This window comes from Crassostrea angulata, chromosome 4, assembly GCF_025612915.1.
Source record: "Crassostrea angulata isolate pt1a10 chromosome 4, ASM2561291v2, whole genome shotgun sequence".
NCBI lineage: Eukaryota > Metazoa > Mollusca > Bivalvia > Ostreida > Ostreidae > Magallana > Magallana angulata.
Genome location: NC_069114.1, coordinates 38,360,304 through 38,504,482, shown reverse-complemented (window position 1 = coordinate 38,504,482; position 144,179 = coordinate 38,360,304). Strand labels below are relative to the sequence as shown.

Here is a 144,179-nt window from a genome sequence, read left to right as displayed (position 1 = left end):
TTGTATTTAGTTATTATTTCATTTGTTTCCTTTTAAAAGTGTTTCTTACCTCCATATCTTCAATGATCTAACTTTGCCTTGTAAAACAGCGCTTGAAAACGTGTTCGAGTATCAACTCGAATGACGTCACAATTGAAAATCATTACGCGGATTACAATCATAACGTCACACAACACCCTTGTAGACTTCCTGGTTACTACGCCACAAAATATAGCGATATAAAAAATTTTTGATATATTTTGTATATGAAATACATAGTCACTTTTTATTTAATCGATTAAATCGTTCCTATGAAAGAACAAAATAATATGCAATTAAAGAATGCGTTTCAACGAGAGAGAGAGAGAGAGAGAGAGAGAGAGAGAGAGAGAGAGAGAGAGAGAGAGAGAGAGAGAGAGAGTTTTTAGTTTTACTTAATTTAATTGATGGAAATGCAAATACAGTTTAGGTTAAGGATGACAATCTTGTGTTTTATTGTGCGGAATTTCCGCAGTGTAGTAATTTTATGGTCGTCTTGTATCAGATATTGATTGGTATGGCGCGCCATAGTGTCCTCCTTGAAGCGTCGCATACTTTACATTGGTAGACCGCACGTTCACATCAGATAGCATAGGTGATATTGGCCATCAAGGTAAGTAGGCTCTAAATGCAACCCCACAAACTTTGACACTTTAGAAAATGTGTTGTCCTTCATTACCGATAAAAATTAAATATCAATCAATTATCTGAGCTTCGAAATCAGCTACTTTTGATTTTTAAATTCCTTCGATCTTCGTATTTTGGTATGCTTTACGACTTATCTAATTAATCTTTAATAACTTCAAAGGCAGAACCAAAATGAGATATAAAAATAAAAATTAAAGTCAAACTTTTTAGCTTGTGAACGTGATGAATGTATAGCGGCACGTTAGTGCTATTTTGTATTGTTAAATATCAATAAAATAATTCAAGTACCTGTATTATAACCAACTTTGAATTCTTCAATTTTAGTTTTTTAAAAGAAAACGAACAAACACGGTTATAAAATCAGTAAAAAAAATTTTGACGGTTCATTCTGGTATTAGGGAAGCGGGAAAATTACATTATCATCACTGACCACGTATAAGCCATATTAGGTATACACTACAAAATTGGTCACTGATACTATTTACGAATTAGATCAATGAAAATTTAATTGCAATTTAATTGTCTGTGTATGAACATCAGACTGTATCTTTAACCCTTACTGAACTGTTAAAAAAATTGCTTTTGTTTATTTTTTTAAATAAAGTAGACTTTATAAATACTGTATAAACCAATATGACCTTAATTTTGTTAAAAATATAAGATAATCAAAAATATTAATTTAATGATGTTCAATATCTCTCTCTCTCTCTCTCTCTCTCTCTCTCTCTCTCTCTCTCTCTCTCTCTCTCTCTCTCTCTCTCTGTGTGCTATCGATATACATGTACACATAGTATCGAAAATACAAACTGACGACAGATTCTTTTTTGGCTTTACCGTCTAAATGTAACTTTTTAAAAGATTTGTGTATTAACCCCCCCCCCCCCCCTCTGTGAATTGCAACCGTTAAAATCTCTTTCAACGGAAAAGCAGCAGACAAATCTTTCGTGCCATTCTCTTTTACAATAGTTTACATATATACATACATATTTCATTTGCCTGCCTTTATTTACTTTTATTTGCATTAAATAGTGTTCGAACATTGTTTGCCAGCTGCAAAAGTCGTTTCAAACCACGTTTTTTTTTTTGGTCGTTGGAATTGCAGTGCTACATGATTCGAGACTTGGGTTAAATATTTTTTCTGCACTGCCCACAACCACAACATTCCGATGAACAAAAAAATATATTGTTATAATTCTTTTTTTAATAACTTTGGTACTTTGCCTAAGACTCTTTTGTGTTCTTCAAAATATTGCACTTTTTATTTTGTTGGCAGGGCAAAGGAACTTGAAGAAATAGATATGGCAGCTAAAGGTATTAATATGTTTTTATATAAGACTGTATAACTGATTGTTTTTGTAGATATCAGATTAAATTTGCTATAGGCCGCAGTAATATTATTTCCAAAACATTTCTCGACAGATGTACCGTTACACGAGGCGGCGAAACCATTGCAATGGTTGCTTGGCAAATGGAAAGGCCAGGGCAAGGGAATCTACCCTACCATCAAAGATTTTGAGTACATTGAAGACCTAGAGTTCTTCCATGTTGGTCAACCAATGCTCCAGTTCAGGTACGTTGAAACCAAAAAGTATTTTGTTTTTCTTTCTTCTACTGAACTAATAAAATGAATTATAATTTATATTTTTCTGTAGTCTTAGCGTATCGCAATTGGTCCTTAAACAGTTCTTGGCTCGAAATTATTTGTACACGGATTTTACATGCGAATTTATCTTGCGAGTCTGTATATTTTGGATAAGCTTTACTTAATTTTATTTTTCATAACCTCTTTTACGCCTCTTGTTATGCATTGATTTCTTCTGAATCATTAGCCCATGTACGTATATATGTATTTTTAAAAAGGTCGTTAATGATGATCAGAGTTATCGCTCTTTTCAAAAGCTATTTTTATATTATGGGATTTTAGAAAATGTTAAGAGGTCTGTTATTACAACATATTTTTTCCCTCAGCTTTTATTCTGTACACAAAGACACAAATAAAATCCTGCACAGAGAAGTTGGATTTCTTCGAATCAAACCTGGAACCAATCAAGTGGCATTCATATCATCTCACAACAACGGTATGTATAAAGAAAATACTATGAAGGACTATAATTAACTAAAATTAAATGTATTTAAGACATAATATTTTTTTCTATATCATTTCTTTACATAAAGTTGATTGATATCATTCCGCCAGGTGTCAGTGAGATGGCTGAGGGGACGATGGAAGGTCAGAGTGTCGGCCTGGAATCGCACACTCTAGGACGCATGTCTTTCGGTAAAGATCCTCAGACAAAGAAGGTGATTGCTTTTTATAATTTTTGGTATTTACTCGATATTTACGCGATTCTACGGAATATTTCGTAACTTAAGGATTAACAAACGAGTGTGCAAGTTACCGGCTTCTTGGAATGACGTACCCGGTATATTAATTTATTTTCTTTTTCATAGGAAAACAATCGGTAATTTATTATATGTTGCACTCTGAAATGATTCTGACTTGGAAAAGATTTCTGCCTAATTGAGATGTTCTTAAGTTTCAAATCTCCATGTATTTGCATTAATAAAAGTATCAACTTTTGGGGGGTTTTTAATTAAAAAAATGTGTTTGTAATACAAAAGTTTTGCTGTAATGTTGGTAGGTTCTGTGAATTCATAACTATCAGCAAGATGGCTGACGGTAATCTTTTACAGCTAGTACATAAATCTGTAATGCTTTTGTTTTCCTTTCAGTTGAAGAGAACCCTAACGCTAGAGGGAGACACACTACATCAGGTGTTGTTTATGGAGACAAGTAACGTCACTATGACTGAACATTTACGAGCAACTTATAAAAAGGTGGAATACTAGTAGTTCAATGGAACCCAAAGTCATTAATTAATTATATATGAGTTCCATTCACAGTGAGTCAGGCGTACTCTATACATGTACTTTGATCATTGTTGATCTGACAGCGTGGTTAGCTTTTTTCTTCTAGTCAATACCGCCATCTTTGCCAGTTGCTTACAAAGATCTACGACACAAATTGTTCTCAGAATCATAAGGAATAGCAATGTACATGTATAATACATGTATAAGAAGACTTAGTGTTATGCTACTTAATCAAAATAAATTCTGGAAGAAACATTTTTTTGTTTGTTGCTTTTATATATGATAAGGTATGCGATCCAGTGTACATATGCACAGCTTATAAATGTAACAATGGTGAATCAAAGTCGGAGATCATTCAAGGGTCGAGACAAACAGCTTGATTTTCAATTCTTAAAGAGATCGCAGGTTTAAACTTTAATTGTTAGTGATAAATGGTTTTATTAACAAGGACCATACGGTTTATAGATAAAACGTAAATCTGTTATAATTTGTAACAAAGAATAATGTTTCTTCAAAATATACCTCATTGTGACGTCATCATATTGGGACATAGCAAGAGCTCTCTGTTATAAAGCAGTAGCCCTTTTCACAAAAAATCTTACGATTGATTCTTATCGTAAGTGAAAACTTAAGTTTTTGTTCATTTTCACAAAACATCTTATGAGATTCTTACGTGTAAAATTTGTCGTAACTTTACGATAGCACATACCCTCTCGTAAGTATTTCAAAACTGTAAATAATAATCTTGTTATGTAAAATAAACAAGAAAAACAGCTAAATATGATGTTCTGAGCCGCATTATGCCGTTATTTCGCATTATATAGCAGTAATAGTTGAAAAAATACACAAATAAATTAAACAAAAAATTTTACGGCAAATTTTTGTTCTAATACTTTCCTACGTCACACTAAACACACATTGTGATTGTGACGTCATATTTTGATTTCTACTACATCACATTGATTTCACTCGATGTAAGGGGTAGGGTGATTTAACCATGCATCGGACACATACCTTGGATCGGACAACTTTGTTTATAAATATACAAATAAATGTGCATGCGCTCATGTGTTGTTTTGTATATTCCTGAATTAGAACAAATGAACTTTATCATTATTAAGAATTTGACAGTCACATTGTCAAAGAAATAGCAATATAGACATCGTAAAATGACATCAAACACGCCATTATTGAAAATTTAGTTACGAAGATTTTACACTAAAGCATTATTTGAATGTTGTGCGTTTGATTGTGAATTAGTGAAAATGCACTCTCTGCCTAAAATAATTTGAAAGAAGTAAGTTTAGAAACAAAATTTGATTAAAATAAGTCCAAGAAATTTGAACAATTAATGTCAAGGTCATTATTGCACCATATGTTCATTTCACCATGGATCGGACAAAAGTTAACCATGCATCGGACAGTTTTCACTGCATGATTTTTTTCTAATAATATGGAGATTATGTGCCCATTCCTTGTGATATATTTTAAATGTGAAGTAAAATATAAATTTAAAAAATAATTGATACAAACATTTTCCTCAAACCACTTAAAAATCGAGTTTTACGGACACACCCTTTTTAGTCCAAAGTTCCTGTAGGAGCTGGCACGATAAAGAACCCCTTATGATAAATATTCCTTTAAACAGAAGCACTAGTCTAAATTCCTATAAGTAGATTTAAGGACTTACATTAAAAGAAATATGAATTGCAATTGAATAAATTAATATTTCCGAACCTTTGTATTTTTGCATTAAAACCAGAGAATGTTGTTATTTTTAATCTCTACTGCACTGCTATAGCTGTCCGATGCTTGGTAAATATTGTCCGATCCATGGTGAAATAGTTCAACGCTTCATTAATTTGCTTTATTTTCTACATTTTTAACAATTTCACAATTTTTTCTTCAATAATTAAGCAAGGGGAAAACCTGCAACTTTTAAAACAAGTTTTATTTATATTTGGACGATAGTTGATGCGTGAACAAAGGGAAAAATCCAAAGGTGTCCGATGCATGGTGAAATCACCCTATATAATTTCAGTTTCGCATCCTTTTGTAGAGAATGTTGGTTTATTTATATGTTTCTCCTGTTCTATAAGAATTATTAAGTGAATTCAAATCGTTGCTAGGGAAAGAATAACTCGTAAGTAAATTCTTAAGTGAAATCTGTTACGAATGCGTTCGTGAAAAGCACTTAAGATTTCTCGTAAGATATTCTTAAGTTAAAATCTTACGCAAAACCTTAAGATTTTTTGTGAAAAGGGCTACAGGCTCGCCGTTGATTCAAGAACCTGCTACACAGCACTCAAGGATTAAATGTGAATATTTTTATTGTAACGTAAAATGGGAATTTCTGCTTTATTATTCAACATAAACATCAAAGACGGTTTATTATTCAAAATAAACATCAGAGACGGTAAACTTCCGTGACTTAAAATATCCTAATAAATTACTAAACAGGAATGAAACACATAAATACATAAAATTGTCTTTATTTATTTCGTCATAATACTGCAGACAGATGAGTCGTAACATCCCTTTTTATTATTTTTTCCCCTTTATTTTGATTCCATTAGTGCAAGAACAGGTGCCCGTGAAAAATTCCTCGTGCTTTAAGGACAACATTCTGATTAGTGGCAACAAATGTGACATTTTTGTTTTCTTTTGAGACATGACAATTTTTTAACTGTTGCACTGTATATAGTGATGGCTGAAAGACAAATACTTTCACAACTAACAACAAAAAACCCCCACAAAAACAATGACACCATCGAAAATAGAACAATTATATTGAACAAAAAAATGAAACTGCTGTCTGGTACCCATTAAAACTGGAATAGAAAATTCTTATTTTTTTCTTCAGTTGCTGTCTGGTACCCATTAAAACTCAGTTTGATTATCATAGCTAATAGCGATACATGTCACAATCTGCAATTGGAAATAACCAGAATAAAAAAAAATAAATTGACATATAATTTGATAGTCGCGATTGATTGTTAAAGATACAATATCGTGTTAAATGACAAGCACTTGTTGCATATATCGAAGTTTAGTTTTCTGTAAAAATAAATAAAATCATGTCTGATGTATTTATGCTTTCTAATAAAGAATCAGCATTGATTAAAGTTTTATAATTTCACGTAAATATACGTTTAAGATAAAAATTCGTTTACAATTGAAAGCGATTTCACTTTCATAACTTGTATTTAGTTTTCCACATTTGGCACGTAAACCCGAAATTTCCCGTACATCTACAGAATTGCAGCATTCAATATACAAAATAAAATCCAAGTTTTCCTATTACATTAAAATTGACGTCAATTAATTTGTAACCTTACCATAAAAAAAAAATTTTTGATTGATTGTTTTCAATTACTTGATAATTAATATGACGATTCAATACACATGTACATCGGTCTCACAAAGAACGTTGAGTGGTAAAATTTAGCTCTCTAAAACTTAAGTTTCCCAGGATTTAAAACACGCACGCAAGTCATTACACTTGCTTGTCTAATAACAGGTTGATATAGCCTTTTTTGATGACTAAGGTTTATTTGTACTCAAAATAATGAGACAGACTGGAAATAAAATATATACCCAGGAGCACAACGTGTCAATTTCACAGGGCTGTAATGTACATGTAATGTAAAAAGAAAAACTACATAGTGTCTTTGGACCAATTTTGATTAAAGGAAAGATAACGATTTTCGTCGCGATGTCTATCGGAATTTATGAAAAGACGGAGACAAAACAAGAATTTTCGAACAATTGCCAACCAAAAAGCAGGGATTTAAAAATGAAAATAAAATCCCGTGATAAGATTTCATTTAAATGACAAATCTTTTTATTAAAAACTAAGTACTATTATCTTATGAGACAGAGACGTTTTGCCAAGCATTATCCTTACAAAGTTTTAATTCCTGTCGTCCCTTTATTTGTTGAATTTCTATATTGTTATAAACATTCCTAAAGCTGGCGATTATACATCCAAAAATAATTAAGTGGTCCAAGATTAAAAAAATAAAATTACAATGCTTTATCTACAGCCAAGAACCATAATATATGAAACTGGCTGAGAGCGACTTCGCTATGGGAATCAAATTCTTTGCGAAGAAAATTAATGTTACAGACTATACATTTACGCTTTCAAACTGTAAACACCATTTATACAAACTTCCACCTCTATTCGGTATATACGCGCTAAACTGCGTCTGCAAAATCGTCCTCATTGTCTGACATACACACGTAGAACTCCTCCTCCTCGTCAGAATGACACACGGGATCCGCCCAGATGTCTCCCGGAGGTCCTTCCGCCGCCGTCATGAATTTCTCCTCCGTGGCGTACACGCGACCTTTGGTGGTGCGCGACCTAACGACCACCGCATCCACCGAATCCCATTCCTCGTCCTCCCGCGGTGACGTCAGAGACGGGTCAGGGGCGGCGCTAGTGCGATAAACCCGCCTGGTTCCTTTGATTGTCATTTGAGGTCTCTTCTTCTTTCCCAACGCGTCACTTTCTGCTTTTGTCAATGGGCTATGCCCCTTTGTTGATTGTTGCGCGTCACTTCCGCTTTTTCGACGCAAACTTCCTTCTTTCATTTTGCTGACAAATTTGCTTAATCGCTGTCGGTTCTTTTTACTTACCCGTTGTAAATTATTGATTTCGTTCACAGATATCGGGATCTTTGGTCCATTTTCGCGTTTGTTTTTAATAACGTCTGCTATCACATTCTTGATGTCCTCGACATGGAGTAATGTATTAAATTCAGTCAGTTTTGAAAGTCTTTTGAATGCTTCGTGGGAATACTTGAAGTTAAACGTAGAATATGGCGATTCTTTGTCATCGAATATATCAAACGCGGCAAATTTGATTTCTTCGTTTGTTTCTCTCGGTACACCTGCGTTACAACAAAAAAGAATGTTTGTAAAGTATGTACACAACTTTCCAAATGATACTTTTACCTTAAACTTATATATGGGTAACAATGAGTTTAGAAATTTAGATTTATGTATATCATTTATTAAACGCACTATTCTAAATAAAACACCAAAAACTCACCTGGAGCTTTAAATCTGCGAAATTCAATATTAACGAGACAAAAATGGAGAACTATTGGACAGTATGGATCTGTTGGATGCTTGAATATATACAGTTCTTTCATTCCTTCTCGATCAAAGACCGTTACGTCAATCGGGGGAAAAGGCAGTTTGTTCAGATTGGCCCATTTCTCCGCCAGTTTGAGTTCCTACAAGCACAGCAAATGTGTTAAGGTAGTTCACTACCGAATCCGCCTGGGGCTTCCGTTTATATTTACTGAATTAAATTTTTGGGAAAAGAAAATTCGACTGATTTGAGAAATTATTTCAAGGTAAAGTGAGCCACCTTAACAATTAATTTGTTTCTACAAAACTATCTGTTGAACCTCAGTGGCCACTTGAGAATATGCGTGAATGACAAACCGTATATCCAGTTTTTTTCGCGATGATCTAATTTTCGCTTTTTGCGATCTCTTAAATCGCAAATAATTGAATACGCAGAAATTAAATCCTGTATCATTTTCTATAAGAAACTGTTTAAATCGCAAAAAATGACTGATGCAACTTAAAAAATGTAACAGATTTTCCTATTTTCGCAAATTTTGTGACACGCGAAAAAAACCCCGAAAATACGGTAATTCACCTTGAAAGGCGGGGTAGTGTCGCTGGGTCGGGCGCTGAAATCAAATGACAGGATTATTTCCACGGCCCTCTGGGGTCGCAGTACAAGGGGGTAGGGTGAATTGAAGGTCAGACCAGCGTCTACCATGTAGAGACGTTTGACATTGGTAGGATGTATCTCCAACAAGCCGTCAAAATCATCTAGATAAAATAAGATTTTGAGATTAAGGAACAACTTCTTTTAAGCCCCGGCAAGTATCTGAAAAAGTTTACTTTAACAACACTTTTTACCTTTTTGAGTATGGACATCTTCTGTGTAAGAAAAATATTTGGGCTACCTACTAGTTTATTTATTTATCAAATTCGTTTAAATTATATTTATACAATGTCAATTTTCCCTACTTCTTCATTTATATGAGTACTTTCAGTACTTTGTCAAATGACATCATAATATTAATTTAAAATTAGTAAATTAATATAATTATAAATTAGATCATTTATTCCCTGTCAGCTGGAATGTGGTCTTAAATATCTCACCGCTTACTCTGTTGGCATTAGCACCTGATTCCTCAGGGTTAAATGGAGACAAGGGGAAGGCCTGTTGGAGGGACAACCCCCTCATAAAATTATGCACCACTCCGGCCCGGCCAGCGCGGGAGTTTAGGACCTCGAACCGCTTACTGCAATGAGGAAAACGCTAAAAGATTACGCTAAATTCTAGAAGCAGTATATTTTCTGTTTTTTGGTTATTATATCGAACACGCTTTACATTAATGAATTCATGCTTACAGCGAAGTCATTTTTCATTCATTCAATTAATAACAAATCTCGTTAACTGTGTAAAATATCAATTGTCCCTGGCATACGCAAATTATCTTAAAGGGACATATCTCAACATCTTATTTTTAATCTTTATGTATGGTATCATGTGTTTTTATTTATGAATGATTCACCAAAATTTTAATGTTAGAAATCAAGTTACAAGCGAGATATAGGGGTAAGAAGCCAAAACTGGAGTCTTATTACACATATTATTAACAAATAATGTAAGTAAAGAAATTATCATTTTTCAGACATCATACTGAGCAACTTGTGACAAACAAGATAAACTTATCCAATGAGTTCATAAATAAATGCAATTTCATCAACAACAGAATTAAATCCCATACCAATACTACACAAATGTAAACAATAACAGGATTCAGGCTTTGTTTACGAAACAAAGAAATCAAACCTCTGTATCTTGCTTGTAATTCGATATTTGACATTCAAATTTTGACAAAGCATCAAAACAATTCATATTGACCATTCTAGAAGAAAATGAAAAATTTGAGCTCAAATTATGTCATATTCCCTGTAATGGCATGACCAGTCATAAAATATAATTCTAGTAAAATCGGACATGAATTTCACTCACTTTTCCAAGAGGCCCGATAGGAAGTTTTGCCAGTACCCTTTTTGTTTGGTTTTTCTAAGGGTGGCGTGCCTTGAGCGAGGGTGTCCGTTTGACATGCCCTTGGAAGCCGTAGGAGGAAACTTGAACACATTGTTGTTTTCGGATTTGACTGGTTCCTTTTTTTCTGGTTCCAGTTCCTCCTCATCATCATCATCGCCTTCATCTTCGCTGCTATCGCTGGACTCCTCATCCTGAGCCTGCTCCAGTGATTTCACTTTGAAAATAATATCAAGAACGTGAATGCTGGTGAGTAACTTTCATTTTCTATACGTATCAAAAACATTTTTTACATTTAAAGTTTTATTTGGTTCGGTTATGCCATTCCATGCTGACAAGACTGATGAGCAGTATATCCCTACAAGGGCGTTGTTACGTCAAATTGTTCCTATTGATTAGTTTCAGCTTATTTTGAATTTGATGAGCGACCTTAACTGTTTTTCATGTCATCTTCATTTTAAAGTGAAGTTTCTATCTTGCCACCAATAATAGTAAAAGGGTATATACATACACCTGCTATTTTAGAAAGAAGGTGTGTATATATATATATATATATATATATATATATATATATATATATATATATATATATATATATATATATATATATATATATATATATATATATAAAATCAAAAAAGAAAAAGAAAATGAACAGTTCCAAAGTTTCTATTCACTAGCGCTTTCTGGATTTACATCCTTCTTCAGGTGAACGTACATAAGTTATGTTATGTTATAACTTATGTACATTCACCTGATTTTTGATTATTTATACTGTGTGATATCACCTTTCACTCATTTTGGATTATATATATATATATATATATATATATATATATATATATATATATATATATATATATATATATATATATATATATTTTTTTTTTTTAACAAAAAGTGTTCACCCTGATAAATACAATAATTTGATAATCATGACATAAAATAACGTGAACTTTCGTTATCGGTATGTCTTTCCATCAACAGGACAGATAATAAAAGACAAAAACGAATGAAATCAATTACCCGTGACGAAACGTCAAAACATCAAATTTGTATTTTTCTATGTGCTTAATATGATTGGTGACTTTTTGTGATTGATATTAGTTTTCAGAAAAATTCAAAAGAAAAATACTTAGTTAACATACCCAAAATAATCATGAACAAATCAGCCAACGCCGTTGGAATATGGTGTCTGCATTGTTCTTAACTCAGATTGTAGGACTACTCACTTTAAATTTGCTGCGTATTTTGTGTTCGACAATGTTTTACATATAAAGCAATCTAAATTAGGTAACGTTACTTTAATATAATTTTTTTCTCTTGTATAAGTGTAAAGTTATATCCAAAAGCTCTGAGCAAAATTCAACCAAAGCGGAAGTGTTTGCGATATTTAACAAAGGTCAAGGTCACGGGTCGCAGCCAGAAGTCAAGATCAATGCAATCTTCACTACCTGAATGTGAAAAGGAAATCAGCCATCCCGACGGCAAGACAAATGAATGTGTTTATTTCATATAGTAAATTACATTATACTGGGTGAACACTAAAAAGTTTGGTTCAGTGTATACTGTATATACCGGTATTTTATAAAATAAAATTACATATAACGTCAGATGCTTAAGTTAAACAGAGCCTCGCACAGGGTTTTGACACAATATGTGCCAAAAAAACCATTAAAAAATCGTATATAAAGTTTACTATATATACGATTTTTGCACAGATTGTGTCAAAACCCTGTGGAGCCTCTGTAAATCTTAATCCGATTACAATCACAACACGGGACAAAAGACAGACTGATATACACAAATCATTGATCTACAGATTCTAACGTTCCACAATTTTATCCAATTCTACTAAATTAATCAAGTGTTGAATAAACTATCGAAAAATAAAAACACGCAGACAAAGTTTGTGTAAATCTTTGATAAACAATGTTTGATATCAAATGTACCGCATAAAACAATTTATGTATCATTTTGTTTAGTTTGATTCCTGTTTTAACATACGGAAGAACTTTCATTTCTTTCAATAAAAAAAGGGAAAAATCGAGACTTACCCATTTCCTGCCTAATCATCTCCACCGGGTCCTTGTTTCGGTTATCTTCAAGAAGCCTCTTAAACAAGATGCAGAATGCACTTCCCCATATCCCTACAGAAGAAACGCCAATCGTCTACATGTGACTTATCACTCATACAAATCTATCTCCATATCTAAGTTTATTTTGAATATTTTTTAATATACAGAGGTTTTCTGTTCAAGGAAGTTTGAACACATATAGTCTAAAATGACTTCGAACATCCAGCTCTTTTTTTCTTATAATAAAGATCTAAGATGTCATAGTTTGTAAATCACGAGAGAGAGAGAGAGAGAGAGAGAGAGAGAGAGAGAGAGAGAGAGAGAGAGTACCTTGTAAGAAATGAAGAGGTGGTTCTCCGTATGATTTTACCAATTTGCCCATGAAGAACTTGCTTCCAAACAGTTCTGAATTCATATAGGCTCCATATTTTGGCATTCCAATTTCATAAGGTGAAAACTCAACCCATTCTGTAAAAATCAAATGACAAATGATTGAAATAACCTTAAATAAATTATCAAATACCGTAAAGAAGCATTAATTCAAAATGTCGTACCCTGAAAACTTCTTGCTGACCGATCTGCTTTTACGTTTACACACGTCATAAGTGGAAGTGGCACTTTTCCATCTTTGACCTTTTCACGCATGTCTGACAACTTTGTAGTTAACCTCTGTAATATAAAAAAAAAATCAGATCCAAATTCGATGCAATGAGTGATTTGTATTTACCTTTTAACTTAATTTACATTCGTTATTTTCAATAATAAAACTACATGTACTATTTATCTTTGGCGTTTGCTTACGTCTTTTAGAAGGGTCTCCCCCACGAGGTGTCCAAAGATGTCCGTAAAACTAACAGGTTGTCCGTTCCGGCGTTTTTCGAGGATCCGGTCCACGTAGCGGTATATACTCTGTGGGGACAGCAGCCAGATGAGACTAGAGTCAATGTTGTTCATTAACTCCTCCTGCATGTCCCCGGGGTGCATCTCTGGCCAGTCCTTGTGCGAGTATAGTGTGGAGACATACCTAGGTAGAAAAGTGGATAGAATAAGTGGAAACGCACCTTGATTAATTTATTGACTGAATACACTTTTTATAATTGTTGAGATGGAAAAGCACGCGGTATAGGGTAGTTTATCTTTAGATAAATATATTGAGTGGATATACTCGCATATGAGTGACTGACAAAATAAGAGATGGGATAGAGGACAAATTAAGGCGAGAACACTCTGCAACTAGGAGAGGAGAGGATCAGAACAGGTAATCATATGAAGAAACCTACTTGAACAGTCCATAGAATGGCAAGCACCTTCATGATTGAGCTTTACAGACTTCCAAGAGCATTTATCAGCACAATAAGGGTCAAGTTATGAAATCTAAACAAGCATTATGGCATTCCTGATATATATATGTCAACATCAGCAGAAAAATATCTGATGGATGTACTAACTGTGTTATCGAAAGCGGAAAGACATCTGACTGGTTCAAGGTTCAGACCGGAGTGAGGCAGGGATGTGTCATGTCTGGTTCCTATTCATCATTGTGGTCAATTGGATAATGAGAAAAACCAACAATGAGAAACAAGGTATACGTTGGAAATTTATGTCGCAGTCAACACTAGAAGAACATGACTACGCCGATGACCCGGCGCTTTTATTCAGCAAACAAAGTGCCCTTTTCACCCATGAACAACTTATGGAAATCAGCCAAACATAGCACTAAGACCAAGCTAAGAATATTCAACACAAATGTCATCTCTGTGTTATTGTATTGCTCTGACCTCTGGAGAACCCCCGAAAAAGATGATGAGAATCTCGATACATTCTACCGGAATATCTTCGGAGAATTTTGAAGATACACTGGCCAGACAAGATATCGAACCAACAGCTATATGAACAAACATCCACAATCCTAATGTCAAGAACAATCCAGGGTATGCATTGGAGATGGATAGGCCATGTTCTCCAAAGGGACAACAGTGCGAACATCAGAACTGCGTTGACCAGGGCTCCTGATGGAAAGAGAGGCGAGGAAGGCCAAACAACACCTGCAGGCACACAGTAGAGAAAGGGAGAAAAGAACTAAAGTGGCACAGTTTGAGAGAGGTGCAGGTTATCGCCAGCGACGTCACAAGAGGTGTACTTTGTTGCGCGACCTCATGCGTCCTCCGGGGGGCACGGATTGGATAAGTAAGTAGTACTCGCATATGAATCATGAAATGTAGGTATTGTCAAAGTATGATTGCGTGTGGTAATTGATATCCTCATTTCGTGTGTTAATATAACACTTAGACCTAGTATTTCTTTATATGTTCTCTGTAGTCTCTAGATATTTCTTAGAGTCAGGACAGTGTCTTATAAATCGTAACGTAACATTGGTTTTTTCCCCATTTGTTAAAATTTAATAACCATGGAATGATTTTAAAGAACGTGATTGATAAATAAAATGATATCTATTTACTAGTATGTTCACAGACAATATAGTAGTCAAATTTGCTCAATAGCATTTTTGATATTCATGCACTCTTTAATGACCTACAGACGTATCATGTACAGTAACCTATCTATATGTATATGTATATGTATATGTATAGGCATTTTGAATCTAAAGAAAAACATGGGGTGAATGTACTCTTGATTATTTATTGTGCAAAGTGCATGTTCAGCACTTTGTAAAAACAACAATTTTTCTTGGAAATATCCCAAGGTTAGTCGGTAGAAATTCGCTCAAATTACATCCAAAAGATGTGTGGTGAGTTTTTCCTAGAAATTACAATTATAGCTAATGTATTTCTGGAAAGTCGAAATTGATTTTAGTGTACTGCGAGGAAGCTTTTGGCACCATCAATTACAATAAAGGGCATACGTGGGCAATAATATTTCTTCGAGTTTTTTTTAAATTTTATCTCACAAAATATCAAAATCTACCAGAAGAACAAATAAACCCAAGGTTAAGTGTTTTACATGTATGTTCCTTCTGTTTGCATCACTGTCATACGTTCGGATTTTAAACTATTTCTCAATGTATATTCTAATATATATGCAAATCATTATTACTGTACAAACATTTGACTTTTTTCACACGATATTACCATGACGATCCGGAGAGTCCAGCCACATAGGAAGTGACGTCAAGAATGCCGGACTTCTTGAGAGCGTTAAAGACGCCACTGTACGCCACCATGGCGCGGAATCCGCCCCCGGATCCTATCACGCCCACTGTCGGAACCTTTATAGTAGAAAAAAGACCATTAAAAACTTCTGTTAAATAAATAATTCAAAGATTTTGGAGATAATGATATAGCAAAAGTAAATTGCATGGACACGTTTTATATTAGTGAATTGAAGTATTTAATGCTAGTAAAATAGATTCAAGTTTTCACGAAAGAAGTTTTTTAAAAAATTAACTAGCGCATGATTTCCTATATTTGTATATGAGATTAAACTGACCACCAAGGAAATTTCTTCTAAGCGGATCAAAAGCTTAAAGAGACAACAAAAACCACGACGAATACTGCATATCCGTAATACCCCTTCCCCATTGTTAAATACAAATAAATAAGTGCAACAGCACTTCTGACACCTACGGTATTACAAGGTTGCAGCAAAGGGCAATGGACACATTTGTCATTACAAGTACATGTATAAACTGACAAAATGAATACGGTGAATGAACATCTTTGCTGCAAATGCATTAAAGGCATCGTCAGAAATACAGGACCAGTCACAAAAATGCCTGCATTTCTTGGATAGGTTCGCTAAAATTGTCTTGGTTTCATAAATATTCTTTAGCGATTTCCATTCACGAAGGAAAAGCCAATCTCTCCAGTTTAGGGGGGGGGGGGGGGGGCGGGGTGTTATAAAAAACCAAAGACCATCGAATGAAAATATATGTAAGAACGTTTTATTATTCACGCAATTGGTGAGATTGCGTGAAATTTTCATCACAAAAGTGTAAAGCCCCACATCGTGTGCAAGATTTGCCACTGGGCGATATATAAATAAATACAGGTATAAGGGACTGGACGAATTTGCTGATTTTTATTTTTCCAAAACACACCTCCTCAATATCCTGTGGTCCCCTCTCCTCTCCCAGTAATTCCACCATTTTCTTCATGACGACATCGCTTCTCTTTTCTCTAAACTCTTTCTCCTGATCACACAGGCACAGACTATACCGGAGAGTAGGGTTTTCGCTGCAAGTTAACATGTAACATTGAGGTAATTACGTGTAACGTAATACATAAGTAACAGCTGTAAGAGAACAAGAATGTAAGAAGGATCGTGATATGGACTCCATGGCAACCAAAGAGTGAATTTAAATAGATCTAAAATGCAAAAACATCATTCATGAATAAAACAAAACAAACAAACGACACAATGTAAAGAAAACTAACCGACTTTCCAGGAAGATCAAATTAAGAATTTTAACTTTATGAAACGAAAAACGTTTCCAAATTTAATGTAAATCAATGTATACAAAATATAACATACTTAGTTTATTGAAAATAACACAAGTTATTTAATCATCTATTTTTTTTTTTTGGTCAACTGAAAAAAGTTCAATTCATTCAATTTCCGAAGGACCAAACATTTCAAACTTCATTTCAAAAAGGCAGCGAATAGAGAAAAAACAGACAAACACAAGGAATCTAAAGTGTATGGATTTCTTCCAAAGCAAATTAAAACGACCGAGTAAAAAAAGTTTGCAATGAAAATTCGATCGTTTCAAACATGTTACTACTGTTAACACTGTAAATGAATCCCTAATTTATTATGCTTTCGGTGAAGAAGGAAGAAAGCTGTCACGGAGACAATGGAGCATTTTTTTTTTTTTTACTGATGGCTGAATATGTTGTTTTCATGCATTACGATTTTAATGAATCAAATTTATCAGTTTTAAGCTTATGCGGACACCCATTTCGGAAAATAGATAATGATCGAAAAAATCTCTACATATCACTAGTGTCAGACGTTTTTTTTTTAATTGGGTGAAATACTACATTATAGCTTCTAGTGACATGTTGATATAAATGCAACTGTCAAAAAAACCAACTGTCCTCTATATTGACATTTAGAATTTATGTATGTTCGAGCAAATAATTTATCTCATTATTACCTACGGGTATTCACGTAACCTTATTCATGAAACATGTATAATATATAGAATCTATTGAATACAGAAAAAAGATATTTCTATATATTTGTATAATTGTCTATGGTTCGACATTGTTTATATTCGTATGAATACATGTAATGTTATATGTGATAATTCATATATGATATAAGTATCTGAAAATTATATGCTATAGCAAGTACTATTTCTAACAGTTTATAAATGTACTTAGAATATACTAGAAATTGGTTTATATATATACATGTATATATCAACGATTGTAGCGAAGGAGAACATAATTCAGGAAATAAAAATGTACTTCCCATATTGACGTACAAAGAAAGTTGTCAGAATATTCATGAACTTTCTTCCACTGGGAATTTTAACCTAAACCCGGTCGGGATTTCCCCATTTATATAATAAACAAGTTGCTGTCCTTTAAAAAAGGACTACAATACGTGGACCATTTGCATGTGTTTCCAACGAAAACGTGAAAGCCTTTTAAGACTATCAGAGATTCCACCGACTCTAGCCCTCTGCTTTTAATCACTAAATTTGTACGTTGTATTACGTATACATATATTTATAGCCCTGACTTTTTATCTCAGAATTTAAAGTGTTCATACTACTAAAAATAATTATGATCTATCTATGAATGAAGTTTGCATGTATAGTATCAGGCATTCGGTGAATTTTAGTATTTGCGCACACATTATGATTCGCACTACTTTGTTAACTATGCAGAGACAGCTTTTTGTAAATTAAAAATTTCATATTTTGATGCATTTTTCTTGAGATTTTAACTTTTATACAGGGACATAATTATTCAATCATACTTTAATGCTTAAAAAAATTTAATCGGGAAGTACCCTAGCTTCGCCTTTTATAAAAGTTGTGTATTCGGAAAAACAACAAAACATTGCTAATTATGCTATTTGATGCATGTTGTAGTATCGGCTTATTTCGTAATTCTGATAGTTCATATCACATGCCAATCATTTCTTTAAAAGGAATACTTTGTTTCTGTACTGTTTACCGACAACTTTACAGCGCCTTTGAACTTATGTGTGCATATGTGTCCCGATCCCGATTCAGATAAACGTGTGTTAGCCTGGTTCCCTGAGCTACCCATTACGCACAGGAACCAGGCTAGCTCATGCGCAGGCTGAATTTTCCCCATAGCATCCGGTTTAACCTCGCTTATATATTTTCTGCGTGGACCTCAGGGTCCACGCAATTATTTTTTTTGGGGGGGGGCGGGGCGGCGGTAGCTGAGTTTCGTGAATTTTGATGTGTCGAATTCATATGCATAAACATGCATCTGAAAGAGAACCGAAAAAAATCAATTCTTTTTAGATGTGCTGATGTTGGTCGATATGAATTTTCTTAAAGTTGAACATGAGAATCAGGCTGAGCAAACATTTGATAACGAAAGTCTAGCAGAGTGATGAAACGATGGTGATAACATATATGTACTGCAAGAGTCAATGATCTTAGCAATGGTAAACGCATGAGAATAGTTGTATCATTGCATAAAAAGGGGATCATGGGTATACCTGAACTGTCGGAAACTGAAAACAAAAACGGAACTAACAGTTACGAATTTTATTGCCTATATATGCATATTCAATTATTCATGTTTTGTGATTCAAACTACCTATCACAATTTAGAATAGAAATTCATTTGGCTGAGGATGCCACTGTCCAACTTACCAACGTGCGATCCGAGAAATTGCATACCTATATTAAGTCATTTACAAAATTCAATGCTTTTTTATCATCCTTATAAAATCTAATCAAATTTACTGCAATATTTATGTGTGAGAATAAAATTTTCCAATCTATCGTCTTACAATGAAATATATGTACGTAAAAAGTAAAAACTGGAACCTACTCCTCGTGTATCCGGAATTCTAGTTCAACTTCCGATTTCTGAAAAAAAAATTAATAACATTGAGGTGCAATTAGGAGAAATACTATAATCAAGTTCAAATCATATACAATGGTTTCACCAATATTCGGTGGCATATTTTCGTGGATTCAATGAAAATTATTAAGTAGCAGTTTCAAATAAAGAATTGGTGTGCACAATGATCATATCAATACATGTACAATGTTTTCTTGGATATTGCACTTTGATAAAATTGAATTTCGTGTATAAACTCAACAAAATCCGCGCGAAAATGAAAATTTGTATTCAAAGAATATTGACGAAACCAAAGTAAAAAAAATTACCCCATCCTTAGGGAAGAAGAAAGACTTTGTGACCACTTCATTTGGGGGAAGGTCGTTCAGTGAGTACCAAGCTTCCCCGATCGTTTGATCCAATGATCCATAATTAGCCTCCATCAAAATCATATCTGTCCATAATAAAAACAACAAAAGATATAAAACTTAATGAGGCTAATGAGGAGAGATGTTTTTATCTACTAATATGGTTAAATATTCATTTAGTGAGAAAATCATTCTATCATCCCATGTATGCATGCCTGTAGACTGTAATTCGGCGTCACCAACTTTCCTCAAGTCAATACTCAGCCTCAAATATGAGATTTGACCTCAAATTTATGTCCTTTTCTTAAAAGGATTTGAGTTGAGGAACGAGTTGAGGGATTTGAAAATTTTGGTGACGGTGGAGCCCGGATGATTGTTACTCAGTCATGCATACCAAAACAAACTTAAGACTGTCTGGGTGATGATTTTACATGTACCATTCTCCCGTAAATAAACGACTAAATAGATTATTCAGGAGGCTAGAAGATCAACATTCGCTAATGGAAACTATTTGAAAATCCTACTAAGTTTTCTAGTCAAACGCTATCAATTAATAAACCTTATTTTTTTCTCTTTTATGATTTATAAACAGGGCTCGGCACTACTTTTCCGTAAGCTTGGAATATTCAAAAAGAAGTCTTAATTTGTCACAAGGTAGATAAACATCATATACGTTGCAATAAAATTAGAAAATTACATAATCGTGGTTAAATTTTCTCTAAATTCGCTAGTTTCCGATTTTCCAAATTTATGCACACTTAAATTTAAAAAGAATTCCCGTCAGTTCCAGCTGATACGAGAGTCCCTTCCTCACGTACAGGTGTTAAAGAACCTTAAAAAAATGTTGTGAGTAAAGATTGACTTGGAGAGGGCAGTGGTTGGTTTGTTTATAGTGAGGTAGTTTAACTTGTTGATCTAGTTAAAATAATCCCAGAGCCCGATTGCGACGGTCAGATCTTATCTGTCCATGCCGCCCCCGGGGGTTAATAGTCCTGGGTCCAGTTTACAGGTATCAATAGACACTTTTACCTGTAATGGATGCCGGTGTTAATTTCATTCCAATTATCTGGAGTATTTAGGTTGCTTGTACATACATGCGTACAAGATTTTACCTATATGCACATGAATATTTTCTTTAATACTTTGTACAAACATTATTTTTAGAATTAATTTCACAAGTACAAAAAGTATAGAATTAACACCGATCGAAGCTACATGTAACTTTTTTACAGTACCACTCATTATCTGAAAGGTATTATGGGCCAGAGAGAGAGAGAGAGAGAGAGAGAGAGAGAGAGAGAGAGAGAGAGAGAGAGAGAGAGAGAGTTGTGATCATTGTCTATAACCTAGCCATTTATATGGAATCCATATATGATATAAATATTTTTCAAGTCATGTTATTATTTTAATCAAATTTTAATTTTTGAATGTCAGTTTTATTTAATGCATTTAATTCATAAGAAAATTTTCTTTCACGATAAATTATCGTCGCAAATCATGGCCAATGTGCACGATCCGCTTCCATTGGATAGGTAGAAGGGAGCTATGCGCACTCGTCTTTATATTTTCATTATTAAATCAAAATCACGAGTTTCCGGTCATAATTGATGATTTAACATGTTATCAAACAACTCAATGATACATCAGGGCGTGTCGTTCATTTCGGGATGGGTGTATGTAATATATTTCAAGGTAAATGGTATAAGTCACAAACTGACGTCACGACTTTATCCGGGTAGCAATCGAGCACGACTTTGGGAACCTTTTCGGGTGTCAATGATAATTTTGATCGTCTCAAGGAAAACAATTATCCCACCAACGAAGCAGCAAAAAAAAAAAAAATTAAAACCACTCATCCGCTACCGTGACATTGCATTTACTAGTAAGTTTGCTTACGCAACGTGATATGTCATTTAGTGTATGATAAGCTTAAACGTGGAGAATAAGACAACAAATAAACGTGAACTAAGCGGATTTTAATGCACCGCATCAACGCATTTCAGAATCTTATTAAACACAATGAAAAGCTTTCGATACGATTTGGTTTTTAGTTATTGCAGCTTTTTTCAGAGATGATAATTCATTTCAGATTTACATCAAATTTGCAAAATACAAAAAGACACACATCAAAGGCTCTTGAACTTAATATTCAATTTCACAGATATTAATATTTTTTAAAAGTAATACTAAAGTATAAAGGACTGAACAACATCCTATAGCTTCATATATGTACGGTGTAAGACCGCATATATACCCAATAGATATTAATTAATAATTATAGGAGTCTGTATGATCAGCAAAGTAACCATTAGATCTGCCTTAATTAATATTTTACAAATAATTGTTTTTAGCTATAAACTATTTTTTGATAACGCAAAAAAATCCAAATATTTTGGCTCTGAAATTTGAATATTTTTCCACATCTTTATTTATAAAGAGAGTTCTTCTTTTTAAGGAGATTAATATGTTCTAAAAATGTTCATGACCATATAGCCCCCTTAATTGTAAGAAGTGATAATACAGACAAAGGAGAACCAACGTAATGTCAATACATCAGCAAGTTCATGGAATTAGGCAGAAAATGATCCTTGTATATAACCCCCATCTTTTTAATACTTTTTATGATAAAGAATTTAACATTCGTTCAAACCATTTCTTCCTTGTTATCTTGCCAAAATAAATCTCCTTTCTTATTATCAATGTTTCCTTTTTCGCCTCTTTCCATGAAACATCATTAAGTGAAAGTCTGTCCTTTCCTTATTTTGAATGAGAATTTTTTTTTACTTCTGAATACGAAGTAGCTCGGTAAAAAACATATGCATGTATGAGAAGACTTATAAGGTTAGACGGTGGTTAATTAAACCAAGACCCTTGACAAATAAAGTTTACTTTTTACAGACTTGTAGGGATCAAATAGTTCCCCTTTAAATCCACTTCAAGCCCCTGACGGACAAGTTGTTTGAACGTTAGAAGTGAACCATCATCAGTCAATGTGGCCTTTCAATGTATATTAAAACAACTGCAAAGATTGTCGCCATTTGTATGCTATGAAAGACGTGTACAAAAACATCTAGTTAAACTTTAAAGAGGGTTATTATGGATAATTTACATCAAATTGAAAATCTTTCATGGGAAGAGTTCTGTTAGAGGAACTAATTAAAATATCAACAATCCAAAAGCTTTAGGGAAATTTGTATTTAAACGTATGAAAAGGCCCGACTACTATGTATTTTATTTTTAAATGATGGTATTCTGTCATGAATGTTTCAAGTACTGGGATGTCTGGATAAACATCTTTATTTATGTGGGGAAAATCTATGTAAATCTATGGAAATTATAAATTTTCCAGGTTGAAGGAGGAAGACAAGACTAATTCAGCAACGATTCGCCGGATTCTGCATCTATTTCCGTAGACTTATTTCGAAGAAACTGATTATTTTCTACGTAAAAAAAAATCGCAACGTTAACAAAAAAGAAAAAGATCGTCCCACGGTGCTTAAACCCTATAATAGACATACATTGTAACTACATACAGCAAATACAAGGACACAAAGGATTTTGGAGCAATAATCACAGGGACCAAGCCCGTTTTAACATAAATTTCAATGTAACCATAAATACATTGAAATTAATGTTAAAACGGGCGTGGCCTATGTGGCAATAATAAGGTGCACGAATTCAAAAGAAATACTTCCTGAACAAACTCTGAGTTACCAGTGTCAGTGTTAATAATATACGTGTGCAATTTTATTTTATTTTTTTGGACTGCAGTGATCTGAGCCGTTTACTTACAACATATCTCTCTAAAAGTTATAAACCAATTAAATTGCATTTCTGTGTTTAAATTTTCATCTCTCTTTATAATTATTCATGTTTAATATGTTGATGAAAATTATGTAATTTTAATTTTTTTGGACTGCAGTGATCTGAGCATCTTCCTTACAACATATCTCTTTAAAAGTTATAAACCAATAAAAATGCATTTCTGTGTTTAAATTTTCAGCTTTCTTTATAATTATTCATGTTTAATATGTTGATGAAAATTACAAATCATTACCAGAAAACCATTAGACCACTCCTGACGGGTTTATAAGGTATCTGGGTTTTCTTTTTTAAATTCAATTATATCATACAATTAACAACAATAGCTTTAGTAGGAGAAATACTCAGTGGATGTAAGTATCTCCTGTCCGTGCGAATGGGTCAAGCCCATCGGCTCTTGGGTCAATTATATTACCTCCCCTTAGTTACTTTTACTGGTCTGCATCATCCAGACGTTTGTACATGTAAGTATTTTGTGGAGGTAAACACAAATGCCTGGATGATACAGACTACTCAGCATTACCTCCGAGTGCCTTTTTGTTAATGGATAGAGGCACGTAGATGGTTTCTCAATGAGAAATCTTAAACCAAGATTTGTTAATGAGGCCATTGCATGTACATCTTATTACTGCACTACTAACATTTGCATCATAATACATACACAATGCATGCTACAATATATCATTCATGCTCCAATATAAACTACACAAACATGACCTATTTTGCGAAACGACAGAGTTTTTTCCTTCTTTTCCCCCTGACTTGGTGAATTGTAGATACATACATAGATAAAAGACTGTCCGGTGATGGTACAATGCAATCGCCGTAAATACCCCCCCCCCTTTCTTTCAAACTAAAAACTCCATGCAAACAGAAAAGACCGCAATTCTTTACATCTAGAGGAGAAATAATGATGGAAAACAATTTGTCGTGGATTTGTAAACATACGTAATTTGTTGTCGACTGCACCATCCAAGAAAAACGTAAACTCCTCGTTCCAGACTGGGTTGACCTCGTTGTCCTTGGTTTTTGTTCGTCTGCGGCCTTCTGGGGCCGTTTTTATCCGGAGAATGAGGTACGGGTCTGGGGTGTCCACTGTAACAAACAACATTAACGAAACATAAAACGTCACTTGCTCCAAAGGTTTTTAACAAAGTCAGAGGAAATCACATGGAGGGGATTTGAAATGTGCGATGATCAAAGTTTATTCAGTGTATAAGCGTGAAAGGTTTTGGTCAGCGGTCAATAAGGGCAAGACCATCATCATGAAATTGAACTGAATTGATTTTCAGGTGCAGAATGTGTGTTATACAGATACGTCAAAGGTTCCTGTTCAATTACTTTTATGGTCAAAACTTAGTTTTCCTTGAACCGTGACCCTTTCTGGACAATTTCTTTTATCCAACACTTACTACATGTACATATGTAGAAATAAATTCATCTAAACGTAATTAACTGGAAACATGTCTCGCAATTGTTCATCAAGAGAGTGTCACACGGTGAGTAAAAATTGCAAAAAAAGCTTTTAAATTCTAGTTTTTGTCTTGTTGAACACTTTAACCCCCCCCCCCCCCCCAATAAAAACCCAAAACAAAACAAAACGTAAATACAGAATGATTATATGTGATGAAACTATAGAAGTGTATTTCAACACGTGAAGAATTTTTTGCAAGCCCGGGAGTCGAAAACGATTCAGATGTTAGAAAAGCAGTGACCTTATTTATACTACATTTTCTCAGTGTCGTGTCTTAACATAATGCATACTTAAACTCGATATTGTTGACACCTTGAAAATAGAGGAAACTAAAAACACTTCACTAAAACGGAAAGAAAAAGCTCAGATTGTGGCTACATGCACATATTAGATTGACATTGTTGCGTAAGACATACAGAGAGAGAGAGAGAGAGAGAGAGAGAGAGAGAGAGAGAGAGAGAGAGAGAGAGAGAGAGAGAGAGAAAGAGAGAGAGAGAGATTTTATCATATCATACATAAAACGGTAAATATCATAAAAGTAAGTGACATGAATTAATTTCTGAAAAACCAAGATCGTGGCCATAAAAGCCAGCTTTCGGCTTTTTTATACTTGTAAATCCGTGCGAACTTTTCAACGCATGAACTGAACTGTTATATTTTTTTATGTATTCCGTCATGCTCAGTTATTGTTCGTGAAAACACACCTAGATTATAGCACGACCTTCTTTTGTTTGTGAAAACAAGGAATCAAAGAAAAGGTGGCTGACTGAAATAAATACGCGAGTAAAGGATGGAGGGGGGGGGGGGTAACTTAATTTTGAAGTGTCTCAAGTGATTTTCTTTAAGTAAATGCTATATCTGAACAATGCGAGTCCAGCGTCTGGCCATGGTGATTTGTATAGATTATGATAAGTGCGCTCCAATTGTGTACAAATGTAACAAGACTAAGGATGTCCGCCTTTGTTTATCACACACAATCGGTTATATTGATCGATATTCAAAACAATGGTCGCATGACAGGTGTATTGCCAGTAAATGTTTGTGGGTGCTTTTTTAAACAATAAGTTAATCGAAAATCAGTAACTTGTGCAGCATTTAAAAAAATATTTGGACTTGATGTTATAATTGGTATGTATATGGGATGATATCTATTCTAAAACATATCAATTGTCGTTCAATGTCTATTGTAAGAAGCATATGTCGCTTACCGTAATCCATCCATCCCTTCGTGATGTTTCTGCCCCGGACGACCTTCACATTTAGAATCTTACACGATCTGTGTTCCACCTACAGGGAATTCAGAAAGAGAGAATTCATCATTTGTCTCTTTGTTTGATATTGATTGTGTCACAAAGCGCGTTGAAACTACTGCACTTGCACAGATAAGACGAAAGAGTCATTGACCTTTTTCTCGCTTTATTGACCCCACCCCTCCTTCACCCCTACCCTCAGTAGTTGTGGTCAGTACAAGTGATTCATTATTATACACTGTAGTATCTCTATATATGTACTATTGTATAATTTTATATGGTCTTTCTTAATATAATGTAGATACGATACAGACATTATTATGTAGGGGACTTATTCTAAGTTTAAGGGTCCTTGAGAGAAATCAATGTTGGAAGACAGGATACTTCATAAAATAGGATATCCAACTCATTATATCAATTATAGAAAGTAGGGTGAAGCATATGCCAATTAGAATTCGCATTTCCCTTGTACTGAATAAAAAATAAACTCAGAAAAATGTCCGGTCTTTAAGATGGCTGGACAAAGATACCATCTGAACGTAATATAATGGGATCATCGCTGTGAACAGTATAATGCTTCAAATCTATGTTTCATTTGCATATTCTATGTTTCATCTGTAATTTGTTCTTATTCAATATCAAAGCAGACCCCCAGCAATATCATTAAAAACAACAGCAACAAAGTCTGAGTGAGTAAACGATTTGTGTGTAAAGAGCCTGGATCTCCGTCTACTTGTATTCACAGTGTGAACCACTCGGTGAGCGACTTGTCAATTGTGGAAATAATAAAAAATGAAGATATGAATAATAAACATGTTGTCTGTACAAGAAGTTGTTGTCTAGTGCTCAAGTACTGGACGAAAAATATACATACGTGTGTAGTTACATAGGTCAAGCAGTGTGTAGTACATGTAAATCATATGAGAGAGGACTGTATCAATCCAGCCATTTTATTGCACACACTTACCTCAAAGACTTGATAGGGATCGAACCTAGCAAATAAAAGAGATAAGGATGTTATCAAAACGTTACACAACCTAAACAAACAAGACACCCCATGTTCTCCCTTTCCAAGCACAATTATCAGTGCGGGTGTCTTCAGTCCTTCGATTCTTTGAAACGTGAACTTAAAAAAAAAGCCTTGAATATTTTAAAATAAAAAAATTGAAAATTGTGACGACTGTGAATAGTTACCCTGTGTTGAAGGTCATTGTCTAATTTCCTGAGGAATCGAGTATAGAAAGACAACAGGCTTCTCTCAGTTGCCTTATGTCATAGGGTCATATTCAGACGACAGATTAATAACTTGACGGCACGCATTCCATACTAAGTCTATAAAAACTCTGACCTCAAGGAAAACCGCGCACAATTTCAGAAGCTGTTGAAACTCACATAACAACTGAAAACGACCAACAATTAGTACTCCACTGTAAAATACCACTGCCAGGTTTTAAACAATCCTCACTTCTCAGTCCTGGTTATATATGAAGTAGTTTATCCGGTATGTACTGAGATAGCGTGACGTCACAGACCGGAACCAAATTTTTTTCTCTCCCTCTCTCTAAAAGAAAATTTTAAGGTTTAAATCTATTTTTATCTTAATAAGGACATGAGTCTTAAACAGACTTCGTGTGTAAATACACAGGTAAACGGTAAGAAAGCTAGATTATTCTTCTCTGTCCATGGACGGGCGGAGCGGTTTAGATGTTTTAAAGTTCTCGGTTGCTGTACTTTGTTTGATCAAGATCTTGGCGAGCCGCGGGGGTAGCGCAGTCACGTGACGCGCCCTGACAAATCTGGGATCCTCCCACCTGATCACGACACGTTGTAGAATATTTCAACTTCTTTCTGAGGTTTTTTGACCTTTTGATAATCACGCAGTTTGATTAATATAATTCATCAAAAGTTACTATACCGTGACGACTGCACTCTCGGCCTGTTATTTTGTGTAGGTTTTGATGGTGACAATGGTTATGTATAAAGTTCATATCTTTCTTAAACTCTATGAGTAATTTTTATGCATTCGGTGCCAGCCACTTAGCTTGTTGGATAATAGATCTGATAATAGTAATCAAATACTGATTCAAGCCAATATTGCTCGTTTATATCCCGAAATATAGATATTAAAACGTTGATTTTATTTATTATTTAGTTTTCTTTAAATACTCATTTATAGAAGCGTGACTATTTCATATTCAGATGAACATACAAATAACTTATTAATGACGCAAAGAATTAATTACCAGCATTAATAGATTATTAAACATGAAGTTCAAACACAGTAAAAAGAACAGTTGGCACATCATCATGCGTGTATTTTTGGAATAATTTTCAACTATGAACTGATGAAGATGGAAAATGAAGATGAGTATTGATTTCTTTTTTTTGGGGGGGGGGGGAGGGGGGGGGGTTAGATTGTTGTTTGCTTTTCATTAAGAATAGTTTTAAAAGTTCTATTTCAAAGACGAAGCGCCAATTTCTGGTTGGTACTTGCATAGACTATTCAGAATTCTTTGGAAAACTTGCTACAGTGTATGCTCATTTTTTCAGTGTAATCAGTGGAAATAAAAAACAGATTCAAACGTGTATATAGAGTTAATGCATCGTCTGGCTCGAGGTGAGATTTCATTGTAACTGATGACACCAGCAAAAAATGAATGAATGTCGTAATTATCTAAGCTGATCACATGTTTAGGCCCTGGGAGCTATTTTTTTAGTCAGTTGTCTAAACGGCGTTAATGTGTGATTTTATTTGTTTATTTTAGCATCTGTTTTTAAATTGTTAAAAACACATATGGTGTGGATGCTTGTGTGTGTGTGTGTGTGTGTGTGTGTGTGTGTGTGTGTGTGTGTGTGTGTGTGTGTGTGTGTGTGTATATATATATATATGCTATTAAACAACCAATGTATTGTATCTTTTACATTCTTTGTTCGAAGTTTATGAAATTATTTCTTAAACAGGGCTTAATTTTGAATTGGTTTTAAAAACTTTTTTATAGTTAAATCAGTACCCAAACATGTATATGATTGTATAGAGTCTAGACAAAGTAAACAAATTATATGAATCAATTTAACGTAAGATGAGGAAGTATTGATTTAAAATAAATTGAAATAGGTCCCTTGCAATATTCAAGCTCTATATTTATACACATGCACTCCTATACGTTGATTTTAAGCTATGAGGTCACATTCAATAAACTAGAAATTATGTGGGTGTACATGTACATTCAATGCAAAAAAAAACAACGTTTATCGGTTAACACGGTGCCGTGACCTGCAATTCTCTGTTGGCATATTCCTGGAGTGCTGTCACTACACATTGATCACTAGAATAGTTCAAATTTTGTTTCCTTCCTGTAATTGCTCTTGTGATTGCGTAAACTGCAGATTGCATTCATAGAATGATAAATGCAACTGAAGGTTGTCAGGTGAAAAAGGGCGAGAGCATTTTCTATTGCATTTGGACAACCTTTCGGGGTCATATTCGAACTGTGTGTTAGTAGCTATTTCATTTTCAATTATTCAAAAAATATGCATGTATTTAGATTTCCATTATCATCAATTTAAAAAAATGGATTCTATGAAACCAAATAAAAGCTTCACCATTTCACCACTTCACCACTAAGATAAAACCCATATTTTGTAGCTTTTCATCAAATCACATACAATAATATACCGCAGTTGCAGATAGCTAATGTACACCTCAAGCCAAGTATTACGAGTATTTTACAAGAAAAACTTACCTGTGTGAAAAGTCTCCTGCATTTGCGTGAAACCGATTACCAGGGTAGATGTGCGTGTTTCATAATTCCTCTTTAGTAATAACTTAATGTAAGTGCACGGAATGTACACAATGATAGTGTCATGCCTACTCATTAAAGCCAAAGCTATTAATATATACATGTAGTAGCCTCCAACCAAGTCAATTTACGGAAGTGAGAGCTAGGACGATTAAGACTTATTCCGTTTGTTTCTAATTATGTGCATGCTGTACATATTTTGAATTAGTTTGTACCAATAAACCCCAATATATTCACGCACGATTACCATAAAGGTTTTATACTTATTATTGATATTATCAAAGAGTAATCCAACAAGTGGTGATATAGATGAAGTTTAAATTCTTGTCAATTGTTTACTAGACCAGCTTATATTCCGGATGGTTGGTTTGAAGAGAAGCTAATTTTGGATTGACCAGCCCAGCCCAAAGAAACCTAATTTTGTGCTGACCTGTATTAAATGGAGCCGTATTTATAGTCAATGCTTCGTGAGACTTGCATCAATCTCAAGTCATTGTTTCTGTAGAGCCGCACCATTTTGTACATTGGTTCGATTTAGACCCGCGTCAAGTGGAGCTGGATCATAAATTCAATAGTCTCGTATTGAAAGGAGATGTTTTCCAGTGTCTCTGGGTCGAGCTCAAATTCGCTTTCCCTAGACTTTTGCTCTCAAGACTTGACTCGCATGAGTCAAGCCTCGAGGGTGCACGAGTCAACTCTCGATCGAACGAGAGTCTGGCAAAAGCGAGACTAGCTGAAATGGCGGACTTGAAGACTGTTAAATTCATCGGGGGAGTGCTGGGAAAATAAAGATTTTGCGTTGACAAAATAACGATTTCTTCAGTGTGCTGTTTTTAAATTAATCATATAGGTAGATGCGAATGTTCCTTAACAGTACATTGGTATTCTTTTATTTCATTGTCTGTTACAAAAGTGTACGTTATTAAGAATCAAGAAAGAAGAAATCATATTTTGATTTGCTATAATCTAAAATACTATTGTCAAAAAAGGAATAATATCTCTCTTATTTGGTCGTGTATACCAACTACATGTAGACGTCCATTGAATTATATTGATGAATGGTCAATAACGTTAGTTATAAAGAATTTTTATGTAAGATTATTACAGTAATGTTAGGAACTCGCATGTATTCAACAAAATGTTACCGTTTAATCTTGCTGATATCAATGGCAGTAATTTGATCATTCAAATAAAAGCCCAATGTCTGAAAAGTTTCTCTGCGTTAGCAAAGTTTTCATAACTGTTGATTTTAAATATGAAATTAAAATAGAATACTTTACAAAACCAAATTTTGCTTCTTGGAACATACAAAAACTGTCAAACTATTATGCATGACTTTTTTTATAACGTTAAAGGGAGGAAACCACTAAATTAGGTAAAAGCCTCTTACTAACAGTTCAGATTATTTGAGTTGTCGCACTTGGTGGTCATTTCCGACTTGTCATTTTCTGTTGTTTACGGAATGTTGAGCAAAACGTGTTTACAACAACGATGCTTGTTTACAACTTGTTTACAACTTCTGACAAAGCTTTATTAGGGAAATGTTCAATCGAGTTATTATGTGCAATTAGTGCTTAAGACATGATGTGACAAGAGAAAAGTGCTTTGCATACGAATGCATAACATATATATATATTAATTAATAAAAAAAAAATCTACAATAACATACCCATAACTGTGTGACACATTGGTTGACCGAAAAAGGACACCCCTTTTCAATCTCTAAATAACCGTAGTAAGAAAAATCTAATAATTACTCTTCATTCAAATATCAAACGTTTTAAGCAAGAGATATGTAATCTACAATGCCTTATAGATATGTTCAATTAATTCATTGGGTACTTTATCTTTTTTCTAAATCACGTGATGTGTGTATGCTCCATTAATTAACATGTTATTTTCGATATCTATAAATCTCTTGTCTCGTGAGCGTAAAAGAGTCATAAAAATTCCTGTTAATTTTGTTCCTTGACAACTCAATCAAAGTTTAAATCAAATCACCCCCTTTCGATATTACTTACATACATATATGTACTACTAGTGAAGTTTTCAAGCAATGTACGAATAAAACCGTATATAGATTAAGGAGTTAAAAACCATTATAGATATATTGCAATTGATTGAATGCCGTTTCGGGTTGATGGTCAGTTATTGATGAGGTTCGGCAAATTCTAACGTTTCACAACGCTGCTTTGACCCTAAGGGTAGGTCATAATGGAATTTATACGGGAGATGCTTGCCCTGATACAAAGTCTATAGATTTGTTATCTAGTTGCCACTCCACTTAACCAATACAGTGTCTACCCTGCCGATTTGCCGGAATTCTGTGGGTGGGTGACACATACAGAGAGTTGGTTAAAATCAGGGGCGTTGTTTTTTCTTCATAGAGTCATCTGAATTTTCTTTGAAAAACCGAAAGGCCGCACAACGTAACGTTACTGATCGGAATAGCCTGGAGACTGGTGGCCATCTAGAAAGGATTTGGTCACATTAAGGAGTTTGTTTGTCGTTTTCACCTCAATCTAAAACCAAGTCTAACACCTTCTGTTGTTTGGTTGCAAGCTAATTTGTAGTGTTCTGATGAGTAATACATTTTATTGGATTAAATAAAAAGAATTCCTGAGTAAATGACGACACATCACACAACATTCCCCGTTTGTCGTGACTTTAAGTTTCATTTATATGAATAAATACATTTCCTTCCGTTTTTTCTTCTTTTGTGAAATATAGATATTATAAAAAAAATCGCTAAATATAACAATAAATAATTAAGCAATTCATTTTGATTTACAATTTTTCAACTTTATAATTTTAGCGCTCAAAACAGGTCTTTCGATATTTTTTCTTGGCACAAAATTACAAGTATGAACTTTTTAAAATTTTTTTTTATCAAACTACGTAAAAAGCTTTAAGGTTTTCTTCGTTTTTCAGAAATAATGATCATGCATACACTAAAAAATCCACATCTAATCAGTTTTAAAACTTAATTCAAGTTCAAAGATTATTTTAATTTTGTTATTGGTATTATCATTTTGATTTTACTTTTTGGATTGAAATGAATGTTTAAGATATCCAATGGCATCCACTCTAATGAAAAAAAAAAAAAAAACCAAAGTAGTATAAGGGTCAGGAATTAGAGTTAATTAGTATTAGTCGGGTTGGTCGGACAGTCCTCGGTGTGACTCTGACGCCCTGACATGGTGTATGGTGTTATAAGAAAAATTAGAAATTTTAATTTACCAGTAAATTGTCAATTTGATTTGTTTGATAAGGTTGTTTTACCAGTTTTATTGTACGGCTGCGAAATTTGGGGCTTTGAAAATCTAGATATTATTGAACGTGTACATCTGAAATTTTTGAAAACAGTACTTAATTTAAGAAGCACAACACCGAATTTTATGATATATGGAGAAACAGGGCGCTACCCGTTGTATATTAATGTTTATACAAGAATAATTACATATTGGGGGAAAATGCTAATAAGCCCCGAGAACAAAATTGTATATACAGTGTACAGATACTTATTTTCACAACATTTTAATAGCGATTGTAAAAGCCGATGGATTGATTGTATTCAAAGAATTTTGAACATGTGCGGGCTACAATATGTCTGGCAGAACCATAATTTTGTCAATATAGAATGGTTATCTGCTACTGTAAACCAAAGATTAAAAGACCAATTTATGCAAATATGGTCAAATGATATAAATTGTTCTTCCAGAGGCCAAGTGTATAAAATTTTAAAACCATATTTTGGCTTTGAGAAGTATCTTGATATTTTACCTGTAAAACTAAGAAAAAAATTCATTAAATTTCGTACATCAAACCATCGTTTTCCTGTAGAGACAGGCAGATGGTATAACATTCCTTTGAATGAGAGGTTATGTCTTTTGTGTAATAAAGGTCTTATTGGAGATGAATTTCATTATATTTTAGAATGTTCGGCACTAGAAGAAATAAGGAAAAAATACATAAACACAAAATATTGGAAAAGACCAAATTTTTTTAAGTTTTCTGAACTCATGACTAATTGCAATTGTAAATCGCTAAGAGAATTATGTGTATTTATTTCAAAAATTTTTGATGCTGTCTGCTCCTCTTAGTTGTTTTCCTATTATGATCCTTTATACTAAAATCTAATATAAGTAGTGATTCTATAGTCTGTTCTTTTTTATTTATATTTTTTCCCTGTATGAAAATGTACCTGTTTGTCTGCACCTCTGACGATTTGTATTTGTATGTATTATATATATGTTCCTCTTATACCAAATTATTTGGTCTGAGTGAATAAACTGAACTTGAACTTGACAGCTACTGGTGTCCCCAGGTGTGAGAATTCACCGTCGTTCTTTGGACCTCGCGCACATTTAATCTGATTGAAACACTCTTAAACTAATACAATTAGTAAATAACTGTGGCACTTAAGATACTTTCAAAACAAAAGACGAGACTTGTGCCTCATGGATACATTCCAGTAAAATTCTGGCGCGGTTTTTTTTTTTCGAACACAGATTTTTCAGATAGCCCCTGTCGTTTGTAGTGACTGTCACGTGATTTTTTTTCCTGGACTAGAATGACAAGATACAATTAGTTTCGCTGGGGGCTCCGATGATACTGCGAGATACGAAAGTTTAGACCTCTCTCTAACTCTCCCCCTTATTTTTCGCTAGTGTGTCGGACAAGAATTTTACTTTGTGGTAAGTAGCATTTTGGATTTTCACTTCTCCAGGAATCATTTCATTCAAAAAAAGTTTTAGTTGACCATGGAATATTACTCATTTTGAGAACAAAAAATATGTAAGTGAACCAATTCAATTAATTTTAATTGGCAAGTTTTCAAGAAGACTTTGGATACTGATGAAGATTTTGCGCAGTGCGTTGTATTTTTTCTTAATAGGTGTGTTACACCTATCTTTTATTAAGGTTTTTCGAAAGTGTTGGCATTCTTTAAGATATTTATACTGTGTGTATAATTTGTTTTCATTTTCACCCATGTTTTATAAGAAACCAAAAATACTGTATAAAGTGAACATAATTTCTATCAATTTTCTTTGAACAAAAACCAAATTAGATAAAATTTAGCTAGTTCTACATAATTAGTTAACGTATTGCGTTACAACTCGGGGATTAGCAAATATTAAACTGAACTTACATAAAAATGATAATTTTTATTAAAAAGTGAAATAACCGGTTAATTTAATAGAACACGCTAACCTGCATTTATAAGATAAGATGTATTTTTAAAAAAATAGTTAAGATAGGCAATGATTTTTCAAAATATGTTCGATATACTATCGCATAAAAAATAATACGTTGATTTTTTTTTTCATGCAGTATTCTTAATTAACTTTTTCTATGCACTAAACTTGATTTCATGAAATCTTAACAGCACATGTCCAACATTTTATATATCATTGATAAGGATGGAAAGCGTTTAAAGACCCATTTCAACAGAGACTTTTGAGTATAGTTAAGAGAGTATTGTCGAGAATTCTAATTAAACTGTTATGGACCCCCCCCCCCCCCCTTCCTTTTTCCCCCCAACATCTCGAGTAAAAAAAACCCGGCTTGTCATCTTCCGGAATACTAATCGTATGACAGTAAAAAAAAGTGGCTGACTTTTCCGGAATTTACTGGGTTACGTCGTATTATACGGCTGGTTCCATGGCAGCTGACTGGGCCAGTATCTGACAATGTAGCACGTTGTTCCCAGGTTCATAATGTGTTCACAGGTTGTCTCCCCTTTGTGCTCTACCAGTTACGGGCCTTTCTGACATGTTTATGGCCGACCGACGAGAGGGATTGATTTACCCAGTCGGGCTAAGCTTCTGACCTGTGCTTTATTGCCGTTCTATGGCATGTTTAACGATATTGCCGGTCAGTTTATGGCAAACTAATTGATAATTTGCTGCTCGCCAAACTGCATACTTCGGAAAAAATATCGTTTGTCAAACACCACTACGATTGTTTTTTGTTAAATTTGCAATTTTCAATATTTTCATTTTATTTTTTTTCTATCAACTTTTGCCACACTGTGTTTATTTGAATATATTAAAAATTCCTTATTATATGAATTTGTTCACTACATTTACTTAAGTTAAGAGATATTAAAACCGAAATGGCTTCAAATTTTGTAAAAAACAAATACAAAAACAACAACAAAAACCCGACGAAATCTGAAGCATTTTAAATTAAAATAAATGTACGTGTTTAATAAAACAATTATTTTAAACATTAATCAATTTTTAATAAATGAATTGAAACTAGAAATATAGGTACATGTAGTGACCATGGGGTGAGATTCTCACTCTGTTTTGGAGAAAATTATTTATACATTTAATGTAAAATAAAATCAATTTACGCTTATTTGCTTTAATAATGCAACTTAAGTTGATATTTCTACATGGTTTTTACATGTGGATCTCTTTTTTCTAAAAAAAAAAATCACGTTGAATTCTCGTAAAGAGAATTGTGCAGGTGATAGCGCTATGATAGAATTATAATATTGCTGATTTTGAAACTATTATAAAAGCTACGTAAACAATCAGAAGAAAAATTATTAAATTAAAGATTTTTACCATTGAAATCTATGAAGAATGAATGACTGTAGTTGTAATCTGATGTTTCCTTTTTCTATTTTTTTTTTCTTTGGTTGGGGGGGGGGGGGTAAGTTTAAGCCTATCAACGATTTTGGGGGAAAAAACCGAAAATAATTAACTTTTCCTATAATTTTACATATATACGTGTATAAGAATTAAGATCCTTTTTTATTAGGAGAAGAGATGAAATAGTTTATGACATTTGGTGACATAACAAATGTCAGCTGTATCAAACTGGACAAATAAATCATCCAATTACAGCCGTTATATAACGCTGCTGTTTGCAGAAAAGAGGAAACTATTGTTGTAGACATGAAGGTTGTCATTTACTGCATATCCCACAATTCTCGAGGGAATGTCTTTCTGAATAAGCTGGCGTACGGACGGACATTTTTGACATATCCAAAACCCCGATTTTGCTTCGAACAGAGCTTTCTTGTAAATTTATTCATTTATTTTGGAAAATTCCCTTTTTAGCTTTATGCACAGGTTAAAATTTCTTAATTTGTCAAGATATTCGTTCACCGGAAAAAAACTTCGTCGCGTCGTAAAAAAATTCGTAATTCAAATTTCACATTGCCCATTAGTCTTGTAAAAATTAACAATGTTGAAATAAGTTGTCATAAATATAGTTTTTATACGCATCACTTGTGTTTGAAAACAAACACATGTCATATTTATACCGAGCCGTCGATGTCTGTATAACGGGCCCTGGATTCAGTGCTGGGGGTTATATGTTACAAGTCCGTCTTCTGAAATCCGTCCTTTTGTTTTCTGTCGGCCAAAATAAATACAAAATAAAAAAAAATTTTCGAGATCCACAAACAAGATATCCGAATTTAATGTTCGTAATTTATTCCTTTCCTAAAGCACACAGTTGAGGTAAATTAATTCAAGTTCAGAAGACCGTCTTTTGTTTGTGTTTCATCCCTAAGATACATTGTACCTACAAGATTTCTAAAGTTCAATAAAATAAACATATTTTTATATAATTTATTTAGATTTATGTCGTATAATCGACATTATAATTTTGGAAGACGAGAAAATGTTATGATATCAAGATTGCCATTAAATTTTTTTAATAGTACTCAGTACATAGTTTTACATGAGACACTTACAACAAATTGAAGCCACTAAATTAATACCAATGAATACAATATACAATACAATTGAAGTTTTCACTTGTGTTTCTTGAAAGTTGTTGCTGGACTGAAACCACAGTACATATTGTACATATAATCGATTTAAGGTTGCTTGATCCTCTCGCTTGTAGATCGTTTATCCATGTTGCTGAATGGAAAAGAAGACGAAAATCTTAACTGTTCCATGGAGTAAGTGCTTCACCAACCACAGACAACGTATCAGTTGTTGATCAAGTTGTGAGAAAGGCTATTGTCAAATATGAACCAATGTTTCTTCTCTCTTATTCTAATTCATTGCACAACTAAACATCTCTCTCTCTCTCTCTCTCTCTCTCTTTTCTCTCTCTCTCTTACCAGTTTCCTTCATTGAATCATATGTCGAATAATATTTCGATTCGGTTAGTGGACTGGTTCAAACACAATACAAAGAAAATTCAGGTTAAGTGAGTAATTAGGATTCATTGAAATCTTTCAGATGAAAATCAGAAAAAACAGGATTGTGAATAGGATTCTTTGAATATTTTCAGATGACAGACAAAATGGCGGCCTGAGAATGGAGGGAGAGCCGGACTGGATCAGTCGAATGGCGGAGGAGCAGGTGATCGTCAGGCAGTCCAGCGGTGAGGAGGCGGACCGGTCCTCAAGTGAGGGCGCGCAGGAAGATGAGGACCCGGTGAGTGTGGCTCCTCAGGCTTGATACTTATGTAACGGAGAATTCTAGTGACTAATGGGACTTGTGAATCATGACTTATACATGAGGTTATTGCTTGTGAATAGTGGTTCTGGCATTCGATTTTGGAAACATAAATAAACCATACTAAAAGTTGCAAAGGGTATAACGTTGAAGATAAGGTTCATTCCAAATACATGTATAAGATACCCTGGTAACACAATAACCAAGCTGTGTCCTTACCTGATGTTGTTAGGGAATATTTAAAATCGAAGGTTGGCTCAGTTGAATTTTGACACACATGGTAAAATGTTTAGTAGAACGTTGATGCCAAATAGGAAAAACAACGGAAACTGATTACAGAGGCCATGCCTGAAGATGCTAAGGAATGGTTTAATCGGTACACTGGGTCAGAATAAGTCGTAATAAAAGTTTCAAAAGACAGAACATAGAAGATTTGGTTGAAGCCAAATAGTAGAGGCAATAATCGCAGTCAAGAACCGTGTCTATATCTGCTCGATGTTGCTAGGAAATATATAGAAGGTTGGCCATAAAAAAAGTTTTATAAAGTAGAACATATAGTTCAAGGTTGATGCCAAACAGTGTCCATACCTTAAGATGCTAGGTAATAGTGTGGCTTTTGCTCAAGAGAATAATCTACATGTATGCTAAAAGTTAAAAAAGCAAAACGTAGAAAATATAGTAGTGACAACGGTCACAAAGTAAAATTGAATCATATTGCATTGAAAAGATTTGTCATTTCAGTCATTTGGTCGTCTTTGGTTGATTTTAACATGATTCTTGTAGCAAAGTTCAAAGGTATAAAAATCTCCAAAAGGCAAAAAAAACTAAAAGATGAGATCGATGCCAAGTGATAAGAAACAACAGTCACTGAGAAAAAAATAATTTTGTAATTTGTCTCGTATTCATAAGTATTATTTTGAGTATCATAAATTCAATGAATGGACACTGAAAATCTTCTCGGATAATGCATGGACTAGTAAGTAAAAGTCAAGAAACTGTATAACCGTTAGGATGTTCTAATTCAATGACGTAATGTTTTGGATCTATTGCTTTGGGCGAATTGCGTTATGACTTGCTACTTGGATGAAAGACTTTTTCTTTATCCAAAACCAGTTTCTTAAATGGATTCAGTGAATCGGAAACAAAACAAACATACACGCAATTCAGCTTCCTTTTGCAGCAATATAAAGTTGATTTTGTTACCAAATGGGAAATGTACAGTTGAAAAAAAAACATATAAAGGGCTTAAAGTACAGAATACATTGGAAAAAGAGAACGGTCTATGGATGGTTAAAAAAAAATCCATTGCATTCATGGCGAACACCGCTCCTTTGTCCAGCCAAGGAGTTATCTGATTTTGAGGGCCCATCAGATTAATGTCAAGTCCATTTGTGTTCAATATCGGGTCCCTTTGAGGCAGTTCCTGACACATTAAATTTCCATTACTTTATCAAATGCGTTACCGTTTACATGTAGAAGTTTAGGACATCGGGAGAGAACGTTTAGCATAAATTGTTGAACAATGCGATCCTCTATTCCCTAAAGCCCATCGCCAACATTTAATATGCATAAGTTATAACGATAGAAAGTTGACCATTTAGAGAAATTCCTAGATTGAGATAAAATGATTTGTTTTGACTTGATCCTTATGTGTGAATAAGGCAGAGTATAGATGATATCTAGATTTGTTTTTACCAAGCTGTTGAGCGTCATCGATCAAAATAAACAACGTTCGTCTGTCAAATAAATACGCAAAATATTGTGACTGTTTTGTCTGTTATGACCTTTTAAGAGTTATTTCGGTGAACATAAAAGTTAATACTTCAAACTTTATATGTGGGTAAATACAATGTAAATACATTAATTCCTTTTGGTTAGAAAGTTAAACAAAATCATTATTTTATATAAATTTCGAGAATTTCAAAAATCACATTCCTCCATTTATATAAAATCAATAAAGGGGTGAAGAAATAGCCTAAGTAACAAAGCATGCATAGCAAAAGTATTCAAAAACGTTAACATGACCTAATTCTAATATTTGTATCGAAACTTCGTGATATATTGTACAGAATTAAGATGGTCGATTGCTTGTGGCCATTTTAGGCTATATTTACCTTCTTTAGACGAAGAGCTATGTACATGTATAATGATATAGGAAAATGTTCAAATTTTAAGGCTAAAATATTTGGATTTTCTCTTAAGTAAATGATAGTTTGTGGCAAAAAATGTCATGTTTTAAAGTTTAAGGCTGATCTGATGGTGAATTTGGTGACCATCCAACCTCCTTAAAGACAAACTCCTAATTGTCAAATCCGCTATTAGTACTGAGACTATAGAAGAAACACTTGACATATATATGTGATATAACGAACACGTTTAGAGAGACTGTTGGTATCATTAACTATCATTTGAATTAAACTATGTTACAGAAAAGAAACCTGCTCATTATACTGTATATCTACCCGAAAACAGAAAAAATCCTAAACGTTATTGGGTTAAAAAAAATTTTTACTTTTTTTTCAATGCAACTATACGTATGTTACCCTAAATGTACGGTTATGTAATCAAAGGTAAAAAAATAAACATCTACCAAAATCAAAACTTGATTTTATTCTGTAAAAAAATAGCATGCTAAACTCTCTATTCTGCAACTTTTATTGACTAATTTTGAAGATGGTACACAAACATTGCTCTTATTTTTTTACAGAATGGGGTAATCCATTTCAACAACGACAGAAGCAGTAATACATCAGTGTATAACAATGTGTCTCGGCATCATGTGGCGGACAAATCCAGACAGACAGAGTATACAAACGTTGGCAAAAAATACATAGTGACCGGAAACGGACATAATTCTAACCATCTACACAACGGACAATCGCACAAAGTGCATTACGCTGACAATATAGGAATTATTTCCACGAAAAATTCCCCGCCAAGTTCTATAAATGAACTAGACAAAAAGAAACAGAAAGAGATAGAAAGAAAGAGGCGCCGGAGGATATGTACTGTGATTCTTCTGTTACTCCTGGCTTTAATCATTGGGTTCGGAGTCGGGCTATTAGTGTATTTCTTATTAATGAATGGTGAGAATGAGATATATTTATTTATTTTTTTTGCTTATTGGCATTAATAATATTTATTGATGTTAAGTTACTGATTGATACAAATACATTTCGTATATAATTCTTTTTCATTTTTGCTGTGACTGTTATATGCTTAAATATCAAAATTTATGCATAGCAAAGTACAGAATGTCTTCGTGTGCAACGTTTAAGCAAACAAGGGGGAAAATATGATCATTTATTGAAACAATTCAGATTTTCATCAAATGTAATAATTACACATTAATACACGTCATTGGAACTAAGATTTCTGTAAAATACACTTAATAACTGTCAATTCCTTTTTGTCAAATCAGTGCCAAGCGCAATATTTTTGGTTTAAAAATATTGCGCTTGGCACATACATTTTACAAAAAATATGTGCTGTAAACCCCAATTTTTCAAACTCTAGAATGATAAAAAAGAATTAATGGTGTTTACTTTTACAGCGGATGCACGTCTATACAGACAAATGAGTTATTTAGCACATACAGAATCATCTCGATAAAATAATTAATACAAATCATTGCATTCTGCTTGCATGACGACCTTAAAAATTGAACATATTTAGTTTCATTCCCCAAAAAATGAAATTTAAAAGGGACTTGGACACGATTTGAGCTCAAACTTTCAAATTTCATTTTTCCATTTTTGATAGTTAATATTGGTTTACGTATTTTTAATGCTTTGTCAAAACTTGAAAGTCAAATATTGAGTTATAATCAAGATACATAATCTGAAATTCTTTGTTTTGTAAACAAAGCTCGAGTCTTGTCATTGCATTGTTTACATATGTGTTTTATTGGTAAAAGTTTCAATCAAATGTTGCTTTCTTCTGTTTATGATATTATTTACGAACACATTGAATCAGTTTACCTTGTTTTCCACGAGTCATTTTGTCAAAGAAATGGTATTCCATACATTACATTTTTTGTAAACAAATATCAGACTCGAGCTTTGTTTACATGAAAATGAAGTCTTATCTCTGTATTTCTCTTAAAACTTGACTTTTAAGTTTCAAGCTTTGATCAATCATTCAAAATGCGCAACTAAACCATTTTCGTGTTTAAGTCCGTATAGTCATACATGAATGATGGAAAATGAAAATAGCATAGAAAAGAAAACAGCGTATGAGTAAAAACTATAATGGTGGAGAAATATTGACGGTATCATACGTTTTGGTGATAAAGACTTTAGAATATTGACATACATTTTTTGTGGATTTCTTCTCATGGTAACTCATACTTTTAGGTGGATCAAACCAATCCCTGCAAGAGGCACAAAGAGGTAATGCGGTTTTTTGTTCTCTTTTTAATTTTAAATTAGTAATGTTTCCCTTTTAAAGTTTTACATGTCTCTTAGACTTTCAACTTCAAGTCAACTTAAATTGTTCTATGTTATTTTGTTGTACTCATATTTGAATATCAAAGACCTAACATTTGTTTTTCAGAATCGATTCTCGTAAAGTTGAAGCTGCCAATCTTAAATGAAACCTACACACCCGATATGGCAAACGTCAATTCCAGTGATTTTCGACGTATTTCGGAACCCCTCTGTGAGGAGGTATGGTTTTACTGAAATATATTCGTTTATATACTATTAAATATGTTCCAATGACTTGATTATATTAAAAATTAAAAAATTAAAAGATAAAAGTTTATGAATGTTATCAATCGATTAGACAATTTTCAATTTCTAATTGTTGCAAGATTATTTGCAAACTTTCTTAAAATATACTTACACTTTTTAACGTACTGTGATTAATACAAATATATTTCGATTTTAGATGGAATTTTACTTTCAACACGAAAAAGGTTTCGTTAAATGCAATATCAATGAAATAAGGTGAGAGAAATATATTCAGAACTTTCAAAACTCCTTTTTTGATATTTTAACCAGTCATAGAATTATTAAGGGCGTTACCATTATTAATATACTTAAGATTCGCTCTCACTATCTTTTAGAAACGTTTCCAAATCCATTGAGTGCACCTGCAAATCAACAACACAGTAAGTATTATTATCATAATATATATACTATACTAGTAATCTTCAAAATCTAGTTTTCTTTTGACATGGAATATAGCAATTCTTTTGGTTTAAGTTATCTAGAATTCATGAATATGATCATGGCCCACTTGACATAGCCAGCCTTTTTCAATCCCCTTTGTAGTAGATGTCACCGACCTATCGTTTTCCACCTTTATTTCTTTTGGAAGTAGGTGAATGGTGTTCCAGCTATGTCCTATCCATGTGAATATATAATAACATAATTTCGGAAGGTGAAATTTTATTTTTATCCTTGGTATTTCAGTAAGAGGGATCACACTTCCCTAGAAGTGGGGGTGGATCTAACGTTTGTCGAATCACTGCGAGCAGAGGACATCCTCCGGATACTGGACACCAAGGCCAAGAAGGTGTTCTTTGACGGATTCGAGGTGGTGTTGATAAAGAACTTCATCGTGGACATCAAAGGAAACGGCCAGAATGGTAATACACAAAAACAGCTGTAAAAGATGTTTGCTTACTCTCTGATTATATTTACATTATGAAGTTTATAGAATAATGATTACTTATACGGTAATTAATTTGTAGGTGGATGTCTCCCATCACCATGCCAGAACAATGGAATCTGCCAAACCACAGATGATGGAGATATATCATGCGCATGCCCAGTTGGATGGACCGGAACACGATGTGAAATTGGTTGGTTAATTACCCTTAAAATTAAACTAATTAATAACAGAATTTAAATTAAAATTTTGTCAAAATATGGTTGTAAATACACGGGATTACTCTTTGTTCTGACTTTTGCTAGACATCAATACTTGCATCCGGTTTCCTTGTGGAAACAACGGAGTCTGTCATGAAAAGCTTGGAGAAGATTCATGTATTTGCAAACGAGGCTGGGACGGACGCCAGTGCGAAATAGGTACATATAAAATTCATTGGCCCAAGAAAAAAAAGAGATAAACTGCAAAATGGAAAGAAATTAGAAATTGAAACAATATTGCATGGACATTGTAAGCAATGGGTTGTGGTATTGAGTATATATTGTGAATATTTGTAGATGTGAACGAGTGTTTGAACGTTCCGTGTAAGAATGGCGCCACCTGTGTGAACACGGACGGTTCCTTCTACTGCACCTGTCCCTCCTCCTGGGAGGGCGCCTTCTGTGACATCGGTTGGTACCAGTCAAGGCTTTTTTTGTTGAAGTTCCTTAAAATTGTTAAAGTTGACTTTTTCTTTTTGTTAAAAGAAAAAAGATGTTCTTTAATCTTGCTGAGTTGTTACATTTCCAAATAAATATGGAAAAGCATCCAACATTACATACATTCTGTTCTGAAACTCATTGAATTTAACGAAATTTTTTACTTTGTTAACACGAAATATGATATAACAACACTGAATTTGAAATATTGAAGCGCTTATTTCCTCAAAGGTTATAGAATTGCAGATTCCAATCAACCATCTATAGTATTTTCGTTATTTTGTGTAGTATGTAGTTATTCAAAGCATCTTGAAAACTACCATAAATTTTATTTCCAAATGTCACTTCATCACATAAAAAATTGACATTCAGACAAAGACGATTGTGCAAGATTCCCGTGCCAGCATGGCGGTACCTGTACAAACGACATCGGGTTTTATAACTGTACGTGTATCCCAGGATGGACAGGACAGGACTGCCACCAAGGTAATATAAAAGAAAACACATTTAGAAACCACTACCCCCCCTTCCCCCTCAGCTTAATCCAAAAAATCCCAAAAATTATTATAAAAATATAATTTAAACTGTTGACGTCATTCAGATTCAAAAAACAATTTTTAAAAAGAAAAATTAAAAAAAAATATCCTTTTAAAATTCGTAATAACAAGTCTTCTTTGGAGTGATGCCTGCATTCAGATTTTTAAGGCAGGATTTTATATATCCATTTTGACATAATCCCTAGAAATAAGTTACTTAATATACTTATGTTCAAATAATGTTAATAACAGATGATGTTTTTATCACAATAATTTTTTATATAAACTGTTATTTTAACGACCTTTCAGATGTGGATGAATGTGTCCTCACCCCTTGTTCTAACGGAGGGACCTGCCAGAACACCCTGGGGTCGTACCTGTGTAACTGTCCCGCAGGCTGGATCGGAAGACATTGTGACGTCGGTACGGACAGGAAATTATAAACCTCTCGTCTTAGTAGTTGAACAATACTTTCGTTAAATAAATAAATATTAGTTGTTTTATATTGAAACATTTTAAGAGCATATAAAGATATTCCAACGTAGAATAAAATTGTCAAAATATACGGGGTTTTTTCGCAGATGTCGACGAATGTGTCAATTTTCCGTGTCAGCGAAGCGGTATTTGCCTCAACACCAACGGGTCCTACACGTGTAAATGTCCCAATGGCTGGGAGGGCCAGAACTGTGAATTTGGTAAGCGCACGCTCATACAAAAAAAATCCCCACACGTGATTTTAACATTACAAAATGACGAAAATTTTACATGTATAATTGCATACAGAAAGTTCATGAATCATAAAAATTCAAGTCTATAAATTGATTTATTTTGGTTTTTTTATTCTCAAGATGTAAACGAATGCACATCCAATCCTTGTCAAAATGGCGGATTTTGTGAGAATACAAATGGGTTCTATCAGTGTCGGTGTGGCGACGGATGGATGGGCCAAAACTGCCAGATCGGTAGGTCTCGCCTCCACTCCATAGTCTCAACACTAAAAATATTTGCTTAACCATGCAAAAGTTTATCATAAAATCTCATTTCCATTGATGTATCTATTGTGTGTATTTTTCTCTTTGCAAATTGAAATTGTTTAATACAGTCATTGAATTATATGTCTTAAAATATAACATACCTAATACATGTAATAAAGTCTATTTATCTACAGATGTTGACGAATGCCTTCAGTTCCCATGCCAACATGGCGGTCAGTGTCGTAATTTGAATGGGACCTATTTCTGTGACTGTCCCGCGGGGTGGATGGGACCGCAATGTCAGTTTGGTAGGTTTTGGTTTCTCATAATGAAAATATTAATTGTAATTTTTAGAAAAACCAATATGAAACATGATAATTTTAGAAGAAGTAAAGAATAAGATATCCTATAGATGGCTATAGCTCAAAACTAAAAATGAAATGCGTTCTAAACTTCTTTCAGACGTAAACGAGTGCGTACGACAGCCGTGTTCTAACAATGCTGTGTGTGTCAATGACATGGGGTCCTACCGCTGTGTGTGTCCTGACGGCCTCACGGGACAGAACTGTGACTACGGTGGGTAAAACTGGCTCTCTATAGACATAAATAAGCAAAGAGAAATTACTAGTTCCGAACCAATATTAATTTTCGTTGGTGTAAAATTTAGTGTTAGAAATATAACAATTTTATTTGCTTTAAAAACTTTTTTATTTTGACGGTTTTTTAAATTTTTAATCTAAAAATTTCATTTGCATTCGCATTCAACTTAATCATAAAGTCCTTCCGGCTTTATTGGATTTGATCGCGCCCTGACCAAAATTATCACCTCATAATACTCAAAGAATGATTCCTTATTTTTATATAATGCTGAATTTTATATGCGTTTTATATTCTAACTGTTGATATTTCTAGACATAAACGAATGCGTGTCATCTCCTTGCTTAAACAACGGGACCTGTACAAATACGATTGGATCATACACCTGTGCGTGTTCGACTGTGTTTTCTGGAAAACACTGTGAAAACAGTAAGGAGAAACTTCTAAATATATGTAACTTTTCAGATATTTAACCTTTTGTTTAAATAAAGTTTAGAATCTTAAAAATGATTATTTTACGGGTTAGATAAAACAAATAAGTTTTAATGTTCTCAGAAATTTTATCTTGCTAAATGAGATTTCGCTTTGTATGCTCAATTAAAGTTACTCTTTCGATATTCAAGCATGTCCACCATCAAGTATTTTTATAGTTTACATCTACATGTTAATCAATAAATCAACTTTTATTTAGAGTTAACAAGCTGCTTCTCCATCACGTGTTACAATGGAGGCACGTGCCAGGAGAACGCGGGAAAAGACACGTGTATCTGTCAACCCGGCTGGACAGGAGACCAGTGTCAATACGGTAATGACGTCATGAACGTGACATAAGGAATGTCTCCGTTATAAAAAATTAATGTGTTTTTCCCATAACTAGTACATGTCCAGGTTTTTATATGAATATAATGAATTTTAATAAATAGGAACTGAAAATTCAATCTACCTAGACAAGTATTCCTGATTATAAGTTATATGGTACTACAAATCTTGTGAAGTAAATGCTTTAAACGTGGTTTATCAAGATACCGATTTACATACTCGAAGTTCATGAGAAAAATAAATTAGGAGACCGTATTTCTTGAAAAATCAATTTACTGTAATTTGTTTCTCTCCCTCAAGATGTGAACGAGTGCCAACAGAACCCTTGCAAGAATGGCGGGGTGTGTAACAACGTCGTAGGGTCGTATGTGTGCACGTGTTCAGTGGGATTCAAAGGGAAGGACTGTTCAGAGGGTAAGGAAACTCAAAATTCAGCACAGAATCTCAGTCAATTTTATTGATTGCTTGATAAAAAAAATTAATTTTTTTTAAATTTCAATTGTGAAGTTCTATTTTCTGATATCAGAAAAAATCGCTAACATGATAATTAATATTCTTCTTTGGCAGATGTAAACGAATGTTTACAGAATCCTTGCTCTAACAGCGTAACTTGTCAGAATGTACCCGGAAGTTACACGTGTGTATGTAATTCCGGATGGGCTGGGCAAGACTGCGACATTGGTAAGTCCATTGCTAATTCTATAATTTGGTTAACGCAAATGCATGATTTTTTTTCCATTGTACGTTTGCAGTATTGAGTTCAATTGAATTGTTTTGCCAAAAAGTCTACTTATAATGTAAGTTTCATCATAAACCTTTGCTATAAATATGGACTTCTCTTTTTTTTTTACCAGATATCAACGAATGTTTGCGGAACCCTTGCAAAAATCTCAGTCCATGCACCAACTCTCCCGGATCCTATTCATGCGCATGCTCCCCGCAGTGGTCAGGACAAAATTGCGACATTGGTAAAATATTCATAAACTTTATCATGCATCAACTAAAACTTGTGAATTGTAATATTTCTTTTTTTATTAAACCATCAGCAACCATATTCAATGGATTCACTAAATGTTAGTATTGTACATGTATAAAATAAACTTTAAAGTTATGTCTGTATAATTAAGAATGGCGTTGTATTTTTACAAACAGACGTTAACGAGTGTCTGTACTCACCGTGTCATCACAATGGCCGCTGTGACAACTTCCAGGGAGGCTACGTCTGTTCCTGTAAGAATGGCTGGACGGGACAAAACTGTAATGTCGGTACGTGCCTCCTTATTCTGCTTTGTAACTTGAGTTTGCCAACTTCTCTGCCATACTCCAAACTGCATTAGAGCATCAACGCATCTGTAACATTTCTGTTCAACTTCATATTAAATGAGAGCATTTCACAATTATAAATTGAATGCCTTTCTTTTTAACTATTCAAACACCACCTTGTTTCTGCTTGGCTTTCAGATATTGACGAATGCACGACCAATCCCTGCAGTAATGGCGCCCGGTGCGTTAACATCGACGGTTCCTACGTGTGTAACTGTCCCAGTGGGTGGACCGGCTCATTGTGTACCATAGGTTCGTGAAAAAAGTTACACCTTTTTTCACAAAATGCTGTAAATGTGTTACATTTGGTAGTGTATTTTATTTTAGACGCAAAGCGCCTTTCGCTCTCATACATTGCTAAATATAGTAAACGCTTAAAGTGATGCGTTTACAGTTTATCCTTCAAAGAATTACTACCGCATTTCTAATTTAAAAAAAAAAAACCCTCTCCAAGTTGGCTTCATAATTTGATAATGATGCTTGCATTTTAAATACATGCACAAGTATAACCGAAAAACGGTAATTCTTACATACCAGATGTGAACGAGTGTGATCAGAATCCATGCCTCCACGCCAGTGGGTGTGTGAACCGCCCCGGGAACTACAGCTGTCAGTGTCTGGCCGGGTGGACCGGGGTCAACTGTGAACAAGGTAAGGAAACTTAGTTACAATACATGCAATTATACAAGAATATTTCATTTCATTGAATAACAATGTCCGGATCCAGTAAAAATTATGTTACATGTAAAGAATTATGTCGCAGTATTTAGAAAATTTTGTTGTGCACCTTCAAGATCGTCTTGTCTAAATTAGAAAAAAAATCTTTATATATGGATGGTTTTTTTATATAAATTTGGATTTAATTTCATTATTTAGATGTCAATGAATGTGCTACTTTCCCCTGTCTGAACGGTGGACTTTGTGTGAACACAGACGGTTCATTCCAGTGTTCATGTAAAGATGGGTTCACTGGTTCACGCTGTGAACAAGGTGAGGTTTCATTTATTAACAATTGATATGAACAAGTTTCCATTGTTTTACAATTATACAAAAACAATCTCATCCCAATGGGGTTATTAATTCTAATTTTTTTGTTAATAGATTTTGATGAATGCCAGGATACCCCGTGTAACAACGGGTTTTGCCTGAACTCCAATGGAGGTTATTCTTGTTCATGTTATGTTGGATGGACCGGACTCCGCTGTGATATCGGTAATATAATGCTCCTTATTTGTTTTTTAAAATAAAATCATATTTTTTTTTATATTATTTTCTATTACCATATTTTATGATAATTGCGATCACCAAGTCGCGTGATCATTGTTATGTCTTACCTAAAATTCAAATTAAGAGACATTTTGATAAATTCCTAGAAAAAATTGAAAATCTAAACACTTTTGGACAGTTTCGATTGATTAAGATTTCTCTTTATCTCTACCAAATCATAACATGTTTCGAGGCAATTTTTAGCCATGTTTGAAAATATATCAACCTTTGTATCATTATGTTTTGTATGACTTGTGTGCGTATATATGAACGACTGATATTTGCAGATATCAACGAATGTCTAAACATTCCATGTATACACGGGGCCTGTAGTAACACGATAGGATCCTATACCTGCCAGTGTAACCCGGGATGGAGGGGAAGCAATTGTGACATCGGTACTGTAAAATAAAATAAAATAAAAGTATAATGTTATTGTTGTATTGTAAAAAGTCAGAACAGATTAAAAGGTCTCTAATATTATGAATATTATACATGTACAGTAAAATGTTGAACAATAATCCATGTTTAAAAAGTGATGATCAAATATCAACATTGATTCATAATTATTTAGGCATTGATAAATCACTAAAGATTTCAGTTGAAGACTATTTTAGTATTGTAAATTGCCAAAAGAAGTTTGATACAATAAAGTGGAAAGTATTAAGTCGGCACTGTGTAAATATAATATTAATACTGTAAAATTTTGAATTAAATACATGTACATGTTTCGTGCTTACCTCTTGTTTTAGATATCAATGAATGCTCCAACAACCCTTGTATCAACGGTAGTTGTACCAACACTGCGGGGTCCTACCAATGTCAGTGTTTCAATGGATGGACCGGAACCAACTGTGATCAAAGTAAGTCTATAATACAGACTGCTGATTAAAAACAGACGTTATCCTTCTTTGTCTTAAAGTTTTATACTAGTATGAAAAAGTACCTGTATTTACGCTTCATGTTCATTTGTTTACAGATGTGAACGAGTGTATCTCCGGTCCATGTCAAAATGGCGCCGTTTGTCAAGATTTTGTAGGATCCTTTATCTGTAGCTGTCTCGCTGGTTGGACGGGGCAGTTTTGTCAAACAGGTAGGCCTTAATAACTTACAGCAGTAAAAATAATCCACATTTTTAAAGATTGATTTAAATAAAATAGAGGCGATTGATTCGAAAAATTAAAACTATAGTCGATTGCTATTCCGAGATAAGACGACCTATATTTAATTAGTTAAACGCCTCCAAGTCGCATAAGAATTCAGATAAATGACATTAAATGCATTATATCTCGTCTACAGATGTAAACGAGTGTCTGTACAACCCCTGTCAACATAACTCTCCCTGTTCGAACACTCCCGGAAGTTATCGGTGTGACTGTTCCCCGGGATGGACCGGTCAGAACTGTGACAGTGGTATGTGTGTACATGACCATAATGTAAAATGGGTAAAAATAAATTCTCAACTAATATTGTAAAAATTGCCGTCCAAAAGTACATTTCTAGTTGAAAAGAAGAAAAAAAAGTGAGCCCTGAACGTTTGAAATATTGTTATCAATAATACTTACATTATTTTCAATGATTATTTAGTTGAATTATACGCTGTATTGTTATGGCAAACACACTCTGACAAAATCATGTGTTACGTTCCTTTTAAATATTTATAAAAATATACAACCAGTTATTCGTCGTTACTATCATAATTTACATTATTTCATTAAATCACATACTATATTTGATAAGATTATGCATTATTTGTAGATGTGAATGAATGTGAACAATTTGTGTGTAAGAATGGAGGCTCCTGTGCCAACATCAATGGGTCCTACTCTTGTCAGTGTACGGCAGGCTGGACCGGACTCCACTGTGAAACAGGTACAGCCTCTATATATTCTAACATTTGTAGGATCATCTTCTTTGAAGTTAATCATATTTTCTTTAAAATTGAATGGTTGTTCCTTTTATTAGCGACTTTTTTTAATGCACGCAGATAGGGACGAATGTGCTGAAGGAAGGTGTCAAAATAACGCCAATTGCTACAACAGTGATGGATCATATGTTTGTATTTGTCCAAATGGATGGCAAGGACGAGATTGTGAAATCGGTAAAACACTTCATTGCAACTTCTAATGTATAAACCTATATTAACGAGTTTCCCCAAAATATGATATTGCTTATTTTTAAATTTTTGAATGAGATTTGTAAATGATGATATTAAATTTGTTTTCAAGATGTGAACGAGTGTTTGGCCTCACCTTGTTCCAATGGCGGCACTTGCCAGAACCTGCCTGGTTCGTTTGTCTGTCAGTGTGCTCCGGGCTGGACGGGACAAACATGTCAACAAGGTAACTAGTTATCAACATGACTTTACTTTTTTACTTTTCTTTAATGGTTCTTCAACAAAAATAAAAATTGTTATTTTAATATATATTTGATTTTCCAGATGTGGACGAATGTTTGAATTCGCCATGTCAAAATGGCGGTCTTTGTCAGAATGCTCTGGGAACCTACTTTTGTACTTGCAATGCAGGATGGAATGGTGTTCATTGTGAAAATGGTTAGAACACCTCGAGATATGAATTAAACTGTTGCAGAGGATAAACACAAATTAAAAACTTATCGTAATTTGTAACTCTAATAGGTAACTCTTATTGTGTCATTTCTTTCTTCAGACATAAATGAGTGCCTGGTCAACAATATTTGTCAGAATGGAGGCGTCTGCATCAACACTGCCGGCTCCTACCAATGTCAGTGCCCCTCCCAGTGGACGGGGGACAATTGTGAGATCGATGTTAACGAGTGTTCCAACAGCCCCTGTCTACACGGGTCAGCATGCACCAATGCCAATGGATCCTACTCATGTATCTGCCGACCGGGCTGGGTCGGTATACACTGTGAATCCGACGTTAATGAATGCGATACCCCGGACCAATGCAAAAATGGAGCCACTTGTTTGAACACTGAGGGCTCCTTTACGTGTTCGTGTCCTATTGGTTGGGCTGGAGAAACATGCCAGATTGACGTAAACGAATGCCAGGCCCTTCCTTGCATACATGGCGGAACTTGTACAAACCTACCAGGGTCGTACCAATGCCAATGCCAAGCCGGATGGACGGGCAAGAACTGTGAACAGGATGTTAACGAGTGCCTGACCCAGTCGCCTTGTCTGAATGCTGGTACTTGCACAAATACTCAGGGTTCCTTTTTCTGCACGTGTGAAAGAGGGTGGACCGGATATGATTGTAGTCAGAACATTAACGAGTGTCTACAGAGTCCCTGCCAGCATAACTCCACGTGCGTTGACTTGCAGGGTTTCTACAGATGTCAATGTGACAGTGGATTCACCGGGTATAACTGTGAGCAAGACAAGAATGAGTGCGAGAACAACCCTTGTCTCCATCAATCCACGTGTATCAACCTTATGGGCTCCTACATGTGCATTTGTCCTGCCGGGTGGATTGGGCAAAACTGTCAGATAGGTAACTAATTATATATTCAAAAATTCCAGACTAAAATGCGTTGTAGATTAAACTGAGTCGTAAATATGAAATAAGTTACTTATTACAGATGTATGAGTTATTACAAACATTGAGTATTCATAAGAATAAATTAATTTGCTTCAGACAAAGATGAGTGCAGTGGCGACCCTTGTAAAAATGGTGGCACGTGTATAAACAGCAATGGTTCCTACCAGTGCAGCTGTGCCTCTGGTTGGACTGGTGTCAATTGCACAAATGGTAAGTTTTATTTCATAAGTGTAAAAGAAATTCCACATTTTCCGCATTATTTTGTTATGCAAAATAAATATGCATTGTTTGATGATTCTTTGTAGATATCGATGAATGTCGAACAAACCCTTGCAAGAATGGCGCAACGTGCTTGAATACATACGGGTCTTACATATGTACTTGTGCCCTGGGATGGACTGGGGTCAATTGTGAAAGTGGTATGACAAAGAACATTACCAATTACCAAAAACCAAATGCAATTGACTGTTTTTAGGCTAACCACTATATGAAATATGAGAAATCATAATGACCGTGATTACTTTATAAATTAATTCATATAAAACCAAATTTTTAAAACAGAATTCCTCATATGTCTATCGGATACGTGTTTGAATGGCGGTACTTGTTTCGATCGCCCTGGAACATTTTTCTGCGCATGCCCTACCGGATTCACTGGTCAAAAATGCGAAACAGGTATGATATTTACCATTAGACGAGATACAAAAGATATTAGATAAAAATTAAATCACCTACTGTATCAATTAAAATTAAAATAGTTATAGACAATGTTTGATGCGTGGTGATACATGGTTTGTATATGACGGTACAAAATGGCGATTATATGAATTGTCATTGATCACACTTTATTTTTCATTAGACGTCAACGAATGCCTAGACCCGGTATCCTGTGTACACGGCACATGTACCAATGGCTATGGCTCGTTTGTCTGCCGGTGTCACCAGGGATGGTCTGGTGCAAACTGTGACATTGGTTAGTGTCAGTAGATCATATAACAAAAACCATATATTCATGTACTCGTATGCATGAATCTGTTATGGCTTACCAGCTGGTAAAATAAACAAAAAGTGACATTGGTCACTGTCAGTAGATGTATAACCACGTGCATATATGTACTTGTATCACAGTATGCATGAATCTGTTGTAGCTTTATAGGTATGAAAGTGGGACATTGGTTAATGTCCGTCGATGTACATAGTATATAACTATAGCCATACCTTTATGTACTCTATGCACGTATCTCTTGTAGCTTAAATGTGGTCAAAGATGAAACAGTGTCAGTAGATCATATAACCGTACATGTACCTATATTTACTTGTATACGTCGATACTCTTGTATCTAAAATGGAGGTCAAGGAATAAAGTATAAGAAGTATTGATGAAGTTTGGTTCATGAATGAAAGGATTGATGGTGTTTTGTAGCGAAGGTTGATGTATATTTAACAATTTATATTTAACAATGGCGTAGTTCCTGTATGGAAGCGGTACAATGAATGGTTAATGTTCCAAATACTGATAAGTATGGAACTTAATCATTCGTACATAATGCATGCCAATATTAACTCATAATTTTCACTTAATAAATTAAATGATCATGACGACATTAATTCTGTAGACGTCAACGAATGTTTGACATCCCCTTGTCAAAATGGAGGCACGTGTTTGAATATGGCCGGATCCTACTCGTGCGCATGTGCACAAGGATGGAAAGGCAAAAACTGCACAGAAGGTATGTCATATCAGAGTTTCTTTTAAAATGTAATTAATTATGATATTTGTCAAACAAGAGCTTTTATAAATCACATTTTGCTTTTCAGATATAGATGAATGTTTCGCCTCACCTTGTGTCCATGGGCTGTGCAGTAATTTACCTGGGGATTTCCAGTGTATATGTGAGAAGGGATGGTCAGGTCGCTACTGTGATCAAGGTATAGCTATTATTCACTGCAAAAAAACAAACAATTCAAAAGTATTGTATGAAGCTTATTATATAAAAAGATGAATGAAACTAATTATAACACATGTAGTTTGATTTTTTTCTTTTAGACGTGGATGAGTGTTTGAGTAACCCTTGTCAGAACGGAGGTACCTGCGTCGATAATTCCGGATCACATAGCTGTATTTGTCTGGCGGGGTGGACAGGACAGAACTGTACTATAGGTAAGAGAGAGAGAGAGAGAGAGAGAGAGAGAGAGAGAGAGAGAGAGAGAGAGCAAACTTTAGCAATGTCATATCAAATTGAACAAAATGATTTTTTAATAAATTGAAAATGAAAAAGATTGGCAAAACTGCTTTGAAAATATTGGACAAACAAAACAATTCTAATTCAAAAGTGTCTAAAGGACGAAATTTACATTTTGGTTAGAAAGTGTTTCACCAAAAATGGTAAATTACATTCCGGAAATGGTTATAAATTGGACCAACAATTTGCTATTTTCAGACATCAACGAATGTCTACAATCTCCGTGTGTCCATGGTTCGTGCAGTAACTTTGCTGGGTCGTTCCAGTGTAATTGTGATGCTGGGTGGACTGGGGCATTGTGCGACATAGGTATTGTTTATTGTTGCGTCTCCCTTGCACCTTTTAACATTTTTAAGTCGAAATTTCAAGCGAAAAACGCCCAGTATGGAAACATTCTCATACTAATGGTTTACATTACATTTGCGTTAGTAAATAATTTGGCTCACTCTACATCTGACTTTTTAACTACCAATCAAAGTGTTATCTTATTTCAGACATAAATGAATGCTTACAATCCCCATGTGTCCATGGTTCATGCAGTAATTTGGCTGGGTCTTTCAAATGTAGTTGTGAATCCGGATGGACTGGAACACTATGTGAAACTGGTTGGTTTTATACAATATCTCGATACATCAGTATCTATCCGCATAGTTAACTACATGTACATCTCCCGGGGATCTGCTTTCCTTTGTCTGTAAATCTTATACAGAGAAAAAATTACCATAATACCGAGTTACAGAATTATGTGTCTTTTATCCGATTGAAAAGGGATACATTCTTGTGGTTTATGCAATTTTTTCATTAATACACATTATTTAAAAGTTGAAACAAGTTTTTTAATATTTCAGACATCAACGAATGTCTACAGTCTCCCTGCGTCCAAGGAGCATGCAGTAATTTAGCTGGTTCATTTAAATGTAGCTGTGAATCCGGATGGACTGGAACGTTATGTGACACTGGTATTAAAACTCATTATTTATACGAAATAGATGCGGTATTTATTACACTTACTCTCTCTTAGTTGTTTATGTATTTCATGCTGTAAAGAAATAAAGAAATACTTGATTGGTAAATGAAATAAGTAGGTTCATGTTCAGTAACTTACATGTATTACATATTTAAAAAAGAGAAATACTAGCTCTTTGTAAAAAAAAAAAAAATACCCACATGTTTCTTTCATTAAATGCTTTTGTTTGCATTTGGTATTTCAGACATCAACGAATGTTTACAATCTCCGTGCGTCCATGGTTCGTGCAGTAACTTGGCTGGGTCGTTTCAATGTAGCTGCGATGTTGGTTGGACAGGAACATTATGCGACACTGGTACATGTATATACAGAGTATAATACCATTGCATCTAGAAAACAGTTAACATATCGACCAAATTTCAACCCACAATTTACATTGAAATTTATAATAAAGTTGTTCAGATTTTTTTTTACATTTTGTTCTACATTTATAGACGATATTACCGTTATAAATAACAAAGCTCTTTATTTACAGACATCAATGAATGTCTTCAATCTCCCTGCGTCCATGGTTCCTGCAATAACTTGGCGGGATCATTCCAATGTATCTGTGATGCTGGATGGACAGGGGCATTGTGTGACATAGGTAATTATATATTGAAATCAAAGTAATCTGTGCAAGATACACTTCTATAACGAATTCCGTGACTTTTCAATATTAAGGTGACGTATGTTTTTTTTAAATGTATATGTTGTTTTGGTATACGTTAAAATCTTAATATTATACATTCTTTCTACAAATATTCAACAGATATTAATGAGTGTGCACAAACCCCGTGCGTCCACGGCACGTGCCAGAATTCCGACGGATCCTACCAGTGTATCTGTGACCAGGGGTGGACGGGCCCGCAGTGTGACCAAGGTAATTGACACTCGACAATTTCGGAAATTGTGAAAGTCTTAAAATGAATTCTTATAAATAACCGTTAAATCATTTTTCATACAGAGTATAGAAAAATTGAACGGCTTTCATTTTGTTCTAGATATTAACGAATGTTTGAGCACCCCTTGTGTACATGGTACTTGTACTAACACTTTGGGATCCTTCCAGTGTTCATGTGAACCAGGGTGGACTGGGACATTATGTGACCAAGGTTTGCAATGCAATTTTTATTTGTTTGTGAAATGATACCTAAAAAAATCCATGTGTATTTACCTTACACGATGGTGATATTTCAGATATCAATGAATGTTTGCAATCCCCCTGTGTCCACGGACAGTGTAGCGACACTCTGGGTTCATACAGATGTACTTGTGACGTAGGCTGGACAGGGACCAATTGCGAAACAGGTACCGTATACATTTTCTTTCACATTATAGTCTAAGATTCTGAAAAGAAACTGCCTCCAGATTTTATTCATCAAGATTTGTACAAATCTTGTAGAAAATCATAATTACATTACTATCATCTGATGATATAAAGTACTGTTAATTTTTTATATTCGTAGATATCGACGAGTGTCTGACGTCACCGTGTAACAATGGCGTCTGTACAAACACTGAAGGTTCGTTCCAGTGTACGTGTAACCAGGGATGGCAAGGACCTTTGTGTGATATAGGTAAAATTAAATCGGTTTTTTTTCTCACAGAACTGAGCCTTATTAGATCCGTAAAATGGCACAGAATGAAATTGACAAAGGTTATTTAAATGTTCCAGACATAGACCACTGTTCTAATAACCCGTGTGTTCATGGAACCTGTACAGACACAGGGGCTTCCTACAGCTGTACCTGTGATGAAGGATGGACCGGTCCAAATTGCAGCCAAGGTATGACAAAATACTGAAACCATCATTTTTTTCTATATTGTATGGTTTATACATGTACCAATCATATCGCAAATCAATTGTTTTGGTATTTTTTTATGATTAACATAATGATATTTTACAATGTGTTTTGATTTCTGAAGTATGATTGGTAATAAGTATCTATTACCTTTCCTAGATATAAATGAATGCATAACATTAGCACCATGTGCCAACGGAGGAACTTGTCTGAATGTTGATGGCTCCTTCCTGTGTACCTGCCCAGTGGGCTGGACGGGAACAACCTGCAAAACAGGTGAAATAGGAACATATAATGTTAATGAGATTGTTCTTAAACAAATCAAATCTTTATTCTGGAATTCTTGTGTTGTGTTTATTATCATGTTACTTGCTGTTGACAGATGTAAACGAGTGCTTAGCATCTCCATGTGTAAATGGTAACTGCTCCAACACTCTGGGATCCTATACTTGTGTCTGTGACGCTGGTTGGACAGGAACAAACTGCAGTCAAGGTAAACTTTCTAAACAATCACAATGAAAGAATGAAATTGGAAAACGATGGTAAACTTCATGAAAAAACCTAATTAATATGCTAATCATGTAAAGTGCTTAAATCTATTCACAAACCACATTTACTTTACATAGTCCTTTCGAATATAACTTTCTAAGTTTTTTTTATGTTTCACAAATTAAACGTAGTTGTATTTCGATTTTATCAATTTTATTTACAGATATTGACGAGTGTCTCCAAACATCGTGTTTCAACAACGGTACGTGTGTGAATACCCCCGGCTCATTTTATTGTCAGTGTCCAATTGGCTTGTCTGGCGCCAAATGTGATCTTGTTGGTAAGTAGATCTGGAAACAGTTTAATATTTTGGTTAAACATATACATGTGTTTTATGAAATAAATTGTCTTTTATATTTCAATTTCCTGCAATATCTCAATTTCAGACATAACGGATATAACGCTTGTTTTTGACATCGTCAACTTCCCTTGGGTTGATGATCTTGCTGACAATTCTTCAATAATATTTAAAAGCTATGCTGGACGATTTTGTCGAGATGTAAGTAGTTATTTACATAATAAAACATAATCAAAAGCTATATATTGTAATGTTCCTATTGATTGTCACGGTTTAAAGTAATGCCTGCCATAATGTGTTCTCTGTTGTTGTTTTATACAGATGGATGTTATCTTTGCCGTTCGAGCGGCTGACTACCCAGGGTACTTGTATTGTAATGTGGCAGCTTTTGGGTGAGTATTGGGAAGAAACTTGCAGTCTTGCAAGCAATATTTGAAAAATAAATTGAAATTTTATCATGTAAATAAAATTAACTGTTTACCTCTTTTAAAGAAAATTTAATATTACGATTAACATGCGTGTTAAAATTAATATTCGTCTTGTTTTATTTTTGTTCAAGAGTTTAAAATGATTTTGCATGTTTTTAACTTTGTCAAAAGGAACCAAAGATGAATTACTTTTTGAACCATTCGCGTTTATAAGTTCGCCCATATAGGGTTTGAAAAAATACAGACGAAAATAAACCAGGGTCGGAAAAAATGTGTCTTTAGTATAGTAAGAGAATCCTCTCTAACAGTTGTGAGGAGTTTTCGACTCCTTACACCATACTCATATATGGCATGTACTTGATTTAAAACATTTTAACTGCAGACAAGACCCTCTGAACATAACTGTGGTCCTAACTTTCGGGGGACACGATTATATCAGTGGATTTGAGAAACAGCTACGAGGGGCAATATTTGAGACAACAAAGGAATACCGCTATCTGAACTATATTGTCCATTTGATTGGAGACGTCCTCATTGTTTCTGGCAAAATATCACATGGTAATACCCATTCTGAATATTCATAAATCAAACAAAAATTGTAGCAAACATAACAAATAAACATTTCAATGTAGCTGTCCAATATAAAAAAAAATGAAAAAGATAAAAAAAGAAAAAAAGAAATGGATATATGGACATTTTTACGATATTATTTCAAATATAATTTACTTCTGGTGTAAATGTATGAACTCATGATAATAAATAATTATATACATCTTAATACCAATTATAATCTTTATAGTCCATTTTCTTTATTCACAGATGCTTGGCTTACCAATATGACGATGTACATATATGACGACTTCCAGTATAAACCGCAATATTCTGATATGAATTCTACAGAATTTAAAGCTTTTGAGAGTTCATTCTGTGATGATGTAAGGATATAAGCTTATCAATGTGTTTAATCAACATTATATTTGAAATATTTATTCAGATTTCTTTATCGTTCAAAAGAAAACCCATATCATTTTGTTCTTTTCTTAGATTGACTTGTTCTTTAAGAACAGTAACCTTACCTCACGATACTATCGATGTTTCTTCGATTATATTGGGTAAGTTTTCTCAAGATCTCTTTTATTTTAAATGAAAATGTATTTTTGTCTCTAACCATTAACAGATGAACCACAATTCTTCTAAAAGAATTAACGGACATTTTTTAAACATTCTGCTGACTTTTCAGCCGTCTTTGAGTGGCGAAATCGAATTCTGTTAAACATGGCCTCCTATTTATCATAATAAATCTAATTTGAAACGGTGGTGTAAATACTGTAAACAACCTATAATCTATTTAATCGACAGGCATATTTGTGGTAATTTTTCTAAAATACAGATAAAACTGCATTTCTTTTCTAGAAGAAACATTTGACATTTTAATTTTGCTGAATTTCAAACCGTCTGTTAAATATGTCCTCCTATTTATTCTCATCAATCTGATTTGAAACGGTAGTGTGAATACTAACCTTTGAACTTTGCGGTATAAAGACTGTTTACCTTTGATCTCTGCAGTGCGGTTCGTCCTCACACTTTGACCTTCATCATGGTGTTCAATGGCACGGACTCGGTGTCACGCGAGCAGACAACAGGCGTGATTAGTGCAGGGGCTCCCCATTATACGGTGGAAAACCTAGATCTGATGTTCATTGGATCCAATTTCTTCTACCTGCACCGAGGATACAACAAAATCGCCATTAACCTTACAGATTTCACCACCACATCCGCCCCACCTACCACAGAAAGTCCACGTGCGTAATTTGAACTTTACAGACACCAATTATTTTGCAATTTGTTAAAATCTAATGATTTCTCAAAATTTGTTTATATAACAATTAATACTTTCCACTCATCACATAATTAATAATTTGAGTAAAAAAAAGTTCAATTTCACCGCAGGCTTTTGCAATTTGTTTAAATCTAGCAATTTCACAAAAATTGTGCTAAAATTGGATTAATACATTTCCACTCGACACATCATCAATCATTTGGCTGAAAACAAGTTTTCACCAACCTTAGTTCAATCTGATTTGCTATCTTTCAGTGAAGACGCTAATCAATATAACCTTTGTACTAAAGAATCTGACATATACTAGTCAGCTGGCAAACACGGAATCCCAGGAGTTCAAATCACTAGCTGTACCATTCTGTGGTTATGTACGTCCAATTTTTACATTTTCAAATCAAATTTAATAAAGACATGTTACAATTGTTGAATTGTCTCTCCAAGTGATTTGTATGCAATCTGCAATACCACTTTACTGTTTGTTTGTTTTTTCAGTTAACTGACCTATACTCTACTAGAGACAGATTTAAATACATCTATGAACTCTGCCAGGTTATGGCTTTTGTGTGAGTGTTGCAACTTTAAATTTGTCACTTCATATCTTTAATGTCTATACCTATAATTTTTACCAAATTCTATTCATTTTTCATACTTTCATAATATCGCACTATTTTCTTTTTAAGCCAAGAGGGAGGAAAGGATAAGATCAACTTCATCCTACAATTCAAGGGTGCTCAAGATCCCACATTGCAAGAATTCATTTATGGAATTCTAATCGAAAACGCTCCTAGAGCGATTGTAAATGGTGAAATCTCTATCATCGTGGGTCCGCTGGCTGTGTTTGATGATTCTCTGGCCATCAACCAGGCCACTGTCACATATTCTCTGCCACCAGGTAAGTAGAGCGCTGTAGACTATAAAGAATGATAGATTTTTTGTAGAGACATTTGCTTCGCTTTTAATTATCTTTTGTTGTACATGAGGCATTAGAAAATGTTACTATATTTATAAATCCATGAATTGTGCAATTAGGGGACATTAATGGTTAAAACAATATCTAAATTTTGAAATCAAGATACAAGAGTAATAAATGGTTTAAATAATATCCTCATTTAAAATCAAGGTATACGAATAATAATTGGTTAAAACAATATCTAAATTTTGAAATCATGAAAAAGAAGAAATATATTTGAAACAATATTGAAGCATACATTTGTACTTAGAAACGTTCATAATTGGGGATGATGTTATTTTAATAGAGTCCACCACGCCCAGTTCTCCGCTGACCGCGGCGCCCCTCGTGACTGACCCTTGTAAAGACGCACCAGACAACGCATATATCCCCGTTCCCGGAAAATGTCATCAGTTCTATAAATGTTCTTTTGGAATTTCCTACATGTTTGAATGTCCAGGAAACACTGTATTTTTCCAGGACAGAAACCAATGTGATAACAACGATGGCACAATTAAATGTTAAATGTTAATCATTAGAACAAGTGTTCTTGGTTGAGAAATCCATTTTCATGGACTCATTTTTTAGTATTTATTCAATTTTCATGTTGACGTCATCGCATCATGTTTTTTGTCATAATAATTGGTTTTATTTTGTTAACGTCTGCTTATAAGTGCCGTCGTGTGCTTTTAAATTGGCTTTATATACAATTGTATATATGTATTGCACAAACTCGTGCTATTTTTGTTATGACTCAAATATTCTCATGTTTTACGTCAGATTACTTTACATATTGGACACAAATAAATCAAGATACATTTAACGCTGTTGATCTTGTTCATTCTAAGCGTTGATGTAGAGTTTTCTGATAGTTCAATATGGAATTTTTGGCGGAGTGATCTGTGTCATAACTGAGAGTTATTTTAAGATTCAGAAGGAAAGCATGCAATTTTTTAAAGGCATCTCTTTGTATGAAAAGTATGACCATTGCACAGTCTTTTAATTGCCAGCCGTTAAAATCTTATGCCCAAGAGCAATCCCAGTAGCATGTTGAAAGTATGTGTTACACTTAATATTTTTAAACATTAAGATTGCTTTTGTTTGTATTCAGGTACATTCTTGGTGAATAAAAGACGGAAGTTAAAAAATAAAATTGACCAGATAATGTATCACGGGGCGTTCAGTGCTCACGTTAGAAATGAACATATGATTTGTTTTTCATTTTGGACGAATATTTTGTATACAAGCTGTTGAAATATATATATATATATATATATATATATATATATATATATATATATATATATATATATATATATATAGTCGCATTCTGTTTTATTTATTTAAGTATATATATATATATATATATATATATATATATATATATATATATATATATATATATATATATATATATATATATATATCAATGAATAACTGCAATCTGATTACCCTTCACATGTGGTCATCGACTCAGGAAAATCGAAAATTAAAACTATATAGAAGGTTGTATTATAATTAAATATTAAACTAGATATTAAACATAACGGAAAATCAAAACTCATGCTTTCAGTTTCCGTTTTTGAAAACCAAGCCTAACGTACAATCAACGAATGCTTAGTTTATTTTTTCAAAAAAAAAAACGGACAATGCTTAAACATAGGATTGGTAAAATTATGCTTTGTGTTAGTTTTCAATATAATGTTCAAGTGGTCCAAGTTTTCTTTTTATTGAATGTTGTTTAATAGTGCAACACGTCCTCAAAATTTCTATAACATCTTATAGGTTTTTATATATTTCAGATTGCCTAAACACCATTGTTAAATCTAATACAATGTTAAAAAAATATTATTTTTCAAGCTTTTTCTGTGAATGATGAATCAATGTCTCTTAATTTGATCGTAAAATATCACCTGATTGATATTTTGCAATCTGTTTTTGGTCTTTGTTGCTTTTCGGTCAAAAATTCCTAAATATAATTACATGTATCTTGTGATAAGAGAGGCTCCATTTCTTGTAAAATGAATACTATTATGTATGAAATATGTTATAGTTACCGTATACTTTTCTATTGGTTTGCTTTAGATACCCGATAACAAAATGTCGTCGGATATCTAAAGCAAACCAATAGAAAAGTATATCGCTAACTTGCTTGTACCATAGCTACGCCAAAATGTTGTTACTAAATATAGCGGGTTAGATAGAGAGAGAGAGGGAGAGAGAGAGAGAGCAATTTTATTATTTAACGTAACAATTATAAATAAAATCAATTTCTTTTTAAAATTTCTAAAGACATTCACATTAGTTACTAGTATTTTTCTGACCTAAATAACAAATAAGACAAAGAAGCCGATGTTTACTATTCACCCCTGCGAATGTTATTGTCATTTAAATTTTAGACCACGTGGTTTTATTTGACCCTTTCAGTTTCGCAGTAAAAATCGTGCCTCGTGTTTATAGTCTAGTTCATAGAATCTATAGGTACTATAGTATTCAAATATTAAATCTAGAGGTTTATTGATTTTAAACTTTATCTTTATTAATTGGTGAATAAAATGTGTTCTAGAAATAAATGTGACAATACAAAAAATAGTTTTTGTCAGCTGTTGCAACAATTAACATGCTTAGTAGAGATCCCCCCTGAGGATTAATTTTCGATCCGCGCCTGACCTAGTAATAGCATCAATAGTGAAACAGACTATACAATTTTATGCAGAATGTTCCTTGAAAATGACTCGATATACTAAGTTTTTATGCAAAACAGACATCCATTATTTTTTTTTAAAACATGGTATTGCACACCACAAGCATCAAACATGGATATGATTTTATTAAGCCACGCAATGTTTATATTTTCAACCACGCCACACGTGGTTGAACACGAACGATAACTCTGTTCTGAATATTATCGTTTAATATAAAAAACCACTAAATGGTGAAATAAGACGAACTTATTAAAAGAATTTCATGTTTTAACATAAACCAAAGTAGGATACGATATGAAAAACGACAGGTACTTACGTATTTTGAGAATATAATCCGAACACTTATACTTCCGCTCGAAATTTCACAGAAACTGTACAAATCTCGGTGAAGTCTCGTGAACTTTCATTCGAGCACCTCTGGATTTATTACATACTTAGGAACGATAAAGAAAACATTCCGAACACATTCGCAGGGGTGTATTGCCAATCGATTTGTCACGCACGATTAAACTGGCATGAGGTATCGCACAAAAAGACACGTGTTCGGGTGGTTATTATTTGGTATCAGAGGTAGAGGAGCAGAGGAGCGGGGGATTATGGCCCGCACGGGTCACGGTTCCATCGAATCTGTTCGCCAGTACAAAAGAGCGTCAGACGACATGATGAAGGAAGTGTCCACCGTGTTAGAACCTAAGCGCTTCAGGAAAGTGATGAGCCTACCTCTACGATTACTACAGCTTCCCTTGATTCAGCACGCTCTATAGATGTTGACAACTCAGCCTCTATACCAATATTCACCAATTGCACATTTAACTTCGGTGGATTTTAAGATGATGGTTAATTAAGTAATATGTGTTCGTAATAATTATATTGTGAACAATTTGTTATACTTAGAGAAAGGGAGAGAGAAAGAGAGGGAGATAGAGGGGGAAATATCATTAATTTGGAGTTTTGTTCTTGTGCCATAAAAACGGTTGAGAGAGAGAGAGAGAGAGAGAGAGAGAGAGAGAGAGAGAGAGAGAGAGAGTATATTGAATTATTTATTCAACTTTATTAATTCTCGGTTATTCTTATTTCTGTACAGTAATAAAGAGTAATTATTCATGAGTGTGGTTTTTTCCCTAGACTATAAGAGGGCGGAGCTTCAAGCTCTCTTATAGGTGTATATACCCGCTATAGAGTACTGTGGGTTTGCCATATATACACCACGTTTTTAAACAAAGAAAACGTGGTGTATACAGCGACAGCTATGGTACAATTAAATATCTTCCCTACTCAAGGACATTTAGCAGTCAATAAAAGTACATGGACGAGCGAGGAAGTCTTTACCAGAGAAATCATTACCAGTGTGTTTGTTTGGATTTAACATCGGTAAGGGGTATTGTTGGTATTATTACCGGTATATTTACGCTTTAAAAAAATATTTAAAATATTTCCTGATAGTTTTGTGTGAAATTAAGAACAGGACATTTTTATCAGTTATATCGTCAACTATGTTTCCGACGTATTATTATATTTACGCTTTAAAAAATATTTAAATATTTCCTGATAGTTTTGTGTGAAATTAAATCAGGACAATTTTTACATGTATGAGCCATATCGTCAACTATGTTTCCGACTTCTTTTTATTAATTTGTCAAATAAATTGTATACTCTTGAATTCTCTACATAAACTAATGACATGTACTTTTATTCATGCATGATGACCACTCTAATAATTCTTCGGACAGTGCTTTTAGTGTTATAGCATACATGTTTACCTACAGTGGTGAAAAAGAGGTAGATTTAGAACCCAAAAGAGGTAGCATTGAGCTCAGGCTTTTTAGCGTATGTTTTAAAGCGCGTATTTTTATACTATGTACGTGTATATGTAGATAGGGTTTCTGTTTAGTAATTGAGGATATCAACTAAAATAAAACAAAGACTTAAGCCATATCAACAGAGGAAACAAATTATGCGTGTATTTACTATCAACTGATTAAAAGTTTTTTGGAGGAAAAAGATTTTTGTTTGCAGACTTTAAACAATTGCCATGGTTCAGTAAAAAAGAAGGTGACAAAATTGAACGAATAAGAGAAGCTTTTTTATGTTTACATGCTTATCACAAATCATGCAGTGTTGCAATCAATTATAAGTTAAGCTTACTTTTATATCCAAGTTAAAACATATTTTTAGTCATCATTAGAGGTAGGTGTGGAATAGCAAAGCTTCGTTTTTCTTGGTAAGGATAATATTGACATGTCTCGTAACTAATGCAATCGCTAGAAATGAGAGTACCAGACCCCCGGATGTTTATTTCAAAGAAAAGTTATGTTGTAATAAGGAATAAAGAAAGTAATACTATTAGCTTTTAAATAAATGATGGAATGGAGGAATATTTTTAAAATATAGCAACACTTGGAAAAGTTGTAGGAATTGGGGTTGATAGTTTTAAAAAAAAAATGACATTTACTACCGATTGCAGTAAGTTGTAAAGCAACTGTAAATTCTATCTGTAAACGCAACGGGACCCTTTATTATTTTTTTGTCATTTTCTGAAAGGGCTTTGATTGAAGTTTAAAATGATACCAAATATTTGGCTGAAACTATTTTAGTAAAGTACTGAAAAGGCATAATGTTTGTGTGGGGATGTATGGGAATTAATCGATACTCTTTCCCCGGAAGTGTAATCCTTCATCGTTTAAATAAATGTAAAACACATGCTTGACATCCTATCATTTATCAGACTTCAAAAAGCGTTTGTATGCTCCCGATTCAGGTCACACACTAATTTCAAACCCCACGAGAATTTTTGATTACAAAAGGCATCCAAAATGGCAATCTATCAAAACTACGAACATATTTTGAGCGGTAGATTTTCGAATAAAAGCGGTAGGCGGGAGACAGAGTAAATAGTGGTAGACTTCCGCGTAAAGCAGTAGAGTTAACATGTATGGTTATAGTAACACCCCTCCCCAGATATTTTATACTTTTATTGCATGATTGTGAGGGAAATATGAAGATTTATTTCCCTAGGAAAATCATATTTCCCGAGGGCAACGCCCGAGGGATATTTTATTTTTTGGGGGAAATAAATCTTCATATTTCGGGACGTTCATGCAATAAATTGTTTATTATACCGAACGACAGGTGTTAATATAGAATGCACCGGGTTCAATCGTGTTTTAATTCTAGTTAAGCAATTACGTAGTTAATGTTACCGGTTTCTTTCGATGACATTTTTCTTATATATTAAGGATTTAAAACGATAATGTAATAGAATTAATAATCTAATATAATTGTATATTCATCCTTAGGATTTTTCTTCAACATAGAATGAAAATTCTAAGGGAGTGAGATATGAAAAATATGACGATGACAGGGAAATATTCATTGCCCTTGCATTGATTGTCTAGAACCAATCATATGTCGCGTTATACAGAAAAATCATATTGAGGTATAATAACATGAATTATTCTACATTTTTATCCAAAATTATGTTTATATCTGCCTAACCTACTATCTATTCCTTTCCATGGAGCATAAATTTTAAAAAAAAAATGATGCTCAGGGTCATGGATTTCTTGTCTAATGTTAGTGATAGTACTGTAGAGCCGAATTGCAAAATTTTCTCACACAGAAAAAATGGACTTTGAAAATCAAAGGCTGTACAATGCAAAGTTTCAGTGTACCTCAGAATGTGACTAAACAAATGGTTTAGATCCTTCTTTCCTTCTGAACATGTTAAAATGTGTGTATCTCTTTCAAGGTCACCTGATGAGATATCCTTCAAGATCACATGATGAGATATCTTTGAGGATCACCTGAGTGATATTATGCAATCTGTGTTTAGGGAAATGCCCTGTTTCTCGTATAATGAATACTTTTATATGAAATATTTCATTAAAACACTGCTCTGATGTCGTTCCTTTGTACCAGTAGTCTTAAAGTTTATCTGATATTGGTGAGCTTCTTAATATCAGACCGTTACAAGTGGTTACAGTACTGATACCTTCAAAGTCGGAGACTCTCGGATAAATCAACAATGGAATTCAATGGCAGTGCTTTAAGTATGATACATGTCTCAAACACTTCTGTGTGAAAAAAAATATCAGAGATCGACCCTAACTGGCCTCGAAACTAATATTTTTTTTATACAAAACTGTTGTTATTTTTTTTATTGTAAGCAATCAAAGTACATGAAGACGAGCGAGGAAGTATATATCAAAGCTTTTTTTCTTACATAAAAAGTGAATCTTGAAACTTGCATCAATTCGTATTCCTTTATAAATGTTTTTCTTTAGGATATCTCCTCCAGTTTAATTTTAGTTACGTCTCCATCAACAAATTTTATCTTTTTTCGTGTAAACATCCAAAATTAACAACTCCTTTGCTTTTCCAATAACCAATCGTATGACAAAGATCTCACGTCTGTACTTTTGCTTTCTGTTGAAGCCAAGGATTTTTCTCGATTTTGACTTTTTATTGATTGATTAAGCAATATCTGACAATAACTCGAACTACAACTTTTTCTTTTAATTCTTCTTAATTAGCAGAAGATGAAAAGGGGCATTATTTGCATCACTAAGCTGTACAGTCTAACAGCAGCTAGTTTTTTTTTTAATTTTTTAAAATTTAATTCATATTTCGAAATCTTTCAATTTATGAATGTGTTTAAAAAAGCGGTAGAGAAAAATAATTGATCCTTCGACAAGCTTCACATTTTTGTTTAAAGTTTGCTCCAAATCTCATTCTCTTGTCCCGAATAAAAGAACAAATCAAACATACTTCTGCCTACCCCCTCCACCTGGTAATTTCATGTATTATAAGGAGGGGTGGATTTATATAAGGATCCATTTCCAAAGCTAGGGAAGTCATGTAACTTAAGGAATTAGAAAAGCTTTCTACGGTCAACAAAGACCATAATTGTCACGGGATATTAGGGGTGAGGGAGTGGTCAACATGTTTTCTACCAGATTTTCCCTGTAATTTGAGACACGAGATTTTTAACCATTGGCCGCCATTCCGAATATATCAGCTTTAACATTTCAATGTTTTCCTATAACTTTATTTAGAACTCTTCTTTTCAATGACATTAATATATAGTCTAAAATGGCAACGACCAGCCAGCCCTCTTAATCATTGATCAATTTTTTTACGGAGGTATAGAAAATTGTTTTTAAAGCTATAAATAAAAAAAAAGTATGATTTTTTAAAAAAGTTTTATTTTCTCTTTTTATTCATAGAATAATAATATGGACAGGGATTTCTACAGTTTTGCCTTCAATATCAGGTATATATGTAAATGGTTTTGTCTTTATATAAACAGTGCCTGTTTGGGCGGGTAACAGTTGAAATTGACACCCCGAGGAAACCATTGTCAACCTCCGCTTCGCGTCGGTTTTCGAGGGGTGTCAATTTCAACTGTTATCCTCCCAAACATGCACTATTTATTTTATTATACTGAATGTCTTAATATTACATTATTTTCTACTTCACTTCTTTCATCCGCAAATAAAATATTTCTTTTCTAATCCATAATAAAACACAAAGACAAAACTTATAATAGATTGTTTATTATTAGATATGAGTTGTGTACTCAGCTTTAATTTACATGATTATTAATAATTCCGGTCCATGTGATCCTTCTTCTGTTGAACGTATACAATTGCTTGGTAACTTTTCTTGTAATTTATTAATGAATTTGATATACGATGTGTGATACTTTAAAACTACCTATAATATACAAAATATTTCAATATTAATCAACCTTCATGAACTTTTAACAAACAACTATAATTATAAAACGTTTCAAACAAACAACACCCCATCATTCAAACTAGTCATACTTGTTATTTATAGCTGAGTACTAACTCGAATGACTTTAAAATCCCCGAGATAGAACTTAAATACCCTTAACCGAAGCACACAGAAATAATTACGCAATATCTCTACTCCTGATACTAGTACTACATATTTCTTATGAAAACGAAAAGAAATTTTATTATTTTCTACTTCACTTCTTTCATCAGCAAATAAAATATTTCTTTTCTAATCCATAATAAAACACAAAGACAAAACTAATAATCGATTGTTTATTATTAGATATGAGTTGTGTACTCAGTTTATTATAAGATATGAGTTGTGTACTCAGCTCGAAATAACAAAGCTAATTCTTTAATTTAAATACCTAAATTAAGAGAAACTGACAGTTTGGATTTTATATTATCTTGCACATAACCATCTTTCACATTCTCTGATTTCCATCTACCGTGTATTTTAAATAACCTGTCTGGAACTAAATTGCTTGCAGCCGAAGTTGCACCACCACTTCGTAATGAATGAAGACCAATTTTTTCTTTTTCAACTCCAATGCTTTCTAAACTGGATTTAAACAGTTCTCTCACTCTAGAATATGAAATAGGCTTGTTACAAGAACTCAGACAATGTGCACCTTTTCTAAATTGCATTGCTCTAAATAAAAACTCATCTGCTTCAAAATGTTTGCCACCTTTATGTTATTTTGGAGGCATGCGACAGGGCAAGTATTTTTGTTATTTCTTGCAATGTAAAGTTTGTTACCTTCTCTGAATATATCTGTCTTGCTTCTCGGGATGTAAAGCTCTACATGAGATGGACAGAACCTCATGTCTTTAAAACGAATATTGACAAGCTCGTTAAACCTCAAAAAACCTAAAAAAGCCAAACTAAACATACAATAAATTCTTATTTTTGCCAGTTCTTGAGAATTTTCGAATTGTGTGTACAGCATTTTCATGACTTCAATTGTAACAGGCTCTTTCTTTTTGACTGGCTTTGACAAAATTCTCCTTGCGCATTCAATCGTAAAAACAACAAAATTTTCTTTACATGGATTTTTGACAAGATTAAAATCATGCTTCCATGATATGCTGAAGAAATTAGAATTAAGAACTGAAACAGGAACATTTTTCTGTACCAAAAAAGAAATGTACAAAACTACTATACAAGCGTCTACAGGTAGAGCTTAAAATTTATAAAGGTGACACCATTCTAAGAATTTTCCGAAATACTAATCATATTGTTTGTTAGTATTGTCTGATTTACTTGATCTTACAATGTCTCTGACTTGGTTTACTAAGGGAGCTAACACTGGCTTATCTTTCTTGATTCTTGAAGTGGTGGATCTCTGCGTCTACAAAAATATGCATAAAATATTTTAAACTCTGAAGTAAACATATACACAAATAAACACACGTAGGTTACATCATAAAATAAACAAATCCATGACATAGGCATTTGTACACATAACAAATCAATCACATAGTCCGATTGAAACATAGTTAGAATATTGTACACATAGAAATTCAGCTTTGTTCTCGCATAAACAATATCATATTATTATAAACAATTGTATTCAAACACTTGTCAATTAGTATCTATTCTTAAAACAACAACGCTGAATGATACTTTCTCTTCGTGAAATATACTGTTCTGCTGTGAACCTCTAACAAAAAATCTAGAGGGGTTTTTATACTCTACATAGTCTTTCACAAAACTCTTAAAACATCCATCATTATCTACAATACTTGACCAAAAAGGCGATGAAATCCATTTAGGTGCGACAAGTACGCCTTTACCTTTTCAAGCCATTAAATGGGAGATTGTTTTGGAAATCAACCTTACCGGAGGAACAATCCAGTTATTATCTTGACTCCAGTCAAAGGAAAAAGCATCTACACCTGCTGTAAAACTGTCTACAAATTTTGAATACCTTATGGTTGTGATAATTGGCAAATAAGTCGCATGTAAATGGACCCCACATTCTGTTGAAAAGATTAAAAATTCTTTGGTCGATCTCCCAATCGTCTGGGTCGTACATTTTGCTGAAAAAAATCTGCTACAACGTTTTCATTTCTTGGCAACCAACATACATTTAAAGTTATTCTATACAAAATACATATTTTAACAATTTTAAAAACAATATCATGTAATTCTTTGTTCATGCTTTCCACTTCGATGATTCTTGCAGCGTTTTGATTGTCCGTATATCATTTCACGCATTTACCTTCAAGTTCTACTTTAAACACATCTAGTGTCAATTCCATAGCTTTAAGTTCTCTCCAAGTTGAGCTTCTCCTATAGTCTTCCTCTGTCCACCTCCTATAAACAATCTATCCGAGGATTTGAAGACAGTAACCTGCACCAGCATGATCACTTGCGTCAGTGTAAATTATTCTTCCTGGTAACACATACTCTTTTAAAATTGTCTTAAATGGTAAAAACATACAATTCAATTTCCAAAAATGTATCTCAACAATGGCTTCTTTTGATAACTGAAAAAATGTATCCCAAGACTTTCTTGAACATATAGCCAAATGCAAGTGTCTTGTCATAAATCTATACACAGATCCAAAGCTTGCTGAAAATGATACGATTTTTCCTGTAACTTTTGCTAATAATCTTGCAGATACGAAAAAATCTAAGTTCTCAAGATTTGTTAAAAATGTCATAAGATCTTCTTACTTACTTTCCTGCAATTCCAAAGTACCTTTTACTAGATTCCATCTAAATCCTAGTCAATCCAAGCTTTGGACCGGTGCCTATAACGACTTTTCCTCGTTAACAACAAACCCTGCCTTAACAAGTGTATCTTTAACAAAATTTGACGCTTGTAAACAATCAGAATAATTATCTGCAAAACAAAATCCATCGTCAAGATATAAAACAATGTAAATACCCCTCTCTCTCCAAAATCTTACCAAATATCTAAGTATTTTTGTAAAAATAAATGGAGCCGAAGATAAACCAAATGGCAAAGAAGTAAATACATAAAATTTTCCTGACCATGAAAATCCAAAATATTTGAACATTGGAGGATGTAAATCAATATGATGATATCCAGAAGACAGGTCAAACTTAAACATGAAACCATCTTTTTGTACAAAATCTAACGCCTCTTTGATGCCCTCAAGTTTAAATTTATACAAAACGACATATTGATTAACGTGTCTCAAATCTAAAATTAAACGCTCTTTGCCCTTTGCATTTTCAGACATTGTAAGAGGATTTACCACATGCGGGACATAATTAACCTGTAAAATAATACCATTTTAAACAATTCTTCAATACTCGAGGAAACAAATTCAGAATGACATATTGCTGATTGATTATTGTTACAAAACTTGGAATCGGGAAATTGAAATAAGGCACTATGTATCCTGAAAAAATAATATTTGAGTCTGTATCACTGACATTAAGAACATTTCTCCAAAAATCTACATGCTTACTTAATCTACCTTAAACATTTACATTTTTAACTGTTTTTCCTTGAATTCAGCTTTACATTGTAAAAATTCTGAAGCGATGCTCACCGAATCATCTTGTAGCTGTTCATCTTGTCTACTTGCTTTTCTTGTCTGTCTCCGGATTAGAGATGGTTGCCGTTTGCATTGAAACTCTGTTTGTTCCTTGTTGAAGCTTGAGGGGGCACTGGGTGGAGACGTGAGCCTCGTTGAAACAGTAGAAACACACCGTAGATTTGGGATAGTTGAATCTTGTGTTCGGTTGGGGTCCAGACCAAATCCTAGGGGGGGGGGGGGGGTAACTCCCCGGTGCTGACTGTGGGTAACCGTATCCAGTGTTAAAATACTGTTGGACAGCATCTGTATTGTCGACGCGAAAAAGATCATTCCGCATGACTGCGCTTGGTCCAGAATCGTTTTTGTCATATGGCTTTTTGTCCTTGCTCTCTTTTCTGCGTTTGATAGCGCGTGACTCTGCTTTCCTAAGCTTAGCCACCTCATCAGGACCATCAACAAGATCATCACCCAAATATTCCTCCAACGCATCCCATCCATACTTGTCTGCTATCTTTACGTGGGTGTTGCGTTCCGACAATTTGTTTTTGGCCTGCTTCAAAATTTCATGGGCGTCCTCAATTCTACCAATTCTCAGATAATCGTCCGCTAGCTGTAATTCTGAAATTCTTTGAGAATTAAATTCAAACTGATTTTTACAACCTGAATACTCGAAGTTGGTTGCACTTTTATTGTCCGACTTCCGAATGACTAATTCCCGTCTAATGTCCGAGACCTGTTCCTCCAATTTCTGCTTGAAATCGGCTTTTTCGTCTCTCAAAACAGACTTCAGTCTCCTGGAAAAATGACTTAATGCCTCGTCTATAGTAATATTTCTATCCCTACGATCCTCTCCGTGCCGCTCGTGTTCTCGTGGTATATCTTCGTTTTCGGTATCCAAACTAGTCATACTTGTTATTTATAGCTGAGTACTAACTCGAATGACCTTAAAAAACCCCGAGATAGAACTTAGATACCCTTAACCGAAGCACACAGAAATAATTACGCAATATCTCTACTCCTTATACTAGTACTACATATTTCTTATGAAAACGAAAGAAATTTTAGAATTTTTTACTGCTTTTATATAGAAATAACGTAAATTCTACGCCGAACCGTACGCGCATAATTTACGCGCATGAAACAATTCGTTGCGTTACCTGTTGCTAAGTGTGTTGCTAATGCTGAGGGAAATAGAACGGATTGTCAACTGTGTCTTAACCAAACAGGTTTCAGTATTTAACATGTAAGTACAATAATAAATATTGTTACCTTCCAGTTTCTTTGGTATGCACGCTTTTTTATGTAATAGATGTGTGAATGTGGAAACCGATACTGTAAAGAAGCCGTCAACAGTATAGAAATTGTAACAGCCTGTCCAACTTCGAAGACCGAGTGGGAAATTGCTGCCCGTAAAAAGAACTGTGAAAGAATAGCATCCAGGCAAAAGTGTGATTCTCTTGAAAGATTTAAGTACCACTGTGTTATCAACGGATTCAGAAATAAAATGGTGGAAGTGTGTGCACCTTTAAGAATAATTTTCGGTAAAGCAAAATATATTGTAGAGAAAAAACCAGTATGTTCATTTAATTTATTATTGGGGGAGGGGTTGGATAAGAAATCGTTTAAGTGATGTTTATCATTTAACGTTTTACAGGACATTGCACAGAGTTTAATGTTCATGGGGGGGGGGGGGGTAATTCACGATTAGATGTCGACTCCCTTCAACAATACGTTCCCCAAATATGACTTGATCTATAACTCATTGGATGCGTACAAATGTATGGTCACAGAAGTTCAAATAACAGATTGCCGAGAAATCAGAAAAATGTGTTAAAAGACACTTTGGCAAAAATTTTAAAGTAAGCTCATAGTCTTTTTTTTTATCTAAATTACAGTTCCTGATTGCTATAAACTTGTAACAAACGGCGTGGTTTTATCGGCAACGCCAAATTCATCAGCAACTGATCAACATGGCCTTGTGTGTAAGATAAGTTAAAAATATAGTAAATCATTTTAAACTATTTCTTCAGAAATACAAAAATGTGGTTCTCCAAATGCTTCTGTTTTATAATTATAGATTTTGATTTAACTATTTTGATACAGGCCTACACGATAAAAGGTTAAAATAAAATTACATCGCTATATTATAGTTCTAGGGAAACAGGGATCATTATAGCAGCTGTAAATGCGGTCTTGTTCCTGATTGTTATTATAGTCGTACCATTCAGAAATAAAAGTAAGTATGATATGCATTATTATGCATTTATTTTTGTTACATGAACTCAATGATGTTTTAAGTTGTACAAGAAAATCTTTTCAAATATCGAAATGGTGTAATAGATAAACGCGAAAACTGCTTATGGTTCTCATATACAACTTGAGCAACTGTACAATTCATTTAATACCTATGATAATTTTCTTCCAGTAAGCAAACAACATCAGACATTTTATCAACAAAATGGAAAACCTTATTACAGTCATGTTAGTGCTGTGATACAAGCAAGCTATAAGGCATGTTAATTTTTTGTATCATTTAATTTAATTGGGATTTGATACTTTAAGTTATCTTTGCCAAATGTGTAGATTAAATAAGATAATAATAATTTTGATTCCTTTTCTTGAAACAAAAGTAGCAAGGAACCTGAAGACAAGCATTTAGGGACCATAAAGCAAAAGGTATCATTTTATTTTTTGTTTTACAGTCAACGTTTTGATAAAACATTTTGTTAATATTAGGAAAGTTCCCATGGTGCTCGTTTACAAATCAACCTACAGTAAGTGGTTATCAAATCATATTATCAGAGATTACAAGAAATGTTTTGCAATAAATAGACATGTTTATATTGTACTATGTGTATTTGATCTAAGGAAAAGGGTCCACGTGTTTTAGATGTAGATATGTGAAGAAAATAGTTTTTTATTAACATTTACTGTAAACCACCTTTTATTCGCGTGCGAGAAATTTTCGCAATGTTCGCGACAGCCTCGTCGTCGCAAAGAGTTTTTGTCGCAATTTAGTCCTTGTCTTAAGACTTGAATAACAGCACAGATGTAGATAGGGCTTGGTTGCGAAAATTAGTTGCCAAAAACGAGTTTTTCTCGCATTATCATTCATCATCGGCGTGAGATCGATTTATCCACTGTGTGACATGAATCTTGTCCCTTCGGTGGAATTGCTTTTTCCAACACCCGTAATAATGAATGATTCTATCAATCTCAGGTACATCGCGAATTAAATAAAGTCGTTACAAATAAAAGATGGGTTTACAGTATTCATATAAAAACTTCAAAACTTGCATCACACTTTTGTTTTTTCCAATATTATTTTATTGCAATATATGGGCTTAGACTAATGTAAAAAGTGGGTTTAATTGGGTAATTGATCAGATAAATGTGTCATAAACAGAATTCAACGAATGACAATCATCCTTAGCTTTAAACTGGAATGGTTAGACTTGGTAAAGAACGTAGTTTCTTTTAAATTACTGTGTCAAAGAAAAAGAAAATGGTTCACTCGTCCAAAAAATCGAATCATTAATTTAAGAAAATGAAGTATACATCATATAAATTGCATTTTGTTTTGTTTTTGTTTTTGTTTGTTTACTTGTTTGTTTTGTTTTGGGGGTTTTTTTTGGCTTTCTTTTTTGCTCTTTTGCAGGCATCTTTGGAAAAAAAAATTAGTCTAGTGTTCGTCTTCATCTTACTAATATATGTTATATGTCAATAAAAATACGTGGTTATGGAGAATCTAAATTTTCAAAAAGCTTTAAAAATGAATTTATTACCCTAGTTCCTTTATATAGTATTTATATCAAAATTTATGCTAGTTTCTTTTGAAGACACAAAGTTTGAGGAATAGATGAATTAAAGACTTACAAAAAGTCAAGGATATGCAAAAGCTGAATGTCGATACGCAAATACAGAAGTGAATTGACCTTCTTGTTTTACATGCGTACATGTGAGAGACATATTTTTAGGACATCTGTTGTAAAGAAAATCGATCAAGTGTGTTTGAAATTCAAGACATATTGATTCATAGCATCTTACTTTATTTATTAGCATGTAATTATCTGGAAATTGTTTTCGGTGAAAAATGTGAAGATAAAAAAACAATAATTGATATCCTGCTTTTTCGCTTATTTTATTATCATTTTATGTATTTAGGACGCCGTAATGATTTGTATCTTCTCATTATTGTTATTGTTCATGTGTATGTGAATGCAATATATACCAATGTGATTCTATTCTTTTATATTTATTATTATTTTTAAAGGTTCTTTTTCCTCATCACAATGTACTCATATTTTATACAGCTCATATTAATGACCCTGCCTCTATCGGGCTCTGTCGTGTCATTGAAGGCCCACTTTTTGACGTATAGTAGTCAACATCCTGAACGTTGTTATTTCTAATTCATTTTAAAAAATAAAAATTCTTCTAAAACTTGAGTATGTAATTTCTAGCAGTGCAAGTTAATTTAACGAGGCCGGGTCTAATTTGTTCTGCCCTAGATTTTTTAATGACATTTTTTACATGAATTTCTACTGATATAATTATTATTTTAAGATAAAAAGATAATACATTTACCACACCGTTTGTTTAAGGGGCCATCTCAAAGTTTGTTAATTTTTAACATAGGACCCTATGGGATTTTGCTTGAAATGTATAAATTTTGCACATTTTTTTACATTTTTTTTAAAACGTCTGCCCTAGGGATTTCTTTTTCTGTTCTACATATAAAAGTTATTGCTAAAAGGCATCAAATAGTTAAATAAAAAAAACCTTTTACCTCCTGGTTTGTTCCAGGGGTCTTATCAAAGTTGTTTTTTGTATGCCAAATTTCCTAGTTTGTCAGATAATGGCTATTTTTGTTTGACAAAGACGGAAATGGTGATCTTTATAGTATTATTAGAACATTCCGATATATTGAAGTAATGAAAAATATATAACATAACATATTAAGGGTCATTAATATAAAATACATGGTTACTGTCTTGAAATATATGAATTAAGCTATATGTAGGCGGGTTAAGAAATCGTTACCAGAGGGCTATGCTTTCTGAACCCTCTTCACGTTTTCGACCCGAGCCTAAATATAGCTTATACTTCGAGACATTTATGTTTATTCCACGATATAATAAGCGTGCGTACTCGTTCTGTACTCGGCCTCGTTAAACACTTTTGTTCGCAAATAAATAAATAAATAACTTGAATGTTATTGTTTCAATACGATATTTGAATATATATAATTCTTTAAAAATATCATTGAATTATTATGTATTTTTGAAAAAGATTTTTGGAAATCTAAATGTGAAGTGTTAATCTTTGCCAGCAAATAAAAGATAATATTAGATCGATCTCTTAAAGGGACTTACATGTATTCGCCTCTTTGGGGCAATTGTTAAGTCTCCTAAACAAAGCAGTGTCATTTGCTAGGAATTACCCACATGGATCAAACACTAACATATGAATAAGATAAAATACATTATTTCTAGTTCTAGAATGTCAGGGTCAGGGCATAACCTATATACAATTTGATGCGCAATGACACAAAGAGCAAGAATAAAACTATATGGTTTAGCGATGAGGATCTCAAAAGTTATCAAAATATACAGTGTATCATCATTTCCTATTTCATAAGGGGGGGGGGGTTAAAGACAACACCTGGGTCATGTACTTTACAACATTTGATGCATCATAATGACATAAGAAGATATTTTGTATTTTCCTATTTCATGGGGTCAGAACAATCCCATAGGGTCATGGCCTGCATTGTATTTGATGCATTGTAATACATTAAGAAAGAAAGACCCCTTCCTTCCTTTTATAACTCATATAAAAATGATAAGTCTGTACACTTACCTATACATGAAATACACAAATTTAATACGGAATTGTTACATGGTCAATAAGGGTCAACTCAATACTGTAAGTCTGACAAATGAAAAAATAACTTTTGCAATTAAAATGACAGAAACTTTACAAATGCGATAGGATAAGTGACGATGATAAACTTATCTAAATATTAAAAGATGATGATACAGTATGCTAGCAAAGGGAGATCACTTATTTAGAAAGTGAAAGTAATACTTATGTACATACCGGTGTCTCATAATATTGTGCTACTATAATACTCACTATACATGTATTATGCTTACCTATATTGGTCAACATCATAATGATAATCCAATTAGAGCACAATATGAATCCCTTTAGCTGATCACCACAAAAGAAATGTTTATGCATGTTAACTAATCCTTTTCTGCATTTGAAAAACACATACATGTATGTACATCTAATCGAAGAGCTGGGTAAAACTAGTACCAGCAATTGAGACCTGTAGACCTGTGTTGTGTACATAACTTCAGACAACGATCAGTTATTTGTAACATGCATGTATTTTTATGACCTATTCTTCAAAACCTTTTCTGCATATGAAAAACACATACATGTATGTATACCACCTGCAACCCATATAATCGAAGAGCTGGGTAAAACTAGTATCCGCAATTGAGACCTGTATACCTGTGTTAAATTATTGTGTACATAACTTCAGACAAAGATCAGTTATTTGTAACATGCAAATATTAAGCACTATTTTATGGGGAAAATAACAGCTTTAAGGTGGTGCAGGACACCTGCTTCCCCCAAAATAATGTTACCTTACAGGTTAGAGCAGTTACATGTCTGTAAGGGCATTGGAGTCCGAGGTGTATTTTTGGTAAATTTACTATTGATTTAAATGATTTTTCAAGGGTGGGGGGGGGGGGTCTGGACCCATCACTCCCACCCCTTTTCTTAATCCGTGCCCACGATTATGTACATGTAGGCACACATAAGCAAATCTAAAACGGCAACCACCGCGGAGAGCGGGCATAACTTAATTTTGTTTGTAATAATTATATAGACCAGTATACTTTCTATGACATGAACAGTTAAAATTATTGATTAACTTAAAATTCAAATGCAAAAAGTTCAACCCCAATTTGCACATAAAGTGCTGCTCATGTGTTATTATCATATGAAAAGGGATCTCATCCTTCAGTTATGAAAATTATAATTCTTAAATGTATTACCGGAACTTGCGTTTGGCCTTCATTTTTAATTAAACTGGTACAAAACAGTGTTATTTAGGGGCAAACACTTGGTGCGGGTATTACTGTCTAATGACAGCATCTAGTTAGATATTGAACAAGACATTAAACATAACAGAAAATCAAATCTCATGCTTTCAGTTTCTTTTTTTTAGAAACCAACCAACACGTTCAACCAACAATTGCTTTATTTATTTAAATAAAACCTGACAATGATCAACAGGGATTGGAAAAACAAATGCTATCTGTAAGTTTGAATTAAAATGTTGAAGTGGGGGAGTCCATTCAAGTTCTCTTGAGAATAGTGCAAAAAGTCCTCAGAATGTCCATACGTGTAACATCTCAAAAGGTTTTATATATTTACAAGCATGTAGCATCAGGATCGGGGGGGGGGGGGGGAAGGGGGGGCAAAGGAGCCTGCCCCCGTGACATTTTTGCGCAGAGAAGTTTTTTCTTAAATTTACATACAAAACATTGATAACATGGAGCTGCCCCCCCCCCCCCCCACTTTTAGGGGTAAAATAAAAAATTAATTATAAATAAGGAAATAAAGGAAATTAAAGTTAAAAAGTTAAAGGTATATTTGCTTGTCCCTCTTCCTTCCACGGATTAGGGTCTTCATGATATAGAAAGGTAATATTTTTCCCTTTTAATTCAAATATAATCTTCAATGAAATATTGTTCTTCCAGCTTTTAATGTGACTGATGAATGTGAATGATGAATCCACTCGCTTCCTTATAAATATATTCAATTTGATCGTACTCAGAAAGATCATTAAATATCACCCGATGAGCCGATTGACATTATGCAATCTGTTAATATAATGTACTATGAAATCATTTACTATCCCATGATAAGATATAACAGGAAGAACTCGATTTTAGGATCAATGGAATGATATCCAGTCTGTTTCGCTTGCTGGTCGTAATCGCTTAAATATAGTTAAATATATCTCGTGATAGGGAAAGGCTCTGTTTCTTGTAAAATGAATACTTACGTATGAAATATCTAAATATCTCCCCTACTTGGACATCTAGCAGGTAATCACAGTACGTGGATGAGCGAGGAAGTCTCTACCAAAGTGTGTTTTTGTTTGGATTAAACATCGGTATGGGGTATTGTTGATATTATTGCATTTACGCTTAAATATTAAAATGTTCCACGATATTTTTGTGTGAAATTAAAAACAGGACAATTTTCAGATTGGGTATGAAGGATATCGAACTCTTTTTTCCGACTTCTTTTTTTTAATTTGTCAAATGAATTGTATTCCCTTAAATTCTCCACAGATGCTAATGACATACACTTTTATTCATACATGATGACCACTCTAATAATTCTTCCGACAGTGTTTCTTAGTGTTATAGCATACATGTTTACATCCAGTGGCGAAAGAGGTAGATTAAGAATGTCTTTCCGATATATTTCATTGTATCAAATAAAAGATACATACTTGTAATGTACAAATTTTGATTTTCAACAATAAATTTTTGTAAAGGACAAAATGCTAAAAGAGGTGGCATTGCGCACATGCTTTTTAGCTCACCTGAGCCAAAGGCTCAACTGAGCTTTTCTGATCACAATCTGTCCGTTGTCTGTCGTTGTCGCCGTTATCGGCGTCGTCGTCGTCGTGGTTGTAAACTTTTCACATTTTCATCTTCTTCTCAAGAACCACTGGGCAGATTTCAACCAAATTTGGCACAAAGCACCACTAGGTGAAGGGGATTCAAGTTTGTTGAAATGAAGGGTCACGCCCTCTTTAAAGGGGAAATAATTGAAAACTATTAAAAATTTGTTCGTATTTTTCAAAAATCTTCTAAAAAACTATTCGGCCTGAAAAGCTTTAACTTGTGTGGAGGCATCCTCAGGTAGTGTAAATTCAAATTTGTCCAGATCATGGTCCCCGGGGGTAGGGAGGGGGGCCACAAGAGGGGGATCAAGCTTTACATAGGAATATATAGAGAAAATCTTTAAAAATCTTCTTCTTAAAAACTATCAGGCCAGAAAAGCTCAAATTAAAATGGGAGCATCCTCAGATAGTGTAGATTCAAGTTTGCTCTAATCATGGTCCCCGGGGATAGGGTGGGGCCACACTTGGGGGATCAAGTTTTACATAGGAATATATAGAGAAAATCTTTAAAAACCTTCTTCTCAAAAATTATTAGGCCAGAAAAGCTCAAATTTGAGTGGAAGCATCCTCAAGTAGTGTAGATTCAAGTTTGTTCAAATCATGGTCCCCGGGTGGGGACACAATAGGGGGATTATGTTTTACATAGAAATATATTTTAATATATTTTAAAAATCTTCTTCTCAAAAACTATTAGGTCAGAAAAGCTCAAATTTGAGTGGAAGCATCCTCAAATAGTGTAGATTCATGTTTGTTCAAATCATAGTCCCTAGGGTTATGGTGAGGCCACAATAGGGGAATGGATTTTTACATAGAAATATATAGAGAAAATCTTTAAAAATCTTCTTTTCAAAACCTATTAGGCAAGAAAAGCTCAAATTAAAATGGAAGCATCCTCAGGTAGAGTAGATTCAAGTTTGTTCAAATCATAGTCCCTGGGGGTAGGGTGGGGCCACAATTGGGGGATCAAGTTTTACATAGGAATATATAGAGAAAATCTTTAAAATTCTTCTTCTCAAAAACTATTTGGCCAGGAAAGTTCAAATTTGAGTGAAAGCATCCTCAGATAGTGTAGATTCAAGTTTGTTCAAATCATGGTACCCGGGGGTAGGGTTTGGCCACAATTGGGGGATACATATTTATTCAGGAATATATAGACAAAAATCTTTTTTAAAAATTTCTTTTAATAACTATTTGGCCAAGAAAGCTCAAATTGGCATGTAACCATCCTCAGATAATGTAGATTTAAGTTTGTTTAAATCATGGTCCCTAGGGGTAGGGCGGGGCCACAATGGGGGATAAATTTTTATATAGAGAGAAAATCTTTAAAAATCTTCTTCTCAAAACTATTAGGCCATGAAAGCCCAAATTTGAGTGGAAGCATCCCCAGATCGTATAGATTCAAATTTGTTTAAATAATAGTCCAGGGGTAGGGGGAGGCCACAATGGGGGATGAATTTTTACCTAGAAATATATAGAGAAAATCTTTAAAAATCTTCTTTTTAAAGACTAGTTGGCCAGAAAAGCTTAAATTTGGTAGTGTAAATTCAAGTTTGGAAAATCGTAGTCCCTAGTGGTAGGGCGGGGCCGTGATGGCGGTTTGAATTTTTACATAGGAATATATAGAGAAAATCTTTTAAAATATTCTGGGAAAGTTCTCGATCTAAAACTCAGTATATAGTGTGAAAGCACAGGTTATGCAGATTTAAGTTTGATGAAACCATGATTCCCTAGAGAAGTGGGGCCATGAAATGGGGGGGGGGGGGGGGGGTATATAGGAATAGAGAAAAATCTTCTTACAGGTACAACAACAAAAGGGGCTTGGTATTTACCAAAAATAAAAGTGGATAAAAATTGGCAGATTTTCAAATTTTTTTTAGCAAGATCTACTGTGCTTAGTTGTCAAGATATTTTGATACTGTAATGCTAATTTGATCAGAATTAAGGCAATTGTTGCTCAGATGAGCGATGTGGCCCCTGGGTCTCTTGTTAGTGTATATTTTAAAATGTGTATTTTATACTATAAATGTAGATAGGGTTTCTGATTAGTAATTAAGGATATAAACTATAGTAAAAAATACTTAAGCAACATCAACACAGGAGACAGAATTATGCATGCTTTTACTTTCAACTGCCATTGTTCAGTAAAATATGTTAAATTGCCAAATTTAACAAATAAAAGAAGTAAAACTAGTAGTAAATCATATTCTTTTTCAATTTAAAAAAAAAGTTGTTCACATGCTTTTCACAAATCATACAGTGTTGCAATGAAATGCAAGTCAAGCTTACTTTTATATATATATTCAGTCCTCGTTAAAGCCCTGGTAGGAATAGCAAAGCTTCTTTTCTTGGCGAAGATGATATGGACATGTCTCGTAACTTATGTAACTGCTGGAAGTGACATCTTTCATTTGTGCAATGTAAAACACATACTTGACATCCTGTCACTCATCAGCGTGTGAATGACCCTGATTCAATTCAAACCGATGAGAATTTCAGACTACAATAGCTTCCAAAATGGTTATCTATCAACGTACATATTTTGAAGAAAAACGGTAGGTTTTCAAATTAAAAAAAAAGGTAGGGGAGAGAGAGACTTAAAAGTGGTAGACTTCCGCGTAAAGAGGCAGAGTTAACATATTTGGTAAAAGTAACACTCCTCCCCAGATATTTTGTTCTACATATTGATTCCAATAATGTTCATATCTGCCAACCCTCCTATCTACTTCTTTATTTAGATTATAACCAAAGAAATAATGTACAGGGCCACGAATTGTTCTGCTTAGTGCTAGTGACAGCAGAACCTAATTGCAAAATTTTCTCACAGAAAAAATTGGGCTTTGAACATCAGAGGTCGTTTTAAACATTATACAATGTTTCCGTGTACCCATCAGCAGGTGACTGAACAAAGGGTTTAGATCCTTCTTCCCTTTTTAACATTTAAAAATGTTCATATTCTTCAATGAAAAATAAATGTTTGTATTCTTCAACAAAAAATAAAAACAACGAATAATTATATTTGCTAACTTATTTCTATACACATACATATACTAACTACATTTCCTGTCATGGGTATTGACACCTGGTGAGATTTCTTTAAAGATTACCTGGGGAGATCTCTTTGAAGATAATCTGATGAGATCTCTTCTGAAATCACTTTTAAGATCACCTAATATCTTTTTTTAGATCACCTGAGGAGATGTCTTCTGATATCTCTTTGAAGATCATCCGATTGATATAATACACTCTTTTACCCCAATTTTTAGCCTTCGTCCCCTTTGTTCCCTTGTTAAGAAGCATGTCCTTTACTACATTTCCGACCATTTTTTTTTAATTTGCCAAACAAACTGTATACTCCTGAACCCCACACATAAGCTAATGACATATATGTACACTTTTATTCATACATGATGATAAATCTAATAATTCGTCAATAGATATTTAACATATTTCATTACATGTTTCTCCCATTATTACTTATTAGGTTTGTTACTGACTGTTTAGAGAAATTTGTGGGGTCGGTAAAGTCCATAGAAGGCGAGGCGAAGCCTTCGCCTCGCCTTCTATGGACTTTACCGACCCCACAAATTTCTTTAAACAGTCAGTAACAAACCTAATAAGTGTTTTGTTTTGTCGAGGACCTAAAGTTTGATATGTAAACAAACGTTTGTTTAGAAAATCAGTTCAAATAACGTTACGTCCGCCATGTTGCCCTATAAATTTTGACTCTTGCCTTTTAAAGAAATTTGTAAGGCAGCCACGTGACGCGTTTCATCCAATGACGTCGCGACATTCTAGTCCGAGGCAAAACAAATAATGATCATATCTGTTAATCCTACTTTCTAATAGTATATCTTTCCATGGATAATTACCAAAGACATGCTACGCATGATCACGGGTTGTTTGTCTAAGGATAGTGTCAGGAAAGTCGAATTGCAAAATTTTGTAACACAGAAAAATATGGCTTTGTATATGAATAAAAGTGTGTACTATAAGCATACATGAACCTACTAAGGGTAAAAACCATTCATTTCCGTATCTTTACATGCACTAACTAATGTTTCCTTTGCTCATATAAATAGTAAAACGCTTTCTTTGCAATTGGTGTCTTTGGTGTTTAATACGGAAGTAAAAAGAAGTCGTGTGATTGTGTTGTAGTCTCTATCGATCAAAAATAGTCCATGCTAAATTAACACCACATTCAGGTACAAAAAATGCCCTTTAAAATAAGGTTTACATCAAATTAGCTCTGCAATTTAACTGATAGAAGTTTCAATAAGTTAAAGAAATATGTACAGGTTGTTTTACTGAATCTTTTAGATTTCAGTCTTGTCAGTTTTCTGAAAGAATTTTAATCGATGATATCATAAAATAGAGAAAAAATTCTTAATTTGGTCAATAAGTAATCAAATCAGCTGAGCATCCCTCCATCTTCACAGGTTCATAATCATATTACACACTAAATTCATATTTCGGTGCACATTATCAAATTATTCCAAACAACAGTTTGTTAGTTTAATTCCTTTATTTATTTTATTCGGAAAAAATGATTATACTTTTTGCACCAGTGTTCTGTAGAGTATTTCAAAATATCTCAATTCATGAATGTGTAAAAAATAAAGAAAGAAATCTTTCCAAGAGTTTAACACTAAAACATTTTTGTTAAAAATTTTATTCTAAATCTCATTCTCGTGTCCCAAATATAAAAAAATGATCAACCATACTTCTCCCCCCTCTCCATCTCCCGGCAATTTCATTTACCAACCATCCTTTCCTTTCTGTTGAGTGTATAAGGAGGGGTAAATTTATTTTAGGTCCATTTCGAAAGTTAGGAAAGTCACGTTACTAAGGTACTAGAAAGGTTTTTTACGGTTGAAATAGACCATACTTGTCACAGGATATTGGGGAGTGGTGAGAGGATCGTCCCTGTAATTTGAGACATGAGAAATGAGATTTTAAGCCACTGGCCGTCATTAAGTAAAGAAAAATTCCGAATATATCAGCTTTAAAATTTAAATGTTTTCCTATAACTTTATCTAGAAATCTTCTTCTGAATGAGATAAATATATAGTCTAAAATTGGCAACGACCAGCCAGCCCTCTTAATCATTGATCAATTTTTTATGGAGGTATAGAAAATTGTTTTTAAAGCTATAAATAAATAAAAAATATAGTTTTTGAAAGTTTTATTTTCTCTTTTATCATAGAATAATAATATGGACAGGGATTTCTACATTCTTCTCGTTCTGGTTTTGCTGCAATATCAGGTAAATATGTAAATGATTTTGTCTTCATATAAACAGTGCCTGTTTGGGAGGGTAACAGTTGAAATTGAAACCCCCCGAAAACCATTGGCAACGTCCGCTTCGCGTCGGTTTCGAGGTTCTCGAGGGGTGTCAATTTCAATTGTTATCCTCCCAAACAGGCACTATTTATTTTATTATACTGAATGTCTTAATACCGTACGCGCATAATTTACGCGCATGAAACAATTCGTTGCGTTACCTGTTGCGAAGTGTGTTGCTAACGCTGAGGGTAATAGAACAGATTGTCAACTGTGTCTTAACCAATCAGATTTCAGTATTTAACATGGAAGTACAATAATAGATATTGTTACCTTCCAGTTTCTTTGGTATGCACGCTTTTTTATGTAATAGATGTGTGAATGTGGAAACCGATACTGTAAAGAAGCCGTCAACAGTGTAGAAATTGTTACAGCTTGTCCAACTTCGAAGACAGAGTGGGAAATTGCTGCCCGTAAAAAGAACTGTGAAAGAATAGCATCCAGGCAAAAGTGTGATTCTCGTGAAAGATTTAAGTACCACTGTGTTATCAACGGATTCAGAAATAAAATGGTGGAAGTGTGTGCACCTTTAAGAATAATTTTCGGTAAAGCAAAATATATTGTAGAGAAAAAACCAGTATGTTCTTTTAATTTATTATTGGGGTGGTTGGATAGGAAATTGTTTAAGTGATGTTTATCATTCAACATGTTACAGGACATTGCACAGAGTTTAATATTCATGGTGGAGTAATTCAAAATCAGAGGTCGACTCTCTGCAACGATACCTTTCCCAAATGTGACTTGGTCTATAATTCATCGGATGCGTACAAATGTATGGTCCCAGAAGTTCATACAAGATATTGCTGAGAAATCAAAAAATTATGTCATGAGACATTTTGGCCTAAAATTTAAAAGTTCATAGTTTGTTTTTTTTATCTGAATTACAGTTACTGATTGCTATAAGCTTGTAACAAACGGTGAGAATTTATCCACAACGCCAAAATATGCATCAACATCATCGACATCTGGAAGTATAATAAATATTAAACCTGGCTCTGTGTAAGATAAGTTAAAAAATATATTAAGATATTTTTAACTATTCTATCACAAATACAAAAATTTAGTTATTTAATTATTTCCGTTTCATAATTATAATTTTGAATTAAACTAACTTGATACAAAAACAAGACAAAAGTTAAAATTAAATTGCATCGCTATTTTTATAATTCTAGGGAAACATTGATCATTATAGCAGCTGTTCATTTGGTCTTGTTCCTGATTTTTATAATAATCGTAGCATTCAGTAATTATAGTAAGTATGTGGTACATTTCTAATGTATTTATTTTGTTAAATAAATTCAATAATGTTAAAAGGTTTACAAACAAACCTTAAGTAATTAATAAATGCTTTGCAAACCTCGAATTGACTTTATAGATAAACTGCTTTTAGTTCTCAAATATAACTTGGACAACTGTATAATTCATTTATTCCCAATAATTTTCTACTACTAAGTAAACAGACAATTTATCAACAAAATGACAAACCTTATTATAGTCAGGGTAGTACTGTTATATAAGCAAGATATAAGGCATGTTAATTATTTATATCATTTAAACTAATGTAGCATTAAAACTTTAATTCTTCTTTACCAAATGTGTAAATTAAATAAGATGTATTATTATTTTGATTCCTTTTCTTGAAAAAAAAATTAGTCAGGAAAACAGGCAATAAGAGACCATAAAGCTAAAGATATCATTTTTTAATTTTTTTAACAATCAACAATTTTGATAAAACATTTTGTTTATTTTAGAATTCTTCCCATGCTGCTCGCTTACACGCCAACCTACAGTAAGTGGTTATCAAATCATATTAGCAAAGATTGTTTTGCCATAAAAAGACATTTATATGGTGCTACATGTGTTTGATATAAGAAAAATGGTAAATGTTTTATGCATTTAGATAGCACAGTGTCAAACCCTAAATTTATATATATTTTCTTTTTAAAATTTATTTCGAATAGTAATATTAACTCTTTTTATGAAGACAATAAACTCAAGTAGTTTATTTACATTTAAGCCTTTGTCACAGCTAGTCGTATGTACTTCTACGGGTAGTCTAAGGGCTGATTTTAAGGAAAATCTTGCGAGACACGCAAGTGCATCATACGATTTTAGAAGGTCGATTTTGAAGTATAAATGGTGTCACTGATTTAATAATAATAATTGTTAATGCAAACTAATCCAATGTCGCACTTTACTTTCAGTTGAGAGTTTCGGCAAAGCTTTTTCGAAAATATTGTAAAGTTTAACAAACAGTTAACAAAATTGGAATATCATTTAGAAATTTCACATTGGTCAGGAAAACTATAAGTTGATGATCAAATCGCTGAAATTGGATTTTGCGCAATCTTCTTCTAGATTTCAGAAAAGTTTTCAATATCTAATGGTATTAGATTCGAAAGATAAATCATTTTTTCAAAACATTATTCGTTTGTGTTGTCCAGTTCAGCTTGTTTAATCACCAAAAACAGCAATTACAGAATATTTAAGGAATAAGGATTATTCTTTAGGTATTATGTTTAATACAGTGAATAAATAAGCAAACCCCGCTGACGCCCCAATAATACGTAATTTGAAGTTATAGGTTATATAGTACAAAATCGATACGTAGTGTTATCACAGGCAAAGACAATGGAAAAAGTATATAAAACAGAACAATAGTCTTCTTTTTCTATACGAGTTCGCAATGCAAACGCACGTCAGGTGCACGATAAGCGTTATATGCAAGTACGGTTTCTACGGTCATTGCACGTTGCGAGTGGCAACCCGTCTCCAAACAAAATTGTACGTGACACCTACGACTGGCACGTCAAAAGTCTGTTTGTCTTACCACTTTAAGAGCATGTCTACGAGAAAACCATGCAAAAGGTGATGGGAGCAAGGTTCTCTGATCAACTTCATATTTTGTGTGTAACAGTGTGCATCTATATGAATTAATTTGCCACAAATTTTTTTTTTGATGTGGTCAGTCTAAACTTGGTTCTGCAGCACTGTTACTAAAAATAGCATTTTGACCCTTTTAAGAAGAACATTTTGTATAATTTACCAAATTAATGTTAAGAATTCTGAGTTTAGTTTAAATATGAATTCAAAAAGTCATTTAGAGTTAACACTAACAAGGTACACTTGTGTAATTCATTTTGTCAGAATTCCCATATATTCTTTCTGTTAAGTGCAGATAGGTCACGAATCTGGCATGTTTCCAACTTTTTGTAAAATTGTGAAAATATACATTTTTTAAATGCTTAAAAGTCAGAAAATGGCACTTTAAATTCACTAAATCTGTTTTTAGTTATAAAAGGACATTTATCTTTACAATATATCAAAAATCTGTCTTTGGACTCTCAATAATATTGCAAATATATTGTCTTAAAGTTGGACATTTTTCTACTTTTAAAACTCTCCAGAATCTGTAGTTTGGCATAAGCTTTACATTGTAACATGTATATTATGAGGAAAAAAACAGACATATTTGTGAGCCAAACAATATTTTACTGAACTGAAGGATTGCTTCAACACATTTCAGTTTTTTTTTAAATCAATGCCATTAAAATACGAGAAATCATGGGAAAATGGGAATTTGAATATACATGTAAGCTGAATTGGACTTATTTGCCAGTGCTACACATTCACTGGCGTCGGAAGCAAATTGAAAGTGGGGGGGCTAGACTAATTCTTAGAAATATTGGGAATACCTATACTTCAAAAAAAATCTTACCTACCAAAATGTTTTCCCCCAAATCATGAAATTCCTAATTCGGGGAGGGGGGGGGGGACTAGTATGCCTGTGACTCCAACTTCTCAATCTTTCAAGGTAAATGTAGGAACAATTATCTTTACTGCTAGAAAAAGTGGGGGGGGGGGCTGAACCCTCTATGATGCTATGTTCATAATGTTTAGGTCTAACTTTGCAAAAAAAAGTGGGAAGGGGTGCTAAGTCCCCCCTAGCCCCCCCCCCCCCCCCCTGGTTCCGACGCCTATGACATTAAGACAAGCAGAGTGCCCATTAGATACACAAATGAATAATCACAGGGGCAAAACTACAAAATTCAAAGTACTTAAATACTTAAAGCCGGGCTCTTTTGGTGTGTAATTTTACATATTTTTTACCACAGATTGACAATCTCTCGTCCCTCCCTCTCCCTCTCTCTCTCTCTCTCTCTCTCTCTCTCTCTCTCTCTCTGTGCATGTATTATGTATTGATCGTTTCATTTTTTATACTTGAACTAGTGATTTTTTAATTCAGGAAGTAGGACCAAATTTCAAAGCCCCCCCCCCCCCCAAAAAAAAAAAATAATAAAAAACAACCAAAAACCAAACAAAAAAAACCCCCCAAAACAAGCAAACAAACAAAAACAAAAAACAAAAGGATCACCTCCATGAAAAAAAAATGATTAAACATATCTTTGTTGAATTTAACAGAATGTTTTTAAAAATGTGGAAGTGGTGTGGTATCAATTGCCAATGAATGTCTATCACATTAAAATATCATAGAATAAGGTAGATTTAGTAATTATTTTTGTCCGACAGTATAAAGGATTGAACTTTTATTGTTTGAGGGGTAGAGGGACCCAATATCAAGCCTGAATTACGCTTAAAATTAGTAAATAGCAGCAGAATATCAGCGTAATATAATATAGAGACACATTTTATTAGCATTTCATTTTTTCAATTTTTTTAATCACAAGACAATAAGAGAGTGTAAAAATTTTGACTTTTTTATTAGACTGCTTCATAACTCTGGGACCAGGTCTTCTTATGATGGGTTATAATTAAATAACATCCCAAAATAACAATCCCACAAAAACAAGTTATGATGTCTATTTTAATATTTGGGATAACTTTTTTATACCGGTAGTTTATGTTTATATTCATATGTGGTTTTCGCAGGTTGAGATCCCCGGGGGAAAGGGTAACCTAACACCTCATTTTTTCCTTTACAACTATATTTTAATTTTAAGAAAAGGTACAAACTTTAATTTTTTCCAAGAGGAGATCAATTGCTAATAAAGAGGTAGGGAGTAGACCTCTCTATTAATTTCAGATGTACTTACTGTGTTACATTCTCAAGAACTTAAAAAACCCTGGCTCCCTCCCCGTCATTTCAAGATTCCATGAAGTCTAACCATAACATCTAAAGGGTAATTTTTAGATGGCCAGTGAAATGTACACGTATAGAAATGTGATGTCTATTGCAACAGACTCCGATGATAACGATGAAAAATTGCACGAGGCATTCCTTGTGAATTCCGAATTATTTCAACATAGAAAGAATAATCTTAGCGTGACCAGGCTATGCTCAGGTCTTACCCCATTATAAATTAAATCTTTGTAAGAAATCAGTTCTCGTTTTTGTGGATTTTTTCGAGTAAAATATGATAATCTGTGAATGAGATTATCTTGGAAAATTTCCCCTTCATCTATTTTAATTGTACTTCTATCACAAGTTTGTATATTTTGATTAAAATTCGTCCAAATGTGCTGCTTAATTGGGACAGAAAATAGCAGTTTATAGACTAGATACAAGTCTCCATCAAACTTCAATATGTATGTGATATAGTGAAAAACACTAACAAGATGGGGCAATTTTTGTGCAATTAAAATCATTCAATTACATAACATATATTAACAACACTCACAGCATTTCTCAATACTTACACATGTAGCCTGAACTTGAACTTGTATAGCTTTGTCAACATTCTGACTAGTTTACCTTCTCTACCGAAGAGCGCAACAGGGGAGACAATTCTAACAGTAGTAATGAAATGCAAATGTAATGAATAAGAATGCTATGAGAAACAATGATATCAACTAATTTTTTTTTAATTAAAAGCAAAATGGGGTGGGGTTTTTTTTTTTCATGTTTAATTACAAATATTGACTTCAGTGGATTAAAATCACTTGTAACATAAAATTTCAAAAACCAAAAAAAATTTATTTTATTTGAAAATGGTATGTTTTTGTTAATTTATTACTTTTTAGTCCTTGAGAGTCCAATGATGGATTTTATATATTTGTAACATAACATCAAACAGTTTCTTATTAACACAAAATTTCAAAAAATAATGTGCCATTTTCTGAGAAATTCTTTCTGAAAAATTGACAAAAATGTATAATTATCATTTCTTGGCATCCTGCCAACATTTACACCCTTGGGACTTCATGGTGTAAATAGATATATGAAAAAAAATATGCAACGATTAAAGGTTTGAACTTCCTCTTTAAGAATATAGTCTTATTTTTTTCAAACATTGTTTATACATTTTGTAATTAATTACTGAATTTGACAATTTTTCTCTTAACTTTTCTAGATTTTAGAGGATAATTAACCAGAATGCAATACTGGCCGTTACTATAAATAGAAACATCCAGTGCAAAAACAAACATCATATATCTGACTCTAAATGGGTATCCTTTAAACCTATGATAAAATTCTGTTCATTCTTGAGACTTGCTGCCGCAGTTTTTTTCTATATTTGCATGGTTTTCTCGTAGACATGCTCTTAACACGATTTATAACGCTACAATCAGCCACGGGAGCCACGACTGGCAAAACAAGTAGCACACAAACGATCAGTAAACACGTACGGCCAGTTGTGACTGAGGACCACTGTTGTTCTTGTGCAAGAAATTTTCGCAATGTTCGCGATAGCCTAGCCGTCGCGATTATTTCTAGCTGCAATCTATTCCTTGACCTATGACTTTAATAAAAATACAGATGTAGATATTAAAGGCTTGGTGGCGAAAATCAGTCGCCAAGAACCAGTTTTTCTCGCATTTTCATTAATCATCGGTGAAAGATCGGTGTAAAAATGATAGATTGGGATTAACAGTGAAGTAACTGATTTGCTTAATTAATAACACTTTATCATATATTTATCTAAAGATTCGTTGTATGCTCTTACATGTGGATTGATTTTCGAATTGCACTATTTGAAGCACGCGGATAAATAAACTGAATACTAATCTTTTGAACGTCATAATAGAAAGTTGTCAGACATCGTTTTTAATGTAAAATAATGTGAGAAAAATAATTATTCATTATAAACTCGTGTGTGATAATAGAATTCCACCTCGCACAGGACCAAGATTTACGATACCTAAGACATGAATATTGTCCCCTCGATCGAATTTCCCTATCCAACACTCGAAATAATGAATGATTCTATTAATCTCTGGTTAATCGCGAAATAAATTTGTTTCAAAAAAATATGTCATAGACAGAATTCATTTGATGACTGGGATAATCATCTTTAAACTGGAAAGCTTAGATTTGGTAGAGAACGCAATTTCTTACAAATGGCTGAGTCAAAGAAAAAGTAAAAGATTCACTCGTCTTATAAATGCATTCACTAATTCAAGAAAATGCAGTATATATCTTATGAATTGCATTGTTTGTTGTTTGTTGATTTTGTTTTTGTTTTGTTTTTTTGGGGTTTGTTTGGTTTTCTTTTATTTTTGTTTTTGTTTTGTTGTTTTTGCTCTTTTGCAGTCATCATGCAGTCATCGACTTTGAGGAATAGATTAATTAAAGACGCACAGGAAGACAAGAAAACGCAAAATCTAAATGTCGATACGAAAAAAAAAGAAGTGAATTTACCTTCTTTTTTACATGTTTCAACGTACATAAGAGAGACATAGATTTTTTTTCAAAGAAAGTGTGTTTGAAATTCAAGAAAGATTTATTAATAGCATCTTACTTTATTTGTTACCATATAGATACCTGTGAATTGTTTTCGGTGAAATCAAAATGTGAAGATAAAAGTTACAATATTGATGTCTTGCTTTTTCTTTCGTTTTATAATTTTTTTTGTATTTCGGACGCTGCTATAATTGTATTTTCGTATTTTTATTGTTAATATGTATGTGAACTTCAGTAAAAACTTTAATTAAAGTGTATAGGTAACTGGTAACTATGAAACACAAAGCTACATTTGTAACTTTGAAATATTATTATTATTTTTACATTAACTCAATCTGATGTGTGTGGAAAATAAGAAATCTGATATTTGAATGCAAATCCTGTATACGAATATGCTTTCGGTGAAATTTCTACCTTCTACAACGATTTTGAGAATTTTCATTCGATGATGAAAATAATTGACTCATCCTAATTGGATTCAAATATTTGGGTTGTTTATTTTGATTTTAATGATTAACAAATAATCAATAATTTCTTGGACCAATTACATTAAGTCTTTAGTACAAAAAAGGATATATACAGCTTATGCTTACATAAAATAGCATTTTCTTTCAGGACAAAGTCAGACCATGTTTCTTGGTATTTGTATAAATTTTAAAAAATGAATCAAATATCTATAAACTTACCTTGGTTTGCTCTGTTTTAATTCAGTTTGATTATTAATAGATATATAGTCGAGAATATTGTAAGATTTTCTGGGGATTTTAATTTATAATATTTGATCATAATATATCAATGTGATTCTATACTTTTTTTTATTATTATTATTTTTTAAAAGTGTTTTCCTCTTTACAATGTACTTTAGCTTATCACGATGTATTCATATATTATACAGCTTATATTAATGACGTGTGCATAGAGGGCTACTTTTTGACGTGTAGTAGCAAACATTCTGAACGTTGTTATTTCTTATTCATTTTGAAAAAATAAAAATTATCTCAAACTTTAGAATGTGATTCCTAGTAGTGCAAGTTAATTAAAACATTTTTGTATTTTACATATATATATATATATATATATATATATATATATATATATATATATATATATGTATATATATATATATATATATATATATATATATATTATATATATATATATATATATATATATATATATATATATATTGAATTATTATGCGTTATTGAAAAATTAAAACTTTTGGCAATATAAAGGTGATATATTAATTTTTGCCAGCAAATAAAAGATAATATGAGATTGATCTCTTAAAGGCAATTAGATACGATTTGAACTTTAAATTTTCAAATTGTACTTTTCTATTTTTAATGTATAGAATGGTAAAAATGGGTATTATTAATGATTCCTCAAAATTTGAAAATCAAATGTCGAGTAACAGGCAAGATACAGTTTAAAAGTCTTTATTTTTTAAACAAAGTCCAAGTCTTATCATTGTTTACATGCATGTTGTATTGTATAAGTTTCAATTGAATAGTGCTTTCTTTTCTTGATAATATTGTTTATGTACAGATTGAATCAGTTTATCTTGTTTGTCACCAGTCTAAATTTGTAAATTAAGGTGTAATATCCCTCTGCTATTAATTTTGCCGTTTTTTTTTTCTAAATTTCATATTGATTTTCATCAAAGTCAATATTAATCAATTCATATGAAACAAAAATGAAGTGATGAAGCGCTGCTAGATTTTTCAAAAATTGATAATGTGTCTAATCATAATATGAAGAAAACTAGACATAGTGATTAGAAAAAGCAAAATTTTACCATCGCAGCATAAAATTAAAAATCCAAAATGTATATGAAAATAATATATAGTTATATACATTTTCAAATCATATTACAAAACATATTGAAGCGCTGCATTTTAGTTCAGAATACCACTTTGTTGTATAGGTTTGCAACAAAAATCGCTTCAATCAGCAAGAGTTATCTTTCTTTATCATAGACTTTTGAAGGTTTTACATACATGTTTTACATACACTGCATGATAAACTGCCACAGTTTCTAAATTTTCAGAAAAAAGTTTTCTGTCTTCAAATTTGGATAAGATAATAGTAAATGAATCCATATATTAAGAAATCCTAAAAATGTAAACCAGAGCATAAATTTTGTTATAATTTTAACACAACTAGGGGATGAGGCGAATAATCTTCCAGTAATTGGTATAATATCAATATAGGGATTTATTGTCTTGAATCAAATGAGACACTGGGTTGTTGTTTTTTTTATTTTGTTTTCCCATATCTGTTCCCTCAGAATAGAAAAGCCTTAAGTATCAACTTTTAAACATTTGAAATGCTATAAGTTTTAAACGATTATGACTAAGTATAGAATTTGTAATTGTCTTAGTCACATTTTTCGCAATTATAATCATTCAGCTCTGTGAACGAGCTATAGATAGAGAAATAAAACATTCCATCCAAATATGCTCTTGCCTAAAACATCAACCATCAACTGTACATGTACTGAACAAGTATATAAAATTTTGTTATATTTAAAAAAAAGAATTAATCCATCGTGATTGGGAGGGAGAGGAATAGTCATGTAGATACATGTATTGTCTCATAAATACTTTATCATTATGATACATTTCTTGTAATATTTTGTAAAAGTTTTCTTTACTTTTTTGCCCCCTGCTTCAAAAAAGCCCTAGGGTTCAATTCGCTTCTGTCAAATTTTTTTTTCTATATTTGAACTTATATAATTGTATCGCCTTCCAACATAAATTAGGACCCAGCACCACCTCTCTTGTTGTTACATGCCTTAAAAGTTGTGAGTTAACAGAAACAAGGTGATATTATTTTCTACAGAAGTTATCTCTCTTATCAGAGGGACATTCCATATTAAATGTTAATTTCCTTACCTTACATTATTTGTAAACAATTATAAATTTAGAGCTTTGTTTACATAACAACAAGTTCTCACCTCTGTATCTCGCTTGTAACTTGACTTCTAACATTCAAATTTTGATCAGACATTAAAAATTCACAAGTAAAACATTTTGTACATACATAAAAAAGAAAAAAAAACTTCATCACAATCCTGTCCAAGTCCCTTTAATGAGACTTTATATTAGATATAATATACACTGTATCTTTGTCCTTTATGTTACTTTTCCCTTCTGTCTTCATTCAATCGCATTCAATCGCATGTCGTCTCTACTACCTATTTCATATCTACATATGTTAAGTGATGATGCAACTATAAAAAATGTTCAAAATTTGTAAAGTTTTTAAATTTACTCATACAAGTGATGACTCAAGGTCAGGGATAAATAAATAAGACCATAGACTATTCACAGAATAATCGTTTAAATATAAAAAATGTCCTTGTCATGAAATTCCATATTAATTATCACACAAAGTTCATATTCATTAAACTTACGTTGGTCAGTAGAAATTCCAGTACCAACTGCATCCTATTTCTTGTGACTGTAATAAAAGTATTTCTGGTCGTTTTGTAGACGATTTGGACTCTTCATTGGAAGAAATTTTAACGAACTTTGCTGTATATACCTTTTAGAAATAGATATGACAATGATTGCTTATTATGCACAGGCAAAAGTTAATGAAAGAAACTTTTCCAAGAAGTCAAGAATTGAAAAGAGGTGAATGAAATTAAATTTAATCAAGTTTGGCATGTTTTATTTTATTTGGTTCTTTTTTTACTTACAGTTTAAACAACATAATTCATGAAAGGAGGTGTTTTATTTGTTTATTTGTTAGTTTTTCCTCAAAGGAATTAGTCGTTTTTGGTGTGGTTTTTCCGAGTTTCGGTTTCCCACTAATCTATATGTTAAGTTTGATTACTTTTAGTTTGATTTTAGTTAAATATACATGTACTAGTATGTTGATAATATGTTTATTGATAACACCTATTCACAGTGGTGTTGAAGAAAAAGGAAACCATACCTTATACCTTTTCAAATCATAAAAAGAAATGGGACTTTTTTAGAAACACTATTTCTGCAAAATAAGACATACGACAAATCAGATTTTATTGCTGTATAGTTTAATATTTATCTGTTTAACTGTTGTAAAAATACTCCTTTTACAGAGATTTTGGAGAATTCTTACATTCAGATGTGAAGTACATTTTAAACTACCTGTATATAGTGCTTTGTTCTTCTAATTTTACGGGGTTTTTATCATGTCGCAGAGTTGGATGAGTAATGAGAAGCAATCAACCGTCTTGCAATACTAGCAATGTGTTTTTGAATTTATAGTTTCAAAAATAATTGTACAAATGAAATCTATTTTAAAAGAAAAGGAGCATACATAAACAACCTACAAAAGATAAGTGAATGGTATTTTGCAAAATACAGATAAAACCGCATTTTTAGAAGAAACACTTGACATTTTAATTTTGCTTACTTTCAAACCGTCTGTTTAATATGTCGCCATATTTATTCTCATCGGTCTGATTTGAAATGGTGGTATTAATGCTAACCTTTAAACTTTGCGGTATAAAGACTGTTTACCTTTGATCTATGTAGTGCTGTTCATCCTCATACTTTGACCTTCATCATGGTGTTCAATGGCACGGACTCGGTGCCACGTGAGCAGACGACAGGTGTATTTAGAGGAGGGGCTCCCCATTATACCGTGGAAAACCTAGATCTGATGTTTATTGGCTCCAAATTATTCTACCTGCACCGAAGATACAACAAAATCGCCATTAATCTTACAGATGTCACCACCACATCCGCCCCTCCTACCACAGAGAGTCCACATGCGTAATTTGAACTTTACAGACACCAATCGTTTTGCAATTTGTTAAAATCTATTGATTTCTCAAAATTTGTTTATATAACAATTAATACTTTTCCACTAATCACATATTTAATAATTTGAGTAAAAAAAGTTCAATTTCACCGCAGGCTATTGCAATTTGTTAAAATCTAGCAATTTCACAAAAATAAAATTGTGCTAAAATTGGATTAATACATTTCCACTCGACACATCATCAATCATTTGGCTGAAAACAAGTTTTCAACAACCTTATATCCATCTGATTTGCTATCTTTCAGTAAAGACGCTGATCAATATAACCTTTGTACTGAAGAATCTGACATATACTAATCAGCTGGCAAACACGGAATCCCAAGAGTTCAAATCACTAGCTGTACCATTCTGCGGTTATGTACGTCCAACTTTTAAATTTTCAAACAAAATTATGAAAGACATGTTAAATTGTTGAATTGTACCCCAAGTGATTTCTAAGCAAATTTGCAATACCACTTTTTTTTGGGGGGGGGGTCAGTTAACTGACCTATACTCTACTAGAGACAGATTTAAATACATCTATGAACTCTGTCAGGTTATGGCATTTGTGTGAGTGTTGTAACTTTAAATTTGTCACTTTATATCTGTAATGTCTATTTATATAATTGTAAACAAATTCTATTTATTTGTTCATAATTTTCATAATACAATCACGCACCATTTTCTTCTTCTTTTTAAGCCAAGAGGGTGGGAAGGATAAGATCAACTTCATCCTACAATTCAAGGGTGCTCTAGATCCCACATTACAAGAATTCATTTATGGAATTCTAATCGAAAACGCTCCTAGAGCGATTGTAAATGGAGAAATCTCCATCATCGTGGGTCCGCTGGCTGTGTTTGATGATTCTCTGGCCATTAACCAGGCCACTGTCACATATTCTTTGCCACCAGGTAAGTAAAGCTATGCAGACTATAAAGATTGATAAGATTTTATAATAGTTTTTTTTGGTAGAGACAGAGCCTTGCTTTAAATTAACTTTAATTCTACATGAGGCCTATGTCGAAATAAATTTTTATATCGTGAAGAAAATGTTACTATATTTATGAAATCATGAAATAAGAATAAATATCTTTGGAACAATATTGAAGCAACTTTAAACCGTTCATAATTGGTGATGATTTTTGTAGAGTCGACCACGCCCAGTTCTCCGTTGACCGCGGCGCCCCTCGTGACTGACCCTTGTAAAGACGCACCAGACAACGCATACCTCCCCGTTCCCGGAAAATGTCATCAGTTCTATAAATGTTCTTTTGGAATTTCCTACATGTTTGAATGTCCAGGAAACACTGTATTTTTCCAGAACAGAAACCAATGTGATAACAACGATGGCACAATTAAATGTTAAATGTTTTTAAAATCATCAGAACAAGGCGTTCTTGGTTGAGAAATCCATTCTCATGGACTCATTTTTTAGTATTTATTCAATTTTCATTTTGACGTCATCGCATCGTTTTTTGTCGTAATAATTGGTTTTATTCTGTTAACGTCTGCTTATAAGTGCAGACGTGTGCTTTTCAAATTGGCTTTATATACAAGTGTATATATGTATTGCACAAACTCGTGCTATTTTTGTTATGACTCAAATATTCTCATGTTTTACGTCATATTCCTTTACATAATGGACACAAATAAATTAAGATATATTTTACATTGGTGTTCTTATTCATTGTTAGCGTTTTAGATTTCTTTGATAGTTCGATACGGAAACAGTAAATGAATCTTATCTCATAACTGAAATTTATTTTAAGACATTTAATTCGATTCTGAAGAAATGGATAATTTCAAAAAAACTTTTTAAAGGCTTAGGATAACCGTTGCACAATCTTATTATTGCCAAACGTGTACCTCTCTTAGACATTTAATCTTATTCCCAAAAGCAATCCTGATAGCATATTTAAGGTATGTGTTACACTCTATATTTTTTAATACTTAGATTTATTTTGTTTTGGATTCGTGTAAATTGCTAGTTAATAAAAGACGAAAGTTTAAAAAAAATCAAAGTACTGAAAGTACTGATAGACGAACGCATCATTTTGGACGAAATTAAACTAATAATGATATAATTTTTCTTAATTTAAGGTATGGTAGGTTTGAGGAATAAAACAGGCTACAGGAATGAAACTAACTTGAGAATCTAATATATTCATGCTCTTATATGGAATACAAAAAAACAAATATTTTAAAAACAAAAGCCTTCGGTTAAAAATGAAATTTGACCCAAAAAAGTATCAGGGAGCGTTCAAATTTTCAATGTTCACGGATAAAACGAACATAATTATGGTTTGCTTATTATTTCTGACAAAAGCTTGTATACATGCTCTTGAAAACAAGAGGCCAACAGACCTTAACGGTCACCTTAGCACCATAACCCATACATAAACAGTCAATGAATCTCACATATGTATTAAATAAAGTTTCGTTTGATTCTGAATTTAAAAAAAATCTAAATAATGTAATGACTATTACATTTTCCTGAAATCTTTCAAAAAGAACTATGAAACCTATAATTTTGGCGAAAAACTTTAAGATCACAATAGATTATAATAGAGTGCATGACCTGATATTGAAATGGTGCAAGACTCTGATAGGAAATCATTTTCCAATATTTGTTAACTTTCAAGATAGGTCTATGTGTATGTTTTCAAAGTATAGGGCTTTATTTTCTTTCTGAAAATGCAGTAAGTTTTAATCAGTATCAGCACAATGGTTTTAACGTTTAACCCTATACAATCATTTTGGCCCTACCCTCGAGTCAGAATCCCTAACTTCGTGGACAGAAAATTTACAATTTTTGTAGATGGCTTCCTAGTCTATAAAATTTGGAATTCATTTTTCTTATAAATGTGTGGGAATAGAGAAGAAGATTTTTAAACATTATACGCATAAACACTTTACGGCCATATTGGCCCGTCCTAGGTCCTACTCTCCTGACCCAGGGGCCATGAATTTCACAATTTAGGTAGAGGAGTTCATGGACAGACATCGTAACTATGCATTCAGTTTTTTTCTCACATGTGTGGGAGTAAAGAAGATTTTCTAAAATTTGATCAATTTCATTATATGGCTAAATTGGACTAGCCCTAGGGCCTGGACCTCTGTTCCAGAGGTCATGAATTTCACAATGTAAGTAGAGAAGTTCATGGACATTATAACCATGCATTTAGTTTTTAACAAATGTATATGGGAGTAGAGAAGAATTTTACGACATGGCTATATTGGCCCCACCCCAGGGCCTGATTCACAATTTTGGTAGAGGGCTTTATGGACATCATAACCATGTATTCGGTTTTTCCTCATATGTGTGGGAGTAGAGATAAAGATTTTTGAAAATTTGGCTTTTTGAATATTTTGCACTGCTTGTGGCCCCCAGGAGTGGTAGGGCCATGAATTTCACAATCTAGATTTTGTTTTACCATATAGATGCTTTGAACCAAAAATGGTCACTATTGACCGTGTACTTTTTAAGAAGAAGTTAAGATGTATTATTGTTAACGAACGAAGCACGACGCACATAGACAACGCCGGACGAAGATTTAGAATTATATAATCACTTCGACTTTTATCTATCAGTTGGATAACGGTATTCGTTTACCTGTCACATTTGGCCATAAACTCAGGGAAATCGAAACTTCAACCTATTTATGATGTTATAATTACACATTAACTAGACATTGAGCATAACGGAAATTGAAACTCATACTTTCGGTTTTATTTTTTAGAAACTAATCAACAAATTCTTAAATTTCTTTATTAAAAAAAAACGAACATTGCTAAAACATAGAATTGTAATGGTAACTAATACAGAAAACAAAGTAAACTCGAGCGATAAGTCCAATATGATAAAGACCGGTCGATAGAAAACGGCATTTAGAATGTTCAAAACACAGTACAAGGAATAAGTGAAAAGCTTCCTCAATATGAAAACTGGTCCAGTAGGTTAAAAAAGGGTACATCAGCGATCGAATATGAGGAAATTAACAGGTCTATCAACGTCACTGAAATATGTCGCCAAACAATCTAAGGGTAAGAATGATGAACAAATCTTTGTGCAATAAGAAAACACACAGTTAGCACGAGCTAGACAATAAGCATTATACAATTATAGCTGGGTTTTAAGGTAAATTCGATGATTTAGAAGTTCAATATTCACCGAGACGAATGCGAGGTGTATATCGTACTTCGAGGGTAGCTAAATCATCGTATTGATAAAAAAAACCAGCAACAATTATTTTATTAAAGGATTCAGCGACAAATTGATACAGACATAATAAATTGAGTGTTATCAAGCGAACATTTTAGTTTGAAGCCATAGCCGAACAGATTGAGAAACGCGATATTTCAATGGGCGATATTTTTTTGTCCAATGTATAGAAAATCAAATGTTATATTGACCTTCTTAGTCACGTGCAGATACCAATAACGTTCTATTTTTCTAGATTGTAGAATATCAGCCAATAAGAGAACAAGGAATTCATCATCTACTAAAACAGAAAATCGAAACTCGTGCTTTCAGTTTCCTTTTTTAGAAACCAATCAACAAATGCATAGTTTACTTGAAAAAGAAACTGATAGTCACTAAAACAGAGAATTGGTAAAATTATGCTTTGTGTTAGTTTTCAATATACAATGTTATGTTAAAGTGGTGTATTCTATTCAAGTTCACTTTTCATTAGATGTTGTTTAATAGTACAACACGTCGTCAAAATTTCTATAATATCTCAAAAGTTTTTAAACGTGTATATTTTAGATTGCGTAATAAAGCAGCATCGTAAATTCAAATGCAATTTTTAATGAAATAATTTTCTTCCCTAGAGTTTTATTTACAATGCAGACTTTTTATGTGAATGACGGATCAAATTGCTTCTTTAAATATATATAATTTGATATCATGCAATCTCTTTTTGGCCCTTATGACTTGCCACTTGTAAACTCTTAAACATTGATATTTCTTCTAAAAATCTACGTCTCGTATAATGAGAAACACTTATAAATGAAATATCTGAAAACTTCCTCACTCGTAGACAGGCCATCAAGGTATATGGACGAGCGAGGAAGTTTGTACCAAAGTTAGAGCATTCATTACCAAAGTATTTGTTAGGAATCATCGGAAAGGGTATTGTTAGTTATATTGCATTTACGCTTTAAAAAATATCAAATTGTTTGCTGAAATTTTTTTTTTAAATTAAAAACAGGACAATATTTACATGTATGAAGCATATTGTCAACTATATTTCTGACTTCTGTTTCCAGTTTGATACTCTTTAACACCCATCCCCCCCCCCCCATACTTTAGCATTTGCCATTGTTAAGTAAAAATAAGTTAAAAGAGAAGGAAGAGATAGTAGTAAATCGTATTTTTTTTTTCAATATAAAAAAGATATTTAGTTGCTTTTTTACAAATTATGCAGTCAAAAGCAAGTCAAGTTTACTTTTATATCCAAGCTAAAAGATACAACCAGTCATCATTAAAGCCACGTGTGGAATAGCAAACCTTCTTTTCACTTGGCCAGGAAAATATCGACATGTCTTGTAAATGTTAATTATGTAATTGCTGGAAGTGGCATCTTTCGTCGTCAATGTAAAAACACATTGATGACCATCTATCATTCATCAGACTTAAAATAGTTTGTGTCCCCTCCACCCTCCACCCCCCCCCCCCCGCCCCGATACAAACTACGCAATGATTAATTTAAAAACTGACGAGATTATTGGACCAAGAATATACTTCCTAAATGGCTATCTATCAAAACAACGAATATATTTTGGAGAAAGCGGTAGATTTTCTAAAAAAAACAAAACAAAAAAAAAACCAAATGTGAAAGACAGAGTTAAAAAGCGATATACTTTCTCATATAGCGGTAAAGTTACCATGTATGGTTATTGTAACACCCCTCCCCAGATATTTCACAAATTGCCTTACATGTTTATCCCAAATATATCTCTATCTGCCAACCCTGCCATATATTTCTTTCTATTGATCCTTACCAAAGAAATAATGCGCAGAGTCATGATTTTTTGTCTAATGTTAGTGGCAGCATAGCCGAATTGCAAAATTTTCTCACTTAGAAAAAAATTGTGCTTTGAACATCAAAGGTCATTTAATACATTTTACAAAGTGTCCATGTACCTACCCGCAGGTGACAGAACAAACGGTTTAAGTACCTTTTCCCCTCTTAACATGTAAAAATGTTTGTATTCTTCTATTTAAAAAAAATCTTCAATAAAAACTAAACTACGATTAATAATTATTTGGTAACTTCTTTCCTTACATATACGAAGTTCTACATCAAAAAACTTTAATTTCCGTATATTTTAATACAATTAGTATTATCACCTTTATACAAAGAGATGATTTTGACTCCCACAGACTTGTGTCTGACAAGTTTGATTTTGTTTCAAATACCTATGAATAACAAGCATCCAATGTTTAAAATATTTCTTTTAATAATTAAGTATCCCCTGTACTAAGATTATTACAAGGTCTGTCACAGTCGCCATTTCGAAACTCTTAGACAAAGTTCCCTTCTCAAAATCTACAAGTCTTGTGATTAAGATAAGATTTTTTTTCCTTGTATATAATGAATACTTCTGTATTCATTATATAATATATTTCCTGCGCATGGAACTTTGGCAGGCAATCAAAATTACATGGACAAGCGAGGTCTCTATCAAAGTTATAGAATTATTTACCAGTGTATTTGTTTGGATTTGACATCGGAGAGGAGTATTGTCGATTATATTACATTTACGCTTTGAAAAATATTAAAATGTTTCCTGATATTTTTGTATGGAATAAAAAACAGGACATTTTTTTACACGTATAAAGCATATCATCAAATACATTTCCGACTTCTTTTTTATTTGTCAAATAACTTGTCTACTCTTAAATCCTCCACATTACATAATTGCATACACTTTTATTCATACATGATGACCACTCAAATATTTCTTCCGACAGTCGTAAAATTAAAGTAACACCCTCTCCCTAGGTATTTCACAAATTGTGATATACGTTTCTCTCCCTAGGTATATATTACAAATTGTAATATACGTTTTTTCCAAATAATTCGCATCTGCAAATCCAACTATCTTAAATTTGTTTCCATGGACCATAACCAAAAACATAATGCGCAGGATCATGGGTTTCTTGTCTCTTAATGCAAGTGTTAGAAGGATTGAATTGCAAAATTTTCTCACAGAAAAAATAGGGATTTCAACATCAAAGTTTGTTGTATACACTGAACAAAGATTGCGGTTTAAATGAACAAACAAGTAAAGTGATTGTAATCTTCAATTCAATAACAATTCAACAACGAATAATATTATTTGCTATCTGCTAGCATCTTTTCTTATACCTATACAAATACCTACTATAGAATAAACAAATAATTTTATTATATTATTGATTTATTCCTAACTCTCTAATTGGCTCATATCAAACTATCTCGAAAAAACGCAAAGTTATATTGATTACAGTGTACCAGGAAGTGACCTGGGGGGCCAACATAACATTTGATTTTCTCTACATTGGACAAAAAATTGATCGTCCAAAGAACTATCGCGTTTCTCAATTTGTTCGGCTACGGCTTCATCTAAAATCTTTGCTTGATAACACTCAATTTGATATGTCCGTATGAATTCGTTGCTGAATCATCTATACTACATGTACTTTATCTAAAAAGTAGACTCGGATTTTTTGGCTTTTTATACCGATAAATCGGAAGAGTACTGCCTTTTGTTTTATATTTTAAACATCATTGATACTTGAAGATTATCAATTTTTTTTAAATTTATTAATAATCAACGAAAATTGCCCAAAAAATCTCGGAAACCATTTGGATTTTTTGGATTTTCAATCTTGCACATTTTCCACAATATTACATTTGCAATCTAAACTCAGAAACGATACGTGTAAATTTTCAATGGAAATTTGCTATATATTCTGTTCATCAAAGAAAATACGGGAGATGACTCCAACACATTTCATTTACCAAGAAAATCACGACAGTTCCGAATGTCAACATGGTGTGTTAAATTTGAAGCAAGTAAAAAACATTGGTGAAAAAGTGTTGAATTCTTCAATGATATGAATTATATTTTTAGATGGAAGGTAGTGAAATTAATAGCATTATTGTAGGCTTAAAGCTTGGTTATGTAAATGTCGACAATACGGTGAGCCGATGTATCTATTTCGTAAGTGCCCGAAATCATATGCAATGTCAACCCGGCCACGCACGGGTCAAAGTCTAATATAATTAAATAATTTTTGCTATTTTTTTTTTGTTTTGCCTCGGACTAGAATGTCTCGACGTCATTGGATGAATCGCGTCACGTGGTTGCCTCATAAATTTCTTTACAGGGCAAGCGTCAAAATTTTAACGGCAACATGGCGGACGTAACGTTATTTGAACTGATTTTTTACACAAACGTTCAACCATACCTTTAATTTTTAAGCCCCAAAATATTTAGAGTGACCCCCCCTTTGCCCGTGACGTAATATTATGATCCTACAATAGCATCGAGGTTTGCACAAACGACTGACGAGGAAGGTAAAAAATTAGAGAATTAAGCTATGAATTTATATATTATCTTTTGTTTGTTTACATATCAAACTGTAGGTCCTTGACAAAACAAAACACTTATATTAGGTTCGTTACTGACTGTTTACAGAAATTTGTGGGGTCGGTAAAGTCCATAGAAGGCTCGGCTCCTAACAAGTAATAATCTATACATTATCTATACATTGATTTAGCTACCCTTGAAGTACAATATTCACCTCGCCTCCGGCTCGGTAGATATTGTAATTCTCGGGTAGCCAAGAGAGAAGGTTTTAATATAATTTGTAAAGTAAAGTGCTTTCTTTGCATTTGGTTTTTTGGTGTTTAATATGGGCTATGAGTGTTCATATTGTAACGTGTCGAGGGGTCCGTTACCCTCTAGGGTCTGAGGGTTAAATATAAAAATATTACACAATAATAATTTTCCTCTTTAGAATGAGTGTCGATTATAACTGGCCTACAGATATTCACAAAATTGCTTATTTATGGCTAAATCACAAAATTTATGGTCGGTCTAGATTGGAAATTGTACATGTTTGAAATCACAAGGAAAACACTATTCCGCCCAATTCAGGCGGTAGCGATCGCCCGCTGCACGCCCTATCTGCACAGCCTACACAAGGGGTCAACCCTTAGCAGAGGCAGTTTCTGTGTTAAGGCTTTATACAAGACGGATAGATGGTGTACATGTACCCCTTCCCTAATACTATAGAATATTAGCGGCGACAACTCCAAGAGGGTAACCTCTATATATTTAATACTAGTGGTCGGCCTTCAAACACGACTGGTCTCAATTATTATAACGAGGCAAGCCTCTTTTCTAAGGCAATCCACCTACCAAGTCCTACTTTTTTCGCATTTTCTTCTTGACATTGATAGATGAATTAACGCTGCTTCTGCAATACGCGGATGTTTTTTTTATACCTTTTGTAGGTCAGGTGACAAACTCCGCTGGTTGCTAAACGGCTTTACAAATACTAGTACAACTGTCATGGACTGTATCGCATAATTACATAACAAAATCGTTGCAATATTATGCTGTACGTTTAATCACAGGGGATTGCGTAGAAAAGAAAGACATGGTAAAAGAAAGTTGATACCTCAGAGGAAAAATAACGCCATCTTGGATATCGCCTCGCTTCTAAGCTAGTTTTTCATTTAAAACGTTTTACTTGCGCAAATTAGTATTCCTATATAAATGATTCTTTTTTAGAATCTCACCTCCAGTTTAATTCTTTTTACATCAACAAAGTTCATTTTTAGGTCACCTGAGTCACTCAGGTGACCTATTGCAATTGGTCTTCGTTCGTCGTCGTGCGTCGTGCGTTAACAATTTTACATTTTTAACTTCTTCTTGAATACTACCAGGCCAATCGTTACCATTTTTGGTGTGAAGAATCTCTATGGTTAGAAGAATCTAAATTATGAAATTCATGGCTCTACCACCCCTGGGGTGCCACGGGAGGGGCCAAATATGCAAAAAAAGCCAAATTTTCAAAAATCTTTTTCTCTACTTCCACACATGTGAGGAAAAAACTGAATGCATGGTTATGATGTCCATGAAGCCTTCTACGAAAATTGTGAAATTTATGACCCCTGGGTCATGGGTTCAGGCTCAAGGGTGGGGCCAATATGGCCATATAGTAAAAATCTATTAAATCTTAGAAAATCTTCTTCTCTACTCCCATTTATATTTGTTAAAAACTAAATGCATGATTATGATGTCCATGAGGCCCTCTACTAAAATTGTGAAATTCATGACCCCTGGGTCATGGATTCAGGCTCTAGGGTGGGGCCAATATTACCATATAGTTAAAATGTATTAAATCTTAGAAAATCTTCTTCTCTACTCCCATATATATTTGTTAAAAACTAAATGCATGATTATGATGTCCATGAAGCCCTCTACCAAAATTGTGAAATTCATGACCCCTGGGTCATGGGTTCAGGCTCTAGGGTGGGGCCAATATGGCCATATAGTAAAAATGCAATAAATCTTAGAAAATCTTCTTCTCTGTTCCCATATATATTTGTTAAAAACTAGATCCATGATTATGATGTCCATGAGGCCCTCTACTAAAATTGTGAAATTCATGACCCCTTGGTCATGGGTTCAGGCTCTAGGGTGGGGTCAATATGGCCATATAGTAAAAATGTATTAAATCTTAGAAAATCTTCTTCTCTACTTCTATATATATTTGTTAAAAACTAAATGCCTGGTTATAATGTCCATGAAGCCCTCTACCAAAATGTAAAATTCTTGACCCCTTTGTTAGGGGTTCAGGCTCTAGGGTGGGGCCAATATGGCCATATTGTAAAAATTATTTAAATCTTAAAAAATCTTCTTCTCTACTCCCACACATGAGGGCAAAAAACTGAATAAATGGTTATGATGTCCACTAACTCCTCTACCTAAATTGTGAACTTCATGGCCTCTGGGTCAGGGGTTCAGGACATGAGCGGGGGGGGGGGGGGTATAATGCATATAATGTTTAAAAATTTTTCTTATCTATTCTCACACATCTGTATTAAAAACTGACTTATAATTATGTTAACCAGGAAGTCCTCTACTGAAATTTTAATTTTCATGTCCCCTGGACTATGGGTTTTGACTCTAGGGCAGGGCCAAAATGGATGTATAGGTGTTAATGCATATAATGTTAAAAAATTATCTTCTTTACACCCACACACCTGAAAGGAAAACTGAATTCATGATTTTGTAAACCAGATCTTTAAGTTTTTTGCCAAAATTAAAGGTTTCGTAATTCTTTTTGAAAGATTTCAGGCAGGGAAGTGGTCGTCATTACAAATTTATAATTTTTCTACTCCAGAATGAAACCTAATTAATGAAATGCATATATGAGACTCCTCGACAAGTTTGTGTATGGGCTATATGCTACTCAGTGACCGTTAAGGCCAATTGTTTGTCGACGCGTTTATCGCGTAAAGATCCAAAATCAACAACTGGCTTTTCCCATAGCCAATTCTTATTTCGCTTTCTGCAGAGGCCAAGGAGTTTGTCGATATTGAATATTAACGCGAGAAATCAACAAGTTTGTTTATGCTGGTATAAAAAAGAACTAAACCGGTGGTTATACTTCAAAGAAGAATCGTTAATAAAGAAATACGAATCGGTCGAATGTCGTATGTCTTGTTTAATATTTGACATGAGAATTTAGCTGTTGAAGAGTAGATGGTATGCAAGAGGGTATCCTCCTTCGTAATTTTTCCTTCGAGGTAGTCTACCAACTTTTTTAACGATGTTTGTTATACACAAACCCCTGTAGTTTATTCGATAAAAAATAGTACACGCCAAATCAACACCTCACAGAGGTATAAAAAGATTCAAAGAATGGTGAAAAAAATATGGATTAATTTTGAGGCTTTAAAATTAAAGATGGCAATAAAAGGGTTCGTTTCTCTCTTTTTGGGTAGCTATTTAATGTCATCTCTAGTCTAAAAGTTTTGTATCATATATTAATTCTATTAGTATATTATAATTTACAATGCCAAATTAACTATATTGAACAAAGTTGTTAAAAGAAAAGTTTAGCAAGGGACTATATTATGTGACGGAAGGTTTTCAAAAAGATAATGAACATTTTTCATAACTTAATAGTTATAGAGTACTGTTACTTTTGCTTCCTTATTTTTTCAGCTCAGACTAAACTTTTCGATAGTTTGAGCATTACGACATATTATTGTTCTTCTGAAAAACATATTTAAGCAGTATCTTTAATATTTTTATCGATATAATTTGGCATATTTAGCTTATATTTCATATAAATCAAAAACATCAACTCCATTTTTGCCTAAAATTAGCTTATTTCATGCCAACTCTTATTTTTTTGAGTTGTGACCCCTCCTTTTTTTAGATTTTACGTAAGACATTAAAGGGTCATGGTCACGATTTTAGTAAAAAATTATTGTCCAACTTTTAATTTTTTCAATGCTTCAGTAAGGTATTCTTAAGAGTCAACGAAAGTTTGATTGTTATTTGTTGTGTTATAATCAAGTTACACAGCTTGAAATTCTCTACTATGTAAACAAAGCGTTTGTTTACATTTTGAATGTTATAGTGAAAATTCCAATTTTTGACCTAAAATGAATGTGTTAAACGTAAGGAACTGTTTAATTATGCTTAAAATAAAAAAAAAGATTTTTTAATGGTACATGTATTTTGAACCAATGTAAACAAAAGCAGGCACGGGCCTTGTTTACATGACAAAGAATTATGAGCCCCGTATCTTGTTTATAACTCCACGAATGACTCTCAAATTTCATTTTATTATCATTCAATGCATTTCTAAAACATTGTAAAAATATAAAAAGAAAAAAAAATTTGACCAAAATTGTGACCATGTCCCTTCAATGTAAAAATATTCAATACTGGCATTCAAAGCCGCCAGTAAAGTAAGTTTTTTAAACTTTGACTTAGATATTACTTTTATAGTCACTACATGTGACTTCATAACGTATTGAAATCATTGAATAATAGTTTAATAGTTCAGGAAAATTATCATTTTTGTTTTTGGCCCCATATTTCCAATTCCAAATTGCATGTGACATGGGTCACAAATAAAATAAATGAACAAGTTAGGCTCCCATCTTTATTTCCAAGTGGTTTTCGGATGATTGACATTACTAGTATTTCAGATGCCAACCTCTTTAAATTGGCATTACAATTCCATAGAAAGCAGTTTTAAAAATTAAAAAAATGCGTATATTCATACCCGCATATGTCGTTTGAGTGGATCTTGTAGATTTCATATTGTCAGTTTTCTTAATGAATCATAATTGATTTTCTTGTAAATAAGAGGGAAACTACTTAGTGGGTATAAATATTTGTGTATGGACTTGATTAAATCGTACATTAATCAAATTTACTAAGCATCGCTCAGACTTCACAGGTCTTGATCACATAACACACTAACTTTATTTTCTAATGAACATAAAGAAATTAATTCATTTTTTGAATAAGCAAACTGAAAATATTCCAAACAACAATTTTTTAAAATTATCTTATGCATGTAATTAGCAGAAAATGAAAAGATGCATTATTGCACTAGTATGCTGTACAGTCTAAAGAGCAGCATGTTTAATAGTATTTTGATTTTTTTTTTAAATTCAATTCGTATTTCGAAATCTTTCAATTTATGAATGTGTAATAAAAAAAAATTATTTAAACTCTGCTCTTAATTCTCTTGTCCTAAATAAAAGAACTGATCAATCTTTCTGCCCCCACCTGGCAATTTCACCTGCCAACCACACCCTTTGTTAAGTGTATAATAGGATCCATTTCAAAAGCTAAGAAAGTCGTGTAACTTACGGATCTAAAAAGGTTTTCTACTGTCCACAAAAACCATCCGTACCTTGTCACGAAATATTAGGGGTAATCAACAAATTATTCACCAGATCAAAAGCTTTATATTTTGAATGATTTCCTATATCTTTATTTAGGATGATAAAATGGATGAGGATTTTTACACTTTTACTAGCTCTGATTTTGCTGCAAAATCAGGTATTTATGTAATTATTTTTTCCTTTTAAAATTGTTACCTTCCAATTTCTATGGTATACACGCTTTTTTATGTAATAGATGTGTGAATGTGGAAATCGATATTGTCAAGAAGCCGTCGACAGTGTAGAAGTTGTTGCATTTTGTCCAACTTCGAAGAGAGAATGGGAAATCGCTGCCCGTAAAAAAAACTGTGAAAGAATAGCATCCAGGCAAAAGTGTGATTTTGTAGAAAGATTTAAGTATCACTGTGTAACCAACGGATTCAAAAATAAATTGGTGGAAGTGTGTGCACCTTCAAGAATAATTTTTGGTAAAAACAAAATGAATTAAAGAGAAAAAAGATGTGTGTTAAGTTAATTATTTGGGTTTTTCGATAAGAAATCGTTGAAGTGATGTTTTTAAATATAAAACCACAGGCACCTGACTTTATTTTTCTCATAATAAAAATACATATACCCTCTACTTAATAATGCACGTATTATTAGAAAGAGGGTATATATTTGATACATAATGCAGGTGCTTATGTATTTATCGATTTACAGGACATTGTGTAGAGTTTAATGTTCATGGTGGAGTTATTCAAGATCAGATGTCGACTCCCTGCAACGATATGTTTCCCAAATGTGACTCGATCTATAACTCATCGGATGCGTACAAATGTATGGCCAAAAAGTTGATATAACATATTACTGAGGAATCATAAAATTATGTAATAAGACACTTCAGCCCAAACTTTATGAGTTAGCTCGAAGTTTTGTAATCTTTCTGCATTACCTATGTTTAATTCCTCTAGAGAAAATTTTCCCATCAAAATAGAAATATAGAATAGGACTGGTAACAATTTATGCATTCTCATATTAAGAACATGAACCAAGAATATATACAATTCAATTTTCAAAAGATAAAATCTGTTAATTATATAGTGAAAAGCACATATCTTTAACAATAGTTAAATAGTTATTGATGCAAATTACAGATCCTGATTGTTATAAGCTTGTAACAAATGGTGAGGTTTCATCCACAACGCCAAAATTTACAACATTAGCAACATTCACAAGAATTTCATCAAATAAACCAGGCTCTGTGTAAGATAAGATATAAAAAAAAGTTCATTATTTTGAACTATTCTGTTAGAAATACAAAAATATAATTACTTATTTGGTTCTGTTTTATAATTAAAGATTTAGATTAAACAATCTTAAGCTTGATAGAGGAAACATGACAAGAGGGTAATATAAAAATACACTACTCTTTTAAAATTCTAGAGACACATGGATTATTCCAGCAGCTGTTCCACTGGTCTTGATCCTGATTATTATGATATTCGTAGCATTTAGATATAAAAGTAAGTATGTTATGCATTTATTTTTGTGAATGAATTCAATAATGTTCCAAGTGATACAAGCATATCTAAGCAATTAATAATTATTGCTTTGCAAACCTTAAAATGCTTTTAAAGATAAACGCGAAAACTGATTTTGGTTCTTAAATACAACTTAGACAACTGTTATATAATTCTTTTATTCCTTATAATTTAATTTTCTACCAGTAAGGAAACGCCATCATACAAATTGTCAACTAACCGACAACATTATTATGATCTGAGTCGTACTGTAATATAAGCAAGCGATAAGACATATTATAATTTATTTATACATGTATTATTTAAACTTTTTCTTTATCAAATGCGTAAATTAAATAAGAAATATTATTTAAAAAACAAGGGAGAATCAGGAAGACAGGCAATCTGGGACCATAAATCTAAAACAATTTTTCTTTTCTTACATTTATTATGCACATGTATATTATTGAACCTACGCGTCCATGGGTTCTACGTTTTGATGGGACCATTTGTTTATTTTAGATTTGTTCCCATGCTGCTCGCTTACAAGTCAAACTACAGTAAGTGGTTCTCAAATCGAGATAGAGAGAAACGTTTTGCCATAAAAAGACATATTTATATGGTACTACATGCATTTGATCTAAGGAAAAATGTTCATGTTTCACGTGTACATAGCAAGGCATCGAGCCCTAAACTTATAAATAAGTTGCTCAATATTATTTTTTTCTTCTTATAATTTATTTGGAACAGTGATAAAAATCTTTATCTTTTATGAAGAACAATGAACTCAAGTTGTTTGTTTACATTTTCTGTAAACCACCTTTATTCGCGCCTTGCCGTTGCAATCTAGTCCTTGTCCTATCTCTATAATAACAGCACAGATATAAATAAGGCTTGTTTAATCGCGAAGAACCAGTTTGTCTCCGGAAAAACGCAAAATAATGTCTTTGTGAATAAAAGTTGGTTTACAGTATTCATTTTTAAAAACTGCAAAACTTGCATCATTCTGTTATGTAGGAGAGAGGTTCGAGTTAGATAATTCATTAGGTAAATGTTGTATAAACAGAATTCAACGGATGTCTGGTAATCATCTTTAAACTCGAAAGTTTAGATTTGGTAGAGAACGAAAAAAACAACTTAAAGTGGTTTGCGTGTCCTAAAAATCTAATCAATATATAGTCCAAGAAAATGCAGAATAAATTTTATAAATTGCATCGAATTTCTGTTCTTTTGCAGACATCATCGGATAAAACTGGGTCTAGTGTTCGTCTTCTACATACTAACAGATGTCAAAACATACGGGGTAATAGAGAATCTAAATTTTTTCAAAGCTTTAATAATGAATTTATCTCCCTAGTTCGTTTAGATCGCATTTATATCAAAATTTATGCAACAGTTTCTTTTGCAGACACAAATAAGGGATAGATGATTAGAGACGCACAAGAAGACAAGGAAATGCATAATCTGAATGTTTATACGTAAAAACTTAAGTGATTTGACCTTCTTGTTTTACTTGCAATAATGTACATGTGAGAGACTAAGATTTTTAGACATCTGTTATAAAGAAAATCGATCAAGTGTGTTTGAAATACATATTTATTTATAGCATCGAACTTTATTCATTAGCATATAAATATCGAAATTGATTTGATGAAATCTAAATGTGAGGATAAAAAGATACAATAATTGATAATCTGCTTTTTCTCTCGTTTTATTATCATTTCATGTGTTAAGGACGCTGTTATGATTTGTATCTTCTCATTATATATGTGTGAAATTTAAAAAAAAATTATATTTGAATACAATTCCTGTATATGAACATGACATGAATATGCTTTCGGTGAAATTTCTACCTTCTAACACAATTTCAATAATTTTCATACAATGATGTTAAATATTGGCGCCTCCATTTTGGAGTCAATAGTTTGGCTCGTTTTTATTGTAATAATTAAGAAATTATCAATGATTTCTTGGACCAATTACAATTAGTCTCGTTCTGCTTTTTTTCTGCTAAAACGAATGGTATTTATGGTCTTTAGTAATAAGAGGATATATACAGCAAATGAAAATGAATTGCTTGATATGACTCGTTTACAAATCATTTGACATTGTTTATAGCCAAATTTCTCACAAGTCGGGAGAAAACTATGTGATATAAATGTGAAATAAAAACCGTTGAATTTAACAAATTCGCACAAATGAAGAAAATAGCATATGCATTCACTTTGAACACGCTTACCGAAGTCTTCCTATTCCTTGTCGAACGCTCCCATCAGCTTCGTTAGTGTGAAAGCTGTTGCAGACGAGTGAAAATTGTGTCATCAGTACGACAATGCAGTATTTGTTAAGGCCAGAAACCAGGGCAAAAGCGATGGCACATTGTAAAATGTTAATCTTCAGAACAAATCGGGGGGGGGGGGGGGGGGGGGGGTTACAATTCAATTGGATTTCTTTTATTTTTATAATCTAATTATTATTCAAGTAGAGCACATTTAAAAGATAATATCCCATTTGTAGACTGATACAAGAATATTGAATGCATGTAATTTGGTTATTAGTACCTCTAGAAATGATAAAAGTTCAATAACAAAAATTCTCCAATAGATAAGCTTAATTAAGATTCAAGGAAATTGTGTATTTGTAAAAAAAAAACAACAAAAAACAACAACACATTTTAAGTGAGCTTTATCAAATATGAAAATGGATTTTAATCCATAATACAGTATTTATAGAATAAGAAGTTACATTCTTATTTAAAAAAAAGCATTTTCTTGCATGATAATCTTGGTATTTGTATAAATTCCATAAAATGAATCAAGTACCTATAAACTTACCTTGGTTTGTTCCGTTTTAACTCAATTTGATTAATAATAGATAGTCGAGCATATTGTACGATTTTCTAGAGGTGGGGGATATTTATGATATTTATTCTTATATTTCAATGTGATTCTACTCATTTTCATTTATTGTTATTTAAAAGATTTTTTCCTCTATACAACGTACTTTTGCTGGTCACGATGTTCTTATATCTTATACAGCTTATATAAATACCCTGACTCTTGCGGGCTTTATCGTGTCATAGAGGGCCCACTTTTTGACGTGTTGTAGCCAACATTCTGAACGGTTTTCATTTCTTATTCATTTTGAAAGAATAAAAAATCTTCTTAATCTTGAATATGTAATTTCTAGTAGTGCAAGTTAATTAAAACATTTTTGTATATGAATGAATTAATACATAAAAAAAAATAACTTGAACGTTATTGTTTCAATACCACATAGATATCTGAATATATATGATTCTTTTAAATTAGCATTGAATTGATATGTATTACTTGAACAGTCATGATACACGATACCCCTGATATTTTGTGTGACTATCTGCGATTATGCTATTTATGGAGTTCTGCCAGTGTTCATCAGAACACGCTTCCACAGCTTTGCTAGTTTGCTTTTATTGAATGCAGAACAAGCTAGGCAACAGTTCACAATTTATTATCTGCCAGCACAGAATCAATATACAGATAAATGACAATGTCTATATGACAAAAGCAAAAACATGTTAACCACAAAATCCATGGGTGTTGGAGAAAGGCCACACTCTCCTTGCTCCGCTATGGAAGGTCTGGGGGTCCACCGAAATACCAACACACAAAAGGTGCTTAACGGGCAAGACGGGGGCCTTGTGTTGATCACAAGTGCCAGAAATGTCCCATTCTTGATAAATGACATGTGGACGGGGATGACTCGAGACATGATTGTTTACCCGGTTTTTCGGTGATTGCTCCCTGGTATATACTCGTACTTGCTAACCTTGAGTACACCCGGTGAGCCCCCCCCCCCCTCCCCTTTTGTTAGAAGGTGGAGGGGTCCCAAGTATGGCGTACTACTTGTGAACCCCAATCATTAGCACATGGTATGCCAATTTCCCAACACATATACACCGGCCCTCCGCCTAATTGACAGATGGGGGAAAACACGCAGGCCAGACATGTCCCGAAAAGACCTCCCATTAGGTCCCCCAGGACCCGCCACGAACATTGATATAATGTTCTCCATTACCCACACACACACAAACCAGAAAAGAAACAATTACATCCCCCAATAAGATGCGTTGTTAAACCAAAATTGTCTAGGGAGAATTCCCTGGCCATCATAGATAAAAATGTGAACAATCCCCCCTCCCAGTTCATTCCCTGTTCGTGACAGGTGCGTGCCGTCGTGTCTAAATAATTGCGTAAACTTTGCTAAAATGTTTCGGTGTGAAATAACAGCCCCTCCCAAATCTAATACAATTGATAGAGCGGCCTGGTGTTTTGAGGAACAGAGTGCTGGGAGAGATAAAATTAGTTGTCTCAGGAGGGGGCGAGTGATGGACCTCGGGAGTCAACTGTCTTGCCCTTGCTGGGTTTCAGACCTTGATTGCTTTGGATACAAGAAAAGACTCAGTGGTGTCGTGTTGTGCCTAGTTTATGATTGAATGAAAAGGCACATAGAGATCCACTGTCTTAGCAGAGTATTTTTGAATGGACAGGTATGCAATGAATTTGAGTAATGTGTCAGTAGGTATGGGCAAGATGTCTGGGAGGTTATAGATATCAAGGAAAAGGTGATATTTTTTGTAAGCTGCACTGTAGGCTAGTTTGGAGTCGTGTGACAGTGATGTGTAAATTAATCGCAGTTGATTGCTGCGTGGGTTCCGTCACATTACTTGCAGCTGTGTTTAAACCCGCAATTTGGGTAAAAACGACATTGTTCACCGCTGTTGCACAAGTTGCAGTAGTAGTTATTGCTAAGCGTATTTGGCCGATGTTGATCTTTGATGGGAGGGGTGAATGGATTTTGAGGCTGGTCAGAATTTACAGGTGACTTGTCGTTACTGACAAACAGCAGCCACATTTCGGTGTTGATTTGACCCCATGAAGTTTGGGGGTCTGACGCTTTCCTCTGTGTAAATTGTTCATCGTTCTTGTACCAACCAGAGGATTAAAATGCCGCAATGCGGATATCCCGCATATATTTCAAAAGTTCCTGTGCTCTTGTACGATATTTCTCCAGCATGACGCTGGAAAAAATTATAAAAGCAGTTGTCCATTTTTCAATAGAGAGGAACGAGTTGGTATTTTGCTTTACCATGCACATTTACCTTCCCTGATTTGCAGTTCCCCTTTTGATTCAATTTCATTAGCGAGTTCTATTGCGGACTTGAGGAGGAGTGCCAAATCTATGAATTTCCCCTCCCAAATTTTTTGCTTAAGTTTAGGGGGGATGTGGCCGCCAAGTGGGTCAAAAGTAGTTATAGTTTGAACAGGTTGGTAATCACTTATATCAAATAGATTAAAATCGGATTCGTCCACAACTCAGGGGATGTTAAAAGACGCACCGGCTTGCTGTGGTGGTAACAGTCCCTCTTCTATTTGTGTGGACATAATGGAAGCAGACACATTGACAGAGTCTGAGGACGTTGTTGCTTCATCAGGTTCGAATGTCTGAGTCCTTCACCTCCCTCGTCCCCTGGCCGGTGAGGTCCTCTGCCTCTGGACCTGTTTATTTGACAATTTGGACTGTCTCAAGCGGACGGGTTGCATTGATGCTTACAGACTTTTTTCAGAGGTAGTTTTCAACAAAGGCTGTTCTTTGGCGGGAAAAAGGAAGAGGAAGTTGAGGAATTTGATAGCTTGTACCAAGAGTTACCTTTACTTCCTGTGCATATTTTTGGCAATTAGTACCGAGTTTAGTCCCCATGTGATAACTTGTACAATTCTATGTAACACCGTTAAATGTGTTTTTTCCTATATTCCGTCAATTCAGTTTGATTATTTGTATTTTGCATAAAATAATCATTATTATTGAAAAAGATTTTTGGAAATCAAATTGTGATGGGTTAATTTTTGCCAGCAAATATTACAAGATTAGTCTCTTAAAGGGACTTGGATACGATTTTAATCTATTTTTATGTCTAGAATGGTAAAAATGGGTATTGTTAATGCTTCCTCAAAATTTGAAAGACAAATGTCGAGTTACAAGCAAGATACAGAGTTAAAATTATTCTTCTTTTTTTTGTAAACAAAGCCAAAGTCTTATCATTGTTTACATTTGTGTTGTATTGTTATAAGTTTCAATTGAATGGTGCTTTCTTTTGTTGATAATATTGTTTATGAACAAATTGAATCAGTTTATCTTGTTTGTCACAAGTCTATATTTGTCAAATAAATGGTAATTTCCTTACCTTACATTATTTGTAAACAATTATAAGTCTAGAGCTTTGTTTACATAACAACGAGTTATTACCTCTAAATCTCGCTTGTAGCCTGACTTCTAACATTCAAATTTTGGTCAGTCATTAAAAATGCAAAAAAGTAAACCAATTTGTACAAAAAAAAGCAAAAAATAAAATCTTCATCACAAATCGTGCTCAATTCCCTTTAAATGAGGCTTTATATTAGAAATCATCTACACTGTACCTTTGTCCTTTATGTAAATTTTCTCCTCTGTCTACACTCATTCAAATGTCATCTATTCTACATATTGCATATCTACATATATTAAGGGATGATGCAACTATAAAAAATGTTCAAAATTTGTAAAGTCTTTAAATTTACTCATACAAGTGATGACTCAAGGTCAGGGATAAATAAATAAGATCATTAAAGCTGCTTGGTCCGATTTTTTTGTAATTACAGTATCAAATTTTTTTCATACAAATCATTTATCTTAAAAAGTTATGGACTTTCTCCTATTTACACCAGCAGAACCAGTCTCCTTTCAAAGTTAGAAATATTCAAAGTAAATAAAAATAATTTCTCTTTGGGCAAACGAAAAAACAAACCAAAATGCATCACGGGAATGTTTAGAAAAGGAAACCGCCTGGTTTCGTCCCCCGAATGATTGGGGTTATTCAACCCGCATGCTATGCATCGATTGTAATGAAAGCAGACCTTGGAAATATTAGCGAACAAAACGTACACATGCTTATTTGTAATGTGTCTGATCATTTCGACCTTTATTTAAATCGAGGTCAAATTCGTAATACAACCATACCCGTCTCGTCGTCAGGGGTGAAATTTAACATGAGGCGAAATAACGCGGTACCTTTAATGTCGTTTGTTTTGTTAGCAAATTTTGTAACGTATTTTTCTTCATTGAAATTTGGCATAATTGACGGGTAAAACTACTGCAATGTCTAATATTATACATATACTAAGCATAGCCATCGTTTAAAAGCGTGCATAAAATTTGATATAAAATCGGACCAAGCAGCTTTAACTATTCACAGAATAATCGTTTAAATAAAAACAATTCCTTTTCAAGAATTTCAATATTAATTATAACACAGAATTTCATATTCATTTCACCAACGTTGGTGAGTAGAAATTCCAGTACCAACTGCATCCCATTTCTTGTGAGCGTAGTAAAAGTATTCCTGGTCGTTTAGTGGACGAGTTGGACTCTTAATTGGAAGAAATCTTAATGAGCTTTTCTTTGCATACCTGTTAGAAATAGATATGTTAATCGTAGCAGAGCTTTGGAGGATATTTATACAGAAGAGGAGTAAAGTAGACATGCCAGGGATAACAAGACACGGCTTCATACACTCTCCACATCAAAGCACTGACAATGATTGCTTATTATGCATTGTTGTTCACCTATAATCAATTAAATCGACAAGCATATTTGTTCTATATTTTTAAATAACGGATAAAACCGAATTTTTTCTAGTAGAAACATTTAACTTTTTAATTTTGCTGAATTTCAAACCGTCTGTTAATTATGTCTTCCCATTTGTTCTCATCAATCTGATTTGAAACGGTGGTATAATTACTAAACTTCGAACTTTGCGATATAAAGACTGTTTACCTTTGATATCTGCAGTGCGGTTCATCCTACACTTTGACCTCATTCATGGTGTTCATGGACACGATGTCACGTGAGCGGACGACAGGCGTGATTAGTGCGGGCGCTCCCCATTATACCGTGGAAAACCTAGATCTGTTGCTCATTGGATCGAATTTCTTCTACCTGCACCGAGGATACAACAAAATCGCCATTAACCTTACAGATTTCACCACCACATCCGCTCCTCCTACCACAGAGAGTCTACGTGCGTTATTTGAACTTTACAGACTCAAATCGTTTTGCAATTTGCTAAAATCTAATGATTTCTCAAATTTTGTGATATAACAATTAATACTTTTCCACTCACCACATAATTAATAATTTGAGTAAAAAAAAAGTTCAATTTTGCAATTTGTTAGAAATCTAACGATTTTACAAAAATTGTGCTACAATTGCTTTAGTACATTTCCACTCGACATATCTTGAATCATTTGACTGAAAATAAGTTTTTTCACCAACCTTATTTCTATCTGATTTGCTATCTTTCAGTATATATATAGTTAATTTTAAACATATTTTATTGAGTAATCAAATTGATAAGGCAACAGGCAAAGCCTTAAAAACCTCTCCAAAATGTGTTAATATAAATATATAGATATATATAGATATATATATATATATATATATATATATATATATATATATATATATATATATATATATATATATATATATATGGGAAGAGGATGGGTAGGATAAGATCAGCTTCATCCTACAATTCAAGGGTGCTCAAGATCCCACATTACAAGAATTCATCTGTCGAATTCTAATCGAAAACGCTCATAAAGCGATTGTAAATGGAGAAAGCTCCATCATCGTGGGTCCCCTGGCTGTGTTTGATGATTCTCTAGCCATCAACCAGGCCACTGTCAGCTATTCTCTGCCACCAGGTAAGTAGAGCTCTGCAGACTATAAAAAATGTTTGATTTTTTGTAGAGATATTTGCTTTGCTTTTAATTATCTTTTCTTGCACATGAGGGCTATGTCGTAGTAAAATATTGATAGATTAAGGAAAATGTAAAAATAATTATAAATCCAAGAATTGTCCAATTTGAGGACATCAATGACAAGACAATATCTTTATTTTAAAAAAAGAGATATAAGAATAATAAATGGTTAAAACAGTGTCTAAATTTTGAAATCATGAAATGAGAATAAATATCTTTGGATCAATATTAAAGCAACTTGAAATCGTTCTAATAGAGTCCACCACGCCCAGTTCTCCGCTGACCGCGGCACCCCTCGTGACTGACCCTTGTTAAGACGCACCAGACAACGCATATCTCCCCGTTCCCGGGAAATATCATTAGTTCTATAAATGTTCTTTTGGAATTTCCTTCATGTTTGAATGTCCCGGAAACACTGTATTTTTTCAGGACAGAAACCAATATGATAACAACGATGGCACAATTAAATGTTAAATGTATTAAAATCATCAGAACAAGCCGTTCTTGTTGAGAAATCCATTCTCATGGACTCATTTTTTAGTATTTTTTCAATTTTCATTTTGACGTCATTGCATCATGTTTGTCATAATAATTGGTTTTATTTTGTTAACGCCTGCTTATAGGTGCAGACGTGTGCTATTAAATTGGCTTTATATACAACTGTATATATGTATTGCACAAACTCGTGCTATTTTTGTTATGACTCAAATATTCTCATGTTTTACGTCAGATTCGGACACAAATAAATCAAGATATATTTAAATTTGTTGACCTTATTAATTCTAAGCATTGTTTAAAAGTTCGTGTATAGTTCGATAAGAAATTTTTGGTATAAACCTTAATGTAATTTCACAATGAGATATATTTTAAGGAGTCTGAGTGGTCAACAAAATAGCGACAAGATTTACCTAAAAACAGAAGATATGATTATTTTAGGATGAAGTGAAGTGTTCAGAAAAGTAAAATTCGCTATAAATTTAGCTTTAGAAATTATAAGTTTGTCTATATCTTTAAACGAAGTACTTCTTCTCAAGGAGATCATTGTAGTATAAAAATGGTCAGAACCATCCAGCCCTCTTGATTAGCATTATTACTGCATACAACCCCTAATACAGGGGAGTCGACAAAAAGTATGGGAGAGTCAATTATCTCCGCTTCGGAAATGGGAGGAATTTAGTTTTCGTCTTTTGTGGGTCTATAAAATAAGTCTTTCAAAAAAATATATACCGCAAAGAAGACAGCGATAGTCAAACTTTGTGATGGTCATTAGTCCTAGTGCTCTATGCGTCTAGTTGTCTCAAACACAGATTTCTTGATTCGTAAAATATATGACTTTCTTTGGATTACAAACTGTTGGAACAGTCAATCGAACAAATAAATGTTCAACCTTGTAAGTGCAATAATCAAATCGGAACAAATTTTAGGAAAAATAAATGACCGGGGCATTTTATATTCAGATGTAACGGTAACGTGGGCGGGGGGGGGCGTTTTTCGGATAACGGAACGTACAAAGGAGTAGAAAATATTGTTTGTTAATTTTACACTGAACTTCCATTATCATTTCTAAAGCATTGTAAATAATAATCAAAGTACTGAAGTACTGACAGGAGTTGATTTTATCGATTATCATTTATTTCAAAATCAGCGATATGTGATTTTGCATGGCAAGTAGTATCAGTAATCGAAATATTCCTGAGAAATTGTATAGATCCAGGCAAGATTGAACTCTAGTTTTGTTCAACCAAATGCTCTACTGTCTCCGTTTATCTCTGACATGTTTTATGGGATATTAACGGAGACATCCGAGCGTCTGGTTGAACGAGACTAGTACATTGAAGTCTAGCGTATGAATACATACGACTTCAAAAAATATCTACACTATTTGTACCATTTAAAATCTTACTATATTCATAGTATCAATAAATATGTTTTCTTGAAAAACAATGCTTCAAATACATTGCATCTGAATTCATCGATTATTTTCAGGAACTAAGTGTTGTCAGCGGTATTGATTTGTACTTAGGTCCAAACACTGTTTCACTTTCGGTTTGCCCGAGTAAGTGCATAGGAGAGTTGATTAAAATCAACTCCCAAAAATTGAGAAAAAGAATTTGACCAAAATCGTGACCATGCCCCTTTAACTATAAATATTATATTTATATTTACCTATGATTTTTTTTATCAATTAATCATAAACAGTTATTAAAGTACTATAGGTACGATTACTTGTCAAAACGTTACACAGAAGGAACAGTTCACTTTCCTTATGTGTGAAAGTTACCATGTTATTGATTAAACTGTCGCTGCTTGGCAGTTTTGAAGTCAGCCCGTTCAAGTCCATGCTCTCTATGTGGCTTCAATAGATTCGCTCAATTTAAAAAATCACGCAAATTCAACGCGAAGAGTACAAAAAGACCAATGAACGATTCAAAAGTCATTACAGCTCTTCGGATAATTTCAAGCCCGGCTTTGCTGAAAGTAAAAGTCTTGGCTGTATGCAGGCAAATCGCCAATGTTACAAGGTACTACAAATTGCACAACTTCAAATAAAAAAAAAACTGAGTCAAAATAAAATCTTTCGCTATACGTAATAGTTACACAGAGAGTCATCTACTAGACGCATAGCACACTCGGACTAATGAGCAACACAAAGTTTGACCATCGCTGTCTTCCGTGCGTAATATTTTTTTTGGCAAATACTTGTTATAAATATCTACCAAAAAATGACCTAAATTCCTCTCGTCTCCGAAGCGGAGAAAATCGACTCCTCTATACTCTTTTGCGACCACCCGGCGTTAGGGGTTGTATATGTGATTATTGAAGCAAACGTTTTCTTTTCCTTCCATCGTTAAATTATAATGCGAACTGTGGAATATAATTACCTATTTAAATTAAAGGAGAGGAGTAATAAATGATCCTTCATAACTCGATAGACAATATTCTAGTTAAACATTATATTGAGAACAACAAAGCACAATTTACCCATCGAGTTCCATGTTTAAGCAAAGAAGGCATTTATACATCGAAAGGTTAATATGCATATATATGTAGTTCTTAAACATTACACCACTGCATCGATTTTTAGAGGGATTTTTTAAACTTCAAATAAAAAGTGTTGCAATCTATTGACTGTCAAACGGAAACCTTTTTTTTAGACTGAACAAGGTGGTGGGAATTCGATATTTTGATAAAATTCCCTACAACAATTCTGAGAACATATTGAAGGTATGTGTTAAATTATTAATGTTTTACTATTTAGATTGCCTTTATTTTAAATTCAAGTACGTTGCAAGAGAATGAAAGACAAAACTTAAAAAAATAATATTGATTAGACATGGTATCATGTGGCGTTGTAATTTTCGAAGAGCACAGAAGAAACTTCTGATAATTGAATTCATGGTTTGGTTTTTATTTCAGAGCAATATTTGTTTACAAGCTTTTTTTAAATTTTTGAAGGAATTAAATTGTTAGTCTATATAACAAATGGATAACAGTATTTCGATTACCTTTCATGTGTGGTCATAAACTCAGGGAATTCGATAATTCAAACCATACGATTATGAGGTAATATTATAATTAGATATTGAACAAAACATTGAACATTCAGAAAATCGAAACTCTCGCTTTCGGGTTTTTATTTAAAGAAACAACCCAAGGTCAGATCAACAATACTTTGTTTATTAAAAATTCAATGCTAAAGCATATGATTAAAAAACAGTGCTACACAAAAGAATTGATAAGATTATGCTTTGTGTTAGTTTTTCATTATCATGCTCCATTTTGGTTTATCATATAAGTTCTCCTTTAATCAAATGTTGTTTAATAATGCAACACATCGTCAGAATTTCTATGACATATCATAAGTTTGAATATATTTTAGATTTCATAAACACCGTCGATTAATTTGAATACAATCTTCAAGAAAATGGTTTTCATCCAGTCTTTCAATAACAATACAAGATTTTTGTGCAAATGATTAATTGATATGTTTCTTATAAATATTTTCAAATTGATCGTACTGAAAGTTAACAGACTAGCAAGGAAGGCTTTACCAAAGTTATAAAATTCAATACTAGTGTGGGTTTTTTTTTTGATTAACATCAGGGAAGGATCGATTGGTGATTATATTACATTGACGCTTTAAAAAATATTTAAATATTCATGTGTGTGTGTATTTTTACATGTATGAAGGATATCGTCAACTACATTTCCAAATTCTTTTTTTAATTTGTAAAATAAATTGTAAGCTCTTCAATCTACCATATTAACTAATGACATGGACTTTTATTTATACATGATAAACACTCAATTATTCGTCCGACAATGGATCTATGAATTATAATTTTATCCTAAGATGCACAGTCGGACGAATTATTAGAGTGATCACAATGTATGAATATATAATAACTTATATATAGTAATGCCCCTCTGTAGATATTTCACAAATTGTTTTACATGTGTATCCCAAATAATGTTTATATCTATCTAACCTACCACATGTATCTTTCTCTTTTACATCGATCATACCCAAAGAAATACATGTGTAATGTGCAGGGGCATGAACTTCTTGTCTAACGCTATTGACATCCGAATTGCACAAAGAATTTTCTCACAAAGAAAAACTGGGCTTCGAACATCAAAGGTCGTTGTATACAATGTACAAAGTAAAGTTCCCGTGACCCTATCAGGAGGTGGCTAAACAAAGGGTTAAGATCTTTTTTCCCCTTTCTTTACATGTAAAATTGTTGGTATTCTTAATATATATTGTATTGTTTGACAAAATAATAAACAACGAATAATGATATTTGCTTACTTCTTTCCTTGCGTGTATTATACCTACTAGAGCGTAAAAGGCAACATTTCTATTCTGTATATTTACATTTATTAAGTATTTCAAAAATTGATTTTGACTCATCTGTGTAAACAAACTTTAAGAGTTGACATATACACAAACGTGTCGTCCGACACGTTTATTTTAATAAAATACCTTTTATTCAAAGGCGCCAGACGTTAAAAATAATTTAACTATTCCCAGGACTATTATAATAACAAGGTTTGTCATACTATTTGCCATTTATATTTCATTTCATGTTTCAACACATCATCAGCATTTCTATAAAATCTCAAAAGTGTTAATATATTTTAGTATGCTTGAAAGCTATCGATTATACACTCTTCAATAAAATATCTTTCATCCAGAATTTCATATACAATGCAAGCTTTTTATGTGAATGATAAATCAATATGCTTTATTAAAAATACATGTATCTTCAAATCGATCGCACTCAACACCCCATTAAGTTTCAATTTTATATAAATTTCCCGATCGTTGTTGAAATTCAAACTATCTCCGTGTTTTTAAGGTAATTACATTTCAAACTCAGAGTAAAAAACTAAGATTTTATATTTAACGTTTATCAGAATTATTGTCACCTGATGAGATTTCTTGTGAGACCTCTTTAAATATCACTTGATGAGATATCCTCTGAAATCACTTTTAAGGTCACCTGATGAGATATCTTTGAATATCACCTAATTGATGTTACGCACTTTTTTTATTTGTAGACCTTCGTCCCTTTTGTTCTCTTGTTATGAAGCAAGTCTTTAACTACATTTCCGACTTCTTTTTATACTTTGTTGGATGAATTGTATACTGTTGAATCCCCATCCCCCACAAAAGCTAATGACACACTTTTATTCGTACATGATTACCACTCTAATAATTCACCCGACATGAATACCCTGTCCATAGATATTTCACAAATTTCATAATATGTATCTCTCAAAACATAGTCACATCTGCCAATCCTACTATCTCTTTCTTTCCATTGTTTATAACCAAAAATATATTGCCCAGGATCATGGGTCTCTTGTCTGATGCTTGTCTCAGGAAAGTCGAATTGCGAAATTTGTCAACAGAAATATAGACTTTTAAACATCAAAGGTCGTTGAATGTATGAATAAGAGTGTGAACCATTTGCTTACATGGACCTACGAAAGAGTAAAAACTTTTTATTTCCGTATATTTATATCCACTAACTATTTAATTCTCTGTTCAGAATGTTGATTCATATACAAAATAGAAAAGTTGAAATCTACACAATGTAGTTGTGTCTGACATGTTAAACTTTTTTAAATGCCTTTATAGTAAAATGCATTGTTTTGCTTACACAATATTTTACCGAGAGAGAGAATGAGAGAGATAATTAAGTGTAAATAGTAAAATGCTTTCTTTGCAGTTGGTGTCTTTGGAGTTTCTTACAGGATATGAATATACTTACATGTAGGTGGCGATTATTGCAGAAAGAGGTCATATTGTGCTGTAGTTTAGATCGATCAATCCACGCAAAATCAACATCAAATAAAGGTACAAAAAAGACAGCTATAACTGACCGTGACCATTTTTGAAAGCTCCTTAAATTAGAGTTGACATTAAATTAACTATACAATTCAATTGAAAGCAGTTTAAATAATCGAAGAAATACCTACAGGTTGTTTTACTGCATCTTGTAGAATTCAGTCTTGTAAGTTTTCTGAATGACTTTTATAATCTAGGTTATCATTAATTAAAGAGAAAATACTTAGTGGGTGTAAGTATTTGGTCAATACGTAATCAAATCAGCTGAACATTCCCCAGGCTTCACATGTCTTGATCATATGACACTAAAATCATATTTCAGTGCACATAAAATTAATTGTATTATTTAGATGAGCAAACCTGACAATATTTCAAACAACAACTTTTTTTTCAATTCCTTTGTGTACGTACTTCGCAAAAATGAAATGATATTTATATTATTTGCACCAGTATTCTGTACCGTATTTAGAACAGCTAATTAAATACTAGTATTTTGGTTTTATTTTATTCAATTCGTATACCAATAGAACAATAGTTGATTTCTCAACAAGTTTAATACCGCCACAATAATATTTTTTTTAAAATTTTGCTCTTTATCTCATTTACATTACCAAAATAAAAGAATTGAACAACCAAACTTTTACCCCCCCCCCCCCCCGGCAATTTCACAGAACATCCATCCCTCTGTTGAGTGTATATGGAGGGGTTTATTTACATTAGGATCCATTTCTAAAGTTAGAAAAGTCATGTTGTTATGGAATTAGAAAAGTTTTCTACGGTCGACTAAGACCAAATCTTGTGACAGGGTATGGGGGGGGGGGGGTGCGGGGGTCAACGAATTATCCACCAGATCTTCCCTGTAATTTAAGAAGATATGATATTTTTAGCCATTGGCCTTCATTAAGTAATGAAAAATTCCTAATATTTCAGCTTTGAAAGAACTATATATGATAAGAGTTAAATTTGGCCCCCATAATTCGCCATTTTTTAAGTGTTTCGGGTACAATGAAATGTTAACTAATTTTTTAGAAGAGTTGATATAAAATATATTTTTCATCTATTTATTTGACTTAATTGCACTCACTGGCAGTATATGACGTCATGAGTGACGCCATTTCTATAATTCAATCAAAATCAGCCAAAAATTGACATTTTTCTTATCTATTTACGAATGGGATATATAGAGCGCATGCTTGAACAAGGAAACTTTTTTTGTCACTTATTAGTCTTGGCTAGATACATCTCTGATTAAAATATTTTATTTGTTCAAGAATGCGCTCTATGTTTTCGGAAGGAAAAACTGCTTGAAAACAAGCTGTTTTACGCTAAAAATGCAAAAATGGCGGGAAAAGGTTGTCTTTACAATGTCATATTTCTAAATTGTGGGTACTTGAACCAAAATGAATATCATGTAAACACATCACATACATATCTTTACTAAGAAAACAAAGAAAGATAGTAAAATGATGATGTTCATTTTAGGGGGCCATTTTAGGCCGTTATCATATATAGTCCTTTGAATGTCTTCCTTTACCTTTATAAAAGCTCTTCAAAGGAGGGTTATTATACATGTACAGTCATTGGACAAAAGTATTCGTCGCTGGCGTCAAAATGCCTTTGATGTTGTAAATTCGTCGCGGCTATTTTGTATTGCGCTATTTATAGAAAGCACGTCGGGTTCGGAATTTCTTCCCATAAATACGTCATAGTTTTTAGATAACGTCAGAGTTTACAATTTTTGTCGGCTGTCAAAATATTCTATAAACAAAGCTCGGGGAAATGCCCCCTCGTAAGTTAGAGAAATTTCCGGTGGTAGTAAGAATGAAAGTTATAGAAGAGTACAAAACAGAGAAGAATAAGGCAGAAATGTGGAGGTTGTTTGGAATGCCTAAGACTACTATTGTTAGCATTATTAAAAAATTTGAAGCTCATGGAAGTGTGGAAAACAGGCATCGATCTGGGCGGAAGCTGAAGTTCTCCATGCATGATAAGGTCCATCTTTCAAGAATCATGAACAGTAACAGGAGAGGGACACTGGATAATATAACAAGTGAAATAAATGATGCAAAGGATTTTACTTTTTGCTCAAAGACTGTCAGGAGAAAATTATTTGAAATGAGATAAAATAAACGGGTGCAGAAAAAGGAGATGATCGTCAGAGTATGTAACAGGAAAAAACGCGTTTCTTGGTGCAGAGAAAGAAAAATCTGGACTGTTGATGATCACTGGAAGAATTGGATATTCAGTGATAAATGTCAGGTAGAGATTAGTAATAGCAACCGCGTATATATCTGGCGAAAGACCGACAAAGTTGACAACCCCCATCTCGTTTGCGCGCCATAGAAGAGCAAACTGTCTGTTATGATCTGGTGCTGTTTTTGTTACGAAGGCGTTGGAACATAGACTAGTGTTAACGGACATATTAACTCTGAATAAATATATTGATATATTAGAAAACAATTTGTGGCCCGTTATTGTTCGACATTTTCCTCATGGAAATTATGTGTTTTAAGATGACAATGCCCCCGTTCATAGATCGCGATTACTCAGTGCCAAAATGGAAGAAAATAATATCAACACTACATCATGGCCAGCCCAGTCTCCTGATATTAATATCATTGACAATATTTGGTTAAAACTTAAAAGACACCTGCAGTCTTAAAGAAACACCATCGATTCTAAAGATCAGCTGATCCGGAAGTGACACGTTTCTGACAAAACCTATCGGTAGATTAAGTTCGCCAGCTATATGCCACAATTATTACAATGAAGGGCAATCTCACAAAATATTAAGGTAAGACAACTAATATTAAAATCAGAAGAATATTTTTACTGAGTATACTTTTGTCCAATGACTTTAGTTTAAAAAAAAAAGCCACGACCACCCAGCCCTCTTAATCCCTGATCTCCATTAAAACAGAGACGCGTTTTACGAACGTATAGAAAATGTTTTTTTGAATAATGTATAAAAAATAAAACCACGACCACCTAGACCTTTTAATCCTTGATCTTTACGAAGGTATCGAATTTTTTTTAAAAATGCTGCATTAAATAGATAAAAAGTAAGGGGTTTTAAACTCTTGTTTGTTTCTTCTATCATAGGATAATAAATGGACAAGGGTTTCTACAGTATTCTCGTTCTGATTTTGCTGCAATATCAGGTATATTTAAAAAATAAGCTATCATATTTGGATGTATATTGGGATATATATACGGGTTGGTCACGTGATCAACTCACATAAAGACTGAAGGGCTTTATGGAAGGTTTGATCCCGTACCAACACGTTTTTATATCCCGATTTACATTCAAAATGATACCTTATTTCTTATATTTACATTTGTTGCAAATTATGACGATAATATTGCCCCATACTTTCCTTTTTGTGATGACCTTAAAGCTGCTTCGATTAACATGAAGTTACAAAAAATAAGTATTTGATTAACTAATAAAAAAAATTATGACACTACTTTTGAAAAGTGAAACAGAAAAAAAATCTTCACTTGTACAATTGAAAAAAAAAATAGAGCTAGGTGAAATAGAGTCTACTTAGGTATTTCAGAGGAAATTCAATCTCAGAACCAGATTCCATAGCATAATGATTTTATCGGACAATGTGGAGATTTCTTTTACGGACAGAAAAAGGATTGCGCATGCATATCGTAAAACGGGACGCTTTCTCTTAGCAACCTCGAATTTTTTTTTTTATAAATTTCACATTTGCTGGATGATCCCTTGTGATCAAGCTTTTGAGAAAGACTGCCAAATCTTCATTCCTTACACTCCACTATTATGAGTATTACGTGTACCATCGCCAGGATATTCACAAATTAAATTGTGATCGACAATTAAATACTTCCTACTTCCGGTTAAGCATTATTATGAACCATCTTTTGCTTGTATTATGTTTTATGACCTCTGTGGTAAGTACAACATTGTATTGCCCCAAGAATCACACCCTAAGTGCACAGGGACTACTCCTACGCGCTCCAACAACCCAGCTGCATTAGTGCAACCACCTGCATATATAACTGGCATGAAAACTCATCACAACAGAGGAAAATTTAGTCAAATGCGGTTTGTAAAATTCCAGAGTAACTGTTATAGGCGGTATCAAAACAAACATAGGCCATACTACCTCTAGCTTTTCCTGTCCTTTGTGAAATAAATCGTGCGACTGGGAACAAAGAGCCATTGTATGTGAAGAACGTAATCATCTGTATCATGCGTCATGTACAGGGATAGACTCTAAGAAATATTCATTTCTAGCCAACACGTTTCCCTTGTATAGTTTGTCATTCCCAAAATCATTTAACCGTTTTATTAGATTTAAGCGAATCCACTGAAAGGAATACCTTCTCAGTATTGTTACTATCAGTATCAAGTGATGCTAGTAACAGCAGCCTTTCATACACCAGAATTGAGGAGGAACCAATAGCATCATCTTCTTCTCGTTCATCAACAAAGAACCCAAAAACATCAACGTGCGAACACGAATACTAGCTATGAAGACGTCAATAGCATGTGGGGTTGCATAATGCTCAAGGTGGAAATAGTGATACACAATGTACCAACTCAGCTCATCGTCTAAGCACACATATCCCTGAATGACTTCTAAACTGAGACGCCTTAGCATCAGGAAACAGAAAGCCCACATCCGAGTTAAGCACAGTAAGGACCCAAGAGATATAAACCGTTTAAAGACACTCAAAGGGCAGCTACAGAGAGAATCCAGAAGAGCACACAGGGCTTATCAGGAGGATGTTGTAAGTAATGAGCTACGCATCAAATTAAAACGGTTTTGGTCATACATCAAAACCAGGTAGCAGGACTTATCTCAGATAGTGACATTCAAGTCATAAGACGGATTCCTCCATGGCGACACTGCCAGCAAAGCCGCCATCCTGAATGAACAGTTTCGATCGGTGTGCATCCGAGAGGACCTAAGCGCTTTGGCTGACCTATCCTACATTGAGCAACATCACTATCCATGAGTATTTAAGCTGCTAAGGGGACAATGCCAATTTTAAGCCACCGGACCAGATGAAATTCAAACGCCTTGGAGAAACCCAGGAGTTTAATGTCTGTTTAATGCCCCTGATCCATGTTCCTGGCAATTTGGCCGAACGTAATCATCAATTGGGTCTCACATGAGCGGCGCACTCGGAAGCCATGTTGCTCACCACAGAGGATGTTTTGTCGATAGAAGTGATACATAACTATACTATGTACCATGTGTTCCAGTAGCTTTCAGGCTATTCATGTTTGGGACACAGGCCTGTAGTTTGATGGCTAATGTTTCTTCCCTTTCTTGTGAATAGAAACGATATTTGCTCTGCGCCATTCATCTAGTATCTTCTTTAATCTAAGAAGAGCTGGTACATCCTTGTAAGATATAGGGCTTCCTGAGGCAGAGAACCTAAGCTTTACTCCTGGATGTTCATACATCCTCATCCCTTGACGTCCTCTCCGGAGTGCCACAATGTAAGGTCCCAAGACCACTTTTGTTGCTTACCTACATAAACTACCTTCCAGAGTGTACTAACTTAGATGCTAGACTGTTTGCTGGTCTATTGACAGATCCGAAGCCAGAGAGATGCAGCCAAACTACAGGAAGATTTCACTGTCTTTGAAGGATGGGAACACAAGTGGCAGATGAGTTTCCACCTAGAAAAGTTGGCCATTATCCGGATCTCGAACAAGAGACAACCATTGTAAACATCCTATACCCTGCACGGACATCAGCTGGAAGTTGTGGAGAGTGGAAAGTATCTTGGTGTAACCATATCCCAGGATCTTCAGTGGACGATCCATATTCATACCACCATAGGCAAAGCTACAAGAAAACTAGGCTTTCTGAGACGTAACCTGGACCAATGCACACCATCAGCAAAGGCAACAGCATTCCAACCAAGCCACACTCAACAGAGAAGTTGAGCAGGTACAACGAGGAGTGACCAGGTTCGTATACAACAACTATCGTGACACCGCCTTCGGGTATGTAACCAGACTCTTTCACCAACTTGAACGGGATTTCCTCCAGCATAGGAGAACCATTTACAGAGTAGTCCTATGCTATAAGATCAGAAATCAGCTTCTATACATAAACCTAGAGACAGTACCCGGAGACAGACGAACTAGGGGAGTCACAGACTCAGACAACAGCGGGCCAGTAAAGAAATTTACACATATTCCTTTTTCACGCGATTGGTGACAGACTGGAATCTTTTACCAGAGCCAGTTACAGCAGCACCTACCATAGAAGAAATCAGGACAAAACTTTCCAGTGTCCCCTTGACTCAGCTGCAACCATGGTAGACGACACAGCTATCTTGTGAATACTTTTAATAGTTTTTAAAAGGGAAAGCATCCTGTTTTAAACCACACTGGAGTTGTTATCACTCATTTGATGAGGTCAACCTCATACTAGAAGAAGAAGAAGAAGAAGAAGAAATTTGACCGTGAATGAACTAAACACGAAAGGTCTGTGATATAGCTTGTGATTTTGATCAAGACTTGTTATAAGATTCAGAAATGAACAATAACCAATTTTAACTAGGCATACTTTGACAAAAGCGATTTTAATTTTCAATAACACCAGATATATGTGAATATTTACACTTGCAAATGTTTTCCTTTATATAACAATGTTTGCGCAATCTGCTGTTATTCCTGCATAACAGCAAGAGGTGAAACTAACGCATGACTAATCTAGGTCACTACTTTTTCTATGTAATCAAACTAACGACTTGAAACACACCTTAACACCTAATAAATATCGAAATGAAAACATAATCTAGGCATAAATTATAAAAAATATCTGTATTTTGTTATACCAAGTTTTTTTTCATTCATTTTCTTACAAAATGTAACTTGATTGTGGGGATAAATGATTCATGTATTTAGGATATGCCTGTAAACAGAAAAATGTTTATGGATCAACATCGTAACGAGGCGTTCTTAAAACAATCGCAATTTGTCAACGGAGTTGAAACTTTAAATTCTTTTCTGACTCGTATAACAAGCCTCGAGCAAAACCGCAAACGCAGTATCACAGACCTTTCGTGTTTAGTCCATTTACGGTCAAATGTAACTCCTTGTGCTTCTTCGTTCGTTTTTTTCCATAAAAAGAAGTTAAAATTGCTTTCCTCTATAACGTCGGAGGAAAATCATTATGTTCTTGAATGTGATTCTGCGATAGAGGTTCCCCTGAAAATGCCTACGTAGACTTTAAGTCAACTAACAATCGCCTTGTTTTCAAATTTCCAACCGCTCTGTGACTTCAACAGAAGTGGTACTATTCCACCAAGCTTCAATCTTTTTTTTCAATTGTACAAGGGAATTTTCTTTTCTGTTTGACTTATAATAGTAAAAAAGTGTTGTCTTGTCAAAAGTAGTGTCATATTTATATACTATAGTATCATGATAATCAAATTCTTGAAACATTGTTATACTATTTTTTTCTTACGTCATCTTAATCGAAGCGGCTTTCTAGGTCATCACAAAAAAAGAAAATATGGAGCATTGTTATTTTCATAATTTGTAGCAAATGTAAATATAGGAAATAAGGTATAATATTTTGGATATACATCGGGATATAAATACGGGTTGGTCACGTGATCAAACCTTTATAAAGCCCGAAATGATACTTATTTCTTAAATTAATATTGTCTTTAAAAATCGTTACCGTTCATGTCTTTGGTATACACACAATGTTCTGTAATAGATGTGTGAATGTGGATACTGTAAGGACGCTGTCGACAGTGTAGAAATTGTTACATCCTGTCCAACTTCGAAGAGAGAGTGGGATATTGCTGCCCGTAAAAAGAACTGTGAAAGAATAGCATCCAGGCAAAAGTGTGATTCTGTTGAAAAATTTAAGTACCACTGTGTTATCAACGGATTCAGAAATGAAATGGTGGAAGTGTGTGCACCCTCAAGAATAATTTTCGGTAAAGCAAAATATATTGCAGAGAACAGACAAGTACGTTCATTTAATTTCTTATTGGGGAAGGGGTTGGATAAGAAATCGTTTAAGTGATTTTTTTTATTCTACGTTTTACAGGACATTGCACAGAGTTTAATGTTCATGGTGGAGTAATTCAAGATCAGCTGTCGACTCCCTGCAACAATACGTTTCCCAAATGTGAAATGATCTATAACTCATTGGATGCGTACAAATGTATGGTCACAGAAGTTCATATAACATATTGCTGAGAAATAAAATAAATTACGTCTTAAGACAATTCGGTTCATTTAAGAGTTAGCTCATAGTTTCGTTATCTAAATTACAGTTCCTGATTGCTATAATCTTGTAACAAACGGCGTGGTTTTATCGACAATGCCAAATTCATCAGCAACTGATCAACCTGGCTTTGTGTAAGATAAGATAAAAATATAGTAAATTATTTTAAACTTTTCTGTCAGAAATACAAAAAAAGTAGTTCTTTAAATGCTTCTGTGTCATAATTATAGGTTTTGATTAAATTATCTTGATACAGGAAACAAGACAAAATGTTAAGATAAAATTACATCGCTATTTTATAATTTTAGGGAAACAGCGACCATAATAGCAGCTGTTAATGCGATCTCGTTCCTGATTGTTATAATAATAATAATAATAGCATTCAGAAATAAAAGTAAGTATAATATGTATTATTATGCATTTGGTTTTGTTAAATGAAATCAATGATGTTCTAAGTTGTACAAGCAAACCTTTTGCAAATCTCGCAATGATTTTATTGATAAACGCGAAAACTGCATTTTGTTCTCAAATACAACTTGAGCAATTGAACAATTCATTTATTACCTATGATAATTTTCTACAAAGGTAAACAACATCAGACAATTTATCAACAAAATGGAAAACCTTATTACAGTCATGTTAGTGCTGTAATATAAGCAAGCTATAAAGCATGTTAATTATTTATATCATTTAAATTAATTGGGCTTTAATACTTTAAGTTATCTTTATCAAATGTGTAGATTAAATAAGATAATTAAAATTTTGATTCGTTTTCTGAAAAAAAAGTAGCAAGGAACCTGAAGACAAGCATTCAGGGACCATAAAGCAAAAGGTATCATTTTATTTTTTGTTTTAAAGTCAACGTATTGATAAAACATTTTGTTTATTTTAGAAAAGTTCCCATGCTGCTCGTTTACAAGTCAACCTACAGTAAGTGGTTATCAAATTATACAAGCAGAGATTATGTTAAAGTCCTGCTTTAAAAAGACATATTTGTATGGTACTACATGTATCTAAAATGAGGAAAAATGGTCCGTTCGCGTGGCAGAAATTTTCGCTATGTTCGCGACATCCTTGTCGTCGTGAATATTTCTAGCCACAATCTTGTCTTTGTCCTATGACTTTAATAACAGCACAGATGTAGATAAGGCTTGGTTGCGAAAATTAGTCGCCAAGGATTAGTTTTTCTCGCATTTTCATTGATCATCGGTGTGAGATCGTTTTATTCAGTGTGAGATTTTTCTGTCTATCTCCTCGTACTAGACCATGGATCTTGTTCCAACGGTGTCCCTTGTCCCACTTTCCAACACTCGTAATAATGAATGATTCTTTCAATCCCAGGTAAATCGCGAATTAAAGTCGTTACAAATTAAAGTTGGGTTTATTCTTTTGTTTATTCCAATTTAGGGGGTTACAGTTATGTGAAAAAGTGGGTTTAATTGGATAATTCATCAAATAAATATGTTTTAAACAAAACTCAATGAATGACTTGAATAATCATCTTTAAAATGGAATGCTTAGATTTGGAAGAGAACGTACATGTAGTTTCTTACAAATAGCTGAAATAGTATATGGTTCACTCGATCTAAAAATCTAATCACTCATTCAAAAAAATGCAGTATATATCTTATAAATTGCATTTTGTTTTTTTTTGTATTATTTTTTTTTTGTGCTCTTTTGCAGACAACATCAGAAAAAACTGGGTCTAGTGTTCGTCTTCTACTTACTAGCATAGATGTCAAATAATACGGGGTAATAGAGAATCTTAATGTTTACAAAGCTTTGAAAATGAATTTTATCTCCGAAGTTCGTTTGAATAGTATTTTTATCAAAATTTATGCCACAGGTTTTTTTTTTGCAGACACAAAGTTTAAAGAAAAGATGAAGTAGAGACGTACAAAAAGACAAGAAAATGCAAAATCTGAATGTCGCTACGGATAAACAGAAGTGAATTGACCTTCTTGTTTTACATGCATCAACGTACAATGTACATGTGAGGGACTTAGATTTTAGGACATCTATTATAAAGAAGATCGATCAAGTGTGTTTGAAATAGATATTTATTCATAGCATCTTACTTTATTTATTAGCATATAAATGTCTGGAAACTGTTTTTGGTGAAATCAAAATGTGAAGAAAAAAAGATGCAAGAATTAATTACCTGCCTTCTCTCTCTTTTTTAAAAATATCATTTATCATCATTATATTTAGGACATTGTTATGATTTGTATCTTCTCATAATTTTTTATTGTTCATGTGTATGTTAACTTCAGCAAAATCTTTAATTAAAGTTTACAGGTATAGGTAACTATGAAACACTAAGCTAGCTTTGAAATATTATTGTTATTATTAAATTATCTCGATCAAATAAATGTGGAAAATAAGAAATTTGATATTTGAAAACAAATCTTTTATATGAATGTTTTTTGTGAAATTTCTATCTTCTACCACGATTTTGATAATTTTCATACGATGATGTAAAAAAAATTGGCGGGGCCTAATTGGAGTCAATACATGTAATTTGGCTCGTTTTTATTGTAATAATTAAAAAAATATATCAATGGTTTTTCGGACCAATTAGAGTAAATCTTGTTCTGCTATGAATGAAAAAAAATGAGTGGATGGTCTTTAGTACAATAGTGGATATATACAACTGATGAAATTGCTTGACAGTTCTCATTTACATATCACATGACATTATTTATAGCCAAATTTCTCACCAGTCAGATGAAAACTATGCAATGTATTAGAAATTATAACCGTTGAATACAACTTAACAAATTCGCATGAATTAAGAACGAATACAGGAGTCTTGCTAATCCTTGTTGAAGTCTCCCATCAGCTCAGTTAGTGTGGAAGCTGTTCCAGACGAGTAGGAATGTGTTACCAGTAGGACAATGCAGTAATTATTTAGGACAGAAACCAGGGCAAAAACGATGGCACGATGTTAAAATGTTAATCCTTAAAAAAATCGTTTTATGGCGTTTTTTTAAATCAATTCAAATGGACGTACTTTATTTATGAATTTCATTTTTTTTATTTTGTTTGAAAAGTTTTGTTTATAGTGCCTGAAGTACGTAGTTTCAAATTAATTCTTATATTTTCAAATTTTTAAATCCATGTTATTTGGTTTTTAGTACATTTATTTCTACAATAGATAACCTCATTGAAGATTCAAGGATATTGTGTATTTTAGAAAATACACACAAAACACACACACATTTTAAGTGAGCTTTATCAAATATGAAAATGGATTTTAATCCATAAAACAGTATCAATAGAATAGGAAGTTACATTCTTATAGAAAAATAGCATTTACTTGCTTTCATGATAAAGTCAGACCACGTCTCTTTGTACTTGTATAAATTCCATAAAATGAATCAAAAACCTATAAACTTACC

At 33.4% G+C, this 144,179-nt stretch overlaps 8 protein-coding genes and 1 pseudogene across 15 annotated transcripts in view; 7 read left to right on the top strand and 2 right to left on the bottom strand.

Moving 5' to 3' along the window:
* The window catches only part of LOC128182259 (uncharacterized), a 3,389-nt gene extending 3,334 nt beyond the window's left edge, over positions 1–55 (bottom strand). The window contains exon 1 of the mRNA XM_052850850.1: positions 50–55. Within this exon, the coding sequence (XP_052706810.1) occupies positions 50–55 (6 nt within the window). The remainder of the gene's footprint in view (positions 1–49) is intronic.
* A 487-nt stretch (positions 56–542) lies between these two features.
* On the top strand, positions 543–3,792 carry LOC128181293 (peroxynitrite isomerase THAP4-like). Its single transcript, XM_052849647.1, has 6 exons — positions 543–631; positions 1,940–1,977; positions 2,086–2,236; positions 2,635–2,744; positions 2,864–2,967; positions 3,400–3,792. Exons 2-6 carry the CDS (start codon positions 1,965–1,967, stop codon positions 3,514–3,516), a joined length of 495 nt encoding a protein of 164 aa, XP_052705607.1. The 5' UTR covers positions 543–631; positions 1,940–1,964; the 3' UTR covers positions 3,517–3,792.
* A 2,632-nt stretch (positions 3,793–6,424) lies between these two features.
* Positions 6,425–28,335, bottom strand: LOC128180616 (cytosolic phospholipase A2-like). Of its 3 annotated transcripts, XM_052848747.1 has the most exons (19): positions 27,854–28,335; positions 27,627–27,651; positions 26,618–26,696; positions 24,884–25,030; positions 20,075–20,199; positions 19,734–19,771; positions 19,553–19,579; positions 19,396–19,410; positions 16,784–16,919; positions 15,816–15,952; positions 13,528–13,750; positions 13,281–13,395; positions 13,057–13,194; positions 12,706–12,798; positions 10,613–10,865; positions 9,733–9,875; positions 9,218–9,396; positions 8,597–8,783; positions 6,425–8,435 (listed from the first exon to the last, which is right to left on the bottom strand). In XM_052848747.1, the coding sequence occupies exons 1-19, from the start codon at positions 27,868–27,870 to the stop codon at positions 7,738–7,740; spliced, it is 2,775 nt and encodes a 924-aa protein (XP_052704707.1). In that variant the 5' UTR covers positions 27,871–28,335; the 3' UTR covers positions 6,425–7,737. The 3 variants fall into 3 exon arrangements, with proteins under 3 accessions (XP_052704707.1, XP_052704708.1, XP_052704710.1); XM_052848748.1 differs by lacking the exon at positions 19,553–19,579 and having other exon boundaries at positions 27,854–28,334; XM_052848750.1 differs by lacking the exons at positions 19,396–19,410; positions 19,553–19,579 and having other exon boundaries at positions 27,854–28,332.
* Positions 28,336–35,067: 6,732 nt separating this feature from the next.
* Positions 35,068–64,511, top strand: LOC128180203 (fibrillin-3-like). The gene is made up of 67 exons (XM_052848122.1): positions 35,068–35,156; positions 38,332–38,389; positions 38,728–38,873; positions 41,602–41,980; positions 43,250–43,285; positions 43,449–43,561; positions 43,785–43,843; positions 43,963–44,007; positions 44,312–44,487; positions 44,593–44,703; positions 44,816–44,929; positions 45,068–45,181; positions 45,581–45,694; positions 46,054–46,167; positions 46,326–46,439; positions 46,593–46,706; positions 46,913–47,026; positions 47,181–47,294; positions 47,631–47,744; positions 48,007–48,120; positions 48,435–48,548; positions 48,702–48,815; positions 48,989–49,102; positions 49,287–49,400; positions 49,596–49,709; positions 49,995–50,108; positions 50,334–50,447; positions 50,559–50,669; positions 51,011–51,121; positions 51,476–51,586; positions 51,703–51,816; positions 52,023–52,136; positions 52,482–52,595; positions 52,711–52,824; positions 52,952–53,065; positions 53,164–53,277; positions 53,393–54,199; positions 54,344–54,457; positions 54,553–54,666; positions 54,809–54,922; positions 55,107–55,220; positions 55,864–55,977; positions 56,066–56,176; positions 56,295–56,408; positions 56,689–56,799; positions 56,985–57,095; positions 57,339–57,449; positions 57,702–57,812; positions 57,993–58,103; positions 58,269–58,379; positions 58,501–58,611; positions 58,697–58,807; positions 58,966–59,076; positions 59,175–59,285; positions 59,461–59,577; positions 59,684–59,794; positions 60,014–60,130; positions 60,237–60,349; positions 60,470–60,540; positions 60,959–61,134; positions 61,396–61,511; positions 61,621–61,688; positions 62,143–62,378; positions 62,672–62,784; positions 62,909–62,979; positions 63,097–63,308; positions 63,673–64,511. The coding sequence occupies exons 2-67, from the start codon at positions 38,353–38,355 to the stop codon at positions 63,888–63,890; spliced, it is 8,508 nt and encodes a 2,835-aa protein (XP_052704082.1). The 5' UTR covers positions 35,068–35,156; positions 38,332–38,352; the 3' UTR covers positions 63,891–64,511.
* Positions 64,512–67,374: 2,863 nt separating this feature from the next.
* On the top strand, positions 67,375–77,923 carry LOC128180204 (uncharacterized; annotated as a pseudogene).
* Positions 77,924–78,021: 98 nt separating this feature from the next.
* On the top strand, positions 78,022–98,091 carry LOC128180198 (uncharacterized). 4 transcript variants are annotated; one of them, XM_052848111.1, is made up of 9 exons: positions 78,022–78,066; positions 82,640–82,731; positions 89,319–89,378; positions 89,769–90,000; positions 90,111–90,227; positions 90,343–90,454; positions 90,628–90,707; positions 91,207–91,244; positions 96,948–98,091. In XM_052848111.1, exons 2-9 carry the CDS (start codon positions 82,723–82,725, stop codon positions 96,969–96,971), a joined length of 672 nt encoding a protein of 223 aa, XP_052704071.1. In that variant the 5' UTR covers positions 78,022–78,066; positions 82,640–82,722; the 3' UTR covers positions 96,972–98,091. The 4 variants fall into 4 exon arrangements, with proteins under 4 accessions (XP_052704071.1, XP_052704074.1, XP_052704073.1 ...); XM_052848114.1 differs by lacking the exon at positions 90,111–90,227; XM_052848113.1 differs by lacking the exon at positions 82,640–82,731 and having other exon boundaries at positions 78,024–78,066.
* A 3,193-nt stretch (positions 98,092–101,284) lies between these two features.
* LOC128180201 (uncharacterized) lies at positions 101,285–103,557 on the top strand. The gene is made up of 5 exons (XM_052848120.1): positions 101,285–101,866; positions 102,161–102,273; positions 102,394–102,464; positions 102,595–102,806; positions 103,044–103,557. Exons 1-5 carry the CDS (start codon positions 101,821–101,823, stop codon positions 103,259–103,261), a joined length of 660 nt encoding a protein of 219 aa, XP_052704080.1. The 5' UTR covers positions 101,285–101,820; the 3' UTR covers positions 103,262–103,557.
* A 3,381-nt stretch (positions 103,558–106,938) lies between these two features.
* LOC128180200 (uncharacterized) lies at positions 106,939–119,747 on the top strand. Of its 3 annotated transcripts, none has more exons than XM_052848117.1 (8): positions 106,939–107,029; positions 116,074–116,305; positions 116,538–116,654; positions 116,972–117,080; positions 117,261–117,340; positions 117,860–117,897; positions 118,574–118,640; positions 118,746–119,747. In XM_052848117.1, the coding sequence occupies exons 2-8, from the start codon at positions 116,074–116,076 to the stop codon at positions 118,760–118,762; spliced, it is 660 nt and encodes a 219-aa protein (XP_052704077.1). In that variant the 5' UTR covers positions 106,939–107,029; the 3' UTR covers positions 118,763–119,747. The 3 variants fall into 3 exon arrangements, with proteins under 3 accessions (XP_052704077.1, XP_052704079.1, XP_052704078.1); XM_052848118.1 differs by lacking the exon at positions 116,074–116,305 and adding an exon at positions 115,935–115,995 and having other exon boundaries at positions 106,957–107,029; XM_052848119.1 differs by lacking the exons at positions 116,074–116,305; positions 116,538–116,654 and adding an exon at positions 115,935–115,995 and having other exon boundaries at positions 106,951–107,029.
* Positions 119,748–129,301: 9,554 nt separating this feature from the next.
* Positions 129,302–143,781, top strand: LOC128180199 (uncharacterized). Its single transcript, XM_052848116.1, has 10 exons — positions 129,302–129,402; positions 132,417–132,544; positions 135,638–135,696; positions 140,260–140,485; positions 140,599–140,715; positions 140,828–140,912; positions 141,087–141,172; positions 141,671–141,708; positions 142,462–142,530; positions 142,640–143,781. Exons 3-9 carry the CDS (start codon positions 135,646–135,648, stop codon positions 142,522–142,524), a joined length of 666 nt encoding a protein of 221 aa, XP_052704076.1. The 5' UTR covers positions 129,302–129,402; positions 132,417–132,544; positions 135,638–135,645; the 3' UTR covers positions 142,525–142,530; positions 142,640–143,781.
* The last annotated feature ends 398 nt before the right edge of the window (positions 143,782–144,179 follow it).

Bases quoted from the DNA above. Each gene is read 5' to 3' on its own strand.
- LOC128180203 (XM_052848122.1), top strand. From the start codon at position 38,353: ATGGAAAAGAAGACGAAAATCTTAACTGTTCCATGGA. The intron at 49,401-49,595 runs GTACGTGCCTCC...CTTGGCTTTCAG, and splicing joins GGGACAAAACTGTAATGTCG to ATATTGACGAATGCACGACC. The intron at 58,104-58,268 runs GTAATTATATAT...AATATTCAACAG, and splicing joins AGGGGCATTGTGTGACATAG to ATATTAATGAGTGTGCACAA.
- LOC128180616 (XM_052848747.1), bottom strand. The intron at 26,697-27,626 runs GTAAGTGTGTGC...AATTCCCTGTAG, and splicing joins ATCCCTATCAAGTCTTTGAG to GTGGAACACAGATCGTGTAA. The intron at 10,866-12,705 runs GTAAGTCTCGAT...TTATTTTCAAAG, and splicing joins GATGATTAGGCAGGAAATGG to TGAAATCACTGGAGCAGGCT.
- LOC128180198 (XM_052848111.1), top strand. The intron at 90,228-90,342 runs GTATGGTCCCAG...TCTGAATTACAG, and splicing joins TTCATCGGATGCGTACAAAT to TTACTGATTGCTATAAGCTT. The intron at 90,708-91,206 runs GTAAGTATGTGG...TGTTTATTTTAG, and splicing joins CGTAGCATTCAGTAATTATA to AATTCTTCCCATGCTGCTCG.
- LOC128180201 (XM_052848120.1), top strand. From the start codon at position 101,821: ATGTCACCACCACATCCGCCCCTCCTACCACAGAGAGTCCACATGC. The intron at 102,465-102,594 runs GTGAGTGTTGTA...CTTCTTTTTAAG, and splicing joins TGTCAGGTTATGGCATTTGT to CCAAGAGGGTGGGAAGGATA. The intron at 102,807-103,043 runs GTAAGTAAAGCT...TGATTTTTGTAG, and splicing joins CACATATTCTTTGCCACCAG to AGTCGACCACGCCCAGTTCT.
- LOC128180200 (XM_052848117.1), top strand. From the start codon at position 116,074: ATGTGTGAATGTGGAAATCGATATTGTCAAGAAGCCGTCGACAGTGTA. The intron at 117,081-117,260 runs GTAAGATAAGAT...TTAAAATTCTAG, and splicing joins TCAAATAAACCAGGCTCTGT to AGACACATGGATTATTCCAG. The intron at 117,341-117,859 runs GTAAGTATGTTA...TGTTTATTTTAG, and splicing joins CGTAGCATTTAGATATAAAA to ATTTGTTCCCATGCTGCTCG.
- LOC128180199 (XM_052848116.1), top strand. From the start codon at position 135,646: ATGGACAAGGGTTTCTACAGTATTCTCGTTCTGATTTTGCTGCAATAT. The intron at 135,697-140,259 runs GTATATTTAAAA...GTTCTGTAATAG, and splicing joins TGATTTTGCTGCAATATCAG to ATGTGTGAATGTGGATACTG. The intron at 140,716-140,827 runs GTATGGTCACAG...TCTAAATTACAG, and splicing joins CTCATTGGATGCGTACAAAT to TTCCTGATTGCTATAATCTT.
- LOC128181293 (XM_052849647.1), top strand. The intron at 2,745-2,863 runs GTATGTATAAAG...TCATTCCGCCAG, and splicing joins CATATCATCTCACAACAACG to GTGTCAGTGAGATGGCTGAG. The intron at 2,968-3,399 runs GTGATTGCTTTT...TTTTCCTTTCAG, and splicing joins AAGATCCTCAGACAAAGAAG to TTGAAGAGAACCCTAACGCT.